Source organism: Protopterus annectens, chromosome 8.part1 (assembly GCF_019279795.1).
Source record: "Protopterus annectens isolate FY-2018-M chromosome 8.part1, PAN1.0, whole genome shotgun sequence".
Lineage (NCBI taxonomy): Eukaryota > Metazoa > Chordata > Ceratodontiformes > Protopteridae > Protopterus > Protopterus annectens.
The window spans coordinates 478,478,081-478,622,259 of NC_056742.1; the positions used below are offsets into that span (position 1 = coordinate 478,478,081).

General features: G+C 39.0%; 1 protein-coding gene across 1 annotated transcript; it reads right to left on the minus strand.

Moving 5' to 3' along the window:
* Positions 1 to 15,021: 15,021 nt before the first annotated feature.
* Positions 15,022 to 94,687, minus strand: LOC122810151 (olfactory receptor class A-like protein 1). The gene is made up of 3 exons (XM_044081626.1): positions 93,898 to 94,687; positions 58,792 to 58,858; positions 15,022 to 15,055 (listed from the first exon to the last, which is right to left on the minus strand). Exons 1-3 carry the CDS (start codon positions 94,685 to 94,687, stop codon positions 15,022 to 15,024), a joined length of 891 nt encoding a protein of 296 aa, XP_043937561.1.
* Between the last annotated feature and the right edge of the window lie 49,492 nt (positions 94,688 to 144,179).

The window sequence follows — 144,179 nt, forward strand, 5'->3', positions numbered from 1 at the left end:
GCAAATGACATGAGCAGTGCAACATGGTCACTTGCTGACACAACATCAAATAGCTGGAATGCAATACAACACCCTAGAACAACTGGATGATCATAACCACAGTGACAGCATGTGACATATATGCCTTAGGTTATGTTCTACACACATTATTGATCATCAACTAATGTACCACTGTACTACATACATTTTAGGGATCCCCGTGCATGTACTGCAACATGTAAACATTGTAATGATGATGAATGAGTATGTAACAGGCAGACAAAAATGAAGCGCATGAGTGACTTTATGCACAATAATTCCTAAGCACAGGATACAACTGTGCTGTAAAAAAAGCATCACCAGTCTTGTAGGCAAAAGCACTAGCCATTTTGAAATCAAGTACATGCCAGATATAGTCTGCCAACAGGAGGCCAAATGCTGAGACAACAGACATTCATTCAATATAAGAACAGGGTGGCTACACACAACAGAACAGTCAGTGAGCACCACCTGCTATGCAAATAACATTATCACTTTTTATGGGTACCAGAACTTATCAGAGATTTTAGAGGCTTAAAAAGGCCCTTGTGATCATTAGCCTAATAAACAGCTACAAACCTATGAACCTATTAACAGCACAATTAACTTGCATGTGAAATACCAAAGCCAAGAGGACTGTCACTCTAGTTTGTAATGTAAAATCAAAAACATTACCTTGAGCAAACATGTCCTTCTCCTAACTCAAATGTAAACTTTTTAATGAAGTATATACCGGTAAGCACAGGAAACATATGGCTATTACAGTTACCTTGCAGATGCTTGCTGGATAGTTTTGCATTAATATTAACATGCATGCAGCTGCAAACCAAGCCACTGCAATAACAATGTTATGATCTATTCAAGGTAAAATAACATAGAATTGTCTAACACATACCTGTCTCCCTCTGCTGCTGCTCCAGACTGTGCATCCACCTGATGTGCAATGCCATATTCCTGGTACAATCCTCATCACCTGCAAAATGTACAAAGCATGTATGAATGGCACAGACTAGTATGTATAAAATAACAGTGGACTACAGTGAGCAGCCTTGACTAGAATGCCAATACATATTCTGCCTATTCATTTATTGTTGTGTGACACATAACACTTTACACAATGGAAGAGGACTGAACATAAATTGGAGGACATAACATTCAAACTTGGAACTATCAACTATGTTCATACTTAAACCCTGCTACCTACCTGTCTGGCTAATCCATCTGGTTGCAATTGTATGGAGAAACTGCAGTTAAAAAACTCAAAGGTATGATCGGAGGGAGGGGATGAAAACTTAGATGAGGACTTCCATTACAAGACTGGGAATCTACAGTCCAACATGCCCTATATGCTGTGCATTTGTAAACCAAAACATGCAAGCCTGATTCCATATCAGCATACTGGTCACAACAAAATTACATGACAGTAACATTTCACAGCGTAAAGTCTGAGACATTTCAATAGAATACGTAGCTGTACTTAACAGACAAATATGCATGAGTTCCTGTTCATCGCCAGAATCTCATACATCAAAATGTAGGGTAGGCAGGAGGGTGGGAAATGTCAAAATATATATATTTTTGTTGTTACATACTAAAACATAACTCACAAATAACTCACAAATTTGGATGGTGCAGTGGTGCAGCGGTAGCATTGTCACCTCACAGCAAAAGGTTCTCTAGTTCGGTTTTCAGCTGGAGTGATTTCTGTGCGGAGTCTGCATGTCCTTCCTACATTCCTGTGGGCTTCCTCCAGGTACTCCAGTTTTCTCCCAAATTATAAAAACATGTATCTAGAGTGTTTCTCTTTGGGCCTCTGATGAAAATTGGCTTTGTTCCAAGTTGGGATTTCCTGGTAAAGAAATGTTAAATAAATAAAAAAAATGCCCTAATATTCGGGAGATTCCCTGATTTTGATTCAGACTGCAACTCTCTCCCTCTCACTCCCTCCTAATAACACTTGGAGAAAGCTGGTGAATTGCACTTAATAAATATTAACAATACATAGAGGTATAGACATCCTTAACTTTGGGAAATGTGTAATATTTCACATTCCTGTATTCTGTCACTGTCAAACGTTAATAGTAATAACACAGAAAATGTGCCCTGATTGTAACTGATTATTTCAGGATTAGTCTCTGATTATGTTGAAATGAAACCCTAATTGGCTAAGAGCTATGCTCCATGTGCACAGGTGAAGTATACCTCTATGGTCAAAGCCTTACATATTCAGCTATATTGAAATAGCTATGCTGTTTCCATAAAATTTACGTATAATGGAGATATCTGTAGTAATCCAACAAATAAAAGCTACAGGCGCAAACATGTACAAAGTAACTGTATCTGTGAACAAGCAGATATCTGTACAATCAGTTTCAAAATGATAATACAGACAGATAAAAATGTAATCTAAGCTACCTCCTATATGGATTCAAACCCACATGTATTCATAATATATATCTATTGGCTTCTTGCTTAACAGGTTGAGCTAAGAGACAGAACAATACCCATCCCACTAACTAACTGTTGTAAGTGTCTGTATCCCTGCACATAAAGGAGAAATACACACCAATCTGACACCTAAGTGCTATAGGAGTTTACACAACTGAGATGTGTAACAGTCAGATTGCATTAAGTTTTACAAAGTCCAACATTCGGTAGACATGCTGACCGTCTTACACTAATGTGTACAACAAACATGTATTTAATAATACTGTGCATTTTCTAATGTAGAAGGGAATGATGTAGGTCTGTATGACCCAATATTATTCACAGATACAGAAATATGCTGTGTGATGGTCTTGGACACTATAAAAACCACAATGGGAATTGAACCCATACATATAGTGGAGGAGCACCTACCTTAACTTATTGTTTAACTACATGAGCCAAGTGACAAACAGGTAATGACTCTAAAAGGGATATTTAGAACATATGGGTTATAGCTATATATGTGATTTCCATAGGACTGTACAGCTACCCTAGATATTATGACTGTAAGATCAGGTTTCATTTAAATGTATTTTGTTACACAAAAATACAATATTCTCTTTGCACTCTAGAAATGAAGCCATACTAAAGCAGGCCTTCACAGTGTGCAAACAGTTTCTGTAAATGCACTTTCAAACAGGGAAAATAACCTTCATTCAATGTCTATAAGTATAGATCTGCAATTGTGGGACTGCACACATATCTGCTGACCTCACAAGACCCAAACATAGTAAAAGTTTGGAAACATGAGGTAAATAAATCTAAGATGACTTCTCTGCTTAGTCTAGCAGAAGCATATAAGTGTCGAGCAGAAATGGAAGTCAAAATAGAAGTAGATAAAGATCAGGCAGCAACTGAATGTGCCAAAAAAATAAATAAAGAAAGAAAGAATATAAGGTGAAGGACCAGATGAGAAGGCAGGAAATGTGGAAAATGTATAAATATAGTTGCAAGTATAGAAAACTTCTGGAAGAACTTCATGTTGATCAGGATCAAACATAGGAATGGTTAAGGAGAGGCAAATTCAAACCAAGAGATGAAAGGTTAATACTGGCAGCCCAAGATAACGGGTTGTGTACACATTGGTTTACAAAGTCCATAGAACATGTTGGAGAAGCAGACAAATCTAGATTTTGTAAAACAGAATTGGAAACAGTGGTACACATTGTTGCTGGTTGTAACATGCCAGTGGCAGAAGGACTGCATACTGAAAGGCATAATAATGGGTAAGACTGTTGCACTGGGAATTGTGCAACATTATGGTGCTGAAGTGGCTGAAAAGCACTGGGAACATGAGCCACAAGGCATCATAGAAAATGTTGAAGTTTATATCACATGGGGTCACCCATTACCAACAGTTTAAAAGATAGATGCAAGAAAAACAGATATAGTGGTCCATGAAAAGAAGACAAAAGTAGCATTGATCATTGAAATTGCCACACCCAATGACTTCAGTGTCTTGTCTACAGAGAGACACAAAGTCATAAAATATCAGGATTTACAAGCAGAAATTAGAGCCATGTGGAAAAAAGATAACCAGACATTTCCAATAGTAGTAGGAGCAATGAGTGTTATAAAAAAAAATCTACAATTGAATTTAGATATGTTACCAATACATGAAAACCCGTATGAACTACAGAAGGAGTCATTACTGGGCACATTGCAGGTGCTGTAAAGAGCACTTCTGACTGACATCAAAGATCAAAACAATACTAATTTCATGAACATTAATCATACTTTGACTTAAGAATGGGGTCCATTCCCGTCATGATATTAGAAACCCAAAAGACTTGGAGAAATTAAAAAAGAGGATAATGCCAAAGCTATGGGCGTAACTATCAGAATATTAGTGCAGAAGTTACAGACTATTTCAGTTTATCAGTGCTGTTATTGCAGAAAGTATTCAGATATTGTTGATATTTACCTTCACTGTACATAATAAAGCATTCTTAACCAAACTACAGTGTTTGCAGAGTTTGTTCTGAAAGGTACAAGAGGATTTGGTTCATAAAGCAGAGACTGGCATCTGCTCAGCACAAGTTTGGGTAATTAAAAGATGAAGACATTCATTTCACTCTCATTCCATTTTTCTAGTTATTTCCAGCTAATATCAGTACTACAGTCCTATCTGTTTTTACAGTGGTGAACCACCATTGATGGAGGGACATTACTTGCAGTTAGTATGTCCCAAAACCCCATAGCAACCCTATCATCAGTCAGACTACATGTATTTTACAGAGCAGCAGTGTTCATTCAGAACATTACCTCAGAAAATCTACAGTAAAGCATCAAAGATCTTCAGCCTCTCCAAGATATCAGTGTACAGGACATTAACCAGTTATTAGGAACGTATCAGGAAACTTCACCATCTCCAAAGCAGATGACAGCCTTTTAGTTTCCAGTGTGATATCACAGATCCAAGTAAATCCTTGCAAGATATAGTTTGAAAAAGCAGTGACACATCAGACCACCTTCTTAAAGCATTTTCAACTTTTCTTCTGTGAACATTCATTTATATCATAATGCATTTCTTAGCTAAATCAAACTGTAAACCTCAGAAAGGTTTAACTACATTAGTAAATGTAAATGGTATAAAATATGACAAATAGTACTTCTACGGTAGATGTCTCATTTAAAGTAACAAACTGGATAAAGCAGTCTACAAAACTGTGTTCCAGAAATGTTCATTTAAATTTCAATGTTATTAGTTCAAGGATGCTGAATCTTTCTAGATGCAAACAGATTAAATCAAACAAGCAGACTGCAATGGATGCACATGATTCTCAGATTGAGTCAGCTTCTGTTAGAATAGTTTCATACTTAAATAACACAAATTCTTGTTCGTAGTCTTCAGGAATCAGTGTAAATGCTACAGCACGTGTAATTCAAACTACAGAGTTAAGTCACAGTATTGCAGATACAGACTTAAATGGTCAGTGTACGTAACATGCAGATTTCCAGACAAAACATGAAGCAAACATTTGTAATGTCTGAAGTTCATATTATTTCATATATAGATGTTCAGAATGTAATAAATTCTAGTTTAATGTTTTCAGAAGCCAGTGCAAGTATTGCAGTAGGGTGGATAAAAGGGATCAGAGTGCACACCAGTATAAATGATATACAGACTTCAGGGAAAACTAAAGACGAAATACATACCATACCCCATGTCAATATTTATATTCATATTTAAGCCAGCTGTGGCAACAATTAATTGTTCTGATGAAGTCTACATAGAGTAGATGAAAGCGCTTAACTCATATGTAAAAGAAATTGTATTTTTATACATTTTTAATTATTTTACTAATAAATGGAAGTATTGGAATATCGGTTGGTGTGCAGTGCTGTTATGTATGGAGTCTGTGAACGGAGTTTGGTGCTACTTTTATTATTCAGTTGACTGTTCCAGGCATATATCATGTTCATACCCCACGTCAATGTTAGTATTAGTGTTTCAGGACAAAATAAAGATGAGACACATACCATAGGTCGAGTTAGTACCATTGCTAGTTCTATAAAAAATATTTTTCAGCTTATCTATAAAAGGTGTGACAGTGGAGCACCAAACCAGCTGATTTATCTGTCATTATTTAAGGTTGAAAGAAATGAGAATAGTTCATTGTTTACAGAAAATAAATTATGGAATAATGAACTGATTACTACAGACTCATCAATTTCACTAACAAATAGACCTTTACTAGAGGACACAAGTGCAGCTATATCAGGATTTGAAGGGTCAAAAATTACAGCAGTGAGCAGTTCTGGATGTAACAGTTTCATCTGAGATATGGACATGTCATCAGAGTTACATGTTATTTTAGATTTCAGTAACAAGATTTTATGGAAAAATAAAATGCTACAGAATGTACAGTTGTGCACACAGCTGACAATTGTAAGACAGTGTATGCGGTAGATTGTGCAAATGTACAGAATTTGAAGAATGTTATGACAAGAACATGCAGATTTATAGGGTAAAGATAAAATAAATTCCAGTTCGGCTGCCACAGCTGAAGTGCAGGCAGTCAAAGTTACCACATTTTCAGAAACAGTATCTTATACTCAGAAAAAGCTAAGACAGACTGGGAATGGCCAGTAAGAAAAAAGGCAGCTGTTTCAGACTAGTACACATTTACCATTCTGAAAGCAAACGTTGTGTATGGCATACCAAAAATGACAGTCAAGTTAATTCACAGAATAAAGGGTGTGCAGTTACAGATCTGGCAAATTACTTTTTTATGTTATTGTGTTGTTCAGCAGACATTGTTAAGACCTTTGAATTATGGTTATGAAGTGTTGCAATGCATAAATTATATCTTGATAAAGACAAAGGCAGAAAAGCATTCGCAGATATTAAATGACGTTTTGCTAGTTTACAGAATGTAGAATTTAAAGTCAGTGCAACATTTAAGTCACAGTACAGTCAAAAGTTCAGATTCCAAGCAAGAAAAGAGTATAGCATAAAGTGCCATTAAAACTACAGATTCAAATCTCATGTTAAAAAATGAAGAAACTTCACATACTTGCATAAAGGACAGACAAGTAAAGCTCCAGAATTAGATCTGTCCAACTGGAATAATAAATGTGCATATGTAAGCAGTTCAAGAGTGTGCATATTTCATGCAGGAATTGCAGTTTACCAAGCACTACAGATGCACAGACTTATGTAACTGAGTTATCATATTACAGGCCAGCTCAGCAAGCTGAATTAAAGACAGTACTATATGTCATAAAACAGTATGGAAAAGATCAGTTTAATATTAGTGATAGCTTTATGCAGTAACAGTTTTTACTATTTATCCAAGAAAATTCTAGGTAGTAATGATAAAACCTTGCAGTATTCAATAGTACTGAAAAAGTAAAATTACATTGTCTAAAAGAAGAGTTACATGTTAGGAAGTGGACAGAGACCTGCACACTGAAGACATTCTTTTGTAAATTGTGACCTGAGAGTCAAAGAGTAAACATAGAAAGTTCAACAGTTAAGATTAATTTTATAAAGGTGAAGAAACGCAAGAAATATTGACATATTAATAGAGTGTCAAATTACCAGTTTAGTTTCATTTGAGTTTCATTTGAGTTTATGACAGAGAAAAACAATGACATTGAGGTTTCCATTTGATTTAATAATAAAGTCCATTTCACTGTAGTACATTATCAGTTCAGTTACAGATTTGTGGGAATTTATTTATTAGTAACATAGGTCTATGAACACATTAACATATTATTATAGACTTACAAGAGTTAATTTGCAGTATAAGTTTATTTCATGCAGAAAAATGGAAATACAATCAGGGCAACAAGCAGTGCTGTCAGTTTATAATTCTTAAAGCTGCTAATGTTATTTTAAAGAGCTGATACTGCTTTTTTGGCTCTGCAGATATTGCTACAAAAATACATGCTGTCACTTTTGGATATTTAAATAATTTCCAGTTTGATTTTCCAAATTGCATGTTTAAAATACAGTCAAAAAAGTTACATCAACCACCTAACTTTGCACAGGAGATGGGAAGGGGAGGGAATTTAGATGGCCTAAGTCTAAAAGAAAAGAACACTTGAGACTTTAAGGTGGCCCTTCCAATACTTCATGTAGAGTAAGGCCTAAACTTGGCAAGAGAGGTGGTGCACAACTCAAGTATCAACAGAAAGACAAGGTAATTAAAGCAAGAGGTAAAATTTATTAAATTTGTTTCGGTTATCTAAAAGAAAGTATTCTTTAAAGTTAAAATGTGTATACGACTGATGTGCATTTATGTAGATTAGAGTTAAAGCAAATATGCAAATGTTTTTATGTTTTCAGAGAATGTATAACAGTACTATTTTTCAGTTCATATGTGTTTCATTTACCTAAAGGTTAAAATGTATATACAACAGAATTTCATTTATGCAAATTAAAGTTAAAGCAAGTATCCAAATGTTTTCATGTTTTCAAACAGTTGTATAAGTACTAGTTTTCACTTTATGTTTTTATCTGTGTTCAAATAATACTGACAGAAAAATGTATTCCTCTAGTAATAGTTTAGCTTCCAGAATAGAACATTTACCAGATTTCAGCTTATGATTTCATACACCAGAAAAAAAAGTATTCATTTAGTATTAGTTTAGTTAGTTTCCAGAATATAACATTTATACTCAGCTATATTAAATGTTCAGTATAAATATATATCACTTTAATGTAAATTTCAGTCAAGTGTCAGAATATGGCATTCATTTTAAGTTATGAGTTCAGTATAGTAGATTTCAGTCAGATTTCAGAATATAAAATTCATATTGTTTTATATTTCTAACAACATTATTAGACATTTTACACATGCAGTTACATCACACTTCACATTATTCAGTCATACGTTTTAAGGGTAAAGTGACAGAATTATTTGTAACAAGCTTATTAAGATAAGATAGCTAAAGTATACATAGTAATAGTAATTTAATATACTCAAGGCATAACAGGTCAGGTTTAATGTGTTAATTACTTTACAGAATACAAAACACATTACCTAATACATTAGACAGAAGTTAAAAATACACTGACAGGTATGCAAAGGTATAGATCTGAAATGTATAAAGCATAGGTTTTATTAAAGGTACTTCTGCTATTGCAGCATATAGATATTTACAGGATATTTAAGACACGAATTTAAAAGGCAGACATCTATTACAACACATAAAAATGTAAAAGGTAAAACGAGAGAATTAACAAATTTAGCTAAAGAGTTACAGACACAAATTAATATAGTTTACGGTAATTATGCTTCAAGATGCATATATTATAGGTGTAAAAAGAATGTTTACCAGTTATAACAAGTTAAAGAATTGCCCAGTTATAATTAAATCAATAAGTTAAGAAACTTTAATCCAACAGACCACAAATGCTCAAGTGACACCTACTGGTCAAAATTAAAATTCAAGTTTATTTACCAGATAAAGGAAATTATTTTATATTTTATATTCTAGTGATCAAAGTAGTATCCTTCACAGACCATATTAATACATGTATGAAGTAATTACAGAAGCAAATCACATTTCAGTAATTTCAGAGACAACCGTTCTAGAATAAATCCTACATAAATACAGTTAGTAAAGAGTTTACAGTTGCATAGGCCTGAAAATGTAAGGTTAGGTGTCTTCATTTTATATTTCATATTTTAAAGTAACCACAGAAAGAGATCTGTGTGTTTGTGTTCAGGTATCTTCAGAAGGAGTTGTAAGATCAGGTTTCATTTAAATTAATTTTGTTAGAGAAAAAGCCAGTATTCTCTTTGTATAAGTCTAGAAATGCAGCCATATTAAAGCAGGCCTTCACGGTGTGCATACTGTGTTAGTGAATGCACTTTCAATCAGTGAAAATAACCTTCAGTCAAGAATACTGATAAGAACAGAATGTGCATTATATTTGAGTACAAACACAAGGCTTGGGAACCAAGATTAAGAAGGAGTGTAGACATTTACAGAATTTTGGTATATTAGTAGATTTCCTTTGTCTAATGCCTTGGTAACCTTCTCAAAGAAGTCCACCAGGTTTAAGAGGCTTGATCTGCCCTTAACAAAGCCAAACTGGGTAGGGTCCAAGGTCTGAAGGTTCCCAATGTCTCTGTTAATGAGTTCCATGATGATGCATTCCATAGCCTTGCAGACCAGGCTAGTCAGGCTTATAAGGCGATACTTCCCGGGGTCCATTGTGGCTCCACCTTTGTGGAGCGGGGTAACTGTTGCTGTGCACCACTCTGTGGATACATAGCCTGTAGAGAGGCTCAGTTTGAACAGCATTGTTTAGGTGAGGGGTTAGTTCATTTTGGAGCCCTTGTAAGACACAGCATGGGACACTGTCCAGTCACATTGAAGCTGTGTTTTTGGCTTTGGATAGGGCTGTTTTAACCTGTGTGTCAGTGATTGATGGGGCCCTACATTCTTCTGGTATGGTTATGGGCCCTTTAGGGGGTGAGAGGGGGGTGAAGTTTGCACTAAACCGGTCTGACAGAATGTTGGCAATATCAGTCGGTTCAGTGTAATTTGTGCCATTCTGCACAAACTCAGAGCAGATCTGAGAGTTTCCACTTAGGTTCTTGACATAGCTAAAGAACACTTTGTGGTTATCTTTGGAGTCATTGGCAATCTTTCTTTCAAAACTAGCCTTGGATGATTTAATGAGGGATCGTAGTTTCTTGCTGATACTGATCAGGGATGTCTTTCCTTCTTGGAATTTTGCTCTTTTCTGTACTAGTTTCCTCCTTCTGTTGTATAGCTTGTTTATAGCAGGGATCCACCAGACTGGTTTCCTTTTCTTGGAGGAGTGAGTCCTGGTTTTACTTGGGATAGCATGATCCATGCATTCCTGCAGATGCTCATAGAGTGCCTTTGTAAAGGTTTTAGGAGCTTGGACAGCATTGTCCTTTAGCATGGGGGCTGTGAACCTTTCCACCTCGGTCTTAAGTAATGTGAAGTTTGCTTTTGAAAAGTTTTTCATGGTGGTTTTCTTGATTGGGGTGGGGCGGAATGTGGATATCCAACGTGATTAGTCTGCGGTCTGATCTAACCACCAAGGGGTTGACCTCCGGTGTGGAACACCGGTCACCCATGTTGATGATTACCAGGTCCAATATGTTGTTCCCTCTTGTGGGGGTGCTGACCAGTTGATCCAGGGCATTCGAGTTTATAAATTCTAGGAAGCGTTGGGCAAGGGAGTTAGTACTTGAGTAGTTCTCCAGATTTATGTTTGGGTAATTGAAATCACCCAGTATTAGGGTGTTTGGTAGGACCTTCATATTTCCCAGTGTCTCCAGAAATGTGGAATGGTGGTCCTGGGCCATGGTGGGTGATCTGTAGCAAGTTACAATTTGGATTGCAGTTTTGCCAGTTGTTAGTTGCACATGGATGATCTCTGATGCATTGTGCTGCACCACTAACCTGGAGGTGTGGGTATCCTTGATGAATATGGATACACCTCCACCTTTTGTGTTTCGGTCCTGGTTCTGTGGCCGAAAGGTATGGTATGGGTTATAGCCTAGTAGTGCTGGGGTGCTCTCAGGAGCCTTAAACCAGGTTTCTGTTACTGCACAGATGTCAATGTTTTCCATACTGAGGAGTGCCTCAAGAGCATGTATTTTGAGGTTTAGACTTCTGGCGTTAAGGAGCATTACCCTCAGTTTTTGGTTACTTCTGCTATTTATGGTGGTGGGTTTGTCTTTTGAGCCTTGCCTAAAAAAGGCCTATGGGGACGGGAAGAGCCTTGGCCAGTATTCAAAAGCCTAAGGGTGACAGGTGCAAGCTATCTCTTGTGAAGCAATGTGGCTTGTCGAGCATGTCATCTCAGGCGGACAGATACTGGATCCCCTTTGAATGACACCAGAAACTTAGCCAATTGTTGAAATTGATAATTTTTTCTTTATACTGTGGCATCATTCTTGGTAAGGGCAGGATGCTACTCAGGGTCAGAGTCATACCAGCCTGAGCTACATGATCAGAGAGCTCTTCTATGTCTCTTTTCATGTAGTCCATGGAGATACATCTCAGGTCATTCACACCGACATGGACAATGACTCGTGAGTTTGAAGGAGACATCCCGAATATTCTGGAGAAACATGAACTCATGTGGCAATTAAAGCTGAACTCTTTTAGGAAGCATGGACTAAACTACTACTATTCAATTAAAAGTGCACTGGAACTTAGAAAATTGCCACATTGTTTACATGACTAATTGTATTTTATTTTATTTTATTCTACCAGTTGGTTTTAAATACCATTTTAAATCAGTTGTAATTTAAGTTATATTTTGTTTCCAACATCATACATACATTTTTTCTTATTTTTTTTTTCTTTTTTCCACTTTATTCAAAATGATGTGTAATAACAATACTAACTAATTATATAATTATATATATATTTTTATACATTGTTTTTTATGGTTCTTGTACACAGACCTGAAGAAGTCTAGAAGGGTGAAAGCGATCTTTGTTAACAATAGGTTATGAAAATAGAAATTGATTTTTACATGCAAAATGCATATGTATATATTTATATATGTTTTTGATTGCCAAATGAACTACGGTTGATACATTTCCAGCCATGTAGTATAATGTCTTGGATAAAATCACAGAAATAATAATCTACTTAATAATCTGGTTAAATAAGAGGTACCACATCACTATAAATTTTATTTAAAGTACATAAGGGTTATATATTATGACAGCTACTAAGCAGGGCAGGACCAGCTTGAATGTCACACTGATGGGGGTAGAGATGTGAATTTAGCATGTGTACCAATAACACTTTGTTTTACAGCACAATAAACCACTCCCATGCCTGATAAAAAGTATATATATATATATTTAGAAAGCTTGTGAGGAAATTATTACTCTATTTTTGTTTTACTTGGATCGCTTGTCTGTGAACTTAATAAGGGATTTTCGACTGGAAACAGACTGCCTGCCTTGTTTGGATTATGTTCGAATACTTAGCAATGCTGTACAATTATATATTTTCTATTATTATTTTTTGTTTTGTTTTGTTTTGACTTAAGACAAGTTTATGTTTGCTAGTTCTACTACTATTGTCTGATCTGATTAATATACAGTGATTAACTAGAAATATATGGACTGAAAATCTTCCACACAGAGAAGTTTCTTACACTGTTTTGTTTACATTTCCTCTGTTTCATACATGTCAGTTTTGTAACTCCTATTGCTGTTCTCCATTAATATTGTGTCCTTCCAGTCATGGAAAGGACAACTGTCATCTGTACATCAGCCTTGACAAATATTACCTACTGTGTGTTATACCTGTGTTGAAATCCTACATGATGGCAGGTATGTGCTTACTAATACTGTGTGTTATACCACTGTTGGAATGGTACATGATGATGAGTATGTGCTTACTAATGCTGTGTGTTACACCTCTGTTGGAATGGTACATGATGGTGAGTATGTGCTTACTAATACTGTGTGTTATACCGCTGTTGGAATGGTACATGATGATGAGTATGTGTTTACTAATACTGTGTGTTATACCACTGTTGGAATGGTACATGGTGATGAGTATGTGCTTACTAATACCGTGTGTTATACCGCTGTTGGAATGCTACATGATGATGAGTATGTGCTTACTAATACTGTGTGTTATACCGCTGTTGGAATGGTACATGATGATGAGTATGTGCTTACTAATACTGTGTGTTATACCGCTGTTGGAATGGTACATGATGAAGAGTATGTGCTTATTAATACTGTGTGTTATACCGCTGTTGGAATGGTACATGATGATGAGTATGTGCTTACTAATACTGTGTGTTATACCTCTGTTGGAATGGTACATGATGGTGAGTATGTGCTTACTAATACTGTGTGTTATACCGCTGTTGGAATGGTACATGATGATGAGTATGTGCTTACTAATACTGTGTGTTATACCGCTGTTGGAATGGTACATGATGATGAGTATGTGCTTACTAATACTGTGTGTTATACCACTGTTGGAATGGTACATGATGATGAGTATGTGCTTACTAATACTGTGTGTTATACCACTGTTGGAATGGTACAAGATGGTGAGTATGTGCTTACTAATACTGTGTGTTATACTGCTGTTGGAATGGTACATGATGATGAGTATGTGCTTACTAATACTGTGTGTTATACCGTTGTTGGAATGGTACATGATGATGAGTATGTGCTTACTAATACTGTGTGTTATACCACTGTTGGAATGGTACATGATGATGAGTATGTGCTTACTAATACTGTGTGTTATACCGCTGTTGGAATGCTACATGATGATGAGTATGTGCTTACTAATACTGTGTGTTATACCGCTGTTGGAATGGTACATGATGATGAGTATGTGCTTACTAATACTGTGTGTTATACCGTTGTTGGAATGGTACATGATGATGAGTATGTGCTTACTAATACTGTGTGTTATACCGCTGTTGGAATGGTACATGATGGTGAGTATGTGCTTACTAATACTGTGTGTTATACCACTGTTGGAATGGTACATGATGATGAGTATGTGCTTACTAATACTGTGTGTTATACTGCTGTTGGAATGGTACAAGATGGTGAGTATGTGCTTACTAATACTGTGTGTTATACCGCTGTTGGAATGGTACAAGATGGTGAGTATGTGCTTACTAATACTGTGTGTTATACCACTGTTGGAATGGTACATGATGATGAGTATGTGCTTACTAATACCATGTGTTATACCACTGTTGGAATGGTACATGACGATGAGTATGTGCTTACTAATACTGTGTGTTATACCGCTGTTGGAATGGTACACGATGATGAGTATGTGTTTACTAATACTGTGTGTTATACCACTGTTGGAATGGTACACGATGATGAGTATGTGTTTACTAATACTGTGTGTTATACCACTGTTGGAATGGTACATGATGATGAGTATGTGCTATAAGCTATCGTAAGTTTTGCACAATTAATTCTCAGAGACACGCTATATGTCTATCTTTATCGCATACTAACTAACTGTTTGTTAAATATTAGCCAGTCGCTTATCATAGCGTTATTTGGTGGCACGCAATATGCTAGAAGTGTGTCTGTTAATATAATAATATAATGGAATTATTTTATATTCTGTTTTTGTATTAATTTAACTAGTACTATTATGATTATGCGCTTTATTAAATAACATAATTTTTTAGATAGCTTTGTGCAATTGAGATGCGCTACTTCATGTTTCTATAAACTAATTTTGGATAAATGAAACTGTATGATTGATGTAATTTTTATATTTCTATATCTTTACATTTGCGTTATGTAGTGCAACCATTTTGTGTCAAGTGATATATTCAAGAACGAAGCTGCTTTATTATTCTTTTTGCTCCGTTGTCATCATCTTCACTTTATAGTGATTCTGTATAAACATCTTTGTTTCATCACTAGCCATATAGGGGCAACATTTCCTGATCAATGATGTTCTGGGCTAATGGTTTGCTAACTCTAAATTATTTGATTGTGCTTGTTGTAGAACTAAGTGATAATAGCAAGCCTAGTGTTGAGCTCTCTAAATATGGGCATAGCTTCCTGCAAGCGCATAATGAAAAATTTTACTAATACTAAGATGAACATGGTGTTAATATTTGATGTTAATCTACCTTTGAAGGACATCTAATTAATGAGCATCAATATTATTTATGTTTTAAAAACTTTTATATCTGTGTTTTTACTGAGTGATGATCAGGTTACTTTATATCTAATCGAATCTGATTGTTCGTGACACTGCTGTTGAATTCTTATCTACGTAACCAAGTAATTTGGCTGTTTAATTAATGACTGTCTTAATTGTTTAATTGAAAGGCAATGCTTTAGTATAAAAATATCCATTTAGTTTTTGTAACTTGTAACCTGAGGAAGCGCAATTTATATTGCGTGAAAGCGCTCGTTCTTTGTTCTACAATAAATTCATTTTATTTTATTTTTATTTCGTGGTGGTTTCTACATTTTTTCAGTTAAGATACAGATTTGGTGATACAGTCTGGCCCAGATGATGACAGCTGTGTGGATCAGGCTGTAGCCTCAAACATGGAGGTAAACATGTCCAGCCATTCTGATGACTTGGGAACTTCAGCTGTTGGGCATTATGATGCCAGTGCACTACTGTCAAAAATGCAGTCTGTTGATGATATTGACTCTTCCCCCAACAGAGTAATAATGCCCTGCACAGTGCACATGGGCATGTAGCTGATGTTCATGTCAGAGGGTGTCTGTGTACTGTTACAGATGAATTAACATTACCAACAGCATCATGGATCTTACACTTGTGCACCTACCTGTGCCAAAGATCATGTTGCACAGCAGCTATGTTTATTGCATGAAGGTCAGGTGTGCAGAAACAGAGAGAACATGACAACATTACCTGCATAACATGATGGTACGTTATCTGTGGCATGTTTTGTTGAAAGCCTGGTTAAGGCAGTGCTACAGCAGTGCTGTAGTACTAATCGGGTGTTACGTGCCCAACTGTGCTTAGGTGGTTAACACATGGGAGAGGCAGGCCTCTATCATTAGACCCATGCTTGTACATTGGACATCAATGTTTGTGCTGTAATGTGCACATGCATATGCTGTTGTCTAATCCACTGAGAGCCCAACAATCACAACCAGACAGTCAACTCGCAGTCATGTTCCTTCCCACAGTGTTTCTTCACATGCTGGTGTCACTGTATCAAGATCCTCAGTACAGCATCATGGACCAAGTAGTCTTGGACATGGCAGGGACAGCCAGGACCATGTTGTGAACTGCCAGTTTAGGCACCCTATACTGCATTAGAGTAAGACTGACACGAATACATGTGTGTTCTGTAGTGTCATTCTGACCCTGTGGTGATGATGAACACTATGCAAACCACTGGCAATTTCATCTGTATGTGTTTTTTTACCTCTTTTACATTGACATATGTTAATAGTGATATTGATGAAAGTAATGCAAAATGTGATGACTTGCTTTCATGTTTGTATGATTTGATAGTGGTCTGATACAGATAGGGTTTATATTACAATTTCCCTTATTGTCTGCCTTCACTATGATGCTGTATGCATACTTGTGTCACTTGTGGCTTGATTAGATTGTTCCTCGAATTATTGTTTTGTATATGTCCATACTTTTATATGTTATAGTTATGCAATGTATGTTCCTCAGTACTTGTATCTAGTGGGATCTGTGCTGCTGTTGTGGGGAAACATATGAACATGATGTTTAATCTGTGAGCTTCTGTACATGTTGCTTGTCATGACTCAAAGGTGTGTGCCATGTTTCCTGAGCTAGTACTTGTGGTCACATCTTCCATTGCCCGTGCCTGCCCCCCGTGTCTTCCTGATCCTTGTCAGATAGCTGTAACATGTCTTCTTTAGACATCTGGTGTTCTTGGGGTAGGTCACCCATACCTGTGGCAGGCAAACCACCATGTGCGGTTGTTAGCATGTTGCGAAGCATACTGCACACAGTAATCATCTTGCTACCTTTCCAGGTGTGCATTGCAGTGCATCCCTGGAAATGTTCAAACATCTGAATCTGGCTTTCAGCATGCCAAACACACACTCAATGGTGTTTCTTGTTGTGGTGTGTGCTCTATTGTATGCCTACTCAGCAGGGTTGGTAGTGCTTTTTATGGCATCATTGGCCCTGGCTAAGGTGGATAACCACAGTCACCTGTTGGTGGAAGAGAGAAAAACATATGTTGTCCTCATGCATACTGTTGGCAGGTTGTATTCTGCTTGCATCCTAGCTATGTTCCTGTGCTTACCCAGTAGTAGTCCCCCAGGCATTTTGCCATAATGAAAAGCAGCCCTTAGACCATTTTCCCTCTATATAACAGCATCGTGGACACTACTAGTGAGTGTGTTACCACAATATTTGTTATGCTGCCATCTGTTAAGCAAACCACCTGACAGTTCAGCGATGGCCACCCCTTTCTATTTCGATACCTTTCTGCTTTAGGTTCCACTGGGAGTTTAATAAGTATGTGTGTGCAGTCTATTGCACTGAGGACATTGGGAAAGTTGGCGATATTGTAGAACTGGTGCATGACATTTCACTGCTCCCATGACTGTAGATAGGAAGTAGGTATATTCATCTACCTTGTTGCACATTGCTGCCAGGAATTGTGAGAGGATGCAACTGGCAGCTGTCTGGGACACTCCTACAGTATTTCTCATATGCATCAGGAATGTCCCAGATGCCAGTTTACCTGAGGTCAGACAGCCTTTGATTTCAACAGGTATAGGGTTGTCACAGATAGCACTTGTAGTCCCCTGCGGCGGTCCTGAACAAAGTGAACAAACTCACTATGCAGAAAAGAATCTTTAATTGTCACACATAGATTAAGCGCTTTCATCTACAAACTGCAGACTTCATCAAAATCTGTTAAAAATGTCATTAAGTGTGCTTATATAGTTACTTACAACCAATAAAATCACTTTAACAATTATATTTGAAATTTCAAATAATCTGTCATTTAAAGAAACAGAAATAAAACTCATTACAATAATTTTCTTTGCATGCAGCTCACATTGACCTTCCTAAAATGTGTAGAAAACTATATATTTGCTATTAGTAATAAAATTGTTCGCAAGAACATAATGTAAACCAAACTCTTGCCAATATCTGCACAAGAAACATGAACAAAGTGTATAAAATGGCAAATTTCCATAAAAGACATAACCCAGGATAGAACCTTAGTTCTCAGATCTAAAACTGAATGCTCTATCCTTTGAGCCACAGCAACAACTCTAAAACAGACAGACATAACTTTTTTATCTTCTATTGTCCCATTTCTAAGACTGGGGTTATAGTAACACTGTCATTAATACCTGGATAACTAGCTGCATTTAACAACTGTCATCTGACTTCTCTTTCATTTAAAACGCATTTAATATGTCCTCCTCTGGGATTCATATAAAAACATTCCAGAATGTTAAACTTAAAATTGGAACATCCATTACTAGAATCTAAATGCCTATACAGTGCATTACTTTTGTCCTTTTTCCTAATACAATAATAATGCTCATAGTTTCTATTCTTAAGAGCTGTGTTAGTTTGCCCTATATAGAATGAGGAACAGCTGCAACATTTTGTCAAGTATATCACCCTCATGGTGTTGGAATTTCCTCTCCTAAAATGTACCCTAGTTCTCTGGATGTTGTCTAATACCAATGTTATATCCTCATTTATTGCAAAGCATTGGTTGCAGCTGCCACATTTTTTAGTTCCTTGCAAGTTATTTCTATAACCTATAACATTTCCTTTGTATTCAAATCTGTGCTTTAAATTTCGTCCTGTTTTATACAAAAAAGTGGGCTTCTCTCCCAACATGTTATACACTTCCATATCCTCCTTTAGCAATACCCAGTTTTGTTGAAGAACACTCTTTATGGCCTCAGAAGACTGATTGTATTCCAATATGAAGGCCCTCCCATAGTTGTCATTGTTTGTGCATTTATGTGTGTAAAGCATACCATCAACCAGTAGGGGTTTATATTTAATACCTCACTCACTAATAACGTATTCAGACACCTCCTTTATCATGGAAACAGGATATCCCCATTCCTGAAACATTTTACCTAAATATTCTATTTCTTTCTTCATATCCTCATACTCTGAGGTCATTCCTGCTGCCCTTGTACATTGACTTTTTAAGATGCTTTTCTTTTGTTTCCATGGATGGCAGCTGGAGTACTCCAAATAGGAGTTGCTAAATGTAGTTTTCCTATAAATTTTAGATTTAAATCCAGTTCTAGAATGTTCTACATAGGTGTCTAAATAAGCTATACCCTTTTCACTGTGGGCGTGTGTAAATTTTAAGTACGTACTAGACTTGTTTAAATAGCTCACAAATTGCTTGATACCATCACTACTACCATCCCACAGGACAAAGAAATTGTCCAAAAAACAGATGTAGCATCTAATATTAGGAATAAATGTACTACTAAAAATAGTTTTATCTTCCCAGTCCAATAATACAAGGTTGGCAAATATGGGGGCACACACTGCCCCTATAGCCACACCTTTTGTTTCCTTATATAGTTCACCTTCAAAAAAAAATAAAATTATTGTCTAATACCAAGGACATGAATTCCACTAGGAAGTTGAATTTTCTCCCATTCCATACCATTATATTTCCTTATACTATTGCAAAAGTTTTCAAGCCCTTCATCCTTCAGAATGCAGAAGAATAAGTCTATGACATCTATGGTGAGAAACATTAAATTCTTATTCCAAATTTCAGTTTTCAATCTACTTAGGAAATCCCAAGAGTCTTTGATTAAGTGTTCTACTTTGCTATAAATATATTTCAAGGATCTATCTATCATTACCCCTAGTGGAAAAGTTTTTGATTTACTACCATATATAATAGGTCTAAATGGGGGATCTGTTACATTTATTTTATTTATTTTATTTTTATTTTACATTTGATGACCGGGAAAGTCCGACTGGACACAGGTCCATTTTCAGCGGAGGCCCGGGGAGAAAAGCTCCACTTAAACAATTGCTAAACAGATAAATTTACAAGATACAGCACTGTATTCATAATGCACACAATATAAACATAATATCTAAAATTGCTTCACAGACTTATGTAAAGTACATAGCTGTGTTCATAAGGCAAAACAAATAGCATGTAGGAACGTATTTAGTATTTGATTACAGACATATAAGTCAATACCATTGAAGTAAAGCATTTTAGGAAAGAATAAGAATTCTAGACATTAGGCAGTAATGTGTCAACCTTGGTAGAATCCTTGTATCACTGCAATGTAGGGGATTTGCCTGGGGAGTCACATGGGCACAGCCAGTTGCTAAAATAGTAGGTTTTGAGCACTTTCTTAAATTGTGGAGCAGAACTTGTGGAAGTAATGTGATTAGGAAGTGAATTCCAGGTTTTTCCTGTTGTACAGGCAAAGAGACTTTTACATTTTTATGTGTTTTAGATATACCTACGATAGTGGCCAATACTGGCTGTTCTACCTTCACAAAATTATATATGTCCTGCGTAATTTTATTTTCCAATAAGAACTCTTCCAGATGTAAATTAATCCGATGATGAGCAATGTTGACCTAATTTTTTGAGATTACTTCGTAGGTCCCTGTACTATTCAAGATTTCATATATTTTATTATAATATTCTGTGCTGTCATATAACACTACCCCCCTTCACCCTTATCTGATTTCATAACACGTATATTACTATCATTACTAACTTGTTTCAAAATCTTCTATTCATTGTTGCTCAGGTTATTCCTATACCTGTTATATTTATGCTTTTCCTGTAATTCATACAATTCTTTAGAAATAACCCTTCACAATGTTACCAAAGTCGAATGTAAAGGAGGGTTAAACTTACATTTTTTCTTTAACCCAACACTTGTGTTATGGTTTGACTCTTCCTTGAAGTAAATAGCTAACTTAAGCTTTCTTAAATGCAGTTTCAGTTCCACCAAAGTGTCCATTAAATTAAATCCAGTGGCTGCTACATATTTCATACCCTTGGAAAATAGGTCAAAGTGTTCCTTTTCAAGCTTCAGCGAAGTATTATTGTAAATATTAAAACTACTCAGGGTATATATGACCCCTTGTTTTTGTATTATTTCTTCCTGTACCTGGCCAAATACCTCGGCTTCCATCCTGGGCCTTGTTTCTCCCAATAATTTATTTCCTTTCCTGACCTTCTCCTGTCCTGATGATAATTCCCCCTTCTTTGATCTCCCTGCAAAAAAAAAAAAAAATATATATATATATATATATATATCGTTAGCAGTATATTTTCTTTGTTGGTCATATAAAGCTTGATTTTCATTTTGGGCATCTTTCCAATAATATTGCTTATAGTTGTTTTTGCTATTTTTGGTGTTATTGGTGTCACTCCCCTTGAAATTCCCCTTCTTCCAGGGGTAAACATTATCTGTTTTATAGTACCCTAAGTCTCTATCAATGTTTTTGCACTTCTTCAGCATAATTGTGTCACATTTCTTCTCAATATATTCAAAATGCTTCCTGCATCTACTTTCCCATTCAGGAAATAATAAATCATTAGTAATAGAAGCATTTAAATTTTCCACTTCTTCAATTAGTGTACATAGCTTTAAATCATTACGCCTTATTAAAACTTTCATGTACTCAAAACCAAAGCCATCAAACATTTTGTTAGATTCATTTCATATTTCTTCAGTTAGTTCAATTCCCAACGGTTCCTTAAAGAAACTTAACCCCACAGGTAGTATCTCAAGCTCAATACAACGATTTAAACAAGTGTCGTCTGTTTGCAAATGTCCTGTTCATAGGTTAGTACTAAGCTAATTGCTCTTGTGAGCCATTTTAAGCCCAGCCAATTATCCCCTGTGAGACTCAAACCCTGCACCTTGCATTGGTAAGGCAAACACCTTAACCATTAGGCCACCCTCCTATCTGATTTTATCAAATTTCTTTTCCATTAAATAAAACATGTCCTTCGGAGTACAAGATTCATGATGGTCGAGCTGTTTCTTATTACTATGTATATCAGGATTACTAACAAACAAAAAATTATTGTCCAAAAATTTCTCAATAGCAACATGTGTGACTATTAAAGATTCTTATCTGCATAGTGAGTTTTTTTCACTTTGTTCAGGACTGCTGCAGGGGAGTGCAGGTGCTATCTACATGGACCTTAAATTGTTTTATCTTGGTTCAGTTGTTTGTGAGCGCCACATTTTTTGAGGTATAGGGTTGTCTTGCAATGCATGCACAGACGTGAGGAGGACATGGTACACACAGCCTGCACCAGCTTTTGATTATTGCTGGTCTTTTACTTTCAGGGCCCTTGCTCCAAGAAGTTTGTTATTACATGGGAAAACTGGTCTAGTTATTTGTGCTGTAGGAAACTAAGCAATTAAAATTAAAATTAGTGGGTATAAAGATTTTTTTCTTTAGAAAGGAAAATATGTAATCTGATCATCTGTGTACTTTCTGAATGAAGAACACTCAATCATTTGTCTAGTTAACTGAATAAACTACTTGATACTTCAACAAGGCATCTTTGTTCCTCCCACAGGGAGGCAATCAAATCTGTCAGGGAAAGTAATTTTGTGTGGAGTAATTGTCTGTTTCTAGTAGTCCTGTCACCCTCTGGGTCACAGGTAGGATACTAGACCTGCCTCAAGCTTTCTGGGATTACTTTTGTTTTAAGACTCTAAGACTTTGATATATTTATGTAAGTGCTATGAAAATCTGCAGCTGCCTATTTATTTTCATTTAACCTGTTTAACTTAGAGCAGTTAGGTCTACTAATTCTTTAGTAAGAGATAGCTAGGATACCTGTAGCTCATATTATTTTTATATATTATGTGCACATGTTTTCATATTCTTTTTGCACTATCAGCCATCTGCATATATAATATGTATTTATACTGTTTGTCTTACTGTTTAAGTGAAATTTGTTCACTTTAAGCTCTTGTGGCTGGTCTTTATCATTTATATACTTGAAACATTAATGTTTATGCATTTACGTTTGGCTAAATCTAGAATTATCAGTAGCTAGTCTGTCTGGGTCAGTAACCCTATTTAGAGTTGTGAAAGTACTACCATGCCAGGAAAAATAATGTGGGGAATTGGAACATCCTGCCATCCATCTCCCGGAAGTGTGTATTTGCGTGTGTGTGTGTGTGTGTGTGTGTGTGTGTGTGTGTGTGTGTGTGTGTGTGTGTGTGTGTGTGTGTGTGTGTGTGTGTGTGTGTGTGTGTGTGTGTGCGTGTGTGTGTGTGTGTGTGTGTGTGTGTGTGTGTGTGTGTGTGAAAAGTAGTTACCATGGATAAGTAGCTTTGAAGAGCACTGTGGTTCTCTTATAAAGTGACAAGAAAAGTGACTGGTATTTAGCCTAGTCTCAGTGTGGATGTTGGAAGCCAGGAAAGCACTGCATTTTAAGCTCTTGGGCCTAAGTTGGATTTTGTGAACAGATTATTGAATTATACTTGTGCATTTTCTTTCTTTTATGCTAACCTGCTTGGTACAAGTGGTGTGACTCAAGAGAACATTGTTCTGGTGCCAGTTTGGTCCTTTCTTCACAACTGGTTTTCAGTGTTGTTTGACAAGTACCATCCATGCCTGCCAGCTGTGAATTTTAGTACAAACGTGTATATTCTAGATGAGCTATACCATGACCACAGCATTCTCTTGCAGACCCTCACAATTCTCCCACCTGCATAAGTCTTGGCACTCTTTGTGTTGTCACAGCAGCCATTACCCACCATCATTCAATGCTTCTGGGCTTTCTATTTGATCCCACCCACCATAATCTAGATAAGAAATCAGAGCGCCTTTAAGGGTTCAAAGGCTGTCTGATTCATTGCCCAGATCACAATGGGTGGGACTGCAGAAAGTGTTTGTGTGCTACATTCCTTACAGACCACTACAATCATGGCTTATTGAAGCAAGCATGCAGCAACAAACACATTACTCAGTGAAAAAAAATTGGAGATGCACCCTTGGCTGAGTGGCACCCTAGACAACTACCTAGGCTGAATTTGTCTAAGGCCAGATATGCTGACAATCATGATTGTGCACAGATGAGGTAGGGGTGACAAGAGAGGAAGACATTTAAACAGAAGGTGGACAAATGATGATAGTGACTGTTGGAATCCAAACAAGGTATGGGATATGATGTACTGAGAAGGGGATCACACTAGCCTAGTACAAAGAGAGGGATGCTGGCTACATGATGGTCTGCCTGCTTGACCCAGAGAGCAAATTACTTGTATCCATCAACATATGCCTTGGTAGTGGACTTTTCACCCTCTAGTGGCCGAATGTAAGGTTACTACCACCCAAGTGGCTCACAGATTCACACCAGGAGGCAATCAATATAGGATTGGATCTCAGGATAATAGGGGCTGCAAGTCATCTGAGCCATAAAGCCATTTCCACTTTGTAAGTACCCTACCTTAGGCTTTGCATACATTTTCATGGAGGGCCAAGCCAGTCATATCAGAGGTGTTTTTATGAATATGCATGTAGTTGTCAGGCTCATTTTGCAAAGGCAGACAGTGTGTCACACTGTTTAACTTGAAGAGGAAGTTTATTTCATATGTGGGGTAGGTGCTGCATGACAAATCTATCACTTCACCTTGTCTTATTTATTTGTTGGAGGTCTCTGGCCCTAGTGTTGGTAGGACTGTTTGATTTTTGGATGTATAAGAGTTCTTGGACTACTGGATCACTTATAACCCTACAAGCAAGGCACAGATCACCACTAAGGAGTCCAGATGTTACTGGATCATGAAATATAGCCTGCAGTCTTGGTAGCTCATGTCTTTTAAGCCCATGATCATTTCAATTAACAACATCTGGCATCTTTTCAATTGCTTGATATGATTAGTAAGGCACATCACTAAAGAAATATTGTACTCAACAAGGGGCCTAAATACTGCAGAGCACAAGGAGGTGAAAACCTCTTTTGATATAAGGGAAATATCTGACTTTTGCTATGAGCTCCAAAAACCAGCCATTGAGAAGGGGAAAACACTCACAGATTGAGAAATTAAAATAGAAATGAATCTACAATGTCCCACAGCAGTTAAATTTTAGTTTAAAAAAATGTAAGGTTTCATAAGGCTTATAGTATGCGTAGTGTTCTTGTAGTTTCATGCTGTTATACAGTTAATTGATACATTTTGCTATGATCTGTGCAAAGTACAAGGATTCCTTAATCACTATTGCAACATGATGGTCAAACATGAGGGAGTTACACAGCCAAGTACTCAGATTTTTCATTACCTTTTCATTTTGAAGTGATGTGTTTTCTATACTATATTGTCCATTCACCACCAATTTCTAAATCTCCATCAGACTGAATATTACCCACGTTCTTCTCGGTCAAAATAGATTTTTTGATCTCTGATGATGACCAGACTTATAGAGATTGAAGTCTTATTCAACTTGGTCTGATATTATTTGTTAATGGATAATTTGGCGATTTTATGTTGCCAAAAGGTACAAAGATACATACAGGATTTGGATATATTAAAGTACCTAGCGGTTTGGTTGGAAGCCTTGATTCCTTTGGCAGGTTGCTTTCACCATATCATACAGAGAAATTGGAACATTCTACAAAGCTGATTTAAAGAATAGCTCTTTTAAACTTTGCCATTATTCTTTTATGATAGAGGAACAGACCATTGATTCTAAGAATGCCATTTCAGAGAGAGTGGATGATTATAAACGTGAAGTAAAAGAGGTTTCGGTTTCAGTCAGGGAAACTATTTTCTGGATACCAAACCTGGTTGTGTTGAGTATGACCTGTGGGAATTTTTCACTCCAATTATGAGGAGAATCTGATTCACACACACATATATAAGTTAATAGTATTTTTTGGAGACAATTTGACACCCCTCTCCATTTAGATACAGCCATCTGGAAGCTAGGAAACACAAATCTCTCGAGGTTGTTTAACATTAATGAAGAGCATTTGAACCAGCAGTTTTGTGAGCGTAATGTTCATAATATATTAAAACTTTGTTACTAACCATGCACTGTTAAGTTTTGAATAAACAAAATTGATTTTGTTCCAGGGTTTTTTGTCTCAATTAGTCTCTCTGTATAAACAGGATGTGTTTTGGAGAAATGCGTATACATCAAAAATGGAGCTTTGTTTTTTGAGCTGGTAATTTTGACAGTAATTAAAGATTCTGTGGCTGGTGATGTGTTGGATTTGGACCATTCAAAAATCAAATCCATATATAACATATCATTTTGGTAGTTTTTTTTTTCATTTGCATTTTCACTGAAGAAGGCTCAGTGGGATTTAGTTTGAATCTATAACATTTGCAATGTACTGCTTTTTTGTTGTTTGGATGAGGTACTACGAGGAGGTATTTCTCCCTCTGGCAAAATAATAAGTGATATTTTTTAAAATTACTTATGATGTACTTGCTGGCTTTTTTGACCAGTGATACACAATTTGGTTTGCGGCAAAGGGTGATGGACCCTTACACCGTTTTGTTGGATGTTTTCTATACTATAAGCCAGAGCAAGGAGATGTTTAAAATGCAGCAGTGCTGCACTTTATAGCATTGAGTTTGAGCCCATTTTTTCTTCATCAACTTTTGAGAAGTATATGGACCCATTGGAATGATTATATGTCAGTGGGGGTCTTGACAATGACACCCAGCTTATACTCACCCGCAGTCTTTGTTAACCAGAGATTTTAATTTGATATAAGGAGATCTAAGAAGTCCCAGAACAGATCCCAAGGGGCCCCACTGGTCACTTTTGTACACTCACAGGATGCACCCTCTACTTTTTCTGTCTGAATCCTGTCTCTCTAAGCCAGTTGGCTAACCCCTAACCACACTCAGGTCAATTTCAGCTTGTTTATTATAGTTGCATGTGGCATGGTATAAAATGCATTGGTAAGGTCAAGGTGCTCTGTGTGGATAGCTTGCCTGCAGTCTACAGCCTGAGTAAGCCTCTGAAAGGGGGATTCATTTATATTACCCTTTTTGGTACTTGTCGTGTGGCAGAAGTATCAGTGCAATGCCTGCTCCAGTGCAAACCCATCTATTCACTGTAGCTGTCAAAGATTCATGACAGGTTCCATTAAATGCTGGAAAGCAACTCCATATATGGGGGTGTCTGCCTGTGATGGGTCAGGACTGAATGAAAAGGCCAATACCTCAGTCCAACAACATAGTCCCAACACTGTCACTGGACCCAGCATTGGCTTTAATGGCAGATTGTTATGAATTTGCATGGGATACAGCAACCTCTTCTGGATGACCTGCAAAATGGATACACAAAAGGGAAAGTTGTCATCTGTATGTAAATAAATAGTGAATACTGTAAAAAATATCTCTAAATCATACCCTCCATACTCTGCATGGTGCCTCTGGTGACAGCCCACCTTATAACGGCAATGATCTTCTTAGGTTCATAGGTTCATAAGTAAATACTAGGCTAATGACCACAAGTGCCTTTATAAGCCTAGTTGTGCAACCCAACCCAGTGGTGTCCCTATGTATCATGGGCATTTATTTGGATGTGGTATGTTAGGAGGTCTGTAAAGGTTATGTGGGTGGAAGATTACATTAGTTTGGGCATAGATACTGTCTGCCTCTATCAGAAACACGGGGTCCAGACCTGAGGGTGAATTTCTGATTTCCCAACCATTAGTCAAGATTACGCTTATAATAAGTTAGGGACAGAGTCTGATTCACATGGATGGGAAGTCTGTTTCAGAGCACGGGAATTCTCTGAGACAGATATCTGTCTCTTCACCATGTCCCATTTATGTCAGTATTAAAATGTAATTCTTTGTGTCTAGAGGTTCTGATGCTGTTTGTTTTGTGGATGTGCAAAAGGTCTATCAGAGTTGGATCCAAAAACGCCTTGTATGCTAGGCATAGATCACCTCTTAGTAACTTGTAGGTGACTGAGTACAGAGATAGGGTTTTAAGGTGGTCTGCATTGGGCATTGTGTTTATACCCTGGAGTCTCCTGGTAAGGAAACTTTGTGTGCATTCTAACTGTTACATATCTCTGGTCAGATACATTCTGAATGGGGCATTATACTCAGTGATGGGTCTGATAAGGGCTGAGTAAAGTGGCACTATGATGTCCATGGACCTAGATGCTATGCCCTTACTTATAACTTGGGCAACATAGAATGACTTTCTTACTATCTTAGCCACATGTTGGTGCAAGGCTAGATTACTGTCTTCTTATGTTCCAAGATCTCAGAATACTGAGTAAGATCTTAGGGGGAAATTCATCAATGAAGTAGTTAGCCTGGATGGCCATTTTCCCAAAAGGCACTATAATACATTTCTTGACATTGAGTTTTAATCCATGACTTTCACATCAGTCATTTCTCTGTGCTAGAACTTCTTGTAAGATGTGTGTGTCATGGGAGTAATCTGTGATAACTCCCAGTTTACAGTCATCTGCAAACCTGGTCAGCCAAAGGCCCTTGACATTATCTTTTACCTCTGAGAAGTAGATACTAAATAGGGGTGCTCCGAGCATAGAGCCCTGAGGTACCCTGCTGGTGACTGGTTTCTTAGTGGAGGTAATCTCACCAATCCTGCCTTCCTGTTTCCTGTTTGTGAACCAGCTGGCAAGCCAATAAGTTATGCAGAAGTTTATGTCCAGTTTGGTGAGTTTGTCAATTATACCTGATTGTGGTATTGTGTCGAACATCTCAGCCTGTTCCAGGTAGGTGGTCTGCACCATTTCCCTCTCATCCATTGCCTTGATGACCTTCTTAAAGATGTTCACCAGATTTAGTAGGCATGACCTTCCTTGACAAAGCCAGACTGAGTAGGGTCATAAAGTCAAACTGAGTGGGGTCCAGTGTCTGAAGGTTGCCTATGTCTTTGTTCATCATTTCCATGATAATTTATTTCATGCCTTTGCATATTAGACTATTCAGGCTAATGGGTCTATATTTTCCAGGTAGGGCGATTACCCACCCTTGTCAAGCAGGATAACAGTTGCAGTCCTACTTTCTCATGATAAAAATGCTGTTTTGAGGCTATAGTTGTAAAGTGACTCAGGTGGTTCTGATAGGTCATCTTTCAAGCTACCTAGGAAGCTTCCTGAGATATTGTCAATGCCTAATGAGGTTATATTCTTGGCTTTAGTGAATGCTATCAGGACCTGTACCCTGATAGTAGTAGGGGGTAAGGCTAGTAGGTATTTCATGAGGGGAGGTGGAGGGGCTCATCTGAACTTATCAACCAACAAATTCACTCACTGAAGGTGGCACCATTTAGTGATATAATCCACTGAGCAAAACAGAAAGTTGACAATATCCAGAGAGACAGGTCTAAAAAAAGTGATGGTCGTCTAGTGACAACCCAACTTCTAGATATGCTGGAGCTCCTGTTGACCCTGTCATGAAATTACTGTCTACCACAGCTTGGATTATACTGTTCACACAAATAATGAGATTATAGTGATGCAGTAGACACAATGGTTGTTTCCACATATACTGAGGAGTCTCTAGCTGTACAGTGAGACTGAAGGCACAACCACACATACTGAGGAATCTGTAGCTGCACAGTGGGACTACCCAGCATCTCCAGAGGAATGGCACTTCCAGTGGCTGCTACCTTTGTATATGTGGCTCCTGCATGTCAGAGCTGGCAGCCTGATATTTGCTCACTTATTCTTGCACGGTAGTTCTATCACATATCAGTGACAGACGTGAGTGCACACACACACAAAAACACACACACACACACACACACACACACACACACACACACACACACACACACACACACACACACTACTTCCTGCATATGACCTAAAATATATGCAGAGTTGGGGCCAAATTAACAAATGTACAGGTTTTTAACCCAAGTAAAGTCTGCCGCCATACACTCCACATTACAGCTTGCAAATACATCATGTGGCATGTGAGCGGATACAGTGTGCCTCCATTGTGAGCTCATTGTGGATATGGAGTTCCACTTCTCTTAGATTCATAAGGATGTAGATCTCTGTATTAATAAGACACTGCCTGTCTTGAGGTCTTGGAAGCACATTCATCTTCAGTCTGCATCTGCCTGACTTTTGTTTACCAAGCCAGCATTTAACACGTAGATAACCCTCACTCAAATCACTTTACAGGAAATGACAATACAGGTTAGGGTCTATATCAGGAACTTGAAATGGCATAAGGTCGAACACCATTTCATTGACACATATGTGTCGAATCCCAGTTAACTGAACAGCCAGATCACCAAGTTTTTTTCCTAGGGAAAAAAATTGTTTGGCTGTCACTGTGGATTTTCCCTTTTCCCCACTGTAGTGTGATCTTGGAGTTAGTATATTTAGTTAGGGGGTGTGGCCTCACATTGGTGGGGTGAAGGGCAAAGCCCCCCCCCCACTTTGTAATGTTTGTACTGGTGTGTTGTGTGCAGTTGGCCTACGATTTATTTCCCTAGGAAACACATCAGTGATCTGGCCATTCGATTATCTGCGAGTTCGACACATATGTGTCGATGAAACGGTGTTCAGCTTTATGCCGTTTAATGTTCCTGCTATAGACCCTACAGGTTAGACGTGTCAAATATGGAAATCATGTGCATTACAATGGTGTCAAACATAACCACTGAAGGTATCCCCATCAGTACTGCATATTACCTGGCAATCAAGTAAATGCAGACCTTCATATTAACATGTCATCTTGACTGATGTCCACATGAGGCCTTTCTTTATGACATGGGTTCAGTCTACCTAAAAGAGGTGTGCAAGGTCATAGAAGATACACATAGTGGGGTTTCTCCCCTACCAGATATGCTTTTCTAAACACACAAACATTATACTGAAGAACTTAAGTATTCAAGAGACAGATTTGAATTCATAAGCATTTACTTGAGGAACTTGTTAGCATTTTGTAAGCAAATGTGGATGCCTTTGATATAACTAATGTGCTGTCAGTCTGATGCAGAAAAGTATTTGTACCTAGAATGCTCAGTGTTCCAGATACCTTGATCTCCAAAGGGATTAAACCATCATGCATCCCCCTATATTTGACTTGTGAGTATTAACAGTTATAATATCATAGTGTACTCAAAACCAGTCAATAGTCTGGTTTCATGCACTGCTGTCCTACATATCCTGTCTAGGTGGCTATACACATCCACTTATTGTGTATAGTGCTCATTTCTGACTGTGATGGAAATGAAAGAAATTATAGCCAGCTTACTATTCTAAGATATACTACAACCACTCTCCCACACAGTCATTTTCATTGAGAGAAAGCCACTGTGTATATCAATTACAGACACTTTATTGACTGTGTACCCTTAAGATGTCTGATTGTGTTAAAAATGTTCACCCTAAAGCATTTCAGATGGCTTCAAATAAGTGCAAACTAGTTCTCCAAAGCTAGAATAATGACTGCTTAAACTGGCGAATAACAGCAATGTCAGCAACTTAATCCACAGAAAGCCCCAGTACCCAGTAATTAAATCCACCTTTATTGACTGTGTACCCCTCAGAAATCAGATTGTAATAAAATATAAAAAGCTGGTCACTGTAATTTATTTTAAACCCGCACACAGACTCACACACACGCAGATGCACGCACACAATATATATATGTATGTGTGTGTATGTATATATATATATATATATATATATATATGTATATATATATATATCGATATATATATATATATATAATGGGCTTGAAGGTCAGCCAACGAGAAGAGACGAAAACGAAATTACAGAACGAATCACGACATGGGAAAAGAAAACGGAGAAGAACATCGAAATGGACGTTAACGCCGAGAACATCGGCTATGTGAGGCTGGCTGTATGTGTGTAAGTGAAGCGTGTTAATAGGCGTAGGCAGTAGTGCTTATTTTGTAGGTTAGGGGGTTGCTGTAGTTTGTGGTTAGGGGTTAGCGTGTGGGTTAGTAGAGGCTTGTGGGTTAGGGAGGTAAGGGAGGCCAGGTAAAGTGAGGAGGGTTGATATGAGTTAGGTTAGGGGTAAGTGGTTGTGGGGGTTAGGAAGGGCTAGTAGTGGGTGGTGAGTTAGTGATAGTTTGTAAGTGTTAGCGGGGTTAAGTTTGTGGGTTAGGGCCGGTTAAGTGAGTTAGAGTAGTGGCGGTTAGTGAGGTTAGGGTAGGGGGGTTTGGGGTTGTGTGTGGGGGGTAGTTGTGTATGTGAGGTTTAGTGTTGGTTTCAGTGATTTTGTGTGTGTTGTGTTGTGTGTGTTTTTTTTTTTTTTTTGTTTGTTTGTTGCGGTCGGGATTTATGTGTGGTGGCATGTGAGGCGTGTTTGTTTGTGAAATGTGGTGTTATGGTGTCGGTGATTTTGTTGTCGGTGCTTTTGATTGTCGATTTAGTAAGATAGATCCATATATATATATATATATATATATATATAGTATATACTTACCACTAAGACATTCACTCGTAAGGGAACAGGTTGCTCCTCTTACCCAGCTGTACCCAAAGTCCTGAGACTAGTATAGTGCAGATAACTGTTCCGTCATCCCTGCAGTCTACAAGGATGCAATATCTTAAGATTTAGAACAGTAGGTGTAAAATAGTTAAAACTGTTAGCAAATATTGCACTGTTTCAACTCTCCTTGTATCACTATTATTGGCTTGCACACCACATGGACCATCAGAACTCTCAGCTGTATTTTTCCCTAGTTTTATTTTAGGCATTTACTATTGGGTCTTGTGATTCCCCAGTGCCCAGTAATTAAATCCACCTTTATTGACTGTGTACTCCTCAGAAATCAGATTGTAATAAAATATAAAAAGCTAGTCACTGTATTCTACAAAAGGGCCTTACAGAAACAGATGCTTGGTGCCAGAGCCATGGGCTCAAGCTTAATGCCAAGCAATGTATAGTTATCCCCTTTGGGAAAAAACATGTACCCATGAATTACCACATAGGTGGCAGCACACTAAACACTGAAGTGTGATGAGAGACATAGGAACACAGGTGGACAGTGATCTCACCTTCGATAACCACATCGCCATAACAGTCAGGAAATCCTTCTATGTGGCACACCTCATCATTAATGGCTTTTCATCCAGAAAAAGGCTGTCATTGGGCCACTGTGCTCATCCCTCATAAGACCCATTATAGAGTACAATGCCCAATTTGGTATGTACCTCATAAAACATCTGCAACAGCTGGAAAGGCCACAGAAATACCTCACTAAAAAAATCATAGGCCTAAAGCAAATGCCCTATGGTGACCATGTAAAAAAACTCCAGCTGTACTCTGTAGCATATCGTCTACTCAGAGGCGATCTCAGCTTAACATACAAGACCATGTCAAACCCTGAGCTGTTTGACATGGTCCACTTAAAGAAATCCCAGTCCCTCAGAGTCACACATTCCAGGGATCTAAACCTTGTCATCACAATGAACAAAACCTGCTGGAGGGATAGGTTCCTGACTCAGAGACTCCCCATACACCGGGAAAAGACTGCCCATACTTGTCAAGCAGAGCACCTCCTTGGCCCTCTTCAAAAGGAACCTTGTCTATTGGATGGGAGATAGGAAATTCACCCCAGGAATCATGTAAATCACCCTGCTAGACAGGGGTCCAGGGAAGTAAATATTAAGGGAAGAAATATCCAAGGAATTGTTATGGCTAGGCTCGTACAGGCCCTAGGGCCATTAGCCTAGTACCAACCTATGAACCTATAAACATATGGCCAGTAGATGGCAGTATTTACTAAGCTAAGTAACTCCCAAAAGCCTGAAACCAAACTGCGGTAACTAAAAGTGCAAAACAAAGGGCTATATATACATAGAGCTGCTCTTATTCCCAACCAAATGGATCCATGATAGCATTGTCTAAGCAGGAAAATTTGTCCCCACAACCTAATTTTTGCCCACCACTACAGTGTTTTATTTCTGTCAAGGAAACTAGATTGAACTGACCTGGTACATTATAAAAAAAGTCCTGTTCCTGATAGTATTTGAAAATGTGCTGATTCCTTCAGCCGGGTGGGTCCTAAATCACATCCCCCCAATCACACATGCTACTCCATCCCCCTCCTCCAATCAGGAAACTATAAGTAGAAGGCCACAACTGTGTTGCCATTTTTAATTTGTATTTCCCCCATCCTGGACATCTCACCAGTCCCTGCATCGTGTGCTTGCCAGTAAGTGTGTTCTGATTCTTGTATTTGTTAGAAAAAATGCAAAGTTGCTCAGTAATCTGCTATATTGATGATAATTTTGCAACATTACACATGAATGTATCTGCAACCTGCAGATACATTACACATGAATGGATCTGCAGGTTGCTTTCTACACTCGGAGTTCAGATGTCAAGCCCAGTGCATCTCAATACAAGCTAATTAATCCTGCATTACCATCTATAATAGCATAAATTGTGATCTGCAAATATTGTCTTAACTGAAGAATGCTCAAACTCTAAACTGGGCTATCTGTAATTTTTAACTGAAAAACAATAAATTGGGCTACCTGTAATTCAAAGTAACTCACCCTATATTTTTCAGCAAATCACATTGCATAAGTGTAGCGTAGGGAGCTATCACATTGTACAGCTAAGTTGGAGTACTGTATTTTCTGTTGTATGTTTTGGGTTATACTTAGTACATGTTTTTTCATGAAACATGAGAGTTGTGTTGGGCTTCACTTCCTTTGTAACTGATTTTGATGAGTAAAATGAAAAAGTGAGCCAGTTGTTTATACTCTAGTGTGACCATATGCAAACGATTTATTGGTGTTTGTACTTATTAATGGAGACCGCATGTTCATTAGTCCTGTTGCTTTTCCCTCCTATTTTTTAACCGCTAGTCGTGTGATTTTCCCCTTTCCTTAAGGAATGCATACTCCACTCTTTTCACCACGGACGAAGGATCCATTTATCACACTCTCTCTCCTGCAATCACACCAGCACCTAGATCCCCACCTGTCCTCCTATTTTATATTATTTTAAGAACTGTAAGTAGTTATCCTAGACTATTCTTTCCTCTCTTCACAGCTAAGATATTCACTCGTAAGGGAACGAGCTACCCCTCTTACCCAGCTGTACCCAAAGTCCTGAGACTACTATAGTGCAGATAACTGTTCCATCCTCCCTGCAATCTACAAGGACACAATATCTTAAGCATTAGAAGAGTAGGTATAAAATTATTTAAAACTGTTAGCAAATATTGCACTGTTTCAACTCTCCTTGCATCACTATTATTGACTTGCACACCGCATGGACCATCAGTAACCCCAGCCGTATTTTTCCCCTAGTTATATTTTAGGCATTTGCTATTGGGTCTTGCGAGTCCCATTTTGGCCACTAGATGGCAGTATTTACTAAGCTAAATAACTCCCAAAAGACGGAAGCCAAACTACAATAACTAAAACCGCAAAACTAAGGGATATATGTATATATATATATATATATATATATATATATATATATATATATATATATATATGTATATATACATAGAGCTGCTCTTATTCCCAACCAAATGTATCCATGATAGTATTGTCTAAGCAGGAAACTCTGTCCCCACAACCTAATTTGTGCCCACCACAAAGTTTTATTTCTGTCAAGGAAACTAGATTGAACTGACTTGGGACATTATAAAAAACTCCTGCCTGGCAGTATTTGAAAACGTGCTGATTCCTTCAGCAGGGTGGGTCCCCGCTCCATTTGCCTTTGCTACACTCAGGCTCACTCCACTCTTCTACCCTACCCCCATTCTCAACCACCCCCATTTCAATAACATTTATGTCCATAAGCCACTCCTCTATATTGCATCAACCACCTCCCACCACCCTCCCCAGCCTATCACAATCAACTACCCAACTAGCCCACTAATTCACCTACTACAAACCACAACACAACATATAGCCTCCATCACCTACTTTATAAACTCTGCGCAAGAAATCAAGCTATGTCTCCATTACTACATAACTCAAACTTACAACTCCTACTCTATACAATCTCCATCTCCACCCTACTATTACTATCAATCTTAATTAACTACCAGGTCCACCTTCAGCACAACCTATCTATTCCAAAACAAACTGCAACCCTAAACCATAGACCAGCCTATAAAAATATTCACTTAGCCCCATACCTTTACCTACCCACACACACTGACCACCTCCTGCACAAATTACTCCCACCCACTTGCCAGTCCCACTCTACATTAAAATTCTTTAAAATTATCTGCAAACTTAACAGACTCTACTTAAACCTTTAAAAAAGACTTGCATGTTGTGGTGACATATACCCCAGTCCAGGGACAAACAAACCGAATACCCCAAACCCTGATCAAATTAATTCCTTGCTCCATAGACATAAAAACTCTTTCATCCTTATTAATATAAATGTAAGAAGTATCTGAGAAGTATCCTTAACAAAGTCCATGACCTCCATGCTCTACTAGCTCTATACAAACCAGAAATTGTTATACTAACTGAGACCTGGCTAAAACCTGAAATACACAATAATGAAATTACAGCATCAGGGTACAATATTATGTGCACAGATCGAGTAAGCAAAAGGGGAGGGTGAGTAGCCATATTGTACAAAAATCACCTAATCCTTTAACAACTTGATATTACCATCTCAGACTTCAAAAATGTTGAGTTCACCCTTGCCAAGTTTAAACTGAACCCAAAAAATATATATATCAACATTATAGGGTACTATATTCCCCCTAGGAACATCATAGACTGCTATATCCCCCAGGGAACATTATAAGCTGTTATATTCCCCCAGGGAACAATATCACTATCATGGAGAACTTACTAGAATGGATCTCAACCTCCCTTGCCCAAGAAAATATCCTGCTAGGTGACTTTAATATAGATTGGCTAAACTGTTCCAACCAAAACCCACTCTCTCATATTAGACTTCACGGATTAACCCAAGTTATCTCATCCCCCACTAGAACCGACAAAAGATCCAAACACCAGTCCATATTGGAATGGATACTTGTATCCCAGCCATCCCTCATATCCCTAGCTGGATGTCTGCCAGACACCCTCAATGACCACCAGCCACATACATACTGAGAGGCAAAACTCCCCTAATGACCCAAGTAACACTATGGAAAATCAGAAATAAAAGAAAAACTTTAACACCTACAACTTTACTATGGAGTTAAAATGTTGTAACTGGACAACCTTCAAACAATTAACACTCGATGAAGCAGTTATATACTTTAATACAAATTTCTTAAGTATACTAAACAGCCATGCTCCCCCCACAACCACTAGAATAAAAACTAAATATGCCCCCTGGCTAAAAAAAAACACCAAAGTGCTTCTAAAAGAAAGGGACAATGCCTTGATACAAGTTCACAAAAGTAAAACCCAAATACATAAACAAAACTACCTTGAATTATGTAACAAGGCCAAAAAACTCATTAAAGCAGACAAAATTTCTTATTATCAAAAGATTCAAGACAAACATGCTAACAACCCTCAGAAATTGTGTGCAGCAATTAACTCTGCATTACAACCTGGGAAAACTTCCACCCCCAAACCCAAAACTGAAAACAACCAAAATAAATCCCCACCCAATTCACTAAATACTTTACAGAAACTATCCAAGCCCTAGCTAATAATCAAACCACTGTGAGTCACTTCAACCCAACAAAAATAACAAATCTAAATGAAACACAAGATACTAGCACCCACTTTAGCTTTCAACCAGTATCAATCAATAAATACCATTCTAAAACTTCTCCAAAAACTTAAACCCACCACTTTGGCCACCAAGAAACTATACACTTAATGTCTACAAATAGCTGCAGAAGCCATTGCCTATCATGTGACCATCCTTATTAACAGATCCATCGCAGAATGTACAGTACCCCATTTATGGAAAATATCCCATATCATACCACTACACAAAGGGGGTAAGTCCTTTGAACTCAACAACTATCAGCCTATTGCCATACCATCACCACTATCTAAAATCCTTGACTGGGTAATACACATACAACTCATGGCTTACCTTCTAGATAACAAATTATCTACCCTATAACATGGCTTTAGACCCTTCCATAGTACCCCCACTGCACTCACATCATTCACTAACACCATTAATCCCCTTCCACAGTACCACCACTGCACTCACATCATTCACTAACACCATTAATCATCACAGATATAATGGACAACTCATATCTGCTGTATTCTTGGATTTATGCAAAGCTTTCGACTTGGTTAACCACCTTAAACTTCTTTACTCACTCTCTGCCTTGAACCTTAGTTCCTCCTGTATTACATGGTTCAAGAGCTATCTATCAAGTAGGCAGCAGGCAGTACAATGGCAAAACAAAATATCTTCCTTACTGTCTGTTTCCATTGGAGCACCCCAAGGCTCCATCCTAGGTCCATTACTCTTCACTCTTTTTACTAATCAACTCCCATCTGCCACATCTAAAGCTTCTTTAATCCAATACACATATGACACCACTATCATATGTGCAGCTCCCACACCTGAACACCTTCTCTCCCAAACTCAAGAGTGATTCTCACTAGCCAAAACTTGGTTCACCAATCACCAGCTCATTCTTAACCCTAATAAAACAAAATTACTCCTCTTCAGCTCTCATAGCTCCTTCCTCCTAACAGGTAAATTTACTATCACCTCCAGTAACAATACTGCTATCATCCATACCACCCACACCAAACTACTAGGAATAGAAATTGATAACCACCTTAGGTTTGATTGTCACATTGCCTAAACCATAATGAAAGTTCACAAAAAAATTAGGACTGCTCTATCGTAACAAACACTATCTTTCAAAGCAATCTAAAACAACAATAACCAGGGCACACCTCCTATCTACCCTGCTCTATGCACCCCCTGTGCTAATTAACCTTCATAAAACTGATCTAAGTAAACTAGAAACCTGCTATAATAAGACAGCAAGATTTGCTACAGAGTCTTCCTACAGATCACATCACTGTAAGTCCCTCAACAAACTTAAATGGCTTGAACTCCCACAACTACTTCAAATAAATCAATGTCACTAGCACATAAAGTATATTACTACTCAAAATCCCAGCTCTAAAACAGCTTATACAACCTCTCACCACAGCTAGAACCTTGAGATCTAGCACCCTAAATCACCTAGAAGTCACCAAACATAACAAGAGGCAGGTAAATCTGTCTATAGCCACTCTATTTCAAATCTCTGGAACTCCCTTCCTGCCCAACTAATATCCAATAATTCTACCACTCAATTAAAAAAAATTCTTAAAACTCACTTCATGAACAACAGGCTATACTTCTGTCTCACCCCAGGATAAAAACCTAGACTCTAGATAACTCCCCTGCTCTCCATTAACAAAAGCCAGCTTCACACCCTAATTATGGTCCAAATATGACTATAAAAAATAAAGGACATTTCACTGTCATGATAAGCAAACATTACCAGCTACTTTATCTACTACTCCACTAACTACTAATTTAATTCTACGTAGAATTTGTCATATTCTAAATGTACTATGTAATGTCATCCCTTAAGTTACTTTCTGTAATACTTGAGAAATGAAACTCACTGGACTGTCAGGACAGGACAGTACTACCAACTAGTTTATCTTCTAACTGTTGAATAAATTCTATATATAATATGTCATGTTCTGAAGGTATCATGTAATGTCTCCCCTAAGTTGTTCTTATTTACCTGTAAATTATGCAATATGCTCTCAGTGTTAAAATGTAAACTCCCTGAATGTAAATATCTATCTTTGTGAACTTGTCATTTATGTAATTGGAGCTTTTCTGCCCGGGCTTCCGCTGAAAATGGACCTGTGTCCAGTCGGACTTCCCCGATTAACAAATGGAAAATAAAATAAAAATAAATATGTATGTATATAGATTCACTTCAGAATATTGAAGGTTTAAAACTTTGAATTTCATATGGTCGAGACCACATGATTGAAGTTTCAAAACTTCGATATTCTAAAATAAATAAAAAACAAAACCAGGTTAAGCCCCCCTGCACCCCATCCACCTGGGTGACTGCACCTCCCACCCACCACTACTTAAATATACCAACTCTAAGATCACACTACAGCGAGGAAAAGGGAAATCTCCCGTTTCGTGCTGAATGCAGATCTCTATTCAGAATCCCAAAGTTTTAACACTTCAATCATATGGTCATTACATTCTGAAGGGAACCCATATATATATATATATATATATATATATATATATATATATATATATATATATATATATATATATATATATATATATATATACAGAGAGAGAGATCAGTTTAGCATCACATACAGTCCTGAAATGTTTAAAACTATAGTATTGAAAGATCAAACTGCTGAAGACTACAATGTCTAAATGACTTCAGTACTGATTCCACCTACCAGTGGGAGGTCAGGTACAAGTGAGTTTGATAATTGTGGTCTTCAATATTTTAATTCTTTAATATTATGGTGTCAGGATTATGGGTTTCACAGTTGTGGGGTTCAAGACTGATATTAACCCTATCTATATCTGTATCTGGGTCTACTTTCATTCACTGAAAACTTATTTCACCAAATCTCATTTCACTGAATGCAGAGTACTGTAAGGCAAGTAAAATGTATATGCCTGTTTCCCCACTGTAGTGCGAACCTGAAGTAAGTATATATATAGTTAGGGGGGTGGGGGCACAGCCCCCCACACTGGGGAGGGGAGGTGGGCCCCCACCTAGTTTACTGTTAGCTTTCAGTGAAATGAGATTCATAAATATAAAACCAACCTAGGTAGGGGGCTACATACCCCCACACACCCCTAGGTGTATATATACTAACTTCAGGATCGCACTACAGTGGGGAAAATGGCATATATGTTTTACTTACCTTACAGTACTCTGCATTCAGAGAAATGTGATTCATTGAAATGAGTTTTCAGTGATTTGAACTTTCAACGATTTGGTGTGGATGAATTGAAATTCAGTGAAATGTGTTTGAGAGAATGATAGTAGATCCCTATATCTAACTATCTATCTATGTGTGTGTATATATATATATATATATATATATATATATATATATTGTTGTGTCTTTCGGCTTTTCCCAGTTAGGGGGTCACCACAGCGGAACTCCGGTCCGCTAATGATTGGCAGTAGATTTTTACATGCCGAGTTGCCGGCTCTGATGCACAACCTTCAATGAAGGTATGCCCATTCACGCATGTCTCCACACAGAAGACGCTCTAGCTGAGAATCGAACAGGACAAAGTCTTACTGTGAGGCGACAACGCTGCTATATATATATATATATATATATATATATATATATATATATATATATATATACACATGTATACATACATACATACACACACATGTATCTATGTATATATATATATATATATATATATATATATATATTTATATATATGGATTTACCTGAGTTCGTATGAATCCCATACTAGCAAATCCCAATTTGTCGATACTGAAAATATTGAAATCCCACATCATCGAATGAGTGGAACAATAAAGCTCCACCCATGCTAAGTAACCAGTTACCCAAAGAAAAAAAACAAACCACACAATCCCTAATACACCCAGGTGGGGGCTATGCCCCTCACCTCCCCAATGTGGGAGACTGTGCCCCCCACCCACTAACTAAATATACCAACTATAAGATCACACTACAGTTGGGAAAAGGGCAAAGTTCACCATCTCGCACAACAGCTTACTTACCCTGGGAAGATTTTTGTTGTTCCACTACTTTGATTAAGTGAGGTTCAATATTCTGAGTGTCGACAAAATGGGATTCAATAAGTCAAAATGTAGACTTGCATTTAGTAGAAAAGTTTGTGTGTCTGTATAATAGAAAATGCACAAATGAGTGAATACAATCCTTGGATTTAGTTTTATATAGAGTATATAAACAGGAGTGTGCATGAAAATTAATGTGAAGATGTTTAAGACTGCGACTTTGAATATGCGCGTGTTTGTGGATTAGGGTTGGAGTAAGGGTTAAGTAAGGGGTGGCTTCAGTGTCGTGCATGCTTTGTGTCCTTTTGTCTTATGTAATGGGACTGTTAGGGAACAGATCTTTAGTACTGTAATCTATAGGGTTAGGGTTGGGGGTAGGGGTAGGTTCCGAGTTATGTTTATGGTTGGCACTCATGAGTAAGATGGTCTGGGGGGGGGTGAATTCCAGTGAGGAAAGTAGCCCTCAGATGTAAATTAGTGAATGTAGGGTAGGGGGCAAAGAAAAGTGGGCATAGCAAACTAATACAAAAAATCTCCCCAAATGGAATGTGGATGATTGAGAGGTTTGCAGCATTTAGTAGACCTGATCTAAAAGTGGGGTAAAGGGTAGCAGTGCTGTTAGGATGATGTGGGAATGACCAAAAAAAAAACTGATAGCAACAGAACATTTTTTGTGTTGACAAGCACTACAGACATAGTGGGCAGTGTCGCCATGCTTTTTGAAACTGTTTTATTCAGTAAACATTAGACAGTTAAGATATTAGTCCTGTGGGTTGTGCATGTAAAAACAGCAGAAGACCATTGTGTGTATCTTTTGAAGAATAGTGTAGCTGTACTTTGCATAATAAATATTAATAAGCAATGGCTAGGATAAAATAGTTTTCTGAATGGAGCTGTAACAGTCTCATTTCAATTTTATCACAGTAAGAAACCAAGATACAATACTTTAATATGTGGTGGAAATAAAAATTTAATTGGACATGGTCAAAAAAATGTGATATTCATTGTTGGTAACATAATACTACTGGACTGTAGCAAACAGTTCAGAGATTGTACAAAATACAGTGCTATTGTATACTATCATTGGACAGTAAAAGTAACACTGTCTTGGGTAATATAAAATTAAAGCATTGCACTGCTATTACGAGATACTCTTTTTGTGGAATAAACACTGAAAGTAAAACTGCTTTAGATATTACATAAAATGCACAGCTAATGGGAAAGAGATTGTTCTGTGTGGAAGCATTACATTCTGATTTGCACTTTATTAATACAGAAAAGAAATATGCAGCATTTTAAAATATCTGCAAAAAACAGTACTTGACAGCATTCTTTTGAATGAAAAAGAAAAAAGGAAAAAGGAAAAAAAAGAAACACACACAAAAAAAGGGACATACTTAAAACACAGTTATATTCTGTGATGATAGACGGTGTAAAATATCTGCCTGGGGGTCCCCATGGGGCTGTTATAGAATGCATTGCATGTTGCAGTAACAGAGCAGTAGCGTGTATTACTTTAAAATGACTTTAGGAAGTGACATACATCACATGCTGTATATTAAATGATTCCAGAAACCAGTACTTGATATGGCAGTACTTTTTTGACTAGAGTTGTGACATTTTGCTTCATTTGCTGGCATCATGGAAAAGCAAAACACAGAAACACAACACACTGAGGAATTAAAAAAGGAGAGAGCGAGCACACATTCATTGCAACCTGTGCCATTATTTGTTATCATTTTGCCATCTAGTGCTACCCTTTGGATATTATTTTCACTGGCTAGGTCTTCGGTGAAAGCCAAAAATGGCTGTTTTCAAAAGGATGCTTCCAGTTTTTTTTCCATAATTAGACATCTGTTTGAAAGGATCATGAGGCTTAAGGAAGAAAGTTGTGATAATAATCAAATTAGTACACCAGGGTTAAGGATGCAAAGGATCATTTGATGAGTCCACTTATCAAGTTAAAAATAAATAAATAAAATAAGTAAATTATCTACTATCCTTTATTTTTGTTGAAAAAATATCCTTACTGCTTAGAAAGCATTTATTAGAATCACATATATTTTTTCAGCAAATTCAAACTTACATGAACTTTGCAACATTTTCTTAAATTTAAAAACATCAAATGCAAGTTTAGAAATTCTGATAGTCTAACTTTTATCGCACTACCTTAAAATTAGGCATGTAACTAATTATTGTAATCTTATTCACAAAGGTTTACATACATCTCATGTCCAAAACTGGAACTTATTTTCAGACTCATTTGTTGAAAATACTAAAAAATATTTAATTAATTCAAATAAAAAGGTGCAATTTTCCACAGGTAAGGAGTATAGATTCATTTGTTAGGCCAAATCTAAGGATTCCCACCATGAAACCATGCAGCAGTCTGAATGAAATCAAACACAAAGCTGTGTTCCACTGACTATAATGAAAGATATGCCAAAAACTATGGCATGATTACATGAAATGCATTTCAGTTTTGATTAGTACATAAGCAACTTTACTCAGAAGTCTTGTGACTGTGAAGGGATAAAAGTGCTAAATATTTAAAAAAAAATAGAACTTTTGGATTCCTATATAAGCTATGATTGGCAACTTTTTAAATATTTTATGTGCTAGCTATATGAACTCTTGTTTTCGATTCTATTTATTCCATTCTAAGACCGAATGCTATTTACATGCATAATCCATATGTTTCTGTTTTAGCAGCACGTCAACTAACATATTATTCTGAAACCTATATAACTCTTGGTTTTCAAAAAACTGTCTTTATATTGATTTCTTATTGCAGATTTGGACAAACTTTTTTTTTATATATTTGTTAGGAGGGCAAAACGTCAAACATAGAAAATGCAATTTGCATTTTTGTGATTTCAACTCTGAGCCTATTTCTTAGTTAACTACTAAGGCAGATGAACATATAAACTTCTTCATATTGTACTCATAGTGTGGTTGAATCATAAATGAAATATAATAAAGGGAGTGGTAACCCATGTGCAGTGAGTTGATGTGAAAGTATAGACCTCTGATGTATCATAAAAATAGATGATAATAACTTATTTATTGGAGAGGCTTTTTTCCAGACCATGCGGTCTAGGGATTGCCTTGTTAAACAGAATTGCTGCAAGCTTACATTAACTCCAGTCTCAATTTTATGTACATAATATTCCTATTTTTGGAGGTATGCAACTACATGCAAGCTTTATCTATCCCTTCACACAATTTTTTGTGTCCCGCTCTACACATGTGATTTTTTCAAGCCGGCTAGCATACAGAGAACCAGACGACATGACCAAAGTACTAGTGGCACAATCATTTAAAGAAAATGGATGAACATCTGAGTCTGACATCTACCTTTTTCAGAAACAAAAATAAATGATCTTGTATGGTAGCATTTTGCAATACAGTTCATTAAAGTTTACAGATTTGATTCTGTCTCTCTGATAATGTGCTTATATTTTTCCATTATCTTTTGTTATTATCTACATTTTCAAACATGTTTCTGAGTAGAATCCTACATTCCTACTGCAAGCAGTAAGAGTTATGTGTTGTTTGGTGTTCAAATGATATGCCAATTAGATGTCCAGATTTTTGGCTGGATGAACTTACTTTTCAAGGGCCTTTGTTCCAATTTTCAATGCCTGGAGGTCGATAGGTATGCATCCCACAAGTCCTGATCAACAAATATCTCCTGGATGATACCACTAAGTGCCAAATTATGATGCAAATAAGTCAGTAGTATTACATACTGTTACCATTTTTCTTGTTAGTCTCTCCAAATGAATTCTGATTGAAATGTTTATTCCATTCTGCAAAAATAAATGTTCCTTACTTTCACCTCAAGGTTACCATTTCCAGGCTTCATGTCTCATTTTTGTCTAAATGTGTTTATTGAATTTTATCATTCAGTGCAAACAGTGACTTATTTATGGAATCCATATAACTGTGGTGTTACAGCAGTTAGCGTTATCTCCTCACAGCAAGAGGCTCTCCGTTTCGATTTTCAGCTGGAGCGCCTTCTGTGTGGAGTCTGCATGTACACCCTGTGGTTGAATGAGGAGTCTTAAAGACATGCAGTAGGTGTGTGTGTGTGTGTGTGTGTGTGTGTGTGTGTGTGTGTGTGTGTGTGTGTGTGTGTGCGTGTGTGTGTGTGTGTGTGTGTGTGTGTGCATGTGTATGTGTGTGTCTGTGTGTGTGTGTGTGTGTGTGTGTGTGTGTGTGTGTGTGTGTGTGTGTGTGTGTGTGTGTGTGTGTGTGTGTTTGTGTGTGTGTCTTCTGTGAAGGTTGGGTGGCAGGCTGGCAACTCAATACTGTAAATACTCCACTGCCAGTCAATCTGCAGACTGATGATCTGCTGTGGCGACCCCTAATGGGAGACGCCAAAAGACAATATGATGAAGTTAACATAACTGCAATATAAGATACTTGTAGAGCTGTCAGTTATATCAACTTGATAACATATAACGTAAAACAATAGTACAGCACAAAACAACTAAAACAGAATAATGATGCATAAGTCTAATGCTTAAGTGTGAACTATGTACATGAGATAGACCGGAGTTCACCTGTGGCCCAGGAGACTATGTGGTATTAAACTACATCCATTACTGTTTCCTAAAGAAAAGTGTTCATGAGATGGTAGAGTGTCATACTTAACAACGTGGTATGATTAAGGGTCAGGTATCTTACGTTAGGAAAATGATGTAATATATGTATTATGTATTAACTTTATCTTCATAAACTTTGATACTATGATATCTTAGAATATATTCATGGTGTTGTCAAAATGAAATATAAGTACATGTGCCATTTAACAAAAAGAGAAGTTTATATGCCTTTCCTTTCAGCTATCTTTTAGAACTCTTTCAATACTTGTCAACACTGAGAAATATGGGGCAGCTTGGAGGTTTTATTATATCTGGTGACGGACTTCTTAGTAGCAATAATGAACAAATGCAATATGGGATGTGGGATTTATAGTTCTGACAGGATCCATGCCTCGCAAATCACTTAGACTCTGTGGTATGATACTGTTGTTGACTTTATCCCAGAATTGATCGCATATTGCTGCAGTTCGGGCCAATCCCAGAAAAAATGCTGTCAAGATTGATTATTTTAATTTGTATTATATAATTTCATGTTTCATTTTCTGTTTTGGTAAACTCCAAAGGAAGGAATGTTTCCTTTTATTTCATATCATTCAACATGCAGAATATAGTGCCATATTTTCCTTTTGTAACCTTTTCATGAATGTGTTAGGAATTTAAGATATTTTCTACAACCTTTGTCTTCTGTAAAAACTGTCATGCAAAGAGCCCTACGGCATACATTGTTTGTTGTAAATGCAACACAAACAACAGTCTCTGTTACTCTTTGGAAATGATGGCCATTGAACACTAAAAAGAATAACTTTCTTGAATGTAGTATTTTGACACAGCTTGTCTTCCTTCTACTTGTATTTTGTTTTGACCTGTAACAGAAGACATGGCTTGGGATATACTTCCCTATTGACCTAGGTACATCTAAAATAATATAATTTTATCCACATGACTTAAAAATCTGAAAGCATGCAGAAATGCATCTCCTAATATTTATTTTTCTGTTTATGACCTCAAGTGCTAAGTGTTTTTGGTGAGCGCAGATGTGTAGTACACAATTCTTACTAGCCCTTAAAAGCAATGAACAACTGTCCCATTCACAGACAAATTGTGATTCACCCCATCTGCAACCCGTACTCACAACATGGAGTATACCACCATATTGGATCAAAGGCCCTGCAGTATGACTAAACAAAGTACTTGAAATTAAAACAAAATAAATCTATAAATAAATAAGTAAAGTGCTTGCTTGCTCATAGTGTCAGAACAGTCTGAGATACATTTAACGCAGGAATCCTGCCTTTAGAATTTGCGTATGTACTATGCTGTTTGTAATGTAAAACAAACCTTTTCCTACCTTTTACTTACCCTCCTTGTTATCGATATAGTCAGGCTGGAAAAGTGCTGATTCTGATACAAAGAAGGCTCTCTAAAAAGAACTGTATAGTGCGGAGATATATAAATACTGACACACACACTGATTAATTATTACCTTGTTCTCAAGAGAAAATATGTTAAAGCTGAACAAAAACAAACTAAGAGTTGTTTGTAAAATCCCTAAATTGGCAGAAACTTAAGGGCATTAAACCGCTTAGTCGTGTGGAAATAATACAAATATATTTTCTGGTCCTAGAGTTATTGCATCTGTCTTATGCCTGGTGCCTTGGACCTTTTTCATTTCACTTTTAGATGACTTGAAGTAATGATATGAACATACACATCTCTCTTAATCTAAATCTGAATGTGTGTGTGTGTAAGTTTGCATGTGTACTTGTATGTGTGTACGTGTGTGTGTGTGTGTGTGTGTGTGTGTGTGTGTATGTGTGTGTGTGTGTGTGTGTGTGTGTGTGTGTGTGTGTGTGTGTGTGTGCATGTGTGTGTGTGTGTGTGTGTGTGTGTGTGTGTGTGTGTGTGTGTGTGTGTGTGTGTGTGTGTGTGTGTGTGTGTGTGTGTGTGTGTGTGTGTGTGTGTGTGTGCGTGTGTGTGTGTGTGTGTGCGTGTGTGTGTGTGTATGTGTGTGTTTTTGTGTTTTGTGTAACTGCATGTATATGTCTGTTAGCATATATTCATGTGCCTCAATCACTTTGTATACATTATCAGCATTTTGTGAATAGTGATGCTTAATTATGCTGTAAGCCATTAACCCTTCTTTATACTGCCATGCAGGGTTCCTTAAATTAATATCATTATTTTGTCTTATGCCATGGCATGTGAGTTTCTACCCAGTCTGTCAGAATTATGTCCTACGATATCAATCTTTGAATGATTTTTGTTTTTTGGGAAAAGGAGAGTTATAGATCTAGGTGCACAAGAGAGGGCAATATTGATAGAAATTAACTTAAAGCACATCTAGCATGTGACAGGAGAATGACTTTGAAGCACAGCACATAGGGATGGAGCCTAATGGGCAGACAATATATGTATAGATATTTTTTCAGTAGAGATTGGCCACATTGCCAGAAAGTGGAGAATTAGGTCTTATCACAGTACTCAAGTGTTGGAGAGAAATTATTATAGCAGAAACTGAAGATTTTTCTGGCAACATGGATCAGTATGTTGCACTCACCCCATCTGTGGCCATTATGATCTAGTACAACCTGCAGGCTGCAGCAGGGAAAATATTAAATAAATCACAGAGACAAACCTCTTGTATCAACTTGATATTGGTAAGCATCATACGTCCACAACACCACATCACTTACAATGTACCACTAAGCCCATAACTTATCCTAAAGCTATAAAGAAAACAATTCTGAAATTCTCTTACAGAATACTCAAAATGATCCCATTTTCAGTACACAAGACAAGGCCTAATTCTTCTGTGTACACAAATACTGCAGATCTGCAGCGCTGACCCAAGAGTCACAGGGAAAGCAAATCAAATCTTAGAAGGTCTTTTGTCTGCTTCTGCACAGGAACTGTTTTAGTCATAGATGACTATAGTTCTGCATACTCTACAGCCAAAAGACTGGAAAATAGTAGAGTGATTCTCTGGTGCCAGGGTCTGTAATATCACAGGGGCTATTATAGCCCTAAATTCAGACTAATATGACTGCATCCTTGTAGTTGCTCATGTGGAAGTGAATGACCTCAGGTGCTGCATCTAGCAGGGCATGCAGAGAGACATGATAGAATTTACTATTCATGTGTTAGAGGCAGGAAATATAGTAGTCTTAAGTACTATCTTAACTTCTCCAGGAATGATTCCTAGACTGCAAAACACGGTATTTAGCTTTAACAATTGGCTAAGTAGTTGGTGTCATTCTAAAGGGATCCATTATGCTTTGGCTTGGGATGAGATGGTAGATAAGACTTTGTGTTTCACCAGGATGGCTTATAACTATCATACCAGGACTTCTGCATACTGATAAAAGCCTTTGCTGCCCTTAGTGCCTTTTTATGCAGAGTCCCCCTACTTGTAGCAAACTAAAAACTCAAATTTCGGCAACATCATGGTAGTACTATTCACTTCTAGAAGTCTAAGTCAAAAGTGCCTGAAACTGAGGCCCTACTGCAGCTTTAACAAATTCATACTCTTGTAATAACTGAGACATCATTTCAGTGCAGTAACAGTACTCCCTCTCTATACCAAAGTTCACTGCCGGTCATGACTCCAGGCCCTTGGGAACCTGTGGGAGAAAATCTCTATTTGTCAGAAATACCATTATTTCTTGGCAAATTACCCATGACCTGATCAGCAACAACCTCCAAATATCTCCTGGATGATACCACCCAGGGATCCAAGTCAAAATTAATACATCTAACTCTTACTTTATTGTTAGCTATAGATCCTCCAGTCCCTGTCCCCCAAAGATCAAGGAAATTACCATGAGCCCATTGAAAAGTTAAATATCAATCCAACTATCATTTTGCAAGGGAATTTCTATTACTCAGGTATTAACTGGCACACATACACTCTGACCTCTAAAAAAATGGATATACTCACCCAGTTTGTAGACTTTGTCAATGTTCTAGATCAGACTGTAAAACTATCCACTAGAGGCTATAATATACTGTCCTTCCTAACCTAACCCCTGCCTATTCTCTATCCTGCATCTCCTAATCCCTGGTGAAATATGATCACAAGTAAGTCATATTCTCTGTCAGGCCGAGTAGTTCCATCACCCACCAAGTGAGACCATCTTTAGGGATTTCTCTAGGACAAACATACTTAAGTCAGTAGCAGACCTATAAAAACTTCCCAGCAAGCCTCTGTAAATGGGCCCAGGTCTATATTATATGTTAGAAGTTTGAAAACTTTGAACGTTAAATAATTGAATTTAATAGTTCCAAGTTTCAAACATCGAACATATAATAATAAAAAAAAAGAAAGAAAAACGGAACTTACCTGACTAGTGTAGGCAGGTGGGCAAGCCCCCCTGCACCTGCACACACCCCGCGCTCTTTAAATATATCAACTCTGAGACTGCACTATAGTGCGGTAAAGGGAAGATTTCCCTTAGTGCACTGTAGTGCAGTCTCTGCATTGGTATATTTAAAGAGCAGGGGTGTAGGAGGCGCAGGGGTCTTGCCCCCTGTCTACAGACGTTAGTTTTGGGATTTTTTTTTTTTTTACATATGTTCAATGTTTTATAACTTTGAACATTTAAATTCAACATTTTAATGTTCGAAGTTATAACATTTCGAACATATGATATAGACCAAATGGGCCCAGCTGAGAAGACTGCCAAATTCAATCCTGACTTTTACAAACATCTAAACAGATGCATAGTCCATCTTCCAGTAGAAATAAAGGGGCAATTCAGGAATAAATCTCTCTGGTGGAACTGCCATGTCAATGAACTGAATAAGAAAAGAAAACTGATAAACAGTTATAGGAAGCCCTCATCTCCTCATCTTATGGCCAAATTGAAAAATATCAGGAAGGAAAATAAGAGAGCTGCTATAAAATGTAAAGCAGAGTATGAGTTTAAGGTCACCATATATATCAAAGAAAACTACAGATCATTCTTTAAATATGATGCAAAACTTAAGGAATAACATCCAGTAATGCACTAAGCTCATCTACAATGATATCACATATTCCAATCTCAAAGCTATAACAAAATGTATCAGCAGACAAAGTTAGTGCTACGTTTACTCTGTATACCCACATTGCTGTCCACAGTAGTCCTGAAGACTTTGTTTTCTCTAAAATCACATTGTCTTAAAATCCCTGTGAAAGACTAGAATTGATACTTCCATGGGGCTAGACATTATATCAGACTACATTCTCATTGGTTCAAAATATGTACCCACCTGAGTCACTATTGAAATTATTCAGCTTCAGCCCATCCCCAGGGTCTGTGCATGATGCCCACAAAACAGCCACTGTAAACTCCTTACACCCCTTTACAGATCCATGCAGTTATATTTTCATCAGTCTCACCAGTCTTGTATGCAAATCCATAGAACATAGCATAGCAGAATTCATTATTGCAGACACAATCACCTTAACTGACCTAGACCCTACTTGTTTTGGTTTTAATGATGGGCAGGTCCTGTCTCATGAACCTTATAAGCTTTTTTGAAAAGGTTAAAGAGTCTGAAGGCAACTGACACTCAGAGCCTACTGCTTATCTTCATCTGTCCAAGGCATTTGACACTGTCCCCCTTGCTAAAATTGTTAAAAAATTAAACAAATTTAATGTAAACCCCTGTTATCCACTGGATTGCAAATTAGAGTTTCAACAAATCTCATGCAGTGAAAGTTGTTGGAACCTTTTCTCAATGTCAGGTTGTATAGAGTGCGGTTCCACGGGCATCAGAGTTGTGTCCTTTTTAGTTTCTCATTTACTTTGCAGAATCTTGTCCAGTATCACAGAAGTGTGATCGACCTATGTGAGAATTCAATAAACAGCCTGCTGGCTTCCCTTGATATTCATTCTGCCCATTGCACTTCCATGAATACAATATTTTGGGGCCGACAACAGTGTTGCCACTTGGGAAACCATGCAGATCAGCATGAGTACAAAAAACAAGAACGATTCATGTCGGCCTACGAGCAAACCTGCTCCGTGAGATAGTGTGGGCAGCCATGGTCCCCCAGTGGTGAAAACACTGCAATAATAGCAATAATAACACAGTAAAGAAAAGTGTACTCAGAAATGTACACTGCAACAATTATTTCCAGAATGAAAGAATGGATGGGGAAAATAAACGACAAAGGCAAATGCAAGTAAACATACACTGGGAAGGGAAAGTGTGCTGATGAAAATGGTCACAGACATGAATGATAAGACTGAACAAAGAGGAAGAGGGCATGTTAAATATGGAAATGTTCCTAAAATAGGATATGCTAATGTATGTACACTTCCCAGCACACGTTAGTAGCATATCATTAAGCACATGTGTAGATAGCCCAGTAGGCACTGCTGTTTGCACCTTCTGTATGAGTATGTAGTATATATGCTATGGTCACATAAGGTCACACATCAATGGAGATGAATGATTATGATATAAACATCACTGACATGCTCACTGGAGAGTTCATTTAGTAAGGACAGCAAATAAAATGGGGATATGTGCATACTTTTAAGATCTGCAAAATGGCTTGAATGTGACTGACATCTCAACATAGCTCTCAAATAATCGGGGTCACATAGCAACAGACTTCTGGACAAATGTAGACCGAAACAGACAGAATCATGGACCGTTCAAAATATTATGACACTTAATCTGCTACAATATGTGATTGTAACTTATGCATGTTCTGCAGTCACAGACGTGTACAACTGGAATGATTGCCAGTATTCTATAAAGGTAACTCACCACTTCCCTAGAAATGACAACTTTTTAGAGGGGTTAAGAGGGTCTGTGTTAAACCAGGAGTTGAAATCATGGGCAATCCTGGCCAGCTGAGAAGTTTGCATGACACATAAACCACAATACCCATCTGCAAGAATCAAACCCATGCAATCAGTGTTGCCACTGATCTGTGTATTTACTTGGTACAACTCAAAAAGACATAACACACAAACATCTAGTAGAATACCTTGAAAGAAGTCTGGACTGTCAAATCCTAATGGGTATGCATCTCATAGAATAGTTCTGTATAGCCTACCATATGTGTTGGAGCTCACTGTACCGAATGTGATATATTTGACCAAAGTGTTCCTACCTGACATAGGTATCAACCATAGAGATAACATATACAAACTACAAACACCATACTATTATGATTAAATTCCATACACACAGTCGGGTATTTCATGTATCTGACACATGTACTACCAATGGATATTGTCTAAAACATCTGCAATCAATGTGGGAATTAAGAAGTGATCAAATATAATGAATGGTACAGCAGTATGTGAGACTGATGACAATGCGTCAACAATGTCCATGTGCAGATAAAGCACAGCAATGAAAGGTAAGTGTTAATGATCGAGGAAGCAGTCACTGTAATAATGTACACATACCAAACAATACATGGAGCACCCTCTATAAGTACATGGCAAACCGCAACATGTGCATCATGATCTCTGACCCCCTGACATTACCAGTAAAAGTGTTGTACTGCCACAATGTGCTGACATGCATCCATATGTGTTCATGCAAATTATCAAGTGGTTATACTGATGTGAAACAGTGGTATGTCTGTGACAAAGTACAGTCACACTATAGTGGTACCTATGCTACAATTGGACTTCAGGCTGTACCTCACCTACAAATAAAACCTTGGGGATGAATCACATGTGACACAGTGGAACAGTTAACACAGTAATACATCTTTACCTATTTCACATCATTACATCAGTTGTACATCATATGCCTATATGTTTATCAGTGGAAATATGTGGGTGAGGGCCCTGACACTATATATGGACACATTACAACTCATGTGGATGCAGGTCATGCAGAAAAGTTAATAACACAAATGCTGACAGTCACGCAATGTTACTGGGAGCACCTGTATAATCCTTGTGAATAGCAACACAATAGTGCATACAATGAATTACCCAAGGTTGTAATAACTGAATCACAACATTTCATATGTTTGTGTATATAACAGCATTACAACATGCTGATGAACACAGACATATGTGACCATGTAATAAGTATGATGGAATAATGTATGTCAGATAATATTTCCATATGCTAGGTAGACACATGCACATCTGTGCCATACTACTCTTGTCAGTGTGGTGGTTGAATGAGAACTGTATACAATATTGATAATCTCCACTACAAGAATACATCCCTCAGTAAGATAAAAATATACATAGCATCATCTCATGTCAGCAGTCTTCAGAAAGCATACTACTACAGCTGTTCTGGAACAGACGTGTAACCAAATGCAGCAGTGGTCATCAATACAGAAGCTCAAGTCACAGATTGGAAAACACTGTTGTAGGGTTAGTGTACATCCACACCTCAACATAGCACATGTGGATAACAGCAACATTGGCATGTGCAATGTTCATAGGGTCATAGGGTCACAGAACATTACTAGGCTAATGATCAAGATCACATACAATCCTAGTTATCATTATAATATGTAAACTCAAATTACTATATGTGTGTGATAGAAAACAGTGGGGTTATGTGTGTTTCTGTGCTTCTGTTTGATTTTATTACAGGCTGCCTCTACCCATATGTTTCATGTGCACCAAGTGATAACAGAATTAGCAATCAGACATTCAGTGGTCTGGACATGACTTGTAGATGGTCATGGAGGGGCTCTGCTTCACAATGTGTGTATGTATCTTGTAGATGATGACATTTTCAGTGTTCTACAGAAAGGACATTATGTGGACAGAAGGAGAAAGAGGATGTTGGATTCATGAGGCTATGTAAATGTTTCTCCTGAATGGGAGTCAAATGAAAAGCGATTCAAAACATCATACGATGACAGTAATATACCACCAATCTTACACACACACACACACACACACACACACACACACACACACACACACACACACACACACACACACACACACACACACACACACACACACACGTGCACACACACACACATGCATACACACACACACACACACACACACACACACACACACACACACACACACACACACACACACACACACACACACACACACACACAATGACTCAGGTCAGATTCAAATACCACACCTGTGCAGATGCACAAGCTGGATTCCAAATAATGTAAGACTAGCACTGCCTGAGATGTCTTACTTTAATAGTTTCAGAGTGCACTATATAGTGGATAACACCATCCGTGTACGCTGAGAAGATGATGTTTTGGAGGAGTGTCTAACATAGATGTGGACTCAGATCCAGGTGCAAAATTGTTTCTAGACTGATAGCTGAATGAAGACACACATACACTCTCAAGATAAACAGGCAAGAGAACACAATACTTCATGTTCACACCACTGCAGAATTCTTATTTAAAGACTGTCACAATGCAATTTATAGACAGTGACATCATCAGTGTATGCTGAGAAGAGGATGTTGGTAGGGCTGTATGAAACTGCTGTAGAGTCATGTAGCAGTGTAACAGTATCTTCTGTGTCCTCCTTGAATGATGTTGTTAAGACTTGGACTCATGTTGTTTGGACTGCACACACACCCACTCAGACAAAGATACACAAGTTCACTGCTGTGAGATTCAATCCCATACCTAATTAGTTACAGATGCTGGAGAACACAGTACTTAACATTGACACTACCACAGTCTAATTTTAACATTTTCGCAGTGCACTTTATAGAGGATGACATCATTATAGTATTGCAGGTAACATATACTGTTATAAGAATTGTGTGCAGAGCCTGGAGTTGTGATATGATAGTGTGATCACAATTTTCAAAAGTACATATAAATACATCGTGGTAACTTAGGTGAAAGAAGCTGTCATGAATGCATACTGCAGAAGTGAGATAGATATGTACCTGTTTCTCAGGATGTTGTCTAGATCACAAATACACACACACACACACACACACACACACACACACACACACACACACACACACACACACACACACACACACACTTTGGAAACACCAGTAGTGCATTGATATATAGTAATGTGCACATGTAGGCAAAATCTGATGATGTTGGACTGTCACAACACGGATGGATAACCACAATGAAATGATGTATAGCCAGTTAGACCAAATCAAGTGTGTTGAGAAGACACATATGCTAAGTGGAAAGCAATGTAGGGGATAATTTTTTTTATTTTAAAAATAGAGAACTGTTGGGGAAGGGACCAAGGACTTTGAGGGTCAGGTAGGTAGACCAGGTGAGGAAGCAGGTGCAGACAAACAGGACATACAAGTCAGACACAGGGATGGTGATGGACACAAAAATCTGGGGGACACCATGATTGGGGATAGGTAGGGGACATCAGAAGCACATGCCCATCAAGCATGGGAACAGTAAGAATCTAGACGTCACCCTCAGAATTGTCATCACTGCCTTCTTCCTCAGTTGCTTGTTAGCTGTTTGACATGGGAGTCTCATTCTTTTTTTAAGGACCAACTTCTGTCAGCTGATGCAGGCACCATGGCCAGTCTCTATCAGATCATGCACTATCCCTGGCAGCTCTTGGAAGGTGACATAATCGCCACCACCACCAGTACTCCAGGAGGGATCCACTGCATCACTAGCTGAGGCAATGCTACCTGATGAGTATGGAACAGGTAGGGTAGGGTTCTATTGCCAGGTTGCATCCCAGAGGTGCTGGAACTTGATGTGGCAGATGGCTGAGTGTTGGCTGGCTGATCTGCAGTGGTTGGTTCACCACCCTGTGCTGAAATGCATATGGTTTGCTGGCAGAAAGGTATGTCATTAGAAGGGTGTGATTCCATGTACCTCCCACCAAAAAAAATAAATAAATAAGGGGTAGTGTGAGACAGAAAAAGAAAAGAGATGATTTGAACCATGATATATTACATTCATGGTTTATTACAATAAATATCCTCATATTATTATACTAGCTGTAGAGCTTTCACAATCTAAAAAAATGATTGTGAATTCTTACAAGTAATATTTGGAATATGATAAACAATCCACAAAGCACTGAAAAGAGGAGAAGCCCGGCACCGGACAGCTGAAGTAGAATGGCAAGGTTTATTGAAGCAACCCAAACACAAACATTAATATTAGCATCCCCTCTTAATTGATGTAATAAATTATGTTCAACAGATGAAAGATTGGATACAAATTTGTTGTTCTTCACAACCTTTCTTAACTCATTTTCAACTAGTACTTCAAAATGTTTCAATTGTGCATGAATAGGTGGATTCCAAATACTTTTCTTCCTTAGCTCATTGGATATGTCTCCACACGGTTGGCCTTCACGAAAAATCATTTCAAAATTAACTTTTCTAAGAAACATTCTTAAATCAATCACAAGTTTGCTAATATCACATTTTTTCTTTGGGACAAAATTTAACCCTTTAGAAAATAAACTAAAATATTTCTTATCAATATCCAATGAGCTAAGGAAGAAAAGTATTGTGTGAAGAACAACAAATTTGTATCCAATCTTTCATCTGTTGAACATAATTGATTACATCAATTAAGAGGGGATGCTAATATTAACGTTTGTGTTTGGGTTGCTTCAATAAACCTTGCCATTCTACTTCAGCTGTCCGGTGCCTGGCTTCTCCTCTTTTCAGTGCTTTGTGGATTGTTTATCAGTTTGCATTTTGCGCTGCTATTCCATTTCTTTGGGTTAATATTTGGAATATGCAAATATTTCATATATACTTATAACGATACTACAGATTATCTTAATGACATGTTATTAAAGCCAATATTGCTGCATTTCAAATTTAAAAATGAAATTTGCTGAATGTGATCTATAGGTTACTTGTGGGAATTGAACCCACATAATCTGAATATATTACTACACTTGCCTAATACAATTACAGAGAACTACAGAAAAAAGCAGATATGCTTGCTGTTATAGATAAGATATGCATGATGAAGTTGATACTGATCTATGGAATCACAATATTTATTACAATCAGGGTCAGTTATGCTTCAGACATACCTGTACCGTTCTGAATCATGCCAATCCCTCAGCATGTGCTCCCTGTCCATTATGCTTTTCTCTGCACCTGTAAAACAAAGAATGAAAGAAAAAGAGAAATGAAAACATTATGCATGCTAGTCTTGGTTATCTACACCAATGCATATAATTTCAAGTTGCTTGGTCTGCATACTTACACAGCTGGGTGCTGTTAGCAGTTTGAAACCCATCCAGCCACTGGTTGAGTTGTACCTGCTTGTGCCTTTTTAAGTAACTATAGTGGTGCCTACACTGCTTCACAATGTGTGGTATGCCAGTCGCACTATAGATAGCTTTGGCTAGAATGCTCCAACCCTCAGCCTTATACTGAGACCCAGTATCTCCCCCTACAGCAGCCTACAGCTGTAGCACTTCACAAGGACTGCAGCAGATGTTTTTGACTCCTCCACACCACACCTCTGTGCCCTAAATTTTGTCCCATCCTTCCTATCTCCTGTCATGTCTGCAAAGGTCCTCCAACAACAGTACTAATAGTTTCCTGCCAAATTGTGATGTCGCTTTTTACAATCAGTGCGCAAACATGCACAACCATGCCAAACATATCTGCCTGATGGTAAGCAAAGGGAAACATTGCCAAAGAAAGAGGAAGGGAGATTATGAAACAACAATGATGCTGTTACATTTGGAATTGATTTATGGCATGTTTGCTGCTACAGCAGGTCACACTTTGTCCAGTGGTCAACACTGATATGCCAAATTACTTGGATTTTCAACTGTGACTTTGTAGGGATCAATGGCACATATATTGTGGGCATTTACACACTAACAGTGATTTATATAATGTGGGATTCAAACCTATGTAAAAGGGAATACATACATTTCCACATAAGCAATTATTTATCATTGCTACAGAGGAAGTATTTGTTAGCAATGGTCATTACAGATATACACCTTAAACAGTCACTGGTACAATAATTAGGCCTGTATGTATGTGGCATTAAAAGTTCCGGCCTTATGCAGGATGCAGGCCTAATGCCTGACAATATACTGGAAATGGATAGACTTGTATGACTTTAGTATTAGAGTTTGGAGTTTTGATACATACCTCACAACACATTCTGTTTTGCAGTTATACTTGGGTTTGGGAGATATGTAGATGATTTGCAACTTAATTTTTTATTGCATAATCATCACTGTCATGTTAAATCAATTACGTACATAATACATATGATACCTACAAACGTATATGTATGCAAGAAGTAATGATATCTTTCTGTCAATCAACCTGTGGTATACAGCTATTGGTATGTAGTATTATTTTTGTAATCAACGTTTTGTGAAGAATTACAGTGGAACAACCTTACTTAAAATTTGAGTTCACTGGATTGGAACCCTAGCTTACTTGTGGTTTGACCATGAACACATTGTGCTTACACCTGCTGCCACAGGGAAAGCTAGCCAGCAGCTGTATTTTCCACACTCATTACTGTCCAGAGTGCTGAAGGACATGTATTGCCAATGAGCGTGTTTGCACAAAGGAAAGTGAAACAAATTAAAATTTTAATTTTTTACCTTAAGTATTGAATCCTGTTTGCACATAGATAGGCAACATGCAAAAGTAGAAGGCAATAGTGAACATATAATCTTCTTCTTTTGGCTTTTTCCTGGTTAGGGGTCACCACAGAGGATCACTGTCCGCTCATGATTGGCAGTGGAGATTTGCGGTGTCGAGTTGCCAGCCCGGCGCCCAACCTTCCACAGAAGGCACACACACACACACACACACTCACACCTAGGGCCAATTTAGAGTGTCCAATCCACCTACAGCATGTCTTTGGGATGTGGGAGGAAACCGGAGCACCCAGAGAAAACCCACGCAACCACAGGGAGGACATGCAGACTCCGCACAGAAGGCACCCCAGCCAAGGATCAAACCAGAGAACCTCTTGCTGTGAGGCGGCAATGCAATAGTGAACGTATAATACTTGTGTAAAAACTCATTATGACCCTTACTCAGTAAAAATAAATTCTGTGGGACTCAATCCCCTCTTTATCCATGTTCTTCTTCTTTTAGCTGAATGTATTTACACCTTTTGCCACGGAGACAGTTGTGTAATAACTGAATTTCTACAGTCATTACCATCCATGTTGCTGACAGCTGCACAATGCTGCTAAGCATGTTTGTGGTTTGTAAGGTGACTGAAATGAAATGTTTCACTTTTTCCTTAATCCATGAACCATGTTTGCACTATGCCATATACAGCAAACATGGTAAAGGCAGAAAAAGGGGGGCACAAAATTTAAACAATTCGACAGCTCTAGATATGAACCATCAGACTATTGCACTTACACAGCATAGTTGTAGGGGGTTATTTCTTTTTGCCACAGGCACAAATTTCCAATGTCAATAAAAATGTGTGTACAAGCAATTCACATTTCATATCCAGTATTAAATGGTTTGTATGGTTGAACATTCTCAGCTGATTATACTTGTGGCGATAACATATTTAGTGGAATTAATGTTGACATGTTATTTATGAATATGTTTGCAAAACTGCAGCTCTGTCTTCTCTTTGCATTCTGGAAATCCTTTCCTTATGTCTGCTTTACTATCACACATGCAATCTCTAGCGCATATTCTCTCATATTTTTTTCAAGGTGTGATGCAAATATACGACAGTCAGCAATAGTTCTATGCAAAGGCAGGAAACTGTGCTATTATGCCAATGAAATCTACATGTGGTGTTTGCTTTTGTTTAAAAGCTCACTGCAATTAGTTCCACACTTTGTAACTGCATTCTCACTGATGCACCCACTTCAGTGAATGGTGTCTGTGTATTGCTGTGTTTTGCTTCAATCAGAGTAATCATGCACAGTTCCATGCCATTAGCATCTAACTGTGATGTTGAGGCTACACTATGTTTACATCTGCTATACTTAGCCAAATGTTTGGTATTCGGCAATTCTAATAGGTTCACACCTCATTTGCATATTTAGAGTCCTCAGAGGGCTGAATCTACACTAAAAGGTAACTGTGTATCCAAGGAACTTGAATGGGAGGAGTCTGCTTTCAATCATGCTTATTTCTGCACTTGTTTTTCTATAGTGGATATTTCAGCTGCATGAGCCATGTTATTTGGTAAACTGAATAACTATATATTACAGATATCATGTCAGATATTGATGGCATTGTTAGACAGCTTGCATATATTCTACACAGCTACCTATAGAAGTAACATTTATGCAAATATATGCCTTCATTCATGTTCTAACACATTTATTTTTCTAGTACTGGTTCCACACATACATTGACCATCCCTCAGTTGCAACTATTATCATTCAGGGCTGACTCTATCTAATGCTAGCAGAGCACAACCATTACATGGGGAATATTGGAGTGTTGCCTGGCATCAGTTATGCTCTATGTATCTGTATAGGATGAAAGGTGTACCCCTTATAAGGTCAGCATGTACAATATCCAGTGCCTCTTGACCAGGGTGAGAGTATATTGTGCATGTCTATGTGTACCTACACCCACAGCAGTTGGAGATTTTCTGTCTGATTCATCTGCTGCATGTGGATGTGGTGATCCTGGCAGTGGTGGTGAAATGTGTGCTCCTTCTCCTTACTGTTCCAGATTCAGCTGTTTCCACAGGATGATATTGTGTAGGATAGGACAGACTGCATAATTCTGGCACATGTATGGGAGTTGTAGTGCAGCCCCCTCCCCACTGTAGCTAGGCACCAAATCCCATAACTTTTCCAGCCCAAACATCTGCTCTATGATGTTTCTTGACTGTGTGTGTGCCTCACTAAAGCATTTCTCCATGGGTCTGCGTGTATTTTTCATGGGCATCATCAACCATGGTTCCAGTGCATATCCTGCATCCCTCAGTAAATGGCCTTGTGGGACATCACCACTGGAAAACGTCTAGTAGAGCTGTGAGTTGCACCAGATATGGGAGTCATGGTAACTGTTGGAGTTGCTAGTGCACACATTCAGGATGATTCCCCTAACATTAAACAAAACCTGGGAGTTAAGGAAATGGAACCCCTTTCTGTTTATTTAGACCCTTCCTTGTTCCCCGGGTGGTGATTTGATCTGAATATGGGAGCAGTCTATGGCTCCCAAGATTTCAGGGAAGTGTGCTACAGAGAAGATTTCCTGTAGAGTTCTAGCTCTGTTCTCAGGGTATGGGGAAATATATATAGTCACAGTCATGCTGTAACATAGCATTCAAATGAGTGTTTACCCCCCAGAATGTCCCCTGTGTGTCTTTGAAAGGTTCCCATGCTACACATGCCTTGGTCTCCACTGGTGTGAAGTCCCCTAGGTTTGCCTTTGGTCTCAGGTGAGAATGACAGAGGTTGCCAAGTTACTGGAGTTTATTTCTATCCACCCTGTAGCACTCTACTATTTCTACCTCATGTAGACCTTGAAAAGTTAAATAGTGATAGTGTCTAAATACCCTCCTCCTCCTTGCCCGAGGTTTATCTGCAGCAGTGGCAGCATAGAGTTGAGCCTGTTGCACATACATATGCAGGAGAGCAGCAGCAGCTCCTAACATTCTTTCTGTCCTGTGTAGTTTCTGTGTCTGTATTCCAAAATGTTGTAGAGTACAGGGCAGATGGCTACATAGAATGTACATGATTCCTTTTTAGCTTGCTGAATAGCTCTGCCATCTTGGATTTCTTGATTAGCATGTAATTCAGCTGCTTATACACTCTCTAGCATGCCATGGAGTTTATCTTGTTTACATGGCTTTGCACTTCATGAAAACCCATTTACTGAATACAAATTAGTGCACTATCATGTGTGCATCGCACTGTGATGTGAACAGTGTGGCCGAATTGTATAAGGTTTATTGAATCCAGCACCAGTTTGTTGATTACAGCAAACTGGGAAACATTATACACTCATCCAATGATACTAAACTGCTCCAGCACATGCAGGAATATGCACATGCCTGGTGTACTGAAAATGATCTTAAGTTAAATGCAATAAAGTACAAAATAGAAGCATTTGGCAAAAAGCTGTTGCCACCTCATATGCTATAAATGCCATTCTTCTTCTGAGAGATATGTACTTATGCTGAGAATTTTTTTTGACTTGATCATCTTGTTTCTAACATAATCAGGAAATCCTGCTTTCTGGGCCAGTTAATTTCCAAAGGAATATCTTCAAGATCCATAGATACTGCCACTGCACACTTACCTTATCAGACCCATTGCTAGATACAGTGCTCACTTTATTATACATACATTAAAGTATATTGTTCGGTTAAAAAGGCCTCAATAATACCTTACCAAGAAAATTGATGGGTTTAAGACCTAGTCCTATTTGACTCCCTATTTCATTCCAAAATCAGTAGTTTTTCAAACACCTGCATTAGGGACCAAAATTTATACCAACAAATAAACTAAAGTCACTGGACAGATATGTTCCTAACTCAAAATATTACCAGCCTATTGAATGAGTTACCACTAAAGAACAAACCAAGAACTAATCTCCTATCTTTAAGGATAGTCCTAAAAAGTGGATAGGTAGACAAAAATTTACATTAGGTTTGCCATGCACAGCACTGCTGGAAGCTGAGCATTATCAAATGCTTGCAAAGGGAGACATAAGCTTTCAGTGTATTTGGTTGATGTTGTGTATGGCTGGATATCTTTTGGGCCCTGTGACTGTTTGCATAGTACTGTTCATATGTTTCTGTGCTCCAAAGGAAGCAAACATAAGGATGACAGTGTCAGTCAGCCATGTCATGCTAGGCATATACTCAGCAGCAAACTAGAAGGTATAGATTGATGTAAGGAAACAGCAGAAGGCACAAGTCAGCTTAATGTGTATGCAAATGAACATGTATTTTGCATGCAATGTGCAGCATGCGTGCAAAAGACATACACTGCGCAGCAAGTTAGGCACAGTGCATGCATATGCCAAGTTCAGTATGCATGCATATGTGCAACACACCAATCTAGAGTGAATCAGATATGCAGATCAACTGCATAAATTGCCACTGTATGCAGGGTGCCCATTAGGTATACTACATTCATCAATGCAAAGCATTAACATAGCTTTGTGCCACAGTCAAGATTCGTCTATGATAATATATTGTATATGGGCAGCCAAGGTGCCGTGATGAAAATAGGTATTGAACAATGTTGCAGATAACTCTATGCCCACATGTTAATACACGTTGCAAAATCTGCATACAACACATCACAAAGTGAAATTATATGTTACCACCATACTGGAAGGCAACCTAGACACAAACATGACAATGAATGCAATGGGAACATGTATAAAACATAACATGTGCACCTGCAAGCACAATAAACTGCCATTTGTGCAAAAGAATGTGAAAGACTATAATGCTGACTATGACATACAATGTAGCACAGGTGACTGTGAAATCCTGTGCATGGACAATTGGAAATTGCTGTATGAATAGCCAGCATATGAACTGTCACACAGCAAAGACAGAATCTTCCACAATTAGAGAGGTATGAGACCAATGCAATGTCACAAGGTGTTCAGAATAGTAGGGAGAGGCACATAGCACTAGGCAGAATGCAATTCATAATGACCCACTATGCAGCACAGGAGTATCACAATGACATTGACATACAAGGAGCTATAACGTGATACCACAAACATAAGTGTCACTCAAGACAATGAATGGCTTTAATCTGTACCCCTAAATGAATGGTTAACAGTTATGGACTGGAATAACAATGAACAGTGACATGCATGGCCATTACTGGCCACAGGTTATCATGACAATAATACCTATAGTATTGCACAATGAAACCAAGGACACAAATAAAATTAGAAGAACTTTTTTTTATAGGGGAGATGGCCCCCCATACCCCTACATGGGTAAATGTGGTGTTCACACACCATCCTAATTGTATATACTAACTCTTTGATTGCACTACAATGAGGAAAGGCTATTTTCCCTGATCCCCACTGTTCCACGATTTCATATGACTTTTTCTTGCATTTTGTTCTATTCCTCAGTGTTATGGGCCTTAATGTCAACAGGTCAATGGTTTACTGCTGTCTGTATTGGAATTATAATTAAATGGCATATACCCAAATGAAACATTATAACAATAAAATAGAACTCTGTAATGCCATGACATTGTCTACATTGTAATGAGGAGCACAAAACATAGGGAAATGGAAGGGCTAAGGCACCATAGCAATGGGAACGTGCATGTGTGGGATAGAGATGCATAGACGTAGTGAAGAGAAACTGCATCCCCAAGGTACAACATTGTATTTTTATGACTACAACAGTGCATGGCTGTACATGAAAAGAATGAAAATAACTTACAAACACACACAGGGCAGAGAAAACTGGTAAGAAAACACACAGACAATAATCATCCTTGAGATGTACTTTCCTGATAGAGCCAAGTATGACAGGATAAGCAAAGGCAGCACTAAAGGCCTGACGCATCATATCTGATACCTCAGCAAACATCTCCTTGAGCCCATACTGCATCTGCTCCAGGAGAACATCAAAAATGACCTGGCCTACTTCCACCCAGACTTTGATATCTAATATCCTGTGAATGTCTGCAGAACAGGCTGAAATAATGTCCTGTCCTTAATATTCTGCAGTTGCCTTTGCTTCCTCATTTTCCATAGTGTTGGGCAACTTTGTCATTTGACCTTTCTAAGAGGTGGGCTGTCCTCTGATGCAAATTCTGTACATAAAAATATATTAGCAGCATAACAAATGGCACAACCGTACAGAACATACTGGGGCTATCGATGAACAACTGAGTAACAGCAGCACATGATACACACCATATGGAGTCACACAGGAGACATATACATGAGTAGGGCCACAGATATGTTAACATTGTTACACATTTTGATACCACTGTCATATATTGTGTCAGCATGGATACTAAGGAAGACAATACATGCGCCCAACAAACTAGCCAATGGAGCTGCCAGCTGCCAGTACAATATAAATGCAATTAATTAATCCAGGAGCAGAGAACATGAAGCACCTTTACATAGAGTAAAGACTGACAGAGAGCAACAGTGGTAATGCAGTATGTCCTACTAAGGAACTAAAAAGACATGCTCCACTGTGGCACGTCTGAGTTATGAACCACATACATATGTAGTCTGTTGTAGTATGCTACAATCTGTGGAATGACAGACAAATAGGCCACAAGTAATTATTTTATAGTACTTGATATGTTACTGCTGACAATAATTAGAGACATGCATATAGGCAAGGTAACATGCCTAAAATTTATGGCATGGCATTTACCATATGATGTCTGAATTTAATGTCTAAGGACACCGCTAGCAAGCATAAAAACATGCAGCCATAAAAGTGGACCTGTCTGCAGAGGACATGCTGCAGCAACAATGACAAAAAAACAGATACTTGTCATAGGTGTGTACACATGCAGCTGTTTTAACAGAGGTGGCCCCATATCTCTCAACTGTCTAAATCTTTGCAGAAGGTCCATATTTTTGCCTCATATTTTTGTCTGTTCCTCATAAAGTTTGTAGCTTCCTGGTAAATCACTGAGGATTGGCATTTGAGTTTAAGACTTCATCTCCTACAGAAAATATGTGATAAATTAAAATATATTATTGTATCAGCTTTAAAAATCTTTTGCCCTCCCCCAATTATTTTTCAGATTGTTCAGATTTCTTGCATTAAGAGGTTGGAAAGTATAGGGTTGTGGGTATAACATAAAGCAACATGTGCACAACACATACTAAGCATTGATGTTTTATTTAGTAATACATATGTCATGTAGGGGATACAGCCATTTACCTGGTGTTCATTATAGCAGAGTAATTCACCTATATATATGCCATACATGGCCATCACAATGGGAGTGTATTAGCAACATATGCAACAAAATCACAGTATGCTACAATCTGTGACATTCTTCCAGTTTAGGACAGCTGCAGTACATTTCCCGACAGTGCAATATATACTGTTGATTTGCACACGTTCATGCTGTCAGCATGGAATTGTACTAGGTGTTTAAGACATCATTGTACTGTCACTGTCTTGGCCTGGGTTGTCAATGCACATGCTGGTGATGGTTGCACACACATTGTACATGCTATACAGTGTGAGATATCTGTGAATACCAGCAGTGGAGTGACATATGTTACAAGTGCATGCTTCCATGAATCACACACATGTTGCGACATGACTTTGTCTCCGGAAGATTTATTTACTATCAACAAGGATACCAGTCTGATGGCTAAAAGGGAGAAAGACTTAAAGGGCCTGTAAATATAGGAGAAAGCAGAAAGAGCAAAAGCTGGCTTATTACTAAACTAAAAATATAATTAGGTCATCTTGCTCCATCAATTATTTCAGCTAGAATCAGATAAAGTAGAGGCAGTGGCAGATTTTCAGATTTTACTAGGCTCAATGATCACTACAGATGGTAACTGCAGTAATGAAATTTAAAGGTACTTCCTTTTTGAGAGGATTGCGAGAAAAGCTATAGCAAAATCTGGATAAGATGTTAAAGAACATTATATTGTCAACCAAAGTTTTCACAGTTAACACTGTGGCATAGCATATCTCTGTGACAGTGTTTAAGTAAGATTGTACACTAGAAAATTGATGTTTCTGAGCTGTGGTGCTAGAGAATACATTTGGGAACTACATGGACTATAAAAAGATTAAATAAATTTTTAATAAAATAAAATAAAACTGTTCACTGGAGGATCAGATAAGAAAATTAAATCTTAGATACTGGGGACATATAATTTGATGACAAGATTCGCTAGAGAAGACACCAATATTCTGAAAGACCAAAGGCAGGATAAAGTGGAGTGGCAGAAGCTAGCTAAGTAGGCCACCATTACTGTTCTAATAAATATGAATATGCTAGAGGACAAGTCAGCAACTTTTAACAGACAGGCTTGGTGTGCTAAAATCCTGCAGTCCTTGAGCTCACAAACAGTCACAATTGACTAAAAGCTAAATAATAACAAAAAGCTTTCATTGGTTGCATCACAGAGTTTTAATCACAGTATAGTCATGGACTGTACCCCACCCCAAAGACCCCAGCTGAATGAATACAACACCCAGCTCTGCAAACACGTACATTCAGTGTAAGGATAATTTATTGTTTGTTCTGCTATCCCAGTTATGCTCTGTTAAAATGTGTTTATAGTTTCTTCCCTTTTTTGGCCAATACTTAGTGGTCTGCTTTTTGACTGTTTCAGCTAGAATCAAAAATTGCCTCCACTGCACCTTAATTTTTCCCTCCTCTTCTTGCTAATTAATGAGCTATACCCTACTCTTCTTGCAAGCCAGCACTTTCTTAATTGCTGTTTCCAGCTACTGCTTTTATGACTCTCTGTCTTTGTCTTTATAAGCAGTTCTGTGTTGCTTTGCTTATTCCCTTTTCCATGCCCTGAGGTTTTCACTAATGAATGAGCAAACAACTTATACATTGAGCATTAAATGTGGTAAAGACAAAGAAAGATGTCTTTTCTCCTTTCTTCAAATGCTCTTTTCCCTAACTACCTCAGTTTGCTACCTATCTCACATGCTTTAGGAGTTTGCATATTCATAATACACTTAAATTTCTTTTTTCACCTCGATAATTGAATACAGTTTCATTGCCCATTCCTATTACTTTTAGGCTTACAGACAGATTTTTTTACCCATAGCATCTGCACCAGTTTCTCAGCCCACTTGATTTGCCTTTGCAATGCTTGGGCTCACTCTGTTGCCCTAGTCTACCCCCTATTTCCACCCACCCCCAATTCATCTAAACTTAGAAAATTATATCCCCAGCTCTCTACAACAAAACAAGCAACCAAGCTCACTAAGACAGTCAACTAGTCTAATTTTTATAACTTGCAGACTCATATCGGAGACCTACCTAACTCACTTCTCCCAATCTACTCCAACAAAAATAGCATATTTATTTATTTTATTTATTTTTATTTTATTTTACATTTGTTGACCGGGCTGGTCCAACTGGATATTGAGTCCATTTTCAGTGGAGGCCCAGGGAGAAAAGCTCCAAAAATACTTTCATTTATAAACAGAATTACAGAGAGTAACATTTTAGTTAATGAGCATTTAAAGTTTATATAACTTATCCAACCAGCTAACACTATCTTCCTCTAACTTATGTATAATTTACTACTCCTCCTGTTTACTCTCACAATTATACTGAGCATACTATCCATTGTCACATCCTTCCTTGCTCCCCTTCCCCCATCACTCTATTTTGACCAGTGGTATACTCCTAGCCAAAAAAAATCAATTACAAAATTGTACACAGTCTCTACCCATTAGGAACTCAGAACCTCTTGGTGAACCAACTCATATATCAGTATCAGACCCAATAAATGAATATAAAAAATGGTACAACTTCTCTCACTACTCTTCCACACTCCCACCATGTGGAGACATCCACCCATACCTCTGAACTGCACAGATTTTCAGAGAATGTCAAGAATTTGCCTCATATGTTTGGTCTGTTTCTCCTAAAATTTATGGTTTTCTGTACTTTTGTGGAAAATCAGTTATAGCTACAGTCTTTAAATAATGATAGGCATTTGAGTTTCAGACTTCATGTCCTTCAGAAAATGCATGGTAACACAAAACAGTTTATTCTAGCAACTTTATAAGTTTATAAGAGCAATATTTAAATGTGTCCCTATTTTTGGGGCTTCCCCCATTATATTTGATTTTGTCCAGATTTGTTATGTTAAGAGTTTGAGACATCCACAGCCACCCAAATCCTGGGCCATCCCTTTTAAATCAACCTCTCTGTTTCCATTGTTGCACCACAAGAGTCAATTCTAGGCCCGGTACTTTTCAATAATTTCATAAACAACTTGCACAAAGCCAGCAAACCTGCCACCTTAGTACTATACGCCGATGATGCCATAATCATCTGCTCAGCCTCAACCCTTCCACTACTTCAACAAATGACTCAAGATCCTTTCACTTTCACAGAATTATGGCTAAAGGCTCATTGCTAATCCTAAATGCAAAAAAAAAAAAAAAAAAAAAAAAAAACAACAAAGAAAAAAATTAATGCTTTTCATACCCAGATCTCCCTCAGTAACCTGCACACACTTTAATAGTACTTCAACAAACAACATGATATCCCAGTTTCAATATATAAGGGAAATAGGTTGTTTTACCCCTATCTTGCACATGGAGACACATGATAACACTATCACCTTAGTGAATACACAATCAGGACAACACACTCCAGAGCATGGTGAACAGCTTTATCACTACTTTTACTCTTGATAGTGGCAAACTATTTTAAACAAAAATCGGTGTATCATGTGTGACGATATACATGTAAAGGAGAAACTGGGTGACAAATCAGTTGTAGTGTACAGGAAAGGTGTTAATTTTAAAAGCAGTTTTGACAACCAGAACCGGTATGAAAGAATATCTAATCCCATTATGAGGAAATGTGGCCACTATAAATATTCTCCAAAGTGATTCACAAAGCACCAGCACTCCACTATTCCAAAATCAAACGTGATTCATTTATTAACATACAGAAAATAAAAGTTAAGCGCATTCATCTAGTTAAGACTTCATCAGAACTAACCTTTCTTCCTCCATACATTCACATTATATACTTTTACATCATCACATGACTTTCCAACAATATATTTTTAAAGTGCTAGTGCAAATACAAGTTCCTTCTTCATATTTAAAAGCATAACCATATATTTCATTTATTTAAACATTCCTTATCCAGGTTAAAAACAATTCTAACCCTCTTACATCTTGTCAATACCTAATACATGTAAATATATATTTAAATAAATACTTATATAATACATGTATAACTACTATTAAAACACTGTACTTAAAAATTGAATTAAAAATTAAATTAAAAATTCATTTCTTGTAGAGAGGTAATGTAAATTCATTGTACATATGTTCTAAGTGTCCAATATGGGTTTAATTGATACTTGTTCATTAATTCCAGGATATACGGACGCGTTTAATTTTATTTGCCACCTGACCTCCTTGTCACTCACCTTCTTTTTTATGTCCCCACCCCTCATATTTGTTTTAACTACTTCCAAGATTCCAAATTTAAACCCAGTACACATTTCATTATCTTTCAGATGTTTCCACAGGGCGTTGTTACTGTCCTCCTTCCTAATACTGTACATATTAGATTTAATAGAAAGGGGTGGTACCACCAAATGTGGTACGTGTAAACAATGCAGGTATATTACGGATAGTAAAGAAATAATATTGTCCAACTACAATAAAACCAGAAAAAAATATCAGAGGGGGAATTGTAGGTCCACTAATTTGGTATATCTGGCCACCTGTACACAGTGTCCCTGTTTTTATGTAGGGAAGACCACCCGGTGTTTAAGGAATAGGATTTATGACCATATGTACAGTATTAGGAAGGAGGACAGTAACAACGCCCTGTGGAAACATCTGAAAGATAATGAAATGTGTACTGGGTTTAAATTTGGAATCTTGGAAGTAGTTAAAACAAATATGAGGGGTGGGGACATAAAAAAGAAGGTGAGTGGCAAGGAGGTCAGGTGGCAAATAAAATTAAACGCGTCCGTATATCCTGGAATTAATGAACAAGTATCAATTAAACCCATATTGGAGTAAAGTAAAAAAAAGTATTTATTTAAATATATATTTACATGTATTAGGTATTGACAAGATGTAAGAGGGTTAGAATTGTTTTTAACCTGGATAAGGAATGTTTAAATAAATGAAATATATGGTTATGCTTTTAAATATGAAGAAGGAACTTGTATTTGCACTAGCACTTTAAAAATATATTGTTGGAAAGTCATGTGATGATGTAAAAGTATATAATGTGAATGTATGGAGGAAGAAAGGTTAGTTCTGATGAAGTCTTAACTAGATGAAAGCGCTTAACTTTTATTTTGTGTATGTTAATAAATGAATCACGTTTGATTTTGGAATAGTGGAGTGCTGGTGCTTTGTGAATCACTTTGGAGCAGATTGTGTGGTTCGGTTTCGTAGATAATTCTTGGCTGTTCCAGGACAATTGTGTTTTCACTATAAATATTGCAAACATATTAAAATTGGAGATTCCAATACCCTTCAGGACAAACTTTACAAAGTGCAAGGGAGATATGATTCTGAAACAAGTGGAATAGTTTATGCAGCCCTGTGTCAAACATGTACAGGATTTTATGTTTGGAAAATAGAGAGGAATTTACATGAGTGTATTTATGAGCACATATATGACATTACGAGAAGTAAAATAACCAGTGCGTTGTCCAAACATATCCGCATGTTTCCAGGACATGATTTTAAATTTATAATAGTTGAGAAGGCACACAAAAACATTAGCAGTGGCCCATGGTCTTTGCACCTTGGAAAGGAGGGAGCTTCACTGGCAGCTACTTCTGAATGCCTGTAATTGGCCAGGGCTCAATGTGCACTCATCAATTAGAAGCATTTTTAAGCTGAAAACATTACTGAGATGACAGTAATACAAGTATGCATATATACATATTTTAAAATCACATTTTAAAACTGTTTTAAAAAATTTTATGCGTAGAATTTTTAAACATTCATATGATTTGCATTGTTTTAACTAATTGTTTTCTTGCTTTGATTTGTTGTAACACTAAGATACTGTACAGGATTTCCAAGCCTCTGGTATTTCCCTTTAAGATTTTTAAACTCTTAAGCTAAATTTCCTGACTAATCACTATCATATGGGGGAGTAATTCTATTTAAGTGTACATTTTAATGCTTCCCTTAATTTGATGAAATCTTTCATTGTTACAAAGATGATTTTTAAAGTCAATTTTGAATAAAGTGGACTGCTTTTTCTCTAAGGTAGACGTACGGCTTTTTGTTTTACTAGACAGTAATTGTGCCTTATACCACTTTTATTTACTAGTTTGTTAAATGCATACATTTGCTTGAATCAGTGATGATTTATAGATATAGACCTGTTCCAAGATTGCCAAATCATAATACAAGAGACATATGGGTGGTATTCATAGTCATGAGATTCACACCTGAGTAGCAGGTATTTGTGAAGAGCACCTCTGCGCCTATGTGCAGGTAAGCTAAGTGCAGGTTATTCATGTTAATTAAATGTGAAGACATTTGAACAATCTCACCCAATTGTGACAAAAGCATAAAATAGCTACAGTTAATCCTTAAGGGATATTCAAAGTACTATATGAAAAAATTACCTAGACACTGAAGACAAATGTAGCTATGTGCAAGTACATTTGAAAGTGCTAAAGCAAGTGGCGGACAGAGAAGCTTTTTTATTAAAGCTTATAAAGCGGTGTTAAATATGTTATATGGGTTTCCTTATGTGGACACCTGTTGTTTGCTTTAAATAATGAAAAGAAGGAGATAGGAAAACTTGAATAAGGGAGGACTTAACAAATAGGGAAACACAGATGGAAAACATCAAGAGGATCATGCCGGAGGAGGTAGGAGAGGAGGGATACTATGTCTTTGGCAGGGAATAGAACCCCTTATTTTTTTTCAAATTGCTATTTATGTAAGATGGCAGTTTGGGTGTGAGGTAGGCAAGAGGATGTTAGAGAGAGGATAAAGGAAGGAATTCAGCCATAGGACCGCAAACATTTCCAGTGCCCGATGGTGTTGCAATGGAGAACTCCGATGTTGAGCGGCAGGGCCCTGTGGTGGCATTGTGGTTGCTGCCACCTGGAGCAGTGAGACTTCAACCTGCTGTAGAGCATTCTGGACTGGCTAAAGGCATCTCTGCATTACCTGCTCCACCATGTTCTCAACCAAGTCCCAGCGTCTCAAGACCATGCAAAGTGAGGCTTGCAAGGATGACACATGCTTGGGTGCCTACAGGACCATTGCCACTACCCCAAATCTGTAAGGATGTCCCTGGACAGGCAGAGTGTGAATGTTTCCCAACCTTGGAGGAATGCGATTGGGCTGCCCCTAAGGATTCTAGACCTTTATGAAAATGAACAGAAATGACAGATAAAGAAAATAAAGCAGGACAAAGGTATACATAATCAAAATAACAAAAAAAAAGAGAGAAGGGGAGACAAAGAAGAAATAAATTCATACATAATGTTATTCATCATTCTGATTTTATTAGCACCATTTTATTTTTATTAACTTTTTATTTAAGTAAAACCAAAGTTCTGGAAAATACTTCTGTATACATGGGAACAATCAGTATATGGTTATCAAGTGGTGGTGATTTTTACATTTCTGTTCTACTGACACTAATGAGATATGCTGGTTTGATGTAAGAAATGCTAATACATTAGACATTTCTTCCTGATATGGATTTTGCTGCAACAGCATACTGAAAACACAGATCCATTTTATTTTGCCAGCTTTCTGAAACATTGCACAACATATGGTCGAGACAATATGATCAAAAGATGAAACATTAAAACCAACAATAATAACCACAACTATATTTCTTCATCAATCACATCCCCTGCTAATTATATGTACCAAATGCAAGATCACACTACAGTGGGAACCAAACAGTTTGATGTTCCATAACATCAATCGTATGATCTTGACCATATGTGATTTGATGTTTCGGAATCTCAGTGAAAAAGCATGGATCCAAAAGTACTTTAATCTTTCTGTTCTCTGTGTAATTAATTTATTCTCACAGTTATAGTGACAAAATCAGTTTAAAATAAGAAAAACAGCATTTTATAATTAATATTTATTTTTAATATGGAATTATTTTTTATACTTAATATTTATTTTTAATATGGAAATAATTTGTTTTTATTCATACTTACAAGCACACTCAGTCAACCTCACAGATCTCCTGTTTGTTGGGCTAAATTGTACTCTAGTTCCTCATCATCTGCATAAAGAAAATAGAACAGCATGGTTGTTTATCTGTCTCAGATTTTTGCTCCATTATATTTCCTGACATGATTACCGGTACTATTCAGCAAGGCATTGAAATTATTGTTGCACTTGCTTTGTGTGTGCACTTATTTCTTTAAACATTTATTTTCATTTTTGAAATATGCTTTAATTTATTAAACATGGAACAATAAATCTCTAATTGTCAAAACGGTCATTGCACCTAATCCATCTGTGCTAATATTTCTTCTTTAATGCAAGCTGAAACAGTAGTAGTGCATCATCATTCAGATTGTTGCACTTTTATATTTGTGCACAGCTTGTCTGTTTGGGAGAGGTGTGTTTTATGGAATCAAACCACACACTACTCTGTTTTGCATATTTAAGTTGCAGTTTTAAGTAATATCTTATAAATTGTCTTTAAGAAGTACAGTTTTACCTTACCCTCAAAGATGTAAGCTGTAATGTACACATATAAAAAATGTATCAACTGAAAGGAAGTTTTAACATCCTTCCTAGATCAACTTTCATTAAACAAAACATAATTACAGTTACAGAAGGATACAGTACATATAGCTGATATAGTCCAACAGCTTGATGTTTTTGCCTCAAGATCATTTCATACTGTTCCTGTATGTAATATATTTTATTTTATTTTTTTTATCTTCTTAAACCCAGATTGTAATTAACTGTATAATTTCTGCCAGTGTTAATTTATGTAATAATTATAAGTATGTAACTAATATTGCTGGAGCTTTTCTCCCCAGGTCTCTGCTGAAAAAGGGCTTCTGCCCAGTCAGACTAACCTGGTCAAGAAATGACAAAATAAATATATAACTAAATAAATTTGGGCTCCGATAATTTGCCTAATAAGTGTAATCACATAAACTACAATTAAGACTTCTGCACAGAGATGTTAATGTTTAACCCTAAAGGCAATAAGATATTAATAAATAAAAAAGAAAGAAAAGAAAAAAAAAACAGAATACATAGTGTAGACTTTAACACATCAGTAAGACAAGTATTTGCATGCCTTTGAGTTCAGTAATGGTATTGCTTAGAAGTTAAGTAAATATCTGAAAAGAAATCTGTATGTCATAGCATTCATATTGCACTGATTGTCACTAGTAAGGGCCTACCATTATCAAGGCTTTCAATTCAGCAATGTTACGTCTGAAAAAAAAAAAAACAATGTACTGTTTAAAAAGTGAAAAAAGGGAGCATGATTATCATGCCATGTAAACAAACACTGTTGCCATTACACCCTAAGCACTACACAAGTAATGAATCTCTGAGGACACGACTTATTGTGCATGAGAAAATGAAATAATCTGGTGTGCAGTAACTTAAGAAAGAACTAATGCATCATTTCAAATATGTATTAGTAAAACTGTGGAAACATTGCATAATACTAAAAAAGCTTGTGAAACATTTTCCGTTAAAATGCAAAGAATGAAACCATATTAAATAGTGAAATAACACTTCTTGTTCAATTTACAGACTTACACTGAAGTACGCCACCGAAGCAGAATGTCTTGTGAAAATCAGTTAAAAATGTATCTATTCCTTACATCTCACCTTTTGACAGCAATGAATGTGTCAGTGAGCACTCAGGCATGACTTTTCCCAACAATAATACAAATACTTATTCTGAAAAAAAAAATATTTAAGGATGACAGGGAATGTTTGATGAACAGCGACAGTAGACCATACACCACACAGTATAGGTAACCAATATCACCGTATGCATCATTTATGCTCTATGTAGTTTTTGCAAGAAAGGAAACACTAATCTGAATGTCATGGTCTGTAATTGTGGACTAGATGCTGCCTCTTTACATTTGCTGTTGTGGTCCATGCATGAGCCTGCAACATGGTGCCCTGTACTACTGCAGTCATCTTGTCATTATTAGTTATAGTATGACAGCAACTGGGAGCTGCAGTGAAAGCACACATCATTTCACATCCAGGCCAGCGCATGTTAGCATTGCTACATATACATTTATTTTCCAGACTATCCAGAAATCAAACTTATTGTCCAGTAGTCCAGAAAACACTGTAAAAATGCAGGTATTCTGCTTAAAAAAAAAAAAAGAAACAGACTATCAGAGTATGTTAAATCAGCAGATTTACTATGTTTTTTTTTTTACAAAAGGCAGAGTAAATCTGCATAAAAAAGCATCACAATCGGACAAAAGGGGTGTTTCTCATCATGTGATATGATGATGATGTCATAAAATGGGCAGGACATGAGCGGGGCATAGACAGGGTTATGGGGTGTGCGAGGGGTGTGGCCTAAGTCTGGTTTTAGCCACAACGGAAGGTGGAAACCCTAGTGCATGATCATGTTATACAGAATGTAACATGCAGTAAACATCCTGAATGCAGGAGCTGAGTTATACTGAAGGGCACCCCCAGACCTACACAGGCATCTAAATCTATCCTTTCACATTCATTCATGCCTGATGACAATATGTGTTTTGGACAGGGCAGCATTGAAATTGTCTTCTGCAGACCCAAATGGATTTCTCACTGGTGTCATGAGCCAAAAAATGAGAAAAAAGTGGGTAAGACAAAACAAAATAAAAACATAAATAACTACTTAAATGATAAAAAAATAAATAAATTTACCAACAAGATGACTAGTGGGCAGCCTACCATGCATGAAGAGACAGTAGAATGAGCTAGTGTGCCAGATATGGGAATCATGTGCACTGCCTGGATGCTGGGTAGACACAATGGTAATGCAACCACCCCATGCATCAGAATCCACCTGGCATTTGGTAGAATGGTAGCCCTTCCTACTAAGGTATTGCTTCTCCTTTGGGCCAGATGGAGCCCTATTTGCCACATGGGTGTGATCTATACCACCAAGAACCTCAGGGAAATATGCTACTCATAAAAGGAATGCATAATCCAGACCTGGTCCTGAAGTGAAAGTGTAAAACAGATGTACTGATCCACACATGCCAAGAATACATACAGAAGCTGCTGTGGTATCCTCAGGGCAGAAGCCTGTGAGATACTCAGTGTGTCTCCAGTATGTGTCTGGAATGTCTCCATGGCAAGTAAAAGGAAGGCTATACATACCTAAGTATCCACAAGGATAGGAAAGCCACACTTGCCACCAGTATCCATTTTAATTTCTCCAAGTCTTTTGGGTTTTTAATACCATGACAGGACTGGGCCCCATTCCTAAGTCAAAGTATGATTAAAGCTCATGAAATGAGTATTGTTCCAATCTTTGATGTTAGCCAAAAGTGCTCTCTGCAGCACCTGCAATGTGCCCAGAACTGACTCCTAATGCAATTCATGGGTCTATTGTCGGCCATCAAATGGGTTTACCATTGAATGGCTGAACATCGAACAATAAGCATACTCACTGAACTTTCATTTCATTGACAGGGTAAGTAACTATGTGTCCAACAATTCCCTGTCCCACCCACAAAAGTGATTCAAACCCATTTTCTCCACTGTAGTGTGGTCTTGGAGTTGGTATATATAACAAGGGGGGGTGTGGGTGGTGAATCCCCCAACCTTGGTCTGTTTGAAACACTTCCATGTGTGAGACGGGGAAGTATTAGACAAGTAACTTACCCTGTTGATGAAATGAAAGTTTGGTGGGTGAGGGTTTCAGTGTGTAGTTCCCGAGACATTTCCCTGCGAGCTACATCACCAAAACCAGAAGGCTGCAGTAACGCTTTTACTGCTTCACCAGAGACCTGTATCACTGAAAAACACAATTGCTGCAGCTGTACTTTCTGTAAACAAACCAGGCACATCACAGTGATCTCTAACGACAGCTACCTGGCTGTATTCTAACTGAGACAGCCACACCGGAAGAGTTATGGTTATCTTTTTCAAATGGCAAATGATCAGATGCTTCCTGTTGCACAGGTTTCTCCTTAATTTGGGGACTCATTGTTCTATCATACTGTGATGTTGCCAGAGTTAGATTTTCTACATTAAACCCTTCACTTTGCAGGTAATCTACAACTTCACTTTCTATTTCTTTAACTTCTCCATTACTACTCCTCTTTTCTACTTTCCCCTTTGGGTTATTTTTTTGTATTGTAAATATTTTCATATCCCTGGTGCTTTTGCCTGTATTTATCTTCAAATATATTTGGTGCTGCTTTTTTACTGATTAGTTTTGCTTTCACACTTGCATACATACTGCACCATATTCAATTTCTTTTTCTTTCCTATGTCCATATTTCTTCTTCACGTGTCTCCTTTTCCTCCTGTTTCTCCTTACTTTGGAGATTCATTATTCCATTGTGCTGTGACATAACCTGTATAAAACTCTCTACACTAAATCCTTCACTTTGCAGGTATTCCATAACTTCAGCTTCTATTTGTTCAATGTCTTCTTTCCTAATCTTCTGTTATATGTTTCGTCCTTTGTTATTATTTTTTTAACTCCTCCAAGTCTTTTGGGTTTTTAATACCATGATGGGAATATACTCCATTCCTAAGTCAAAGTAAGATTAAAATTCACAAAATTAGTGCTGTTTCAATCATTGATGTTAGGCAGAAGTGGTTTTCGCAGCACTAACAATGTGCCCAATAATGACTCCTTCTGCTGTTCATATGGAGTTACATGTACCGCTAACATATCTAAGTATGATTGCAAATTCTTTTTTATAAGACCCATTGCTCCTGCTACTTTTGTAACTGTTTGGGTGTCCTTCTTCTACATTGCCCTGATTTCTGCTTGCAAATCTTAGCATTTTATGACTTTGTTTCTCTCTCTCTACATAACACACTGTAGTCATTGGGTGTAACAATTTCAAAGATCAGTGCTACTTTTTGTCTTCTTTTCATGGAATACTATATCTGGTTTTCTCACATCTGTTTTTTGAACTGTTGGTAATGGGTGATTTCATGTGATATAAACTTCATCATTTTCGATAATGCTTTGTGGCTCATTTTTTCAAAATTTTCAGCTACTTCTATATTATAATGTTTGCACAATCCCCAATGCAACAATCTTGCCACATTATTATGCCTTTCAGTATACAGTTCTTCTGCCATTAGTATATCATAACCAGCAGCAAAATGTGTGACTGTTTCCAGTTATGTTTTATAAAACCTACATTTCTCCATTTTTCTCATATGTTTAAGGGACTTTTTAAACCAATGTGTGCGTAGTCTACTATCTTGGGCCACCTATATAAACCTTTTGTCTTTTGGTTTAAATTCACCTATCCTTAACCATTCCTGCATTCAGTCCTGATCAACATAAGGTTCATCATCATCATCATCATCATCATCAGCCCCCTTTTTCCCATTTTTTACATGGGATTGGGGAATCATGTTAACTGTCACCATCTCTCTCGATTCAGTGCCACACTCTGCCTTCTTCAACACTCATGTCTGACTGTCAGAGATCTTCTTTTACACAATCCATCCATCTCTTTGCTGGACGTCCTCATTTCCTTTTATCTTCTTCTTGTCTGTTGACGTTGTTCCAAGACTTTTCTGTACTTGCAACTATATTTATGCATTTTCTCCATTTCTTGCCATTTCATCTGATCCTTCACCTTATATTGTTTCTTTTTGTTTTTTGGCACATTCAGTTGCTGCCTGATTTTTATCTACTTCTGGTTTGATTTCCATTCTAACTTGACAACAATATGCTTTTGCTAAACTAGGCAGGGAAGTCATCTTAGACTTATTCTCCTCATGTTTTAAAACTTTAACAATGTTTGAGTCTTGTGAAGTCAGCAGATATGTATGCAGTCCCATGGCTGCAAATCTATACATGTAATCAATTTCAAGGAGGCCTATACCTCCTTCAGAATGGAGAATACATAGTCTTGGTGTAAAGGTTGCTTTTGCACATTTATCAAGACCAAATGAAATTCTTATATCATCTGAAAAAGTTTTACCACTTGCAGTTGTTCTTCAACTATACACTTTTAAATCATCCACAAAAAGAAAATGAAAAGTCTTTACATGTTGTTGTTTTCTGGGAGCTAAATTTTAACCATGACCTAATCTGTTAAGTAAACAGCTTAATGAGTTAAGAGCAAAATAAAAGAGCAGCAGTGACAAAGAGTCACCCTGGAATATCCCCCGTTGAAATTTTATCTCTGAAATAATTGTCCGTTATCATGGCTGAACTGCAAAGTGATCTGCTACTGTTTCATGGTTGGTGTAATGTAATCGATCAGTGTAGGGTTTATACATGAATGTGGAATGCTATTAAATGATTTTTTGTAGTCTATCCATGCCATACTTATATTCTTCTCCCTTTTACAGTTCTCTATTATGATTTTATTTAACAAAAATGATCCTTTGATCCATATGGCTTTCTTTTGTTACCCTTTTGTTCTATAGCCATGACTGAGTTTTCTTCTAAAGGACTATAGACTCTGTCAGCAACAGTTCCAGTATATAGTTTATACGTTGTTGGAAGACAAGTTATTGGTCTATAGTTTTTAGGATAGTTTGCAAGATCGCTCTTAAGTAGGAGTATTGTTTTTCCTGTTGATAACTAGGTTTGTGTCTGTTCAAGATGCTTATATAAATAGCTCTTACTCAGGGCAAAATCTTCAAGTAAAGATGCTAATACTTTCAGCCAGAACTTAGGTACTGCATCTGGGCCTGGGGTTTTCCAACTGGGAGCTCTTCTTAATTTTGTTTCAATCTTTCTCTCCGTAACTTGATCCCATTTTGTATCATGGACATTTGAACTTCTTATTCTTTCTTTTACTTCTTCCATCCATTCAGCATCTTTATTGTGCTTCACAGGATCTTTATAGATATTTCTCCAAAATGTATTTATTTCTTCGTTTTTTGATGATGTTTCAATTCCTTTTGCCTTGTTTGCCAATTCTCTATGAAACCTTTTTGGGTCATCAGTAAATTGCTTATTTTGTACTTTTCCTTTATATTTATCTGCACATCTACATTTTTTGATTTGTGCTGATATTTTTAGTTTATTATTTGCGATAGTGCACAATAGATCCTTATCTGTTTTGATACTTTGCATTGGTTTTATCAAATCTATCTTTCTGAGTATTTTTGTTGATCTGTTCCCTTTTCTATACTCTTCTAACAGTGACAGTTCGTGCTTAATTGCTTTATAGTTTTCTCTATTCATTACTTCCATGATGGTATTTAATTTCTTCCCTTCCTTTCCCGTATTGCCCTGTGTTTCTGTGGTAAGACTTTATCTGTTATTAATTTAGCTGCACAGTAATATATATCCTATTTATTTCTGTTATATCACATAAAACTCTATGAACAGTCCTGATTACTGTGTTCATTTGTTTTATAAATCTTCTAAGGTTTGGGGTTTTATTGACTTTCTGTGGTCTATTTCTTTCATTGATTTTAATATGCATGTCTATCTCTATTAAATCAAGGAACTCTTCTCTTCAGATCATTTTCTTCTAAACTGAGGGCACATTCTTTGTTCTTCATTTCCTGTGGGCATTCTATAGAAAGTTCCAGAGCATCTTCCCATGCCACATCCTCTTCAGTTTCATCTTATGTCATCTGTTGTTCATTCATATGGGAACTCACTGCTCCATCACACCACAACATTGACTGCATCAGAGTTGCCACTGTTTCCTGTTCCTTCCTTTGCTGTGTAAGTCCAGCTGAAATTTTGTACTGGTTTCCTATGGAAGGCTCCAAAGTATCTTCATATGGTAACTGTTCAAATGTTTCCAGCTCCACTGGTTTCTCCTTAATTTGGGGATCCATCCCTCTATCTTGCTGTGATGTTATCAGATATAAATTTTCTACACTAAATCCTTCACTTTACAGGTTATCAATAACATCAGTTTCTCTTTCTTTAACTTCTCAATTACTAATTCTCTTTTTGACTTTTCCACTTTGTTGTCTTATTTTTTGTAGTGTAAAATATTCCATATCTGGATGCCATTGCCAGGATTTCTCTTCAAATATCAAAAGTCCTGGCATCAGTGCGCTTACCAGGATTGGGCACTTTTTTATCCTGGGTCTTGCATACCCAACAATCTCTTTTATTTTCTGTCCATGATATATGCTATATAAAGTGCAGTCTGTATATCAATGTCATCTTGGTGAGATTTTGTGAGAAACAGGGTTCACCTCATGAAGATACTCACCAGTACTTGATGATGAATTAATTTCCGGCAATACTGTTCTGCTTTGCTTGCTGATTTATCACCTCTCCATTTGGATCCTTTCTTTTTTAATTTCTCCAAGTCTTTTGGGTTTCTAATACCATGAAGAGCATGGGCCCTATTCCTAAGTCAAAGTATGATTAAAGTTCACGAAATTAATATTTTTTTCAATCTTTGATGTTAGCCAGAAGTCCTCTTTGTAGCACCAGCAATGTGCCCAGTAATGACTTTTGCAATTCATACAGAGTTACATGTATTGGCAACATATCAACGTATGATTGTAAATTCTGTTTTATAAGACCCGTTGCTCCCTGCTACTACTGCACCTGTCTGGGTATTTTTCTTCCACATTGCCCTCATTTCTGCCTGCAAATCCTGGCATTTTATGACTTTGTGTCTTTCCGGTCTCTCTGTATGTAAGACACTGTAGTCACTGGGTGTAGCAATTTCAATGATCAATTATACTTTTGTCTTCTTTTCATGGACTGCTATATCTGGTTTTCTCAGATTTATTCTTTGAACTGTCGATAGCGGTTGATCCCATGTGATAGAAACTTCATAATTTTGTATAATGGTTTGTGGCTCATGTTTTCAGTGTTTTTCACCTACTTCATTGTTATAATTTTTGCACAATCCCCAGTGCAACAGTCTTGCCACATTATTATGCCTTTCAGTATACAGGCCTTCTGCCATTAGTATATCACAACCAGCAACAAGATGTACGACTGTCTCCAATTCTGTTTTACAAAATCTACATTTGTCTGTTTCTCCCACGTGAAAATGAAAATAAAAACGCCTAACAAACACAGGGTACCTTCGCAGATGAAAATAGTCCAAAGGCATAAAAACACTGCTAAGGTATGGCTCCAGAACTCACAAACGTCACTGCATAAGTCCAAAGGCATAAAAATACTGGTGAAATAAGGCTCCATATCTCACAAACTTCAATCCAGCAATAGAAACTTTCTGGCAGTACTGTCTTTATTGCAACACAAGCGCTTTCACAATCAGCTTCATCAGGTGTATAAGCATACAATACAAACACACACCTTTATATCTTACTTCCAAATCACATAACCTTCATCAATTAACATTTAAAAAGATATTATTTATTACTTGCTGTATATAAAAGATTTTCATTTCTAAACAAAGTATATCATAACAATATAATACTTTCACAATGTAAAAAAAGAAATGAATATTAAAAACAAATAAATAGTAAAAATAACAAAAAACAAAGAGCCTATCTACGTAAAGCTCTTTTTCCAAGTACAGGTTTCATGGGCACACTATCATTAGGCCATGTCTATAATTTGCTCTAAGCATCACTATCCATTTTGCTTCCATCTCTTGTCCCTGAAACAGCGAGTTGAAAAGATAGTCAATGTACAAAGAGAAGATATTCAGCATTGTAGTGGAACCGCTTCTGAAGGGAATTTCCTGAATACTTCTACATGGAGTGCTACAACTGACTTAGGGGCAAGGAGGAAAGTAATTTTAACTACAGCAGAGGTACATAGGGCAGCAGACAGTGAGACATCTGCTATCACTGATGCTGTAGCATCAGCAGATATGAATAAATTGCTGGAAAACATGTCCTTATTTCACCAGTATTGTTATGCCTTTGGACTTATGCATTGACGTTTGTGAGTTCTGGAGCAATACCTTAGCAGTGTTTTTTATGCCTTTGTTTCTCCCACATGTTGAATGGACTTTGCCAACCATTGAGTACATAGTCCACTATCTTGGGACACCAATATTAACCTTTAATCCTTTGGTTTAAATTCATCCTTCATTAACCATTCCTGTGTTTGATCCTGACCAACATGAGTTTTTTCCAAGAGATTTCTATACTTGCAAATATATTTATGCATTTTCCACATATCTACCCTTCTCATCTGACCCTTCACCTTATATTCTTTCTTTTGTTTTTTGTTTTTTTTTTGCACATTCAGTTGCTGCCTGATTTTTATCTATTGCTGATTTGAATTCCATTCCTGCTTGACGCTGATAGGCTTCTGCTTAATTAAGCTGGAAAGTCATCTTAGACTTATTCTCCTCATGTTTCAAAACTTTCACTACATTTGCATCTTGTGAGGTCAGCAGATATGTATGCAGGCCCATGACTGCAGATCTATACATGTAATCAATTTCAAGGAGGCCCATATATCCTTCAGAACGGGGAATATATAATCTTGGTATGCACTCATTTTTATAAATCATTTAATGAGCATGAAGCATCCTTCTTGTTTTCCTGTCCAGTCTATCCAACACCTTTGGGGCCTGTCAATCACTCCAAAACTGTAAGTTAGGACAGGAAGAGCAAACTGGCTTATTGTTTAGCTTTGTTCTAGATGTCAATGCTGTTTTGAGTATTAATTTTACTCTTCCAAAATATTCCTTACTAAGTTTGATTTGTATTTGGTTCATGTTTTTTGTTGATCCTTCATCAGTTCCCAAATATTTATGTACTCCCTCTTGCTCAAGTTCTTTTATATCACATTCCTGTCCCAAACTGATGTTTTTCAGGTGCTACAGCTTTCCTGCTTTAAAGGTTGCTTTTACATATTTGACAAGACCAAATGACATTCTTATATAATCTGAAAATGTTTTGACCACTTGCAGTTGCTCTTTTAGTTCCTCATCTCATGAACTATAGAGTTTTAAATCATCCACAAAAGGAAGATGAGAAGTCCGTACACTTTGTTGTTTTTCTGGGATCCAAATTGTAACTGTGACCTAATCTGTTATATAGACAATTGATTAAGGGCAAGACAAAATAGCAGCAGTGACAGAGATTCACCCTGGAATATCCCCTTTTCAATTTTTATCCTTAGAATAATAATTTGTCCATTATCATGGCTTAACTGCAAAGTGGTTTGCCACTGTTTCATGGTTTTTGTAATGTAATTGATCAGTGTAGGGTGTATCTTATACACTTTTAAGCACTCTTTTATCCATGAACGGGGGACACTGATAAATGCTTTTTTGTAGTCTAGCCATGCCATACTTAGATTTTTCCCTTTTTATAGTTCTCCATTATGTCTTTAACAGCAAATGAACCTTGGTTCCATATGTCTTTCTTTTATTACTCTTTTGTTCTATTGTCATGATAGAGTTGTCTTCTAAATGACTATAGACTCTATCAGCATCAATTTCAGTGTATAGTTTTTATGTCATTAGAAGGCAAATCATTGGTCTGTAGTTTTTAGGATAGTTTGCAGGTTCGCGCTTAAGTAGGAGTATTGTTTTTCTTGTTCATAGGTTCATAGGTTCATAGGTAGGTACTAGGCTATTGGCCCTAGGGCCTATATAAGCCTAGCCAAAGGTACCCTGGCTTTCGCCACCCAAGAAAATTATTTTCCTGTGCCACTGTCAAGCAGAGCCACAGAAGTGATCCCTGGGGTGAATTTCCTATCTCCCATCCAATCATCAAGATTTTTCTTGAAGAGTGCTAATGTGGAGCTTTGTTTGATATAAATAGGTAGTTTGTTCCAGAGTAAGGGAAGTCTCTGGGACAGGAATCTATCCCTCCAGCATGTTCTGTTTATTGTGGTGACGAGGTTTATGTCCCTAGAGCATGTAGCTCGTAGGGATTGGGATTTCTTTAAGTGGAGCATGTCTAAAAGCTCTGGGTTTGACATAGCTTTGTGTATTAGGCAGAGATCGCCTCTGAGTAGGCGATATGCAATGGAGTAAAGCTGCAGTTTTTTGAGATGGTCTGCATAGGGCATCTCTTTGAGGCCGGTAATCCTCTTTGTGAGGTATTTCTGTAGTCTTTTCAGTTGTTGTAGATGTTTTGTGAGGTACATACCAAAAGGAGCATTGTACTCTATAATGGGTCTAATGAGTGATGAGTAGAGGGGAACAATGACCTCTTTTTTCCTGGATGAGAAACCTTTTGTGATGAGGTGTGCCACATAGAAGGATTTCCTGACTACTGTGGCGATGTGATTATCAAAGGAGAGACTACTGTCCACCTGTGTCCCAAGGTCTCTTATCACACTTTTGGTGTTAAGTAGACTATCACCTATGTGGTAGTTCATGGGTACTGAGTTTTTACCAAAAGGAATGACAATGCACTTGTTGGCATTGAGCTTGAGGCCATGGATTTGACACCAAGCATCTGTCTCAGCAAGGCCCCTTTTGTAGGATGTCCACATCTTTTGGAGTTTTGATTATGGCTCCTAGTTTGCAGTCATCTGCGAACTTCATTAGCCAAAGACCTTCTGTGTTGGCCTGTACTTCAGAGAAGTAGATACCAAACAGGAGAGGACCCAGGACTGAACCCTGTGGTACTCCACTTGTCACTGGTCTGAAGCTGGATTTGGAGTCTGCTACTTTCACAGTGTGGGTTCTGTCAGTGAGCCAGTTGGCAACCCATCTTATGACATAGGGATTTATACCTAGTTTAGTGAGTTTATCTATAATTCCAGAGTGGGGGATGGTGTCAAAAGCCTTGGCGAGATCTAGATAGACTGTGTGAACCACCTTACCCTCATCTACGACTTTGGTGACTGCTTCAAAGAAGTCTGTCAGGTTTAGGAGACATGATCTGCCTTTTACAAACCTGAACTGGGTGGGGTCCTGAGTTTGGAGATTACCAATGTAATTGTTTATAAGTTCTATGATGATACGCTCCATATCCTTGCAGACCAGGCTCGTTAGGTTAATGGGGCTGTAGTTTCCGGGGTAAAGTTAGCACTGAACCTATCTGCCAGGATGTTGGCAAGTTGTTGTTAAGCAGGCTGGTTTTGGGGAGTCATACATGATCATTAAGACCCTTATAATATTCCTGTCTATTCTGAGTCTATCAATGATTTCCTCATTCTCAAAATTATATTGTGTTATTGTCTACCTATTTCTCTACCTTCTTGACAGGTGAGCATTGCTGGATGCAAGCAGTTTTGCCTTGGCCAGAACAAGCAGCTCACACTTGGAAATAGGCTAACATCAAAGGACAGCATCACTGTGGATTGGAAAGTAGATAGATAAGGCACAATTCCACCCTTTATAACAACTCTGGGCAGGGTACAGAAATGTGTAAATTTATGACTCTAAATAACAAACAGGTAGGCAAGGATTTATTAGCATATACAATTTTACATCCTTTTTCATTCACATCTCATTATTTCTGCATTTGAATAAATGCATTCATATAGGTTCATAGGTTCATAGGTAGGTACTAGGCTATTGGCCCTAGGGCCCATACAAGCCTAGCCAAAAAATGTACCCTGGCTTTCGCCACCCAAGAAAATTATTTTCCTGTGCCCCTGTCGAGCAGAGCCACAGAAGTGATCCCTGGGGTGAATTTCCCATTTCCCATCCAATCATCAAGATTTTCCTTGAAGAGTGCTAATGAGGAGCTCTGTTTGACATAGATAGGTAGTCTGTTCCAGAGTATGGGAAGTCTCTGGGACAGGAATCTATCCCTCCAGCATGTTCTGTTTATTGGGGTGACAAGGTTTAGGTCCCTAGAGTGTGTAGCTCAGAGGGATTGGGATTTCTTTAAGTGGAGCATGTCCAATAGCTCTGGGTTTGACATAGCTTTGTATGTTAGACCCCTGAGTAGGCGATATGCGATGGAGTAAAGCTGTAGTTTTTTGAGACAGTCTGCATAGAGCATCTGTGGGCATCAGACATTGGTGTAAACATTCTCTATGAATCGATGTTTTGTTGTGCTTCTTCACAAAGTGGGACAATCTCCTCCATGCTTTAATGTAATGACTATGGATACAATCACATTTTTCAAAAGGCTGTGGATGAGATGGATAGTTGCTTATGAGAATGTTAGACAGTAGTAGACATCTTGAAATCAGCTGATATGGCATTGAGCCATCAGAAAACCACTACTGGGTATTCACTATTAAAGGCCAGGTTAAATGTACACAACTGAAAGAGGTTTGAAATGATAATTCTTAGTACATTATCTTTCAGACCACATACTGAGAAGTTTTCTATAAAATCATTTTTGGTGTGAATTGAGGGCATTTAGCAATATATCTCCACAGGATATCATTCCACTGTATAAATCTGTTGTTAGTTGAGTTTTCTTGATGTCATTATTTTTCATATTAGATTATTTTAAGAAAACAGATAAAATGAAGAAATGGTGGACTAAAATAATACTATGACCGATACAGTTTGGTTATGAATTCAGGTTAATTAGTCTAAATTTATACCCACTGTTACAACTTACTTGAAATGTGCTCTACTTTTGATGTTTATAAATGTCAGCGATAATTTTCTTTTTCATAGTTTGATCCTAACCATAAACCATGTTCATCTTAAAATGGTAGTTGCATAATGTCCACATTCCCATTATGCAGGCGCAGAGATTCCTGGACTTTGTCAGCACAAATGTTATGGACCAGCTAGTCCATATACCCACTAGAATTGCTTATATCCTTAACCTGATGCTCTAAAACATGGGAGAACTTTGTACCTGTCCATGTGTAACATCCTTACGTGTCAGGGTTGACCATGAAGCAGTCTGCTTTGAAATTAAGCTAAGAACTGTAATCCCATCTAATCCTCAGATGTTTAGGAATTATTCCAAAGCTAACCTCCTACTACTGAATAATACCCTGGTAAAACTTCAAGGCCCCCCCCCTCCAATCTGCATGTACTCCATTGCCAGTGAGGAAATATTTACAGAAACTCTATAACATCATGTAAACAACTGCAATGAAGCCACAGTACCTACTCAGAATAAGCAAAAGGCGAACAGAAAGAGCAAGCCAGCCTGGTGGAATCACAGTATCAACAAACTATGTAAAAAAAGGAATAAAATAATAACAAAATCTAGGAAAGGCAATGTCTAACAAGATAAGGAATTGCTCATCAAAATAAATAAGAAATTCAGGAGTCTTATCAAGTCTACCAAAACCAGATTTCAGGAAAACATAGTCTCACAGGCAAAAGACAACTGGATTAGTTGCAAAAATGAAGCAAGTAACACCAAAATTAAAAAGCATGCTTTGCACGATGCACTTAGAAATATTTACAAACACTAAGTCGTTGAATGAACTATTAACATAACTGTTAAGACATTGCTGAGGTTTGCTGGCATTCATGAGGACATACGTATTTTTTAAAAAGACTTTATGACCTGAGAGAAGAAATCATTATATTTTGGTCAACCAAAACTTACATTGTATAATTTTTTTCAAGGACAGAGATTTGAATATGAAATTATGTTACCTTGCAAACATGTTTCAACTTTTGAAAGAGTTTAATTTAACTTCAGGGACCACACAAAATATCAAAGGTAAAAGAAGAAAATTAAACTTTGGACACAAATAACATCTGCTTTGATAATTTCAACACCTCAACTGTCCAAATGAATAAGGCAAAAAAGGAGAAATGAGGATTACAGTTTTAACCAACTAAAATCTTATGAATCATTTGAAAATGGTGCCAGTTAAATTTGAATATTATTTTCCATCAAGTGAGGATCCAAGAGTTTTTTTGCTTCTTTTCATCAGTTCTGGATCCTTTTAATGTCAAAGAATGAACTATCTACAAATGAAGATCTGGTTGGCTAGTCTTTTCTTGGACATTGCACTGAACAATCTGAAGATTATGTTGACTCTTGATATAAGTTGGGTGAAAATTCATAGTGAGTATGGAGCTTTAAATGAAAATCATTTTAGAATAATTGTCCTTTTTCTTCTATGTACTACAACCAAAAAATGAAATACAGGAATAGGTTAAATTTGGCACCTACATTAAGGCATCTTTAATAAACAATATATCAGATATTGACAACTTCTGTTATGCAATGCAAGCGCATCCTTCTCACTGAGATCATGCACGTTTGAAATCCTGCAAGCCTGGAGCAGATGATGCAGGTAAAATGAAAAATGTGTTCTTGGAAGTAGTGCACATATGATATCCAGTGTAAGAGCCTTCAGACTGACCTGGCTGTATTCGATATGGCTACACCGGGCGTTGTGCATACTCTACGAGAAGTATAACCAGGTATGGTCTGCAAGCTATCAAAAACAACACAGGAACGTCCTCATGCTTCAAACTTTTAATAAAACCAAAGTTTTCAAGAAAATTTATATGCCAATGCTAAAAAAAATACAAAACAGCAATCCATTTAAATAGCTGTCACATGAATTAAAAAATCAGAACACAGGAAATTGTTATTTAAATATCAGAATATTTAAACATGTAAAGATTTCATTTTTAAAAACTGGTTTAATGCTTAATGTTTTATTCAGTTCAGGATATTTGCCAGCACAAAAATAATTAATGCATTTGAGTTCAGCACAAAGAAAAATTCATCCCTCGAATATTAGAGCGCAGAGTAGCAATAGTTCTAAATGTGAACTTAGACTATTACCATTCTCATAAACATGTTTAACTAATGGCTTGGTCTCTTATTTTGAGGTAAAAGCAAATAAAATGACCATTTTGTTTAATTCACTCAAGCCTGGCTAGACGGTTACTGAGGTGTTCCTTATTTTCTTGCAACAGCACCATGAAAACATTTGCTGCAGAGCAGCACAGATACCTAACAAGTAATGTACATCTTATAAATTTTCACTGTGTGTGTGTCCATTCATGCACAAAGGGCACAACAGCTCTAAACTAGTGCATGCAGTTTCCAAGCTATGTGAATATGGTGATGTACTTTCTTAATTAATGACTTGTGAGAGATGATTTGGTGAGAGTGTGTTCTCTTAAGTATGCCATGTTATGTGTAGCTGAGTATGTGCCCTTTGTGCTGGTTCATATCATCATTTGGTGTACATGCTACATTTGGGTGAAGGTGTGTATCCTGAGCTGGCACGTGCAGTGTCAGGGAACTGTGTGAAGATGATGGTATGCCTTCTAACCTGCTGCTTGTAGTCTACATGCCGTGTGTCACTGATGGTACATCTCTGAATAGCTGCATGCAGTTTTCTGGCAGTGTGTGGCAGAAAGTGCATCTACCAAACTGGTGCATGCAGTTTTCAGGTTGTTTGTGGTTTAGTCTCTGAACTGAAGAATGAAGTTTTCAAGTTGGAAATAAGTGAATTCATGCATGTAGGTTTCAGTTCATGAGTGGCTGAAGGGAAACAGTCTTCACCTCAACTTTCTAGGTTGTGTGTCACCATAGGTATGTCCTCAGAATAGTTGAATGCAGCTTCCAGTTTATATGTTAGCGAGACTGTACCCTGTAATACTGTGAGGTTTCTAATTGTTGTATGAAAAGGGGTGTGTTTCTACCTTGTGGGAAGGTGAATGCATGCTGTCTTAATTGGTGCAAATGTTTCCAGATTGTGTGCTTCGATGTAATGGTGGGTGTCCTCTGAAGTGGTGTAAACAGTTTCCAGGCTGAGTGATAATAAAGTTAATTGTCTGTACTGAGAATGATATACAGAGCTATGACGAAATGTAGCAATAGTTAAAAAGGCATCCATATATATACTTGAAGTATGCTGATTTTGGCTGTTGTTGTTTTTTGAATTAAACTGTAATAAAATCAGACACTTTTCCATGAGCTAAGACTATTTTGCTATCATTATATAATTGCTCTATCAAATCCTTTGTATTCCTATCATAAGTATGACTCTTACTTGACTTCTTTTCTAAACAGCCATTGCTCTGATCCTGTACTGAATGAGCATGTCTTACGTGTGCTGTAAATATGTTTATGTCCTACAATGCTATACTTATGATGGAGAGTATGGGACTCAATAAAATGTTACCCTGCATTAGGTTTTATCCTGCATGGTTTGATATACCCCAAAAGACTGCTTGTGTTAGTGTATCCTTAATCACGTACCTAGTGGACTGATGTTCCCTAGCCTGCTCCTGCAAAAAGCACTTTGGCCCAATGTAATTTATGTAGGAAATAACATTCATAAAGTTAATAAGTAAACACTTTGTGCTTTCCTGTTTTCAGCTGTACACAGGAATGGCTTATAAGACAAGTATTAATAAACCAGTAATGCATGAGTAATTGAATTAGTAAAGTATCTTTTGCTGAAGAGGTACATATCAGATGATGTTTTGCTAATTAAATGAGCACCTCAACTGAGAGTTAACTTTTTTGTTAAAGGTGATATACACAAAAGGAAAGGCAGTAGAGAAACAGAATTCTAGGTAAATACGAGTATCGGTTAAATTTGTATTACCTTCTTCAGAATGAGAAATCTGATAAAACCAAATGATGTTCTCAATTCCAAAAACTAGTACATAAATGATAACAAATGTCACAACCATTTTAGCTGCTTGTTCCTCTGCTGAGTTTTTATCATTTCGATCAGAGCTCCTCTTTCCTTTCATTTGTTTTCCATGTCTGTGCAAAGTCACAATTATGTAACTACTTGCAACTGCCATCAGGATTACAAATATTACATCTCTAGCAAAGAAAATCATTCCATTAACTGTAAGTAAAAAGCTGTTAGGATAAACTGTAAGACAATACCCTGAATTGATAACATATTTCAGGCCTGTAATGTTGGTATTAACAGTATTATACAGTGCTGGAGTTAAACTTGTTACTGTACTAATGGTTAAAATAAATGCTATAAGAAGCAGAAGGTGTTTCTGCATTTTTGCTTTAATAATAGCCCATGTGTGGTGAGTAGAAGCCAGTGTTGCCCCCTGGAAACAACTCAGCAAGCAGGTTAAACCAATGATCATTACCCGAGATGATCTAACAAAATGCCCATCAAATTTGCAGCCAAGGTCACTGTAAAAAGACTTTACACCAAGCAGAAAAAGTGCGTGAGGAATCCCAAAACTTGAAAGAAGTAATAGGTTTGCCCCTGTCAAAGTAAAAAGTATTGTCTCAGCAGGCAGCAAACATTTCTCCTTGTAAGCAATGCTGGACAGGGCTAGCACTATTACTGTATTACTAGTAAGGCCTAATGTAGTAGCAAATCCAGAGATGACTCCTTTTATGATCGGGCGCACTTCCATTGTCTTCCTGCAAATCGCTGGATTATAGCTGTGTTAGAATCTCAAAACAATAAATATGCATTTCAGTATGGCGATTTTATCATCTTCATATCTCCGTATTAAAAGCATACAATTTTTATTACATCATTCAATAAGCCAATAGCTAAGAGGTAGTTGGTGCAAAACATTCTTTACATTATTTAATTTATTAACTAGCTAATGAACAAAACTACCGTGACATCAGATTTTTATGACATTTGATTCACTAAAAGGTTCAATAGTTACATCTAAAATGGAACATACTTAGTAAAATGGAATTGGTATATGAAATGTTGCCAAGATTGGCAGAGAGCATTTGTCAATGTAGAGATAATAATGCTTCATTGAGTAAGCACTATTATTATATTATTATTAGTCAGGGGGAGTAGAAGGTAGGAGTCCTTTAGATCCTGCAGACTCTGTTCTTACCTTATACTGTCCATCATGTAGGGTTTTCTTGCCATTAGAAATGAAAGACATCCAGGCAAAACATCTTCATTTTAAAATTGTTAATTATAAAAAAGTATCTACTCATTTAATCATTTTGATATTAAAAACAGTTCCATCATCTAATGTTAGATATACAGATTAAGGATGTTTGATTTGCATTCAGAGTGAGGCTGTATGTCATGCATATGCAGAAAGGCTGTGCATTGCAATTCATCTTCTCTCATTGGAGATGTATGTGTGATAAGGCAATGCACTTATAAAATACATGCCAATAATAGTACTGCAGCGTCAGTGCACTCTGTGTGAGAGTATGTTACTCAGCAGAACAGAGCAATGTGACATCATACAGTGATGTGTGAGCAGAGATGACTATCAGTGAATTGCTATATAGTTCTCATCATAGTTACCTGACAAAGCAAAGAGAACTGTTCCCGCACCACAGTTACCAGACAAAGAAATGAGAACTGCTCCCTTTGGTAGTGTATTATAGCATGGTATGCAACAAAGTGTCACAAAGCACCTCAAACAAAAATAGTGAAACGTAACACTTGAAGTAACACATGTCACAGGTTTGTTTATGCTATCCATACTCATAATGAGATTGCGGTCATCTAGTTTGCACACTACATTTTTGTCGTCATAGTAACCTTAGGTGTAAGACACTATGCTGCTGGTTGCATAAAGCTGCATTTCCTGCATGATCATCCTTGCCCTGTATTTCTCATGGGGCATCTTAATAGCAGATCTCATTTGATTCAGTATGGTGGTCTGTATTCAGGTGTGTTAGTTATGATGGACAAAATACTGAGGATGAACAAAGGGCTGCTGTCAGTGATATAAGGTCATTCAATGATGATGCACATAAACTTCTTCAGAAATCAGAGTTTCAGGACTTGTCACAGTCTGTCAAAATTATTGGTAAAGAGATACCTTCCAGAGATGGTGGAGAGACATCCCCACATATTTTGAAGTCTTTGGGTTAATAGTAGAATATCCATCATCTCCAGAAGGAATTGCACCTCTTGTGGCTGTTGCCATTGTGCATACATCCTCTATGTCAGAAGATGCAGCCTAATATTCTTATGTGGGCAATCCTACCACAGACCAGTGACACAAACATGCAGAAAGGCATCCCAGTTCCCACAAAGCATGATGTTTGCAGTGTTTAAGATGAATCAACAAATGTTTAGGATTGTAATCCAATGACAGTTTTCTCACATAAAGAACACAATAGAGCTTGGCATGTGAGAGGATGCAGTGTACTACTATTGTGGGCTCATTGTGAATAGGGTCTTCCACTTCTTTTATATCCATGAGGATACTGATCTCTGTAATCACAAGGTACTACCTTTCTTGAGGCCTCTGGCTATGAACACAGCTGCAGTTAGCACACCTCAATATACAACAACAATTCCTATAAACCTTTGACATGGCAGAATATTTTCATGTTATTGATGTGTTCCAGTACTCTGTAGGGTGCATCCAGCACAACACAGCCACAAATTATTAGAGGTACCAGCACACCTTATTGTTGGTATAGATGGGGATCCATTCTTGCATCATATGATGGCACTCCTTCAGGGTGACAGGGGTCTCAGCTACTCTTACCCCTTGCCATCAATGAACATCTGAATGCAGTTTAAGGTTAGCCATTGCTACCACAGGTAGTATCAGCTACATCACCATTGATGGTTCTCCCTACATAGTCTAATGTGGCTCCAACTGTCACGCCCTGTGATGTGTTCCCTTGTGTGTTCTGTATCCCACTAAGTGTGCGCGTGTGTGTGTGTGTGTGTGTGTGTGTGTGTGTGTGTGTGTGTGTGTGTGTGTGTGTGTGTGTGTGTGTGTGTGTGTGTGTGTGTGTGTGTGTGTAGAGTCTTATAGGTTCATAGGTTCATAGGTTGGTACTGGGCTATCTGCCCGAAGGCATATATTAGCCCAGCCATGTTGTGCTGTATTCACCGCCCCTTTAGTAGTTCCCTAGACCCTTGTACTAGCAGCTAGAATCCTTGGCCCCTATCTTGTAGTGCTGTTGGTGTGATTCCCGGTGTGAACTTTCTGTTACCCATCCACTCATCAAGGTTCCTCTTGAAGAGTGATAGTGAGGGGCTCTGCCTTATGTAGATCGGGACCCTGTTCCATAGTAAGGGAAGTCTCTGCGAAGGGAATCTATCCCTCCAGCATGTTCTATTCATTGTTGTGTTGAGGTTTATATCCCTAGAGCGTGTAGCTTGAGTAGATTTGGTTTTGCTAAGATGGAGCATGTTCAACAGTTCTGAGTTGGACATGGCTCTGTACGTTAGACAGAGATCGCCTCTGAGAAAGCGGTATGCAACAGAGAACAGTCTTAGCTTTTTCAATCATGCTGCATAGGGCAACTGTTTGAGGCCAGTAATCCTCTTAGTGAGGTACCTCTGTGGTCTCTCCAGCTGCTGGAGATGCCTAGCCAGGTACATACCAATTGGTGCATTGTACTCAATAATGGGTCTGATGAGGGAAGAGTAGACGGGCACCATTACATCCTTAGATCTTGTTGCGAACCCTTTCATGATCAGATGGGTCACATAGAAGGATTTTCTAACCACTTTGGCAACATGGTTATCAAAGGAAAGCTGACTATCTAATTGAGTCCCTAGATGCCTTATTTCTTCTTCAGATTTCAGGGGATTACCTCCTATGTTGTAGTTTGCGGGTACTCTGTTTTTTCCAAAGGGGATTACTACGCATTTTTTTGCATTTAGCTTGAGACCATGGCTTTGACACCATGCATCAGTCTTATTTAGGCCCTTCTGGAGGATCTCCATGTTGGCCGTAGAATCTATTATAGCACCCAGTTTGCAGTCATCCACAAACTTAGTCAGCCACAGCTCTTCCCTGCTTGCCTGTACTTCTGAGAAGTATATGCCAAACAGGAGGGGCCCCAGGACAGAGCTCTGAGGTACACCACTCATTACTGGTCTGGATTCGGACATAGATCCTGCTACTCTTACTTTATGGGATCTGTCTGAGAGCCAGTTTGTGATCCATCTTGTGACGTAAGGGTTTATGCCCAGGCTGATGAGCTTATCAATAATACCTGGTGCTGTATGGTGTTGTGTCCCTCTTCTGCCTAAGTAATGATAACTATGACCCACGACACTTACCTCCTGTGCTTTATTGAGGTGATGCCTGACGTAGACTGTGCACTGACCAGCATAGCCTGAGTCACATATACCTGGGCAATTCGAGAAACACTGTATGCATTAGGTTTAATATGTGTATCGTTAACTGTCACTGCTTGGTTACTATGGCCGCCAGTTGTCAATATTTCACCAGAACTGCTATATTCTGTACTTCTCACTGCCTCGGGGTCCTACTGTCATATGTGAATGTAATTTCCTCTTTGTCATTACAATCGTCTCTTGCTGTTGCTTCTGTTGTGCTGTGTGGGGCAAGTTCTGCCACATGGAACTCCTCAATCTGTTAATGTAATATCATGTTGTGCTGCAAAGTACATAGAAATAACAACTTGCTGACTGTGTCTGGGGTATTGCAATGCCTCATTAAATGTGTCAGTGCATCAGAATCAAACCTTTAGTACACTGAAATGACAGTCAGTGATATTTTGCATACCATCACTTGTGCTGTTGGATTACCTACCAGGTTGTTCAATGACAGCTTGTCAAACCTGGAAAACTGCTGGCACAGCTGATCGAAAATCAGTTGATTGAGCATGACAGCAGTTGTACTATACAAGACAGCAGTAATGTTGCAATTAAGGAATTTGTACTTTCTCCACTGTAGTGTGATCTTAGAGTTGGTATATATATTTAGCAGATGCTATGTGGGTGCAGCCCCCCACACACAATGGGGATTCATGGGGGGCTACCCATTGCAGAAAATATTTTTTTTGTGTTGAGTTTTTCGATTGGCTGCTGATTGATAAGTTGTGCTCGATCAGTTGTTATTTGACAAATGAACGTTTAAACCAGTTGTAGAACTTTTGTGCTATTATGTGACATTTCAGTTGCAGTTTGGGGCTGATGAACAGTAGCATTAGTCAGGGCTGGCGGGGGTATTCAGCATCACATGCCACAGACAGCATCATTTTTGGAAGTATTAGTAGACACTCATGTTATCAATATACCTTTGTTTTATTTATTCCGCTTGCATTAAACCACTACATTAATCTGTATTCACTTGAGTGGAAGCAACAATACAGTTGAGATATGCACCAAATATAGGAGTCGTGTACTTTGCCAGAGTGATGCACACAAATACTGAAAGTATTCCCTTCTGTTTTGCATATTACTCTTCAATTAAGGAAACAGTAGCCCTTCATGCTAACATACCTTCTTGAGTGATGTCCACGTTAGGTCTGGGAGAGGAAACCAGAACACCTGGATAAATGCCATATACAGAGACAAGAATTACATGCAGGTTCCACACAAAAGAAATCACAGCCAAAGACTAAACCAAACAACTAATTACTGTGGGACAGCAAGAGTCTCACTGTGCTGCTGTGGAATGACCAGTTGCTGTCACAAACATGCTGTCCAGTCTGCCACAGATAGCAACTCATTGTGTTCAGGGCTGATGTCTGACTGTAATAGAAAGTTAAATAAATTTTAGATAGGTAGCTATTGTTAAACTCATGATGATCATTCTTCCAAACAGCCATTTTCATCTAAAGACAGCTCCCATACCAATCAATTACAGCTACTTTGTTTGCTGTGCACACTTCAGATGTCTGATTGTGTTTAAAAATAGCAACAACAAAGAAATCTAGCTAGCTTTGCACAAATACACGCTAATTATTCAAAGTCAGAATAATCACTGCTTAGCCTGAGCAAGTGAAAGTGGTGTTACTCACCTTTATCCAGAGAAAGCCCCAGTATCCACCAATTAAAGCCATAATTGCTTACTGTATACACCTCAGATATCAGATTGTAATCAAACAGAAATAATAACTAGCCACAGTAATTTTTTAACCTCCCCATGCACACACATCTCCAGCAATTACAGCAAATTCTATCTCTATGTACACCTCAAATGTTAATTGGTATGGAAGGAATGAATAAATACTTAAATAATAAACATATATCTACAACACACAAACACACACACACCAAATACAAAAATTGCATAAAAAAGTTGTGCATACTTCAAGTGTCTCATTTGGATCAAATAAATGAATAAGTAAATGCATAAATAATGGCCACATCAGAATAATATAGTGCAACCTATAATGCCTTCCTGTACACACACACACATACACACACACACACACACACACACACACACACACACACACACACACACACACACACACACACACACACACACACACGTGTCCTGTAATTAAAAAAAATTGTACAGCAGTGCACACTTCAGATAGCTGGTTGGGGCCAAACAAATGAATAAATAAATAAATAATGGCAATATATAGTTCATCTTCCTGCTTAGTGAACCTATATCATCCCTAGCAAACAGACACACACACACACACACACACACACACACACACACACACACACACACACACACACACACAGATGCAACAATCAAACCAAGCCACTTGTAAGACTGTGGGTGTGCATCTCAGATATCTGACTGTGATTAAATTAATGAATTAAAAAACAGCACTGGCAGAATACAGTGTGCAGACTTTTACATCCCCATGCATTTAGGCCTCTTAGCTTAAGAATCAGAGGCAAAGTTACAAAATAATGGGAACTGAAGAGCTCAAATTAGGACAGACATTACTTTATATACATAGAAAGTTGCTAGAATAATATGCTTTGAAATATTATGCTTTTTTGAAGGCCATATCATCTGAAACTGAAATATGTGTCATCATTTAGTGACTGCAATCCTCAATGATTTTTCCAGAAAAAACATACATTTCATTTAATGTGGATTAGACTAATATATGGGGCAGAATCAGGCATATTCTGTTAAGTCATAGGTTCATAGGTTCATAGGAGATTACTAAGCTAATGGCATAAAAGCCTTTACAAGCCTAAATAATATAACCCAATTTTACCCAATATATGGCCCCTAGGAGCAAGAAGATGGCATGGGTCTGTACAATATAACTTGAATATCTTGCAGATTTTCCCCATCAATAAGGGCCATAGGTGCTACCCCATTTGTGAATTTGCAATTCCCCATCCACTGATCCAAACTGCATTTGAAAAGAGCCAGGGAAGGTCCCTGCTTAGCATAAAAAGGAATTCTGTTCCAAAGAAGGGGCAATCTCTGAGACACATATCTGTCTCTCCAGCATATTTTAAGTCACCAAGTTTAGACTGGATGATTCTCATGCCATTTGACTTGTGGATGTGTAGCAGCTCCATCAGGGCTGGATTTGTGAGTGCCTTGTAGGTCAGCCATAGGTCATCTCTTAATAGTTGGTAGGTGACAGAGTAAAGGGGTAGGGCTTTTAATCTATCCACATTGGACATGTTGTTTACACCCTATATTTTCTTTGTGACAAACCTCTGAGGGCACTCTGGGTGTTGTAAGAGCATCGTTAAGTACATGGCAAAAGGTGCATTGCACTCTATTATTGGTCTAATGAGGGCTGAGTACAGTGGGATTCTAATTTCCTTGGATCTAGATGCCATACCTTTACTTATAAGTTGTATCACATAGAAAGACTTTCTCACCACTCTGGATATATGGTGGTCAAAATTTAGGCTATTATTTATCTGTGTACCTAGATCACTCATCTCTGAGTCTACTCTTAGGGATGTGCTATTGATGTTGTAATTTGCAGAGGTGGTTGACTTCCCAAAAGATCTGATAATGCATTTTTTCACATTTAGCTTAAGTCCATGGTTCTGCTACCAATCATTTCTCTGATCTAGACCCTCCTGAAAGATATCTACATCATTGGGGAAGACAATGATTGTCCCCAGCTTGCAGTCATCAACATACTTTGTCATCCAGAGGCCTTCCACATTAGTCTTGACTACAAGGAAGTGTATTCCTAACAGGACTGGTCTCGGCACTGAGCCCTGTGGCACACTACTAGTAACTGACCTCTTCCTGGATCTGGATTTACCCACTTTAACTACATGTGCTCTTTCATTAAGCCTATTGGCTATCTGTCTGGTAATGTAGGGATGTAGGTCCAATTTTGTGAGTTTATTTATAATACCTGAGTGGGGAATAGTGTCAAATGCCTTAGCCAGGTCTAGGTAAGTGGTATGTACTGTTTTACCCTCATCCATGGCCTTAGCAACTTTGCAACGAAATCCACCAGATTTAGAAGGCATGACCTGCACTTGACAGTGCTGAAATGGGTCAGGTCCAGTGTTTAGAGGTTTCCTGTGTCATTATTTATGAGGTCCATGATTATTCTTTGCATGGCCTTACATATAAGAAAAGTCAAATTTATGGGTCTGTAATTTCCTGGGTCAGTAGATGTAGATGACTCCCCTTTATACAGAGAGATGACTGCTGCTGTCCTCCACTCTATTTGGACAAAGCTAGTCCAGAGGCTGGGGTTAAATAGAGATCCTACTGTGCATGATAAGTCCTGATTTAAGGTGTTTAAGAGGCAACCTGGTATGTTGTCAGGCTGGCTCCATTGAAGCCCTGTTTGTAGCTTTAGAGAGTGTAGTGGCAACCTGTTCTGTGTGATAATTGGTGGTATAGTGGTGAAGGCTATTTCTTGGGGGAGAACTGGGGGTGATGGGGAGGTAAAATTTGAGCTGAATTTGTTGGCCAGCAGATTTGTTATATCTTTCGGATGCCATCTACAACTAATTTTGCATGTTGTTGGGTGTTGTCCTTAAGATCGCAGAAGTAACTGAAAAATGCCTCATGGTTATCCTTTGCTTTGGAGGCTATATTTACCTCAAAATCTACTTTCAGAAACTTGACTAGTTCTCTGATTTGCTTGTTTAGATTAATGAGGGATTTTTTTGCTTTGCTGTGCACTTTCCCCTTACTTCTTAACAGGATTTTTGTCTTTTGTTGTACAACCTATCAATACCAGGGGTCCACCAGAGTGGCTTGTTTTTGTGGTTTGACCTGGGTTTATTTTGGCCTGGTACTGCCACTTCTATGCAGCTGTTTACATGGTCATACAGGGCTTTTGTGGATGCCTCTGCATAGGTTTCTGTGTTTTCTGGATTTGGGGGAGCTTGGGAACTAGCTATGCCATCTTTTAATAGGGGGTAAGTTAATTTACCTTAAAGAATTTCTTAAAGTTTTTGACGTTAGGTGGGGCGACTAGTTTTACCTTTATTTCAAGGGAAACCTCCTTGTGATCTGATCTTAACAGTGAAAACATCACACAGGGTGGTGCAGTGCATTTCCATATTTGTGAGTATCATATCTAGGATATTTGTTCCCCTAGTACAAGTGCAGACTAGCTGCTTCAAGGCATTCGAATTTACAAAGTCAAAAAAAATCTTTGGGCCTGCATGTTACTGGTCATGAATGCCTCCTAGTTAATGGAGTGGTAGTTAAAATCTCCTATGCATATGCTATTGGGCTGGATGATGAGTGATTCTATTAACTTCAGGTGTGATGTATGGGTTTCCTGTTTCATGCCAGGGGACTTGTAGCTAGCAAGAATATGGTAATAGATTTTTCCCATGGTTGGTTGGACATGGAGTACATCAAGCATGTCATATTGTTTGACCAGCCTTGAGATATGCTTATTTTTTATGTAGATAGATACACTTCCACCTTTTGTTCTTTCATATTCAGTGGGTGGTTGGACTGTATTAAAGGTGTTATAACCATGCACTACCAGGGTGCTTTCCATGGTTTTCAACTATGTTTCAGTAACTGCACAAATGTCTGCATTCTCCAGGGTGAGGAGAGTTTCTAGAGAGTGTAGTTTCTTGTTGAGACTCCTAGCATTGAACAGTAACACCTTTAGCTTGTCCTGAGTACTTTTCTTATGTTGGCAAAGGTTTGTCTGTTTAGCAATGCCTAAAAAATATACTATATGGGTTGGATGTTTTGGATAATATCTGAAATCCTAGAAGTGTCAAGTTAATACCATCACTGGCAAAGTAGCATGGCATGTCAACCATGTCCTCTCAGGCTGACAATTATTGGATCCCTTTGGAATGACACCAGTAGCTAAGCCAGTTGTTAAAGTCAATGATTTTCTGCTGGTAGTATGGCATCATCCTTGGAGACAATAAAATGCTGCTCAATGCTAAGCTCATGCCTGCCTGTGACACAGAGAGCTCAATCATGTCTCTCTTCACATATTCCGAGGAGGTACATCTCAGGACATTCTGCCCACATGAACTATGACTGAGTCATACTGACACTTAGGGGTAAGTGACATGAGCATAACTCTCAACCTGGAAACATCAAAAATCTGAACAGAGGCCCATAAAAAGTAGGTATATTTGGCCAAAAATCTGAACAGTGATTAAAATAAAATTTGCATATATAATGATGGAACCCCACCCACTCTGAATGAATTGTGGGATACCAACATTCAAACGCACACTGAAAAACAGACAAACTAACAAAAAATGTAACCAGAACAATGGTATTTTATTTATATGATGCTAGTAACCAGACCCTGCAGATACATGCTAAGGGCAAAATGTGAAACAATTACTATTTCAGCTAGGAAGCTCACAGGATGGTTAAAATGTTTTATTTTATACTTACAACAATTCTTATGATGAATTAATATGATTCAGTATTATTTCCCATGGGTATTATTTAAAAAAAATTAAAACTATGTGTGACACCCATTCAATGGGGGAACAATGTGCAACATCATGTAGTTCTTATGACTCAAAATGAGGAACTTTCCTAATAATCAGGTACACTCCTGTCCAGCATCCACAGCACCTTGCCATCCATTTTCTGAAGGATGTAAAGTCTGAAATTGAAATTGCTATCATTATTTAGTGAATTCAGTTCTAACCCAGCCACTGGGGAAGCACAAGCCAATGCATTTCCTTGTGCTAGTCCCAAGCCTGAATAAATGGGGAGGGTTATGTCAGGAAGGGCATCTGGTGTAAAACTTTTGCCAAATGACTTATGCGGACAACAATACAGATCACCATACTGGATCGGTCGAGGCCCGGGTTAACAATGACCACCGCCAGTACTGTTAGCCAACAGAGTGCTGGCAGAAATTGGGCTACTGTTGGCAGAAAAAGAAGGATAATAAGAGGGGGGAGGCATGGCCGAAGGCAGGAAGAGAGGAGGAAGGTGAAAAGTGTGGTAGTGAGGGTAGGAACTATTAATCTTGGCAGTATGACTGGTATAGGGATAGAGCTAGCTGATATGATAGAGAAAAGGAAGGTTGATATATTGTGTGTGCAAGAGACCAGATGGAAGGGGAGGAAGCCGAGGTGTATCAGAGGAAGGTTGAAATTGTTCTATCATGGTGTGGATGGGAAGAGAAAATGGGGTAGGGGTTATCCTGAAGGAACAGTATGCCAAGAGTGTTTTGGAGGTGAAAAGAGTGTCGGATAGAGTGATGTTTATGAAGCTGGAAATTGATGGTGTAATGGTAAATGTTGTTAGTGCATATACTCCACAAGTTGGGTGAGGGATGGATGAGAAAAAAAAATTTTGGAGTGAGTTGGATGAATTGGTGGTGAGTGAACCCAAGGGGAAGAGAGTGGTGACTGGAGTGGGTTTCAATGGGCATGTTGGTAAAAGGAACAGAGGGGATGAGGAAGTGATGGGTAGGTATGATGTTAAGGATAGGAATGCAAAAGGCCAGGTGGTAGTGTTTTTTTTTCCCAGAAGGATGGACATGGCTGTGGTGAATTCATATTTTAAGAAGAGGGAGGAGCATAGGGTGATGTACAAGAGTGGATGAAGATGTACACAGTTGGATTATATTCTATGCAAGACGTCCAGTCTGAAGGAGATTGGAGACTCTAAAGTGGTGACAGGGGAGAGTGTAGTTAGGCAGCATAGAATGGTGGACTGTAGGATGATGATGGTCATCAAGAAGAGGAGGAGGAGTGTGAGGTCAGTGCCAAGGATCAAATGGTGGAAGTTGAAGAAGGGTGATTGTGAGGTGGAGTTCAGGGAAGAGTTATGACTGGCACTGAGTAGCAGTGAAGAGTGACTGAATAGCTGGGTAACTACAGCACAGTTGGTAAGGGAGACAGCTAGAAAGGTGCTTGGTGAGTCATCTGGACAGAGGAAGGAGGACAAGCACACCTGGTGGTGGAATAAGGAAGTACAGGAGAGTATACAGAGAAAGAGGTTGGTGAAGAAGAAGTGGGATTGTCAGAGAGATAAACAAAGTGGACAGGAGTATAAGAAGATGAGGCTCATGGCAAAGAGAGAGATAGCATAGGCTAAGGATAAGGCATATGGAGAGTTGTATGAAAGGTTGGACACAAAAGGACCTGTTCTGATTGGCTAGAAAGAAGGACCGAGCTGTGAAAGGTGTACAGCAGAAAAGGGTGATTAAAGATAATGAGGGAAATGTACTCACAAGTGAGGAGAATGTGTTGAGCAGATAAAAGAGTACTTTGAGGGGCTGATGAATAAAAACAATGAGTGAAAGAGAAGGTTGATGATGTGGGTATGGTGAATCAGGAAGTGCAACAGATTAGCAAGGAGGAATTAAGGACAGCTATGAAGAGGATGAAGAATGGAAAGGCTGTTGGTCTAGATAATATACCTGTGGATGCATGGAGGTGTTTAGGAGAAATGGTAGCTGGAGTTTTTAACCAGATTGTTTAATGAAATCTTGGAAAGTGAGAAGATGCCTGGGGAGTAGAGAAAAAGTGTTTTGGTACCTATTTTTTAAAAATAAGGGTGATGTGCAGAGCTGTAGTAACTACAGAGGGATAAAATTAATCAGTCACAGCATGATGTTATAGGAAAGAGTAGTAAAAGCTAGGTTAAGAAGGGATGTGGTGATTAGTGATCAGCAGTATAGTTTCATGTCGGAAAAGAGCAATACAGATGCGATGTATGCTCTGAGATTGTTGATGGAGAAGCATAGAGAAGGTCAGAAGGAGTTGCATTGTGTCTTTGTGGACTTAGAGAAAGCATATGACAGGGTGCCTATTGAAGAGTTGTGGTATTGTATGAGGAAGTCGAGAGTGGCAGAGTAGTATGTAAGAGTGGTACAGGATATGTACAAGGGTAGTGTGACAGTGGTGAGGTCTGCAGTGGGAGTGATGGATGTGTTTAAGGTGGAGGTGGGATTACATCAAGCATCACCTCTGAGCCCTTTCTTATTTGCAATGGTGATGGACAGGTTGACAGACGAGATCAGACAGGAGTCCCCGTGGACTATGATGTTTGCAGATGACATTGTGATCTGTAGTGAGAGTAGGGAACAGGTGGAGGAGACCCTGGAGAGGTGGAGATATGCTCTAGAGAGAAGAGGAATGAAGGTCAGCAGGACTAAGACAGAATATATGTGTGTGAATGAGAGGGAGGATAGAGGAATGGTGAGGATGTAGGGAGTAGAGTTGGCAAAGGAGGATGAGTTTAAATATTTGGGATCAACAGTTCAGAGTAATGGTGAGTGCGGAAGAGAAGTGAATAAGAGTTTACAGGCAGGATGGAGTGGAGGGAGAAGAGTGTCAGGAGTGATTTGTAACAGACGGGTAGCAGTAAGAGTGAAAGGGAAGGTCTACAAGAGGGTAGTGAGACAAGGTATGTTATATGGGTTGGAGATGGTGGCATTGACAAAAAGGCAGGAGTTAGAGCTGGATGTAGCAGAGTTAAAGATGTTAAGATTTACATTGGGTTTGATGAGGATGGACAGAATTAGGAATCAGTATATTTGAGGGTCAGCTCAAGTCAGACAGTTAGGAGACAAAGCCAGAGAGGTGAGATCATGTTGGTTTGAACATGTGCTGAGGAGGGATGATGGGTATATTGAGAAAAGGAGCCTCAGGTAAGAGGAAATGAAGCCGGCCTAAGATAAGGTTTATGTATGTGGTGAGATAGGACATGCAGGTGGTTGGTGTGACAGCGCAAGATGCAGAGGACAGGAAGAAATGCAAACAGATGATCTGCTGTGGTGACCCCTAATGGGAGCAGCTGAAAGAAAAAAATAGTGAATTCAGTTGTCACTGATTTGCCATAAAACCTCAAGTTTTATGAGGAATAGATCAAAATATGAGAAAAAACTCTGGGCATTCTGCTATAATCTGGACATTTGACAGTTATGACCTCCATTCCCCCAAAAGTCATTAGTTTTAGGAGAGCTTGAGAGGGGGGAAGCTAAAATTCGAGTCAAAATCAGAGACAGTTGAGAAATATGCTAGAATAAGTATGACATTCCACTTGTATGAATTAAATAGAAGTCAGCTAGTGTTTACGCTTGTTTGACTTTGTGTATGAAATAACGAAAGATGCGGGGAAAATAAAATATGCCATTTAAATGCAATCATTAAAACATTAAAGCAGTGTTTTAGTGGCTACATTTAGCAGAAGTTTATTTCTAGTGGTGCACATTTTATTTATAATAACCCTAACTCCCGTCACACTTACACGCACACACACACACACACACACACACACACACACACACACACACACACACACACACACACACACACACACACACACACACACACACACACACACACACACACACTCGCACACACATATATCAAAAAGTCCCCAAGCATGCATGACAGTCTTCTCACTGCTGGAGATTTTATTAAACATTCTTAGAAAACTTCATTACAGCCTTGCAGTATTTAAATAGATATGTTAAAAAGTGTACAAATCTGGCATTAGTTATTTCCAAATAAATTGAATTAAAACAGATGAAAACATCTCTGTAATAAAACTGTGCTGGTACAGTGAAGCACATACTGCTTTCCAAAGTTTGCACACATTTATTAGTGACACCTGAGCGACCAATGAAAATAATTAGGAAGGGTTGCACCTGCTCTAGTCCATTACTACTTTTGCTAGTTTCACTGGATAAGGAAAGACTTCCTGTTATTATCGCCTGCTCAGTCGACTTGTAAAACATAGCACCTGCTGGTCACTGTTTTTAACACACCAAGTAAACAATGACCTGCATAACTGTTTCACTTAGAAATGATGACAAAAAATTACTATAATTCTCCTTGAGTTGCACAAGGACAGAAGTGATCCTTTAGTACTTTCACTTCTACAGCCAGTACACAAGTCTACATACTTACCAGAACTGAATCCCTTTGATTAGGAAGTCTGGGAAATTCCGCAGCTTGTCATGAATGTACTGAAGCTTAGCCGTTTTATTTTCCTGCATAATTTAGTGTGTCCCACTTCCCCTACTGAAGCCCTGCAGAAACAATTCACCTAGCATTAAATAGACAAGAGATTAAAACAGCACTGTCTATCGGGTTGTGGTAGTATGAGGTAAAAGATTTTTGGATGTCAAACCACTGAAGCGGGCTTATTGCCATCCACTATTACTCCACCATTTTTATTTAAAGGGAAATTTCTTTGGTTGAACCAACCAACCAGATCACTCAAAGGACTGTCACAGCTCTGTCACCATGTCCACCACTGAACTGCGGGGATCACTGGTGCTACACGATGATGTCAGCAAGCTAATAGGAAACACAAATAAATACAAAAAATGAAATAAAGATTTAAAAGGGTCACTCTTGAATTCATGGCACCCTATTATTTTGAGCCTAAAATTGATATTTCCAAGGAATTTAGTACAGTTGAGAGGTATGGACTTGAATGCTTGCATGATCTGGTCGATCCTGGCCCCTGACAGGCAGCGAACTGTAACCTTCTCCTTATCCAGAATGGTAAGAGGGACATCAGTGTGTCTCACAATGGAGTCTCCTATAACCAGAATTTTGAGTTGTGGAGTATTTCACCTTATAAGCTTGGTAGTTGAGACACAATGAGATGTGGTTTTATGTGTTGTGATGGGAGTTGTCTTGCTTGTGTGCATTTGGGCTTTTTGAGGACAGCACATGAGAAGGTTTTGAGGTTTGCTTAAGTTACATGTGAGCACCTCCACATATCTTAGTCTATGAGTGTAATCCTTTTTGGGTGCAGTAAGTGATGTGTGTGAGTCGCTGACAACCTGTTTGTCGCTTTTTGTGTCTGTATGTGATAGTCTATCCTCCAGTGTCAATGTATAACTACATCTCTCACATACTGTATTTGTCTGTTCAAGAATTAAGTGGTTGTCAGTATACATAAGGCAATTGCTACACTGGCCGAGGATGCCCATGTCCAGCAAGCTGGATGCAGAGCTAGTAGGAAATTGCTTGTCCATGGTTGCATGTCCAAATGTGTACTTGCAAGGGTTAGGAGTGAAGGGTGTTTGCAACTGGATGAGGGAAGGGTGCTTACTTGGTCTAATCTGCAGCTAACCTAACCAGCAATGCACCCCAGCACCCAAACCAGATTATCTCTGAGCGGCAATAGTCTTGTGTGCTATAATAAGGTAAGGTAGACCTAAACAATCCTAACTAAATTTGTAAATGCTGCTCACCATTCAGATTACTTGTCCCTTTGGGACTGAGGTAAAGTTCTGAGGTAGTTTTATAGGGAAATCTGAACTTCAGGTGATTGTATATATACAAGACACCGGGAACTGCCACTGCACAAAGAGCAGCTTCAAACAAATGCAAAGCGTATATACGATCAGGAAAAAGCACATTTTACACTAACTATGCCCTATGGCCAATCCTGTAAGTACAAAAAGAACTTTCCACCAGGAATTCCCAGCTCAAATAAGTTAAATCATCCCAGTTCTGTTACAGGAGTACAGACGTTGACCTTCGTAATGCAGAATGGTTTGGAGACTAAGTATTAAGGAGCCATAAATAGATGCTTAATACTCACTAAGTAGTAGATACAATGTATTTCATTGCCAAACAGCAGCCACTACAGCACTTGAACATGCAACTTTAAACTCTACAGAAGTGCAGAAAAACAAAAACTAGCACAGTAAACGTTCACATCATAATGAAAATAAACAATACAAGTGAAAATGATACTTCATTTCATTTGTATTGCCAAGCATGGCTTCAGATGTTATCAACATCTCTCAAAGTCTATGGCATTGTCACCAAGTGATGAGCAGCTGTGCATAAATGAACCAATACTTGTGCAAACACAAGGCTTATATACAATAAAGAAAAAAAAAAAGTTTTACACTGACTATGCCCTAAGACCAAACAGGTAAATGCACAATGAGCTTTCCACCAGCAGTCACCAGCTCAGATAGATAAAATCAGCCCTCTCTTGCAGCCAGAATGTGGACTTTGACCCTCTTAATGTAAAATGTCTGGTTTGATCCCAAATGTTAAGGATTCACCAATAGATGCCTAATACTAAGAAACACTTGATGCAATGTATTTCAGTGCAAAACAGCAACCATTACAGCAATGTGAAAATGCAACTTTAAACTTTTAAAGAAGTGAAAAAAAACAATAAATAGCACAGTAGATTTTCACAGTATAATAAAAATAAACATTGTTTCCAGATGTTTGCATCTGTAAAGTATTAGTTAAAGGGTGTGCACACTTATGCAACCAGTTTATTGTATGTTTTTTTGTTTTTATATTTTTCCCCTAACAGATTTGTTTGTTTTTCAATTGAATTGTACAGGTTATAGGTCACATTAAAGGTGGGAAAAGTTTTGAAATGATTTATTGTGGTCTCATTTTTTTATATATCATAACAGTTGCATACCTCATTGCTGGTTGCAACATACTAATGGCAGAAGGACTGTAAACTAAAAGGCATAATAATGTGGCGAGACTGTTGCAGTGAGGATTGTGCATACATTATGGTATTGATGTGGCTGAAAACACTGGAAACATGAGCCACAAAGCATTATATAAAATGTTGAAGTTTGCATCACATGGAATCATCCATTACCAACAGTTCAAAAGATAGATGCTAGAAAACCAAATATAGTGGTCCAAGAAAAGAAGGCAAAAGTTGCATTGATCATTGAAATTGCCACACCCAGTGACTACAGTGTCTTGCGTACAGAGAAACACAAAGTCATAAAATATCAGGATTTGCAAGCAGAAACTAGAGCAATGTGAATGAAAGATACCTAGATAGTTCCCTATAGTAGTAGGAGCAATGGGTCTTATAAAAAAGAGTCTACAATCATATTTAGATATGCTACCAATACATGTAACTCCATACGAATTGCAGAAGGAGTCATTACTGGGCACATTGCAGGTGCTGCTTAGAGCACTTTTGGCTGACACCAAGGAGTGAAACAATACTAAATTTATGAACTTTAATTGTACTTTGACTTAGGAATGGGATCCATTCCTGTCACAGTATTAGAAACCCAAAAGATTTGGAGAAATTAAAAAGAGAGAGACAGAGACAAATGATTATGTTTCTTTTGATCTAAAACATATTTCAACAAAAAAATCATTGAAAGACTATCAAAATTGATCTAAAATTTGTCATTCAAAACACAAATGCCTGAAACACATTTCATAGAAAAATTCATAACTATAAATATACCTGTTTTATTTGTTGTGCAAGTATTGCATAGGCCACTATTACTTCAGAGAGTGTTTCAGCAAGGCTGCTGCCATTAAATTCTGATAGATAATGCACCGAATGAAGGTAATGGCTTTTCAGCTAACTTCATCCAGTACTCCTGGCTGTGATTTTCAAATCTTCACTTACTTATTGTACAATTCTAAACAAGTGTCAAAGCACAATTTAAGGAAGATCAGGTACGTTTTGGAAGATTATAGAAACAAACATATTTGATTTTCCTCATGTTTTTTGTGAGGTCCCTCATAAAATGTTCTATGTTTTGTTTTCTAATAGTGAAAAAAATGCAACACAAATGCTTCTTTCTCCATTGCTTGTCTTGCAGTGGTATACCGTGCAAGAGTGGGAATGTAAGTCCCATATGCATGCACAGTATGTCAGCAAAGAGATGACAATGTGGAAGGACAGTAAAGTGCCTTTATGTTGCTACTGTATAATAGCAGTAATCCCCTCCTGTGTGTCGGTGAATCAAAATTTCCCCACGGTTGGCTTTATTTGATCACTTGGGTTTCTCTCTTAAGATCAAACTGCATAATCCATGGGTAAATCCTGACATACCCACACACAGTTATGGATTGTTGCTTAAATAATCAACTTTCTAAGTTAGTGTGTTTATATATGTAGCTTTTATTAGTCTTTTGTGTCTTTGTAGACACTTGCACTCATATAGATTGTGTATATTATATAGAAAATCATGTTATATTAATAACCAAAGTTTGCTTAATATGTTTCTGTATCAGCAGAATGTTTATTAACATATTGCAAACTATTTTACTCATGTTTTCCCTGAAACTATCTTTCTATTGATTTCTTATTGCATCTTTGGACAAACAGGAGGGTTTTTTGTTTGTTTGTTTGTTTGTTTTTAAGAAGGTAGAGGTCAAGCATAAATGCCGTTAGCTGCATTTTTATGATGTCAGCTTTAAGGGTATTTCTTTATAAAAACTACTGAGGCAAATAAACATATATCATAAACTTATTCATATTCTCTCAGATGCTAATACTACATTTGAAACAACAAAGTTCAAAGAGCTGACATGAAACTATTTTCATAGATCTCAGTTGCGTCATAAGGAAATATGAAAACAACATATTTACTGAATGTTTTTCCAACCCACGCTCTAGTGATTGTCTTGTTAATCAGAAGTGTTGCAAGCTTATGGTACCTTCAGCTTCAGATTTATTTTAGTATCGATCTCCTAAACATATAAACACAAAATGAAACAATGTTTCTTATACTGTAATCAATAAATATAATATGACAAATAATGTAGAGTTATTTGCAGTATAAGGGCTTTGATGAAAATATTAAACTGTTGTAAAATAAAAAAAAATTAATATATTAAGTAAAAAGCTAATATAGAACTTACAAAATGTACTAAACAAGCCACCATTGAAATATCCAGTCTACAACCAATACAGATGTCTCATAACACATGATACAAAAACATAGCATCCCGCTAAATCTTAACAGCAACAACTGTCAAATGGCTCCTGGATAACACATCAAGCACTAAATCAGGATGCAAATGAAAGAGTATTAGTACATACTGTTACTGTTTTATTTTTTCTTGCTTATCTCTCCAGATGAATTTTAATTGACAAGTTTATTCTCATGTACAGAAATGTATGATCCTTACTATTACCGCACGTTTACCATTTTTGAGCTTCACGTTTCCTTTTCTGTTTTTGATGAACATCACAGAAATGAATTTCTCCTTTTATTTTCATATCATTCAATATGCTGTACTTCACCACAGTATCCTTTTCATGAATGTGTTGAGTTTAAAGATTTTCTCTAGCCTTTGTCCCCTGTGCTTCCCGTCATGTGAAAAGCTTATATTATGCCACATTTACTGTAAAAGCAACACAAATAATTAACAGCTTTGTTCCTCATGAGAGCTGATGGCTAACAGATTTGAGAGGCTACTCCTTTATATTTATTTCCAGCCTTACGCTCTCTACTTCAATGACCCCAGTAGGTAGTTTCACTAGCTCTGAGATGGGATCAATGACTGTCCCTTTAATAGACAAGAGTATTAGCAAACCATTAGTCTGAGACCCATAATCACACCATGGAGTATCCCACCACATTTAGTTAAAGGTGCTGCAGCATAAAACAAAAAGGGCTTAATGAAATCAAAATAAAATGGAAAAAATGTTTTACTTGCTCATTTTCTTACAACAGTTAGAGATACACAGCACTGGGATTCTGCTTTCAGGATCTGCTTACATAATATGCTGATTTGTAATGTACAACCTTTTGTTACCTTTTACTTACCTTGTAATGTACAACCTTTTATTTTACTTACCTTGTAATGTACAACCTTTTGTTACCTTTTACTTACCTTTGTTGTCACTGATATTCAATATGGTTAATAAGTCTGATTTTGGTGTATGGAAGTTATAAAAGAAATATGTTGTGAGCAGATATATATACCCACACATGGTGATTAATTGTTACTTCCATCCCAAGAGTAAATCTGTTAAACGTTATTAAAACAAATTAAGAGTTGTTTGTGAAGGACCTAAAAATGGAAGAAAGTTAAGGCCATTAAAACAATTAGACATTTGGATAAAATTACAAACACATTTTTTTCTGTTCCTGGATTTATTGCATCACTTATCCATGTGATTTTTTTTTTTTTTTTTGCTTTATTTTATTACTTGATGACTTGAAGTAGTAATATAAACACATCCCTGCTAATGCAAATATGAATGTGCATCTAAGTGTATACAGATGTGCATATGTGTGTGTGTGTGTGTGTGTGTGTGTGTGTGTGTGTGTGTGTGTGTGTGTGTGTGTGTGTGTGTGAGATTGCATGCACATGACTGTTAGCATATGTCCATATGTTTCAATCACATTGTATGTATTTTTAGTGTTTTGTGAATTGTGATGATTATTTATGCTATATAGCATTAAAGGGTCTTTATAGTACCTTACAGACTGCTTAAATCAATATGGTTATGGTGTCTCATGACATGTCTTTTACATTTCTCCCCAGTCTATCATAGCTATATCATATGATGTCAGTCTTTGGATGAATATTTCCAGCAGGTTTGTCATATGTTCTTCTAAGATTTTCTCCAGATCTTTCTGATAGTCTGTTATAATAGTCTTTGGTCTGGTAAAAGTACTTAGCAGAGAACTTTCGGCAAAGTTATGACTCTCATCCATGGTGTGAGAGATAGCTTTCTGCTAGCTGGCTTTAAATGGAGGCTTACTAGCTGACTGTGCATTGCTTTAAAAAATGAAGGCACATTTTGGCAAGGATTCACGAAGCCTCCGTGTAAGAGTTATAACTCTTACACGGAGGCTGCAGTTAAACGGAGTGATGTCAGCATGCTTTGCATATTCATGTGAGCATGCTGAATCACACCTAAGTCCGTGTAAGACAGTAGGGGGCATGTCCGTAGGCCGAGCCCTGCAAGCGGACACGCCCCCAGAAGTGTAAAAGTGCCCAAAGTAAACACCCACAACAGAGTCCACGGAAATGTGAATAAACACAACACAACACATGCCCCCACAGACTATGAACATAAAATATATAAATGAACATGTTATAATTTTTTTTTTTAAATTGTAAAGATGTTTAACCGTGAGTGCGCTTTTGTGAGGCGTGCGAGGCGCAGCTACAGTTAGCAGTCAGTGGAAAGCATATAAGAACTAAATATGCAAAATAAGCCAGGAAGCAATAGCGTAGCGGTAGAGATGTTGGCTGAAGAGCAGGCATTCATGGTTCGAGCCCCACAACACCAATTTTTTTTTTTGCAAAATAAGCAGGAAACAAGTCCTTGACAAATATGTACACATAAAACCACAATTTATATAAATGTAATGAAATAGCCCATTTATATTGAAGAAATGTGAGGTAACAAAAGAATAAAAAATGCCAGATGTGCTCATAGCTGAGCTACAGTTTAACAGAGTGAGTGCATCTGCCCGTAGATGAGCAGTGGTTTAACTGGTGCAAAATGAGTGCCCGTAGCTGAGCAGTGGTCTAACACGCTAAATCTATGTGCCCCTAACTGAGCTTAGCGTAATATGTGTGCCGATAGCCAAATGAGGCTTAAAGCAGCGTATCCCGTTTGTGCGGAGCTGCGCACCGCGCAAACAAGCTAACCAACGGGCAACGTTGAGCAAGCCGTATCAAAACTGCCTTTACACAGACACACCCATCAGCATGTCTAGACAGTCATGAAAAATAAAAAGCAGTGGCCAGGTTCGAACCCGGGATGTTATACACCATAGTCAAGGTACAGAACCACTAAGCCATGACAGCAGTACCTAGAAATGCAATAATAGCTAATATATAGGAATGAATACAAACTGGAGCATGACAATGCAGGTTTACTGAAGTTGATACAATTCCAAAATGGCCAATCACAGATATGTGCAGAAAAAACGGACTATATAAGCCCCATAGGTGGGAATACACAGCATAAACGATTGTAGAACTGACCTGCAGGCAGAATGACAGGAGTAGGAGAGGGTAGTTGCTTTCGAGCACAGAGGTGGGGTGTTTAGGAGTCCAGGTACATGGTCTGGCTCCTAGTCCATAATCATGAGGCCCAACTCATGCAGGGCCAGGTCCTCTAGGGAGCATACAGGGCTGAGGCGTGGGACCGGTTGGCTCATGATCTCACCAGTGCCACAAAGATTCCAAGGACTGGTGAGCAGGTCCGTCACCACCATGCGGACCTGAAGAGACGCAAGCAGGACCAACTGAACCTTTGGATCCAGGAGGCCCGGCAAACACCCAACGCCCCACTACTGAGTAAGTAACATTTAATTATGTATGTAAGAAATTAAACTAGCTGATATTATGGAGATATGTATTCCAATATTACTTCATTTATATTACAGCTGCAGGTGTCCGTTCTGCGAACCGCAGAGCCTATGGCGATAGGCTGGTGCGGTTGCGCCACCAGGCAGGCCAGTAATCCACTACCAGTAACTGTAAAGAAATATAAAAGTATGACAGTCAGCAAAAGAGTGCAGTGTAGTCAGTAAGGAATAAAATCTGCAAGTAACAGTGTGAAAGTGTATGCAAGTATTGCTTGATTACAAAAGTGTGTTTCAGCCTGTAAGTTAAACCGAAAAATGAAACTGTCTGACATATATTCTGGAAATAAAAATGCCCTACCTGTAAGAAAATAGTACACAACCTGCAGCAGGCTGAAAAGTATAGCTGCAGAAGATGATGAAATCACATGTGTGAAATATATCCCTGTGGAAATACTGAAACATGACAGAAGTGAGACTGCTGGAAAGGATTGTAATAACTACAGGTAAAACATGTCAATAAAGCCTAGAAGTAAGTACCATCCTGAATAGTAAAATGAAAGCAAGTGAGAGAGTGTGAGAAAGTGTCATGAATCCAGCAATACAGTAGTAATAACCCTGAATAAAGTATACTGCAGTCAAGACAGAATGAAATGCATGTGAGATTCAAAACCAAACAGCTAAATCTGTTCAAAGTGTTGCTGCATCTGGAATGTGTATCCCAAAATCTGGATATGTTGCTCTCAGTCTGCAATATGCAGATAGGATGATTGTCTGATATACCAAACATCCACACTTGTCTACAGCTATATAAAGCAAATGTAGCAGGATGATGTAGCTGAACAAAGCTAGATATGAATGTGTATGAAGAACCATAAAATGTATATTGATGTTGCAGTAACAGTCCTATCACCAAGTTGAAATAGTTATCATATAGGAAACTGTAGTCAGAACAGTAGTGTGTATATAACTGTAGCTATTAGAAATGTACAGCATATGTATTGTTATTCGAAGGTGTTAATATTACTTTCTTTACCCCACCCTATAACCACATATAACCCATTCCACTTGAAAAACACCCCTGGACGTTTGTCCTGTTGGGTCATATATATTTGCATGTCCGTTGATGCATCTGCCCTGTTCAAACATCCACACCTGATGGCCTGTTGCCATCAATTAACCCTGCATGTTGTTGGACTGTGTATTTCTGTTCAAATTATGCATGTGTTATGCACGCTGTTCAATGGTGTGAATATCTGGGTGTTTGGTTAATGGGAATACTAATGCATTCTGTTACAACTAATTGTGAATGGTATTATATGTCACTAACCCAAACTGTCATGACATAATGCAAAACATAGGACGACAGGGAAGGCGGGTTCCAGCGGGCCCACCTCTCCCACCTCAGCTGGCGATTGCACCTGGCACTAGTGCCGAGTCCGGACCCTCCTCCGGTGGCCCGGTGCCACCTGCGGGTGGAAGCGCTGCAGGGGATGGGGCTCGCCCCCCCTCTGCAAGTGTGGCAGGAGGAGAACCACCACTTACCCTCCGTAGCGTCCGGACTGTGGTGCGTAGGGAGATTCGGGACTCTGTTCTCGAGCCCCTACGCCAGCTTGAGGCATGGGTGGCGCAACTAACGGGCATGCCTGTTGCCCCGCCTACACAGCCCCCAGCACAGCCCCGTCCTGGGCAGTGAAGGAACAGTGGCAACTGCCTATGGGTGGGGATATCAGTTCCACTGTTGCCATCTGTGGGCTCATGGGCTCTGGATATCCAAACCTCCATCCCGTCAATTGTGTAACCCCCACACGTGTCATACACCGCCCCTGTATGCGTCTTGTTTGTCTTGTCTGTTTACCTACCCAGCCTACCTCCCCAGCTGTACCGACTTCCTTCACCTGACATACCACTCTCACCTGAAAAAAAAAAAAGGGCACTCTGTACCCACAAAAAAATTACGCCCCATGCATAGCTGCCCATTCTGCACACATGTCTGCTGGACATGGAACCTATCAATTACAATTGGCTGTACAACAAGTATTATTGTTGTCCTGACACCTCTCTCAGGGGTGGAAGGTTTCAAATGTCACACCAAATTACATACATATGCACAGCTGTTGCTGATGAAGAAATGGGCAGCTATGGGCCTTACCTACATCCCTCCTGCACATCCCAAGCTTGTTTCCCTACTGTCTTACCCTCTTTGTGACCCCTTTTTCACCACTTTCCTGTCTCCCCATTTTCTTTTCTTTCAAAGAAAATAGCGCGGGTGTGCGCAAGAGTAAGCACGTTTAAGCGGCTTTAAGCGGGTGTGCGCTTGTGTGCACGGAGCTAAACACCAGTGCACATGCGTGAGCTCCGCGCAAACCAGCGCTAACCCAGTTACAACTGCTTAAAAGTGCCTTAGTCACTTTGATTGACAGGTCTTGTAGTCAGTTCAGAAGCAAAATAAAATCCCACTGGCAGTCCCGAACCCAGGACCTTGCAAACAGTAGTCTGCATGACTTACCACTAAGCCATGAATGTTATACAAGAACATTGTGCTAAAATAAATATATCATCTAATAGTAGGAATGAATGTAAAGGGAATATAGATGTGTAGTACATAAAGCATGCCATTTAGAATTACTATCAAAACCAGTGGATTTCAATAATAGTAGTGTGTAAACAGGAACAGCCATGCTAGTTGGTAGCTAGTAGGTAATAATGTCACTATAGCACCTTGCAAGCCACACACATACTCACAGCAGGATAATCACTGCCCATACCCCACAACCTCTTACAGGAACACATCTGGACCAAGTAATAAAATATGTGGAGCAAAGGCCCAAAACCAGGGACACATTACAAATAATGTTACAACAAATGCAGACAGTTCAGAGAGTAACAGGGTCTGCATTTTGTGGGATGTTTGGAAGGGTATGAAGTCTGAAACTTGAATGTTTGTCACCATATTCTGACTTCAGCCCAGAGTGATTTCCCAGAAAAAGGTGTGCATGAGATATTGACCAAAATATGAGGCAGAAATGTGGACAACCTGCAAATATCTGTACACATGACGGGTCTGACACCACCATATTTGAATAGTTAAGAGCCTAGACATAGCAACAGTGAATGACTTACGGGGATGCCCCACAGACTCCATGTGAAATGTACAAACAGTAGGCAGAAAGGTGTAACACATGCAATGGTAACTATGGAGTCCTGAAAGTATTCACCACTTGCATGGCAGAAAAAGTGTAGTAATACATATGCTCATGCTAACCCACAGTCACAACTGCAGCATACCAGACATTTTAATGGGTGTACCCCACTGATATGTACCATTCCATGAGGCAGATAGATGAACCTGAAAGTCTCTGGGGCCTGCTCAGCAGCATACTCAAATACCCTAATAGATGTCAAGGCCCACACCATGGCCAGACCACACTGCATGCTGTAACACCCTAGCAGATATAGCAAGCATTCCAAGGTGTGAATGTACATGGAAAATAGGAAAGCTACAGCAGCACACTACAGTCAGGACACCTAGCAGGCATACAAGTAGTGACTGTAAAGGGCAAATATTGAAGCCTTAGCAACAAAGTGCAAGCAAAAGTGGGAGGAAAGCACACACACACATTAACAGTAGTAGAAGTTGTAGGTGTCAGTGTACATACACAGTTAGTACAGGAAACTGGAGAAATGAATGGAGGAATGTTAATCTACAACACACCTGGAAATATGAGAGAGATACCAACCTTTACACTCACAGAACATTGTCCACAGCATAACAGCATGGTCCCTGCCCTTAAAATCTGAAAGGGCTACACCTATCTCACATACCTTTTTATAGCACTGTTCTGAAATCACAGTGAGAACTGCAATCAGTACACAACTGGCTGCATGCAATTAGCAAATGCTGGCTAACAATTGGTGCAGAGGCCATCACATGGGCATATGCAGATACCTACAAAAGTATGCTGTACTCCTAGTCCACACATGCAATACTTTCATTGCACCCTGAGAAGGACGTGAGAGACAGACAGACAGAGAGAGAGACAGAGACAGAGACAGAGAAAATTGCAATTAAGCAGACACAAACAAATTGTTCAGCAACATCCACCTGAAAGCTGACAACTGGGAAGTGGAGCAGCAGGACAGAGAACCAGATGGCAACACAAGCAGCTGTGACAAACACAGGTAATGTAAAGTAATACAATAAAGGTCTACATACTGTGAACCCTCCATATGTGTCATTGGTCTGTATCCATTTGTATATGAAGATGTGTAAAGGGCAGGGGACATACAGCAACTATCAGTGAAGGCTGTACATACATTTGTATGTGAGAGCATCTATGTGCACATATCAATGTTGGTTGATTGTAGGTTGTAGTGCCATGTACAAAGTAGGTTTCACAGTTATGTATGTTTAGCAGTATGTCAGTGTGTGTATACAGTATGGTAGACAAACATGTTGATATACCTGTCTATCATATGGATACGTATGTATGTCAACATATGTATGTGTATATATATATATATATATATATATATATATATATATATATATATGACATGCATATATGTATACATACATAGAGAGAGAGATGTAGGAATACATAGACAGATGTAGATAGAATATTGTACAAACATATATATGTAATGCACACATACAGATATAGATATATGTAGATACATATACATAGACAGACTGATCTGACTATCTACAGGTATGACTGTATATGACGACCTTCAACACACCCTGTCCCACCCCCTCTGTCACTCTCACCCCCTCTGTGCCCCCCTCCACATCTATAGCAATATATGTACATCAATATATATATGTGTATATGTATACAGACATATATATATATATATATATATATATATATATATATATATATATATATATATACACATATAGATATATCTATATACATATATATATATATATATATATATATATATATATAGAGAGAGAGAGAGAGATGTATATAAAGTGTGAGTGAGGCTCATGTGTACAGATGTATTGCAACAGGTGCCTGGTGACAAAGGCATGGAGTGAACACCAGTGTCAAAACCGGAGTACCATACCACATTCCAAATCACCTACATCAGTAACCACCAGATATGTGATTGGCTGCCCACCACTGCATGTGTCAGGGGAGAACAGGGTCATAAATGTGTACAATAGTGGCCCCAATGATATTCACAGTGGCACACTATCCCTGGAATACCTGCACATGGTATGTGTCAGCGAACATGGTGTGTCAGCTATGGACATGTAGGTCGGTGTACCCTCCACACCACATAATGGATGCCATGGTATGGACCTCACATGACAGCTACAGATATGGAGAAGGACACAGTGACATGTACAACACTGTGACAATGCACTCAAACACATTACCAATGCACAGTGACTGACAACACCACAGAGTACACATATACTACCCACATAGAGGTTACCACTCCCGGATTTACATATGTAAGTCACACCCATGACAGATGTCCAACAACCATAGTAACACCTCACACCATCCACAACCTAAATGACTGCTGTGTGTCGTCCGTGCCACTGCAATAGAGTGCACATGTGGAGGTAAAAGTTCCTACCCACAGATAAGACATACCCTGCAATAAACCACACAGTGTTAAGAAGCAAGACTCCCCATGAGTACATGTCACACATACCCCTGCTGAATGTTAGTCAGATAGGTAATATGCCATATGAGTCACCCTGTGTAACTGTGTGACAGCAGCAGGTACCATCGCACCACATGTGTCACAATGGTCAGGGTAGCAGAACAGTACGCTGCTGTAGTCCCAGGGGCAATAGCATATTGTATAGTATTGTATTGTAATGTAATGTATTGTGTTGTATTGTATTGGTATGTTGAGGTGCCTCCTTCGTGGAGTGGAACCACTGCTGTTGTGCGCCAGTGTACAGGTACATATCCTGTAGTCAGGCTAGTGTTACATAGCACTTCTATATGTGTGTTTAGCTCCTGTCAGAGTTTATGTAGCATGCAAATGGGGATACCATCAGGTCCCATTCATGTTGTGTATTCTGCTGTCCTGAGGGTGGCTCTCACCTGGACATCTGTGATGACAGGGAGGTTACAGTCAGCTGGGATAACTATGTCTTATTTTGGGGGAGAGGGCAGGGTGACACCTGCACTGAACCTGTCTGCCACAATGTTGTCAATATCTGTGGTGTCAGTGAAATATTTGTTGTTGTGTACTAACTATGGGCATAGAGGATGGATCCTGACCAGGTTGCTAACATAACTGAAGAAGGCCTTCTGGTTATCTGTAGTGTCCCTCTTGATTTCCCTCTCAAAGTTGCCCATGGATGTTTGTATGATGGAAAATAGATCCTTACTAGTGCTGCTCAGACATGCCCTCCCTTTATGGAATTATGCTCTGTGTTGCAGTAGCTTCCATCTTCTGTAATACAATCTGTCTATGGCTGGGGTCCACCAGACAGGATGCTGTCCTTTGTGGAGAGTGTCTTGGTCATATATGGGATTGCATGATCCATGCATTCTCGGAGATGTCTGTAGAAAGCAATTGTGTAGGGGTCAGCATTGTGGGTTGTATCTGCCACTGGCCCAGTGGGCTGAAAGGATACCATGTCACTGTTACAAAGTGTAAAGTTTGCATCTGTAATGTTATTCACTATAGTCGTTTGTGCTGGTGGTGGAGGTGGGATATGTATATCCAGGGCAATCAGTGTGTGGTCAGCTCACAGTAGTTGATGATGTAGGCCATACAGTACCTAGATACAAACCCCAGAGTGAGGAGGTGCTCTTGACCTGAATCAGTGTTCTGACTGCTGGGGTTTGGTAGTATGTCGTATGGAGTGTGCCAGGTACTGTTGCACAGTTGCTGGCTGAGCACTGATACCTGGCCATTTACATGTGTATCCACCAATAGACAGACAGATGCTATATATGTGAGATATGTTGTATCATAACAGTCGAGTAGCATGTGTAGTATGTGTGCCAAATTCTGCTGACATGTATTGCTGATATCAGGTTATTTTCTTTCTCAGGTACATGGCCCACCCGCGGAATCCCACTTACTCCACAGCTGAGGATGAGGAGATACACCAGAGCCTGGTGCAGGATTATGCAATACTCTTTTCCCACACCAGCCAGAATCAGCAGGAGAGAGCTGCACTGTGGCATGACCTTGTCCGTCGAGTAAATGACATAGGCACGCATAATAGGACATATGAGCAGGTACGACATCACTGCAGTGATTTAATCAGACATGTCCGTCAGCGTCGCGTCGGATATCCACAGGCAACAGGTCGCCACAGGTGGTGGGTGGCTACATCCCCCACTCACCAGACTGGAGGGACTACTCATGAGTGTAGTGGCTCCAGTCCACCAGCAACAACAACAGCAGCAGACATGCATTATGATGGAGGCTGGAGCCACGCAGCAGCAAGACAGTGAACATGCAGGTAATATGCCATATGTATAGTTGACTGTTGTGTACACTGGTAGTTAATGCATGTGTGAGGTGTGTCCTTGGTTTGTAGCTGTCACCATAGTATTTAATGTGCAAGTGTGATATCCTCAATATTAGCAGCTGACCTCTGGCGACTGTTGTACTACTGACCTGTATCATACTCAGTAACAATGGCACAGTTGTGCCCACTGACATTAGTTTCTTCACATCTGCAGGTCCCTCTGGTATAACAGCAATGCAGCCTATCCATGCTGGTGAGTGTGTATTAACAATTCCTGTAATAGTTTTGATAGTAATAATACTATTTGGCTCACTTAGTAGTGCTCTTTGTATGCATGAAGGTGTGTCTGTGTCTGTGTGTTGATATCACGCATACTGAGTACTGTACAATTGTGTGAAACTGTGTGCATGTGTGCATGTGTGCATGTGTGCACCTGTGCATGTGTGCACTTGTGCATGTGTGCACCTGTGCATGTGTGCATGTGTGCATGTGTGCACCTGTGCACGTGTGCATGTGTGCACCTGTGCATGTGTGTTCATGTGTGCACCTGTGCGTGTGCATGTGTGCATGTGTGCACGTGTGCATGTGTGCATGTGTGTGCATGTGTGCATGTGTGCACCTGTGCAAGTGTGCATGTGTGCATGTGTGCATGTGTGAATGTGTGCACCTGTGCATGTGTGCATGTGCACATGCATGTGTGCATGTGTGCATGTGTGCATGTGCATGTGCATGTGCATGTGTGCATGTGTGCATGTGTGCATGTGCATGTGCAATGTGTGCATGTGTGCATGTGTGCACATGTGCATGTGTGCACATGTGCATATGTATGCACCTGTGCATGTGTGCATGTGTGCATGTGTACATGTGTGCACCTGTGCATGTGTGCATGTGTGCACCTGTGCATGTGCATGTGCATGTGTGCATGTGCATGTGCATGTGTGCATGTGCATGTGTGCATATGTGCAGGTGTGCATGTGCATGTGTGCACGTGTGCATGTGTACATGTGTGCACCAGTGCATGTGTGCATGTGTACATGTGTGCATGTGTGCATGTGTGCATGTGTGCACCTGTGCATGTGTGCACCTGTGCATGTGTGCATGTGTGCATGTGTGCATCACTGGTAATGTGTAGACATCGTAAACTGTGTTTCCTGTTTCCCTCCCACAGGTTCTGGTGCTGCTCTGGTGTCATGTAGCAGGGAACCTGAATCAGGTGCCATGGGTACTGATAATAATGACATCTGTGTAATGGCACAGGAAGGTATGCCAGGGTCCGCCATTGGTCAGCCGATTGACAGTACACAGCTGTCGACCCCATCAATGCGCACAGTTATCCTGCCAATACACCCTTTGTCACCAATGTCCCTAGGTGATGGACGGCATACAGTGGGCATTGACCAGGGTAATGTGGTATCTGTGGCACATGCCTCCCCACACAGCAGCCATGGGCATGGCCCAGAGATGGTACCACACAGACAGATGTCCAGGGTTCTCGTGGGAGCATCCGTGGGTACTGCCCTGTCAGATGTGCCCACAGAGGTCTTACAACCTCAGCTATGTTTTGGGCTGTCATGCAGGCACATTCACGTATGGAACGGTACACCAGACAGGGTCTGAGGGAGCTGACAGCATGTCGCACAGCCATGACTGACAGTATGCCATGCGGCTGCCATCCGTGATTTCACCGATGTCATAGACAGACATTGTGGGGACATATTAGACTGGTTCCACAACTACATGTCCATGAGCCAGGGCGATGGTGGGCGGTTGAGGCGTCGACGTGGCCGTATGTCAGCAATAGCAGCAGCTGGCTGTCATCGCAGACGACAACAGGGCCGCGGCCACTCCTGTATTGCCAGCAGCAGCCCCAGCAATGCTGGGTCTGTGCTGTCATCAGACCACCCCAGGAGACCACGTGCACGTGGCTCTGGCCAGGCCCGACAGGGATCTGTGTCCAGTCAACGAACACCTGCTTCTGATGACAGTACCCAGTCTGGGTTGGTACTGGATACGGTCCGTAGCACCCCTGCAAGGAACAGGTACCGTGTCCGTGGCCAGAGACACTGATCTGTATGACCTGGCAGGTACAGTCTGTGGCTGTCCACAAACACCAGTATATGGCAGCCATGAGGTGGAATTGTGTGCATCCATACACACATGCAAATTGACAACACCTAGGGCTACCGCATACACGCACACACACTGCATCAACATTGCCCCACCTTCTACTGCTTTCCCTCACCAACACACATACACATACATGTCAATTGGTGGTATCGGTGGCTGACTCAGGCATACCAAGTTCACACCCTGTGCATATGATGAAACTGCCACCTCCTGCAATCTGTAACAACTGTGCAGGTACAGGTTAACATGTTGCTGATGCACAGGGTGACCACATAGATGTGTAGTAATAGTATCATGTTGTTAACAGTACTGTGTGCTGAATTAATTGTGGGTATATCACAGCATGCCTGATGCAGTAAGTGTGTGATTGTCATGTACTGTTGTCTACACCCATGGTAATTACCATAGTGTATCATCTGCATATGTTGGCATACTGGTGGTAATGATGTCAACAGAAGGCTACATACATAGGTAGCACAGGGGATAAGGTAATGAATGTAGTATCACGAATGATGGACATGTAATTTGCAAGTGGCATGTTGCCCACACTGGACTCTGCAAATGTTTGAGGATGTTGATATGTGTGCAGTACTACACGACTGGTACAGGACACACAGGAGCACCCTAGCACTGCATGCTCACATCTCATACCATGCTAGACAGCCCCAACACACAAAACTAACTGTCACAGGAGGGAGAGTCCCCATATATGTCAGGGATACTGTGGTGGCAGGCCAGGTAGCATACATCCTACTAAGTATGGAACCACTGAGTGAAGGCTCAGTGTCTGTTATTTGACATGTGTATTACTGCAGGTATGAGCACATGGGTTTCCATCCAGTTATTGTGCATCCTGACAGTACATGGTCTGTACACTTGTGTGCGCTGAGACTGGACCCTAGCCATCTGACCCGTGTATGTCCATGTACATGTGCATAGTGCCTGCATATTTGCAGTGCTACCTACTGGAAGTGGTACAGCTTGTTTGTTGTACAATGGACTACATGCAGCCCTGTTTACTGTAGCTTTGTTTGCATGCATGTTTGCTTGCAATTACCCTGGAATACTGATCACACCTGCAACGCATAGTTATAGAGCTTCTGTGGACTAGTGCCATCTGCATAGCTTACTATATGTATGTCCATGTCCCACTTGACAGGATGTCACTGTTTGTCCTGTTCACATGTACATTGCCTGTGACACAGTGCATATGACTTACCTGGCATGTGTCCACGTGAGCAGTCATATATGCTACTGCTAACTAATCACAGGCACTACACCTTCACATATTCATCTTCTGTTGAACTACCTGCTTTGCTAGGGATGGCCTGCACCTGTCACCCCTGGGCTTTCAGATATTGGCAAAGGCTCTTGCTACCCCCATAGTGCCTATGTTAGGCAAGGCTCAAATGACAAACCCACCTTCATAGGTATCACAAGGGATAAGAAACTAAGAGTAATGCTACCCAACGCCAGAAGTCTAAACCTCCAGATGCATGCACCCAAAACTCTCCTTTGCATGGAGAACATCGATATCTGTGCAGTAACAGATGCCTGGTTCAGGGCTACTGAGAGCACACCAGCACTACCAGGTTTAACCTGGTTGATTTCTTTGAAACAGTCACCAAGGCCATTGACGAGGGGAAGGTGGTTCACACAGCCTACCTGGACCTCGCAAAAGCCTTCACAACAATACGCCACTTGGGCATTCTAGAGAAGCTCACCAGCTTAAATATAAGCCCCTATGTCACTAGATGGATTGCACAGTGGCTCAAGGACAGAACCCACATGGTTAGAATTGCTGGAGCCATGCCAGACTCCAAACCAGTTACGAGTTGTGTCCCACAAGGCTCAGTCCTGGGACCTCTCTTGTTTGGTATATATTTATTGGTGGTACAGGCCAACACGGACGGACTGTGGCTGACCAAATATGCAGATTACTGCGAACTGGCCACCATAATCGACTCTCCAGCCGACACAAGCATCTTCCAAAGGGGCATCATAGAAACAGACAACTTGTGCCAGAGCCATGGCCTTCAGCTGAACAGTGTTTAGAAAGGGAAATGTGCATCCTGTAGTCTGTTCTCCTAGTTGCCAAAAGGGACATTTCCCTCACACACACTAACCCCCCTCAGCCAAACACACACACTTGCCATTTGCAGGATTCAAGCCCCTATTCCTTCTCCTGCTATTCTTATAGAGTGCTGACATCATCGGTGTTTAGAAAGGGGAATCATCCTGTAGTGTGTTTTCCCAGTTGCCAAAAGGGACATTTCTCTCCCACCGACTTACACACACACCAACCCCACTCACACACACTGAGCATTTGCAGGATTCAAACTCCTACCTACCTATGTTATGACACTTGTGATAGATGGATTAGCAGAGCGCGCTATTCGCATTACTGGGAGGTTTTTTTTCTCCTGCTGTACTTATAGGGTGCTGATATCATCTGTGTTTAGAAAGGGGAATGTGCATCCTGTAGTGTGTTTTCCCAGTTGCCAAAAGGGACATTTCTTTCCCACAGCCTTACACACACACCAACCCCACTCACACACACACTGAACATTTGCAGGATTCAAACCCCTACTTAACTATGTTATGACACTTGTGACGGACGCATTAGCAGAGCACACTATTCGCATTACTAGGAGGTTTCTTTTCTCCTGCTGTACTTATAGGGTGCTGACATCATCTGTGTTTAGAAAGGGGAATGTGCATCCTGTAGTGTGTTTTCCCAGTTGCCAAAAGGGACATTTCTTTCCCACAGACACCAACCCCACTCACACAAACACACACTGAGTATTTGCAGGATTCAAACCCGTACCTAACTATGTTATGACACTTGTGACAGACACATTAGCAGAGTGCGCTATTCGCATTACTGAGAGGTTTCTTTTCTCCTGCTGTACTTATAGGGTGCTGACATCATCTGTATTTAGAAAGGGGAATGTGCACCCTGTAGTGTGTTTTCCCAGTTGCCAAAAGGGACATTTATCTCCCACAGACTTACACACACACCAATCCCACACACTGAGCATTTGCAGGATTCAAAACCCTATCTAACTATGTTATGACACTTGTGATGGATGCATTAGCAGAGCACGCTATTCGCATTACTGGGAGGTTGCTTTTCTCCTGCTGTACTTATAGGGTGCTGACATCATCGGTGTTTAGAAAGGGGAATGTGCATCCTGTGGGGAGGCAGACGCCAAGCACACTCTGGTTAAGCTGTCATTCCCTAGGGCAAACAGCCTAGTGTTGACCTCTACACCCATATGTTTAATTGTCAAATGCACATTATTTGTTGCTGATAGACTGTTTTCACATCTTTATTGCCATAGCATTCCCTGTTTGTATGAACAACTTGTGCATCTGTGGAAGATGTTTGCATATGGGAGGGATCCACTATATCACGTATGTCTCTGTAGTCATTTAACTGTGTGCACTGGGCAGACTGCTGTAATGTGGTTGGTTCCTGGAATAATACATAAAAATACCAGATATGTGTGTCCAACTGCTAAACTGAGATTTGGCCTAAGTGTGTGAGCATGCCCAGTTCAGCCTTCCCATGGCATGTTGTCTGACATATGTCTCATTTATCAAAGTGTGTGAGCATGCCCAGTGTGAGCATTCCATATGTTGAACTCTGCAGCCCACCACATTTGTGGATGAGTGTGAACTTCAACAAATATCACCCGTTTATGGTTGTGGGTTGTGTGTCATGTTGTGTAGTTACTGTACAACTGCTTTGTGTGTGAACACAACAGGATTATACTGTGCCTGCAGTGTTTGCATGGGATACTTTGCATACAGTTGTCAACATACTTTCACACTGACCTAACACTGTAGTACTGTATAGTGTACTGGTAGTACTTTGACTGTGATGGACAGTATCCTGGGCTTTAGTGCTATCACTGCTTTACATTTCAATAGTGAGCACAACAGCCTGGTTAGGGGCCAGTTGTGTACATCTGACCATGTTGCATTCTGTTCAAATATGAACTACCTAAACCAGGCTTGTCCAACATTGGTAGTGTATTCCACAACGTAAGTGTACATTTGCAAATACTAGCGATGTGCCCTAGTCCATGTCTAATGCTAGTTGGAGAGTGTGTTTGTCCTTCAACACACATTGTAAGTGGAGTTGCCAGCATTGCATGGGAGGGCCCGTCTCCCGGAAGAATGATCCCGGGTTTTTTTTTTTTTTTTTTTTTTTTTTTTAGGTTTTTCTTTTTTTTTTTTTTTTTTTTTTTTTTTTTTTTTTTTTTTTTTTTTTTTTTATTTTTTTTAAAAAATTTTTTTTTTTTTTTTTTTTTTTTTTTTTTTTTTTTTTTTTTATTTTTTTTTTTTTTTTTTTTTTTTTTTTTTTTTTTTTTTTTTTTTTTTTTTTTTTTTTTTTTTTTTTTTTTTTTTTTTTTTTTTTTTTTTTTTTTTTTTTTTTTTTTTTTTTTTTTTTTTTTTTTTTTTTTTTTTTTTTTTTTTTTTTTTTTTTTTTTTTTTTTTTTTTTTTTGGGGGGGGGGGGGGGGGGGGGGGGGGGGGGGGGGGGGGGGGGGGGGGGGGGGGGGGGGGGGGGGGGGGGGGGGGGGGGGGGGGGGGGGGGGGGGGGGGGGGGGGGGGGGGGGGGGGGGGGGGGGGGGGGGGGGGGGGGGGGGGGGGGGGGGGGGGGGGGGGGGGGGGGGGGGGGGTGGGGGGGGGGGGGGGGGGGGGGGGGGGGGGGGGGGGGGGGGGGGGGGGGGGGGGGGGGGGGGGGGGACTGCACCTGTCGGGTTGTATGTTGGCAATATGTGTGTGTGTTTGATATTTTTTGGTTTTTGAAATTCCCCCGGAAAAGGGGGGGGATTTTCCTTTTTTGAAAATTTAACAAAGGTTTTCCTACCATCAGTTTTGGGGGGAAACAAAAAAAAATTTTAATAAACCAGACCCAAAAAAAAGGGGAAAAGGGTTTTTTCCCAAAGGGGACCAAAACCCTTTTTGGGGTGGGGGAGGGGCCCATTTTTTATTATCTTTGGTTTTGTAGCCCTTAAAACATGGCCTTTTGGGCCAAGGGCTTTTGGGGCCCCCCGGGGGGGGACCATTTTTTTTTCTGTTCTGTCCTTGGTCTGGTTTGCAACCCCTCTACTGACATAGGGGTTTATATTTAAGCTGGTGAGCTTATCTATAATGAACACGTAGGGTATTGTATAGAAGCCTTTGCAAGGTCCAGCTACGCTGTGTGGACCACATTGCCCTCATCAATGACCTTAATGACTGTTTCAATTGAGTCAAACATGTTTAGGGGCAGGATCTGCACTTAAGAAAGCCACACTGGGTAGGGTCCGGTGTCAGTAGGTCCCCAATATCTTTATGTCTGTGGTACATGCTGATCCTTTCCATAGCTGTGCAGACCGAGCTTCTCAGGATTCTGGGGTAGTAGTTTTCAGTATCCATTCAGGCAACACCTTTGTTGAGAAGGACCACTGTTGTTGTACACTGCTCTTTGGGTACATATTCTGTGGTAAGGCTGACATTGAGCAGTAGTGTGATTTGGCATTACATTCATCTTGGAGTCCATGTTGCACTCAGCCCAGGACACCATCTCATACCATTGCTGCTGTGTGTTTTGCTTTGTAGATGCTGGCTGTTACCTCAGCATCTGCAATGTCAGGGGCCAGCAGTCTGCTGGGATAGATATTCTGCATTCTGGGGGTTTGCACTGCACCTGTCAGGATGTATGTTGGCAATATGTGTGTGTGTTTGTGATATTTGTGTGATTCAGAGCATATCTGTGAATTCCCAACACGGTTCCTACCATCAGTTGTGAAAGCCTTGGGATTATCCTTAGTGTCCTGTACAATTTGTATCTTCATAGGTTCATAGGTTCATACTAGGCTATCCACCCTAGGGCATTTGTTAGCATAGCCAGAGTGTGTGTGGCTTTTGCCACCCCTTGCTATGTGAATATTATGGCCATTTATGATTTGCTTTGCTGTGCCTCTGTCTGGACATGACACAGTGAAGACCCCCAGTGTAACTCTACAATCATCCATCCACTTGGCAAGATTCCTGTTGAAGAGTGTCATTGAGGGGCTCTGCCTTAAATGGAGTGGGATTCTGGTCCAGGGTGTGGGGATCCTCTGGATTATGTATCTGTCCCCCCCCAGCACATCCTATTTCATTATTTGTTGAGGATGACATCTCTCACTCTCACAGCTCTGATGGCTTTGAGTTTTCTGGGGTGGAGCATGTCCATTACTCCTGTGTTGGGCATGGCCTTCTACAACAGGCATGCAATGCCTCTGTGTAGGCAGTATGTGACTGCATTCAGCTGGGGTGTCTACAGCCAGGCAGCATATGACATGTATTTGAGACCCTTTATCCTCTTGGTGAGGTACCTTTGAGGTCTTTCTAACTGCTGCAGGTGTCAGGTAAGGTACATCCCATATGAGGCATTGTACTAGATTATGGGTGTGATAAGAGAACAGTATAGGGGCACAATGACCTCTGTTGGCGTAGATGTGAATCCTTTCCTGATCACGGTGTCAAATGTGAACAGTCTTCCTAGCCACATTGGCAATGTGAGTGTCACATAACAGGTTACTGTCCACTTGTGTCCCTAGGTCCCTGATTACTCCTTCCATACATAATGGTTTACCACCTATGTGGTAATTTGTGGTACCTTGTTTGGTATTTGGTGGGACATTCATACTGTCCAGTGTCTTCAGGACGGCTGGGTGGGGTTCCTGTGTGTGAGAGTGTGGTCTGTAGCATGCTACAGACTGTACAGCAGTCTTGCCTACAGTTAGTTGCACATGGGTGGACTCCAATGCCTTGCGCATTGTCAGTTACCTGGACGTATGGGTGTCTGTACTGAATATGGATACTCACCCTCCTTTTATGTTTTGTTCCAGGTTTTGGGGCCATGACACATGATATGTGGTATAACCTGGTAGTGCTGGTGTGCTGTCAGGAGGCTTGCAGCAGGTTTTTGTCACTGCACAGACATCGATGTTCTCCATACTGGGGATAGCCTTGGGAGCATGCATATTGGGGTTTACACATCTGGCATTGGTCAGCATTACCCTTATGTTTCTTTCCACTTATGTTTTCTAGGGTGGTGGGTTAGTCTTTTCAGCCTTGCCTACAAAAGGCTCTATGGAGGTGGCAAAGGCCTTATCCAATATCCAGACGCCCAGGGGTAACAGGTGCAAGCCATCCCAAGAACAGCTGCATGGCTTGTCAAGCATGACATCCCAAGCAGACAGACATTGGATCCCCTTGGAATGACACCAGTAAGTGTGCCACTTGCTATGACTGATCATTCCGTGTTTGTACTGTGGCATTATTCTTGGTAAGGGTAGGATGCTGCAAATGGAGAGTGTCATACTGGCCTGGACTACATAATCAGAGAGCTCATCTATGTCTCTTTTCATGTAGTCTAGGGAGGTACATCTCAGGTCATTCACACCAGCATGGACTATGACTGCATCATATTTCTACTTGCTTTGGAGTGACCTGCATACTTCTGTTATGTGGCGTATTGTGGCAGCCTACAGGCAGCTTACTGTACCCTTTCCCTTGTTCAGTCTGGTGTGCGGGACAGCAGTGTGTCTGACTATGGAGTCACCTATTACAACTGTATCAGGCATGTTGTTTCTCCTTCTGGCCTGTGACTGTTTGGCACACCAGCTTTGTGTACTGTGTTGCATGTGCTATGTTTGGAGGTTGTTTGATTGGGTGTCTGCTTTAGAGGCCTCTGTTGGTGTGCTGTGTTTGTAATTTGTGCCTCCGGGAATGTTTTTCTGTGTTTATGTGTTTGGTTTGCAGTTGTGATAGGTCAATGTGGGACTGTGTTTGTGGTGTGTGTGGTTACCTTCTCCTCCTGACTAGTTTTGGGAGTACTGAGTTGAGGGAGCTGAGCCTCCAGTTTGAATAGATGGTTGCATCTCTCACATATATTTGTATTTCTTGGGTGGAGTTGGGGGTTGTCTGTGTACTTGGGGCAGGTGTAACATTGCCTCAGGATTCACAGATTCAACTTGTTGTGGCTGGCCTTAGTGGATTGTATGTGTGGACATATTTTTTTGCCATACTACTGATCATTGATTACTTCATTGTTTATGTTTGCTCTATCATGTAGTAGCTTCCTCATTCTCTTGCATAGTTTGGTTATGGCTGGTGTCCACCTTGCCAGATGCCTGCGTGTATGGCATTGTGTCTTGTTTTAATTTAGGATTGCATAATCCAAGCATTCCTGGCAGTGTTCATGGAATGGCTGTATTACAGGTTCTGAGGTGTGGCCCATATTTTGCACCTGCACAGGACCTTTAATGGATTCCACATCAGTTTGGAGGAGTGCAAATATTGCTTTACACATGTTTTCCACTGTGGTTTTCTGGCCAGGGACTGTGGTCAGGATTTGTATATCCAGTGTGATTACTCTATGGTCTGGTTTTACCAGTGAGCAATACACTTCTCGTCTTGCCATCCAGTACCCATGTTGCTGATTATCACATCCAATATGCTTACCCCTCTTGTGGAGTGGTGCGTTGTTCCTGGGCCTTTTGGTTTATGGATTCTATGAACTTTTGTCCTACACTGTTGGAGCTAGTATAATGCTCCCAGTCTATGTCTGGGTATTTTCAGTCGCCCAATATAATGTGGTTTGGAGGACTTGATATATTCATGTATTCCAGCATAGGCCAGGTGCAGTTCCTGGTGTTTGGACAGTAGTCTGTAGCAGGTTATAAACTGGGGGGCAGTTTTAGCCACTGTTACTTGACCATGGCTAGTCCATGCTGCTTCTTGTTGTGGTACCAACATGGGGGTGTGGTTATCCTTGACAATTCTTGCTAGTCACCCTCCTTTTGTAGCTTGTTCCATGTTTTGAAGCTGTACAGCACAGTATGAGGTGTAACCTGGTAGTGTTAGGGTGCTGTTGTGAGCCTTGACTCAGTTTTCTGTTACAGCACAGATATCAACATTCTCCATACTGGGTGAGTTTAGACTGCATGAATCTTGCTGTTTCGACTTATCCCTTATCTTATTCTTATCCCTTCTGATACCTATGGAGATAGGTTTGTGTTTTGAGCCTTACCTATTCAGGGCACACTGTGGGTAACAACAGCCTTTGCCAGTATCCATACGGCCTGCACTGATAGGTGCACGCCAGTCCTAGCAGGTGGAGCATCATGTCATGCTCAGCATGTCATCCCAGACTGGCACACATTGGATCCCCTTTGACTAACTGCGATACTTCAGTCAATTATTGCACTTGATCATCTCATTGTCATATTGTGGCATGATGCTTGGTGAGGGTAGGATGTTAGTCAGGGTCCTCAGGTGTACATATAGTACATGGGGTTACATTACTTAACACATGGCATTCATGCCTCAGGTGGTGCTGCAGGGCTGCCTCTGTTGGATGCACATATTACACTTCCCTGTACATGTTTGTGAGCAGGTCATGTCATTGTAGGCATCCATGTTATTATTTGAGTGAGTCAGAGGGGGTATCATTCCCAGGGTTCCTACTGAGCCAGTGTATGTGCTATGCGTTGCCTCTTTGCCAAGGCCAGGGCATACTGGGCACGCCTCCTTCTGCCTACTGGGGCAGGCTCAGGTTGTTCCTCCTCCGAGTCACGCTCTGCCTGTGATGGCCTTGGCAATGGTGGGGGGCTGTTTGGCCCGGCCCTATGCTGGTCCTGCTGCAGCTGTTTTCGCAAGATCATATTATATAGCATAGCGCATACCATGACAATTTGGGTACATGTAGTTGGTGTGTACTGCAAGGCTCCACCAGATGTGTCCAGACACCGGAACCGTGACTTGAGCAGCCCAAACACACGCTCTATTACATTACGTGTTTGTGCGTGTGCCTAATTATGGCGTTCCTGTTCAGGTGTGTGTGCATTTCTGATGGGTGTCATCAGCCACGGCTCCAGTGCATAACCTGCATCCCCCACTAGGTGTCCGTGTGGGATGTCCCCATTGGCAAATGTCTGGTACAGCTGCGTCAAATGCCAGATGTGGGAATCATGGTAGCTCCCAGGACAGCCAGCACACACATTCATTATTATGCCCTGGGCATCACACACGACCTGGCAGTTGATGGAGGGGAAGCCCTTGCGGTTGATGTATGCTCTACCCTGCTCACCAACTGGTGCTTTGATGCGTATGTGCGTGCAGTCTATTGCACACACTACCTCAGGGTATTCTGCTATTTGCTGGAAGAGACGCATATTGCTGGCCAATACCTCCACGGGCATTGGGGAAATATACATGATCACCGACATGTGCTGACATGGCATCCAGGAACTGGTGCAGTACCCTGGAGGCTGATGCCTGTGATATCCCCATCATATCACCAGTTGGTCTCTGGAAGGTACCTGTTGCTAGTATTCTTAGGCCAACACATACCTTGGTTTCCACTGGGATGGGTTCCCCTCTGTTGGTTCTGTGTGTGGCGTGGCCTGCACAGCTCCACTATTACTGCAGGAGGTCTCTGTCCACTCTATAGCGCTCTACTATCTCCAGCTCATGTAACCCATGGTAGGTGACCCTGGGCCTGTACACTCTTCTCCGTCTCCTCACTGTGGGTTGTCTGGCACCATCTGCATTGTCACCACCCTCAGCAAGTCGCCTATGTCTCATTATGACAGCTATGGCAGCCCCTAACATTTCTGCTCTGAGTTCAGCTTTTTCAGTTTTCACTTCTAATAGCTTACTCCTGTCTTGCAGTGTCTCTTGAGAGAAACATCCTGCACTGCTGTTTGCAGAGTTTTAAGTGCTGGGCTGGGCAACTATTCTGCCTGTGCAATTGCCTGCTTCTAATTGTTTTCACCTGCTAGCTCCAGCAGTATTCCCTGCTAGCTTCCTACTAAATCTGTTGCTTCCTTTTTCCTCTCTGTTTCCTCAGGGAGGAGCCGTGTGCAAACCAGCAGAAACACGCTCACAGTGGCTTACACGTGCGCACGCATGCTTACACGGTTCAGAATCTTCTTATTCGGATTAAAACGCGTGCACGCCCGTGCAAACAGTGTTAAACATCTCCCAACACACTCCCACATGCTCAGTCTGCCTTACACGAGCGCACACTGTCTTACTCGCGCTTCATGGCGCTGCGTCACGCATGCAGCAAGAAACTTCGGTGTAGGCAACAGTGTACACCTTCCATTTCTTGACTTTCTCATGCTTATCTAGTGGCACACCTCTTTCCATGATATCTGTCTGACATCTGTCATGTAACTCTGACCTCCAATGAACTGCATTTCTTTCTGCCATTCCCCTGTGATGTCACCTATCTCCTACTCTGTTCCTCCCCCTTCTGTAACTCTTACACTACTCAGACTGTGCTCATTTGCTATGTGACAGTGGAATTCAGTATCCTCACTCATTTGCATCAGATTGCCTACTAATGCTTAGTTACATGTCTTAGACTCAGCTTCCCCCCTTAGCAACCACTACACGGTGGCCATGTTGGTTTTGGTCTGCTGGTCCCTGCATTGACATTCCATGTATTGCATAAAACCCACATTTGTGGGTTTATAACCTTCGTTTTTATGTTTTATACAGCACAGCCCGTTTGCGCGGGGCTGCGCTGGGTTTAAACATCGGCAATCGCCGAAAAAAAAATATATATTTTTAATATATTTGCATCGGGTTACTTTGCCAATGGCCACATATTTGGCCATTGGCATGCTGCCTGACACATATGCACCCTTTATTTGGAACTGACATGGCTCCATTGCAGTTTTTGCAGAAACGTACTCAGTTGTCAACTGAGTACATTTCTGCAGCTAAAACGGCTCTTACACGGGCTGTTCTGGGCTTCCTGGATCGGTAATCATCCTCATTTGCATGCTATTCAGCTGCAAGTGAGGTGATTAGCTTATCCACGCCCACTCCGTGTAAGAGACATTTTAGCTTGTCTCTTACACAGACTTTGGGCTGTTCCTGGATCGCGAAGGCTCCATGGAGTCTTACACTACTCTTAGACTCCGTGCAAGCCTTCGTGAATCCGGCCCCATATCTTTTCCCCCTAGTTATTTCTTCCTGTTCGGATGTCAACCCTACTCATTCAACCCCTTATCTTAGAATTTCCCCAGTTTCTGCTTTAGTATTAGCTGCTTAGCTACTTCAGAAACCCAGGCAGTAAATGCAGGATGCACCTCCCTGCATGTTCACAATAAAGGGGTCATGTGCAATACCATGTGTTTTTAAATTAAAAGCCCCACATGCAACAAATTGAACTGATATACAAAAGGTCAACATGCAACATGAAACTACTTTTATTTGGAAAGCAAAAGGGGACATTTTGGATGAATGATTAGGTTTGACAAAAAAAAATAAAGGAAGGGGTATCACCATCATCTATAAAAACACTTTTGACTTCACTCCATTCACTTATTCAACCCCAGAATTTGGCAATTCCGAAGTACTGATATCACTTTTTAAAAGAAAAAAGCATAAAAGAATTTATTAGTGTCCTTATACACACGTCCAGGTGACAATATCAAAACAGCAGAAGATTTTCTCTGCTGGACAAATTGTAATATTCCCAAAGAAAACATTATTTTGTGTAATGTAAACATTGATTGGCAAGATACTAACTCAAACTCCACTACAAACTCTATAAATCTTTACAGTTTCACTCAGTTATTCACCCCCCCCATCAGACTCAATAAAAGGAATAGCAAGCATTCTACGCCAGACTGGATACTCTCCCCTCAGCCAAACCTTTAAGCACCTCAGGTTGCCTCCCTGATATAATTAGTGATCATCTTCCAACTTTTATAGTATTACACCAAAACGATGTAAACAAAACAATTGTATACAACTAAGTAGACAATCTTACTTCATTTAACAAGGTCACCTTTATCTCTCACCTATCCCTCATCAGTTGGACTGAACGTGGGACCTTGCCTCTAGATGAAGCAGATACTTACTTCAACACAACTCTTCTAAACATTCTCAAAAATCTTAGTCCTATCTATACAAAAATAATTAAATCAAACTCTGAAACTTGGTCAACCAAACAACTTAAGTCACAAAAAAATAAAGCCAGGGGAAAAAAACAGTCTACAGATTTTTGGAGAGCTTAAAAATTGTGCTAAAAACAAATTAAAGCAGATAAACAATCCTATTATGCCAGTCTTCAGAATATCAGAATAATCCCAAACTGTTGTGGGCCACAATAAATAATGTATTCCACAACAGCCACAATACCACACCTTCGCCAAATACAAACAGCACTACTGTTAGTACTGCTAGTCAGTTCAATAAGCACTTTGTTGAAAATGAACGGAGCAAGGATAGCTCTGTTACTTCCTTCACTCTGTCAGTCTGTACTGTAAACAATTCTCCTTCTTTCAAGTTTGAATCTATCCAAATGGATACCATTAAAGATGTCCTCAAAACCTGAAATCCACCACCTTAGCCTTTGATAATCAATCTGGTGAATATATTAAAACGGCAACAGATGTCCTTAATTACCCTGTTTCCGTTGTGTTAAACCAGCCAATAACAGAGAATGATGTCCTCTCACTCTGGAAAAAAATGTATCATTCCCATACACAAAGGTGGAAATTCCACTAAATTCTCCAACTATAGACCTCTAGCTATCCCAACACCTATATCTAAGGTTCTTATACATGTATTAATTTCTTAGTATCTCAACTGCCTTAGCACGAATGATCTTCTTTCTCAAAATCTGTATGGTTTCCATCCCCTCCATACCATAAACACCAAACTCAATTTCATTAACAACATAAACATTCACAGAAATGCAAGTAACCTCATTTCTTCTCTTTTCTTTCAACTATCTAAAGCCTTTGTTAATTTTCTCATCAAAAAATCACTAACATCACTCACCCATCTTATGGTTTCAGAACTACCTATCAAATAGGCAACAAGTGGTAAAATAATAAAACAAATTGTATTTCTTCCCAGCTCTTTTGGTGCTCCTCAAAGTCCTATGACCATTACTGTTTAACATCTTTGTAAATGATCTCTGTACAGCATGCCAGCATAGTGCAATACGTAGAGAACTCTACCCGTATCTGCTCAGCTCCTAAAACACTCTACCTTCAGCAGGTCAGTTGAAAGTGATTCTGTCTGTTGAGTCATGGTTATACACCTTCAAATAAATCTTAAATGCAAAGAAAATCAAGCTAATGCATTTCTTACCAAAACAGTACTAAAACCAAAAGCAAACCATTAGTATCACATCGAATGATAATAGTACCATGGACGTTTGTATCACAGTCTAGATCGTTGCTTGTTACTACAGATAAAAACTTAAAATTTGAGCAATATGTTGTTCAAGCCATGAAAATGATGCCAAAAACTTGGTGCACTTTATTGAGCTACTCCATACTCTCACAGTCTGATAGGAAAACCGCAGCTTCATCCTATCTTCTCCCATTCTTTATGCAGCTCCCATTCTTACTGACCTGCACACTACATATATCAAAAAACTGGATGCATGCTATAATAAGATTGCTAAATTTGCAACTGGCCTTCCATCCACAACACATCACTTTGTCACCCTTAAACAATTACAGTGAATGCAGATGCCACAATATCTCTCCTACACTCAGCTCATTACTGCACACAAACTAATTTCTAAACCTGAAAATTCTTCTTTATGCAACATTCTGCAGTACTACTCACCTACAGGGGCACCATGCTCAGGAAATAAATGCCTCCTAAATTCTAGTAAATCTAATACCATAGCTGGTGACTCAGTTTACTCCAGTGATGTCACTAAAGTGTGAAACAAAATACCAATTGAACTACAACAACTGGAAAAGCTGAACTCCGTTAAAGACAGATTCAAACAATACCTGTCTAACTCTTGTTATGTGATCCTGCACTGCGCCTGAATAAACATACCACTTCATTACTCTAATTGTGTATGCTCATATCCGTTCTCTTTTCTACTTGTATATAGCCAACATGTGAATTTCTGCCCCATGTTTTTATATATACATTGTATGTATGCTATTTGATTTTTTTCCTTTGTGTATGATTTTGGATACTTTTTGCATTTTTCACAACCACTTTGGGTAGTTTAAAATTTGTAATCAGATATTATGTTTCTAATGTTTTATGTTTTATGATATTAATTATGTGGCAAAACAATGTATCTATGTTGGCAGCATGTAATACTTCAAACCCTCTCATATTAGAGCTTGTAAGGTAATTATGTATTCAGTAAGCATACACCAAGGAATATAACCCTACGGAATACGAACAATTAATGTCTTAGAATGGGAAGGCAGAAATAGTTCCTTTACATGGAGAGAATACAGGAAAGAAATTAAAAGCATGTATTCTCTTTGCACGTTCATATAAAAAGCATGTGTTCTGTGAAAAATACAGCACTAGGGTTGCATATCATTAGTGTAAGATGATCTGTAGTATAAACAGAGAGCATTAGTTGCAGTGTTTGAAGTAGTGGTTGGGCAGAATATGGAGAAGTTGACAAATAATCATACATTTTACATGTGTGTATAGTAGTTCTTTGTAAATACTAGTAATATTTAACTACAGAAATTGTGTCATCATGAAGATAAGAAAGATGACCTTCTGGAATAAAACTGTGAATAATTTGGGTATGCATTTGAGTGTTATGGAACAATGAGAGAGGAGAGGGTAAAATTTAAAGATTTAAATGTATAGGACATAGTGGGATCAAAAAATATGAGTGCATGCACTTAGTGGAAATAATTGGAGTTAGATAACTTTCAGTAATCTGCAGACGTACTCACAGATGCCCACCTTTCACCTGGACCCATTGTATTGGAAAATCTTACAGGAAAAGTGATTCATTGTGGCTGTACAGAAGTACAAGCAGCTTAAGAATATATCATTAACACTGGCAGCTTCAGCTGCATCCACTGTTAAAGTAAAACAGCATGGTTAGTATCCACGAGCTCTTCTTTATCTATATCAAGGGTGATCCTGGCAAGGCATTAACAGTCACAAGACTAAATTGCCTTGAAATTCCTATACATCCTATTTATCCTATGAAGATGAAAAGAGTTTCTGGGGCATATTAATGGGAATGAATATGCTTTCTTTTCTGGCTACGTACTTAAGAACATCTCCATAATGAAATTCTTCTGGACCACACGAAGAAACCACCGATCACAAAAGGTCAGAATCACTCAGCTGTGAATACCAGTCAAGGTTACAAGTTATCTGAAACAGCCTCTTATACCTTCCAGCGGGGAGGAATATACCCCATATCCCCTACTACTGACCTATCATCCTTGTGCTGTATATACAGCTGCTTGAGGTAAATGTGTGGGGTCAGCTTTAGGAAATTGTTACATCAAGTGTTGACCATTCCTGACATGATACATTCAAAGGTACCAGAATGTCTTTGGATGGGGAAGGATTGAGTACCAGTGGGTTGATCAGTTTCTGTTAGTTTGGCTGCTATCAGCCAATGGTCAATTTCAGGAAGGCCACATTCCTTAACATTTTGCTAAGCTTTAAAAATATTCTAAAACTGATCAGAGTTCTGTGCAATTAATTCACATGCAAATTTTCATCTCTATGAATGTCGTTCTATATTTGACATTAGTTATGGGGTATTGCAAATCATTACTAATTGTGTATGCTGTTGAATTTGAAGTAAAACACTTTGCAGTGTCCATGAATGCATTTATAGTGAAGTACACACCTGAAGAGACACATATCTGTAAATAATATATGTATTTATATATGAATCTTTGTCAGTTGCTCAATTTTTACAAAGTTTGAGCATTTAAACAATGAACAAAAAGCATGAATTACAAAGATTCAAAAAAAATCAAAAGCTATTATCTGTAGGGGGCAAACCTCTCAGACAGCACCCCCACACACAAACACACCCTGCTACTTATATATATGATCTCCACACTTGCACCACAGTGGAGAAAGGGCAAATTCTTGATTCCCCACAGTATCACAGACTTGTATATCCAAATACTGGCAATGTTCAAAAGGAAAATTTTTAAACTGTTGATTCAGTATTTCAGGAGCTCAAACTTCTGAGTGGTGGAGCAGTTGAACATAAACTATATATATATATATACATATGGGTTCCCTTTATAATTTCAAAATACTGAAATCCCAACTTTCAGTATTTCTAATTTATAATACCAAAGCCCTGAAATTCTGAAACACCAGAAACGCGAAATTCAAA

Coding starts and splice junctions, on each gene's coding strand:
- LOC122810151 (XM_044081626.1), bottom strand. CDS start 94,687: ATGGAAGTGCGCCCGATCATAAAAGGAGTCATCTCTGGATTTGCTACT. Junction 58,859..93,897: donor GATTTCTCATTCTGAAGAAG/GTAATACAAATT, acceptor TTTGTTTTACAG/GTGCAGAGAAAAGCATAATG. Junction 15,056..58,791: donor CATGATTCAGAACGGTACAG/GTATGTCTGAAG, acceptor TTATATTAACAG/ACACACTTCTAGCATATTGC.